Source organism: Scomber japonicus, chromosome 1, assembly GCF_027409825.1.
Source record: "Scomber japonicus isolate fScoJap1 chromosome 1, fScoJap1.pri, whole genome shotgun sequence".
Classification (NCBI taxonomy): domain Eukaryota; kingdom Metazoa; phylum Chordata; class Actinopteri; order Scombriformes; family Scombridae; genus Scomber; species Scomber japonicus.
Window position 1 is genome coordinate 6,002,346 of NC_070578.1, and position 119,864 is coordinate 6,122,209.

The 119,864-nt window shown below is 39.3% G+C and overlaps 6 protein-coding genes across 7 annotated transcripts; 5 read left to right on the forward strand and 1 right to left on the reverse strand.

Annotated features, from left to right (window-relative positions):
• Positions 1-2,511: 2,511 nt before the first annotated feature.
• spg21 (SPG21 abhydrolase domain containing, maspardin) lies at positions 2,512-12,965 on the forward strand. Of its 2 annotated transcripts, none has more exons than XM_053317743.1 (9): positions 2,512-2,683; positions 2,974-3,036; positions 7,592-7,753; positions 8,967-9,047; positions 9,129-9,274; positions 9,363-9,471; positions 10,596-10,703; positions 10,790-10,930; positions 11,943-12,965. In XM_053317743.1, the coding sequence occupies exons 2-9, from the start codon at positions 2,974-2,976 to the stop codon at positions 12,066-12,068; spliced, it is 936 nt and encodes a 311-aa protein (XP_053173718.1). In that variant the 5' UTR covers positions 2,512-2,683; the 3' UTR covers positions 12,069-12,965. The 2 variants fall into 2 exon arrangements, with proteins under 2 accessions (XP_053173718.1, XP_053173725.1); XM_053317750.1 differs by having other exon boundaries at positions 2,512-2,659.
• A 442-nt stretch (positions 12,966-13,407) lies between these two features.
• On the reverse strand, positions 13,408-22,563 carry shcbp1 (SHC SH2-domain binding protein 1). Its single transcript, XM_053318898.1, has 13 exons — positions 22,395-22,563; positions 18,867-19,085; positions 18,623-18,738; positions 18,304-18,512; positions 18,110-18,205; positions 17,791-18,021; positions 17,524-17,701; positions 16,497-16,617; positions 16,269-16,400; positions 16,054-16,172; positions 15,319-15,405; positions 14,994-15,132; positions 13,408-14,896 (listed from the first exon to the last, which is right to left on the reverse strand). Exons 1-13 carry the CDS (start codon positions 22,561-22,563, stop codon positions 14,592-14,594), a joined length of 2,121 nt encoding a protein of 706 aa, XP_053174873.1. The 3' UTR covers positions 13,408-14,591.
• A 915-nt stretch (positions 22,564-23,478) lies between these two features.
• tssc4 (tumor suppressing subtransferable candidate 4) lies at positions 23,479-29,559 on the forward strand. Its single transcript, XM_053323020.1, has 3 exons — positions 23,479-23,549; positions 24,751-24,865; positions 27,971-29,559. The coding sequence occupies exons 2-3, from the start codon at positions 24,863-24,865 to the stop codon at positions 29,003-29,005; spliced, it is 1,038 nt and encodes a 345-aa protein (XP_053178995.1). The 5' UTR covers positions 23,479-23,549; positions 24,751-24,862; the 3' UTR covers positions 29,006-29,559.
• A 16,115-nt stretch (positions 29,560-45,674) lies between these two features.
• Positions 45,675-50,603, forward strand: LOC128371133 (piggyBac transposable element-derived protein 4-like). Its single transcript, XM_053331757.1, has 3 exons — positions 45,675-47,202; positions 49,977-50,349; positions 50,591-50,603. The coding sequence occupies exons 1-3, from the start codon at positions 45,675-45,677 to the stop codon at positions 50,601-50,603; spliced, it is 1,914 nt and encodes a 637-aa protein (XP_053187732.1).
• Positions 50,604-66,580: 15,977 nt separating this feature from the next.
• LOC128372128 (anoctamin-9-like) lies at positions 66,581-90,252 on the forward strand. The gene is made up of 22 exons (XM_053332631.1): positions 66,581-68,062; positions 76,556-76,678; positions 76,813-76,952; positions 78,492-78,541; positions 78,627-78,685; positions 79,250-79,329; positions 80,422-80,556; positions 80,882-80,975; positions 82,294-82,354; positions 82,439-82,521; positions 84,265-84,369; positions 85,859-86,023; positions 86,932-86,968; positions 87,120-87,231; positions 87,768-87,822; positions 87,926-88,023; positions 88,165-88,361; positions 88,769-88,921; positions 89,444-89,588; positions 89,703-89,825; positions 89,933-90,026; positions 90,136-90,252. Exons 1-22 carry the CDS (start codon positions 66,581-66,583, stop codon positions 90,250-90,252), a joined length of 3,708 nt encoding a protein of 1,235 aa, XP_053188606.1.
• A 10,632-nt stretch (positions 90,253-100,884) lies between these two features.
• On the forward strand, positions 100,885-118,864 carry ano9b (anoctamin 9b). The gene is made up of 22 exons (XM_053333723.1): positions 100,885-100,896; positions 105,648-105,770; positions 105,850-105,989; positions 108,185-108,234; positions 108,361-108,419; positions 109,202-109,281; positions 111,247-111,381; positions 111,671-111,764; positions 113,156-113,216; positions 113,301-113,383; positions 113,581-113,685; positions 114,214-114,378; positions 115,565-115,601; positions 115,748-115,859; positions 116,440-116,494; positions 116,616-116,713; positions 116,850-117,046; positions 117,420-117,572; positions 118,079-118,223; positions 118,338-118,460; positions 118,568-118,661; positions 118,748-118,864. Exons 1-22 carry the CDS (start codon positions 100,885-100,887, stop codon positions 118,862-118,864), a joined length of 2,238 nt encoding a protein of 745 aa, XP_053189698.1.
• The last annotated feature ends 1,000 nt before the right edge of the window (positions 118,865-119,864 follow it).

Below are 119,864 nucleotides of genomic sequence, written 5' to 3' on the forward strand. Positions count from 1 at the left end.
GTACTGCAGTATTATAGTGATGTAGTATGTAGTATTACAGTAAAAGTAGTGATATATTATATATATGACATCATTAGATTATTAATAGTGAAGCATCAGTGTTAGAGCAGCATGTTACTATTGTAGCTGCTGGAGGTGGAGCTAGTTTATACTACTTTATATACAGTTAGCTAGTTTACACTACTTTATATACAGTTAGCTAGTTTACACTACTTTATATACAGTTAGCGAGTTTACACTACTTTATATACAGTTAGCTAGTTTACACTACTTTATATACAGTTAGCTAGTTTATACTACTTTATATACAGTTAGCTAGTTTACACTACTAGCTAGTTTACACAGTTAGCTAGTTTAGTCCAGTGGCTCCCAACCTAGGGTCCAAAGGGTCAGCAGATAAATGTGAGGGGTGGTGAGATGATTAATGGGAGAGGAGAGAAGAAAAAACAAAGTTCTTATGGTGTATTTGATTGAGCACTCGTTGCTCTGCTTTGTTCGACTGTTGTGTGATGCTCATGTTTTGATTGCTCATGTCTGTAGAGTGTATTGAGTGGCCTCAGTAAACAGCAGAGGTAAACATTCAACCTCGCCTCCAACCGTCATAAGTGTACCCACCCTGCACAGTATAACCACAACAGCTCTGATACACAAATGTGTTTTTTGGACTTTTTCTCTAATCTTTGATTTTTGCTTAATTATGTGAGAAGTTTAGAGGAAAAAATCAGTATTTGGTGGAGCTGTTAACAACTCATAGACATCTGAAATGTGAGCCGACTACACACTGCTTTTTGGTTTCATCTTTAACAATGTGTTGTATTTAAAAGCTTGTTATATCTATTGTGTCAAATCTTATCACTACTGCCAGGGAGTCCAGACAAAGTATGTTAAGTAAATATAGTATTCAGTGTAAAAATACTCCATTACAAGCAAGAGCCTTTATTTAAAATTGCACTTACAATACCTTAGACTATATAAATAAATTGTGTTAATACATATGCTCATTAAGTATGAGTCCAGTATCACAACTCTGAAAGTGGTGTAGCATAATGACTTTTTAGATAAAAGAGATCATATATTTTGTATGTAATATTTGAATCTGCAGAGCACACTGCAGCGTTGATCATCACTTTCACTTTCACCATCACTTTCATATTAAAGAAATAGATTGCAGTATTACTTGTATGGGAAAGAGGCTGGTTGGATGAACCCACATCAGCTGACTTCGGCTACCCTCTGCTCTACACAGCTTCACCCACAGCCTCTTTTAGCCCATTGTTCTGGTTTCCGGCAGCAGCAGGCAGCTGTCTCACACTACCTGTCTGGTTCCAAATAGCAGACAGACATCTAACTGGTAAACAGTGGCAGCATTCAGCAGCTAAAGAGCCGGATATTTCCTCTCAGTTAATGAACACCAGACTGAGTCAAACACAGAGTGAATATTGGACTTGTATTTTCTTGTATATGATTCCAGATGGATGTTGATGATGATGCCCCACCTCTGCTGGATGAAAAGGTGATAATTATATTGTGTTTATAGCTCGTTTATGCAGTAGCTAAAAATCAGTTATTGCAGTTTTAAGCTCTTGAGTAAGTGTAGTGTCGTTTTCTGACATTTAGTAATACAGTATGTAGCATAAAACATACATATTCATGTTAGGTACAGTACTTGAATACATGTACACCTGCTAACTGTTTTAAATCATTTTAGATCTGTTTTAGATTTCTATGACATTTGTAAGCAAGGCTGAATTACCATGTGGAAAAAGTAAAAACAGCTGTTTTAGTACCTTCAGGCTTTCAGTGCCTCCAGTTGCCCCAGACTCAGTGTCAGTTGGTTTGAGATCATTTTATTAAATGGTGTCACAGTACCAATTAAGCCCATGCCAGACTTTTGACTTTTTTTCATCAAATATCTTTATTTAATATTCCAAAATCTACATGAACATTTTCAAATGAGAGATAAATGTTGCTTTATAAGAAATGATCTCCCTTATAAATTATGTCAGTATCCATGAAAAACACCTCAACTTAGATTTTGGTGCTTGGGTACACTTCCCCTAACAGCTGAAAACATTGGTTAGAAAATTAGATAAATAATCAAAAAGTAATCTAATGTAATAAGGTACATTACATTGATTAGGCCATTGAAAAAGTTACATTAGGCTCCTTATTGCATTTTAAATAGAGTAACTAATCTGTAACCAACCAACCTTGAGAATGAGGAAGCATTGACTCTTTTAACCAGGCTTAAAAACCTTTCTGTTCGTTACTCTGTATGTTATGAGGCGCAGTCTTATAACATACAGAGTCAATGAAATGCGTTATTTTGACTAGGCAATCGTTATCTCTTTAGTGTTAAATTTGGGTGGGCGTGTGCGCATGCGTAGTCGTAAGAGCCGCGCAAAGTGCGTGTGGCAGCTCCATAACATAAAAGCAGCAGACTACTTCTGTGGCAGACTGTGGCGACATGGTGGTGTTGTAGCGCTGTCCCGTGTGGAGCTGCTGTGTCTGAGCTGCTGTGTGTGTGCGGTCGGTCGGTGGGCGGCGGCAAACACAACCGGGAGGCTGAATCTTTTGCGGAAGTCGCAGAAACTAGAGTCATATGACCAGGCTGCCGGAGAAAATGCTACCTAGATATGGATAAAATTCAACCGTCACGGTGACTAACATCCACAACGACACGGTAATTGTACCCACGCTACGTATTTAGACACGGTTAATGTGGCGTGTGTCATATTTAGCAATACAGCGTCCAGCGTAACGTTTAAAAGCCCGAGTGTTTCCTCCGTAACGGCCACACACATTTACCTCCAATGGGTCGTTGATACAGACTAATGTTAACGTTAGCCAGGGCAGCTAACAGAGAGGAGCCAGGTGTTTGTTGTTTATGTAGCAGCTTCGTTTAAATGAACTAACCGGGTTTGTTTTATAATGAATTAACGCTTTCTCTTCGTTCTGAATGTGTTCCCACAGATGGAGGAGATTAAAGTGTCTCCTGACTACAACTGGTTCAGAAGCACAGTGCCGCTGAAGAGAGTGAGTACCATTTCTGATCTGTGATTGTGGCCTGATGAGCCCACTATATGCACCACCAGCACACACATGAGTATAGATCAATACCTGAAATGATACATATCATAGGAATGTGGAATAAATTGGCTTGTGCTACATAAATAACATCATCACACTATGCTCTTTAAATAAACCACATTTCCTGCTTATGTGATGTGTGTTAACTGATATGATCATTTCAGTGGTCACTTACTGATACTGAAGCTGTCACTCAGCCATGTGTGTGGTTGGTGTTAAACACATCATCATTGTCACAGAAAGTGATTAGATTTGCACATTTGTCTTGCTCTTATGCTTGAGGATGTTGTCAAAGATACAGCGAGCCATCATTCCTTGCAGAGATGGACAGATGGAGTGAGTGTTATACCTGAGTAGACGCTGCACTACGTGAATTTTACTCAAGCATAACACAGATAACTTGTGTAGTAGATTACTGAAGTGAAAGCAAAAATGTGGCTCTTTTCAAAGGTTACTTTGTGCTTTAAGGGTCGCATTACTCACTAGCTTCCTCAATCATTTAAAATCTTTTTTTTTACCTTTTGGACAGCTTTGGGGTCACATGGATGTTGCTTAAGATTTACTGGCATTGTTATATTGTGTATCTTTTTAATCTTAATCAGCTCCTGTGTATATATGTGCTGCCAGTATACCTGGTGACGGTCTGATAGGCTAAAATGTTAATGTTATGATAAATATTTCAGCAGTGAGCGAGACAGCGAGACAGTTTTCAGGTTATCTTGTGCAGCAGTATCTTAAGGACAGTGATGGACATTTACTCAGTGACTTTGTACTTATCTTGAGTGTTTCCATTCATGCTACTTGACCCTTCGATTCCACTACAACTCAAAAGCTACTGTTGCTGTTGTTGTTGTTGTTGTTGTTGTTGTTTGAGTCCTCTGCATTTATTTGGCAGCTTTAGTTACTTTTCAGATCAGATTTTGAACATGAAACAACATACGAGAAGCTTATAAATGATGCTGTGTTAAAGATTAAACCAGTGGTGTCACAAACTTTTTGGCTTGTGGCCCATTAAAAACAAAAAACCCCAACAAGAATCTGTTGTGGTTTACAGATGTCTGAGTTGTTAGCAGCTCCACTAAAGAGATATTTTGTCTCTAAATGTCTCACATGATGTCAAATAAACAGGGAACAAAGAGATAAAATGCTCCAATATTTCACACAAAAAACATAGATTAGAGAAAAGTTTTAACGAAATTCATCCAAATGTATTAGTCAATCTTTATTTATATAGCGCCAAATCACAACAAAAGTCATCTCAAATCACTTTACACATAGAGCAGGTCTAGACCGTACTCTTTAATTTAATTTAAAGAGACCCAACATTCCCACATGAGCAGCTCGTGGCGACAGCAGCAAGGAAAAACTCCCTTTTAACAGGAAGAAACCTCAAGCTGAAGTGGACTCTGGGTGGGCGACCATCTGCCTTGAAGTTAGAGAGAGAGGCACGGCAACAAATAGCAATGAAAATAATAAGAGTATAAGTAATATGGTGACAGCAGCAGCACTCATGGCCGAGTCTATCAGAACCCAGACTTCCATTTATGTATCACAACTTCTTTTTCTTCTTTGTAGGAAACAGTGTACAGTATGATCTCCTCACACTGATCATGTGGTTCTTTATAAAATACTGTTAAAGTTCAAACTAGCTCCACTAGTAGTATTTAGAATACACTTCATGAAACATATTTAAATTTGCATATTAATCTATAACTGCCATATTTTCTGCTTTAAGTAAATTTAGCTGAGAATAGTTCAGTATTTCCACTTGATTAGGATTTTAAATGCAATATTTTAATACTGTGGTATTTCTGCTTTTACATAAGTCAAGTGCCTGACTGTTTTTTCCATCACTGCTTATGGAAACTTAATAGATATTCATCACTCGTCTGCTGGGATTCCCAAGAAGTCTGATTTTGATGCACAACTTTGGATAATTGATCATGTCTGAGGTTATTCTTTGATATTTAATAGATGGTGTTGTATGTTCATTTACTAGTTTAATGTCCTATAGCGTGTCTTCATTAGTTTGATGTTGTTACTGTGTGCAGTGTCTGGAAAGAAATATCACGTTGTAGCCATTCCAGCGTGTTGTTGAGCGGTTTTAGGAAATGAGAACATGCTCCACGTGTCTGTCGTGTTAAACGCTGATGCAGGGCCTGCGTTTATGATGGCGCCACGTGTTGATGCAGCTCCACACACCGCGTTTATCCAGCTTTCTATTAACGGCTTCAAAGTATACAGAACACTGAAGTAGAGCTGATCGGACATTCTTGCCTTTTTCAACAATACTTTGACTACTAAACCAGCAGGATTAAGACAAAAAGCTAAGCTGCTTAACTACAGTAACAAGAGAGTTAACAGTGAGTCACTTTCCCCTTCCTGACCCTGTTTTTCTCTGTGTGGAGTCGCTGACCTCACTGACCTCACTGCCGTTTAGACCAATCGCAGCTCGTCTTTCTCCCTCACTGTTGTCATAGCCTCGCCACATCGTCATCACATCGCTCCTGATAGTTGAAGTGATCTCGAGTCGCTACAGTGGAGTTTCACAAGTGTTTTAGAATGATGTATTTATGTGAGAGTGAAGGCACATGTTGATCAGGAGGCACAGTCGTCTTAAACAGTCACTGAGTCATGCTGTCACATGCTAACAGTAACTATGACACAGTCTGCACAGTGTACACCTTTTAACCAGTTACCCCCCCCCCCCACCCCCCAACACACACACACACACACTTTTTTAAAATTCTAATAAGGCAATATCTACTGATGACTCACAACTTGTATGCTGCGTGTTATTTGAATGATTTTTAGAAGCCTGAAGATGTAAAAGCATCCAATATTTCACAAGAAAAAGTGGTGTAAAACTAATTTAGCAACCTTCATCTTGCATGTTTCCTTCCTGTCTTGTTGACTGTATGGAGAGAAACGTGTTTATTATGTTTTAGACTTCATGCTGTGATGCTGTTAAATGCATTTTATAGAGTAAAACACGTCTCTCCATAGTTTTAAGTCATAAATGGTAACGAGTTGCTGAATCATGCTGACAGTACACTCTGTTATATATAAAGCTCCTATTTTAATGCTTGTGTGTGTGTGAATGTGAGGCTCTACGTCTCTTTATTGCACGAGCATCAAGTTCTAACTGGAAAAATAACATCCGCAGTATCACATTCTGATTCTAATGTGAGATTTGTGAGCGTAAAACACAGATGCTGTTTATTATTAGTGGAGTCACTTGAGGTGTGTGTGTGTGTGTGTGTGTGTGTGTGTGTGTGTGTGTGTGTGTGTGTGTGTGTGTGTGTGTGTGTGTGTGTGTGTGTGTGTGTGTGTGTGTGTGTGTGTGTGTGTGTGTGTGTGTGTGTGTGTGTGTGTGTGTGAGAGAGGAGCCAAACATTCATTTGATATTCAAAATATGTTCAGCCAGTCATAATCTAATTTGTTTTTATGACTGGGATTATACAGAGACATTATGACTTAGTCTCAAATGATGAGAATGTAGTTAATGAAAAGCTGTTGATTGGTTGCAACACACACCAGTTTTATAAATATAGAATATACAAATCATGTGTAGAGTAAGACTTCCTCAAAATAAGTGTCAGAAGGTATAAAAATGTGTATGTGTGTGGGGAAGTAAAACCAGAGCAATAAAGCAGCTGCCAGATGTGCCTCAGGCTCATGAGTGCATTGAATAATGAGTAGTGTTACAGTATTATATATCACTGGATAACATCTCTCCACCTCAGTTGTAAAGATAAAGTATATTGATACACTGAGCTACTGTAGTCAGTGCTGGATCAGTTTACACCATGTTCTACATCACATCCAGCTAATAGCCTGTAGGTGTGATTTTAGAGAGGCTGTATTTAGTCATGAGTCACTGTGTGCTGCTGGTTGAAGATTAGTGAAGCAGGAGGTAAAACTCTAACCACAGTGATCAATGCACAGTTATGATCAGACAATAATCCAATCAGTAGTAGTGCAGGTGATGACTTATGGACATGATAGAATCTTCCTTATGATTAACTACTGGATTAAACATTATCAGTCAGTGTGCTGCACCTTGCGGTCATAAAGTATATTTTATTATATGTACCCTTTGTGCTTTTAATCTGAATTTAAACACAGAAGCAGTATCAGTGTGTTTTACAGCTGTCTCTCAACTCAGTTTTCTGACTCATGTTCAACTGGTGTAAATCGCCATGGTAACCAGTGCTGCTGCAGCGAGTTCAGAGGATCAGATAAAAAGCTGCCAACATCCGATATGGACATAAATGCTGAGTTAAACACAGCCCACAACACAAACATTTCATTAGTTTTAAATCCATATTTGATTATCTCCCAGGAGATGAAAAATGTGATGGATGTTAACAGACGTCTCCTCTCTGCTTTGGTAGAACAAGCAGCCATACATTATTTTTGACTCATCAGTTTTCCACATTAGCACCTATATATGCAGTATGAATAACAGCACATGTTTCTTGTCTTGTTGTGATTTCAGATTATCGTTGACGATGACGACAGCAAAGTGTGGTCGCTCTATGACGCAGGGCCAAAGAGCATCCGGTGTCCCATCATCCTTCTGCCTCCTGTCAGCGGGACAGCAGAGGTGTTCTTCCAGCAGGTGCTGGCTCTGACTGGCTGGGGCTACAGAGTCATCTCAGTGAGTTCATGACCAACAATATGACTGTAATGTAAATACATCAATATCTAGTCGTTAAATATAAAACCACTGGTTCAAACGTGATGTTCAGAAAAGGTGTCTCATGTCTGATGTTTGTCGGTAGGCCTGTCACAATAATTATCATACAATAACATAATTATCAACATCCTCATGTCTATATATGGACATATCATATGATACATGGACATGAGCTTAATCATTGTTTTGACCTCAATATTGCCACACTTCACATTAGCAGCTAAGAGGCTATTCATGTCACATTGAACAACACAGTGTACATCCTGAGTGGAGACTGCAGAAGAATTAAAGAGAGTAGCGACAACTCTCCAAATCCCACCCCTGCCCCCCTTTACATTATGGTATGGTAAAATGATCTTCAAATGTCAATAATATTGTTTATCGTGATTATTTCTGAGACAATACATCGTCCAACAGAAGTAGTTATTGTGACAGGCCTATTCGTCGGCTGCATTAGAGGCAGATTGAACTCACAAAACTCATTTAGTGTTGCTGTCAGAGCTGAGCTTGTGACAGTGACTTTCATATTTATCATATTTCTGCTAAAGAAGTAGCATAAGCAATACTTTCTGTATAAAGAAAGCATTATTTTTTAGTAAATTGTGTTTCATAAAGGTTCAGTGGTTTAAATAAGTCTGACTTAAGTTATCGTGAAACCTCGCCGGGCTATTATAAACTGACCATTAATATCACAGTTTTGTTTTTACATGTCAGTTATCTTCATCGTGAACTGATTTTTCTCGATGTCTCAGGTTTGTGTTTGTAAGTCATGAACAAGGCGTTCTTAATCCAGACTTGAGCTTTGGTCTGATCTCATGAGCTCTGAGTGATCTTTATGAAACAGTTTAAGCCTGGTTCAGTTTATTAGGCTCAAATGAAACTTTTCTCTTCAGGCATTACAGTAGACATCATAAATGCATTCCATTCATCAGACATGAAAGGATGTGGCTCACATTTCATGAACTGAGTTTGGGTTTGGTTTGTTTCAATTAGGTTCTGTTACCAAAACAGTGTGTTAGTAGCAAAATATGTTAAAGACAATCAGCTATGAAAGAGGTTTGGTTACATAAAGACAGTTTAAAGCTGAGGTTCAGTATCAACCTTGCTGATTATTAATGTGACCTGATTATTAAACCTAATTACACCCTGATGATGTTGTTCCTGTTGCTCTCAGCTGCAGTATCCGGTTTACTGGGACCTGATGGAGTTCTGTGATGGCTTCAGGAAGCTTCTTGATCACCTGCAGTTGGATAAAGTAAGCTTGTGTTTTCTAATCATCTCATACCTCGTCTTTCATTACGTTAATCTAATGATGATCCTCTCTCGCTTGCCTCAGGTTCATCTTTTTGGCGCGTCACTGGGTGGATTCTTAGCCCAGAAGTTTGCAGAATACACACACAAGTCCCCCAGGGTGCACTCACTGGTGTTGTGTAATTCATTCAGTGATACCTCCATCTTTAACCAGACGTGGACAGCAAACAGGTAGCGTATTCATGTCAGTGGTTTGTTTCCAGGCAGTACACATCACATCTACCTCTTTTTAACAATGACTCATTTCTGTGTTCTTCAGTTTTTGGTTGATGCCGGCTTTCATGTTGAAGAAGATTGTCCTGGGGAACTTTGCTAAAGGACCTGTGGACCCTAAAATGGCTGATGCAATAGACTTTATGGTTGATAGGGTAAGACTTGAATAGTATTGTACTAGTACAGCATTTCATTGTCTTGTGCAATAGTGTGTGATAGGCTCTTCCCAAATTGAAAAACTTCACCTTTTTAAGAGTTCATGTATTCACACGGTGTTTAACCCAAACTCACACAGACATGTAGAAATGATATTTAGTGGTTTTAAGGGAGTTTCTTGCTGGAACAGTGTGTGTGTGAACAACAGCTGGGTGCAGTGACTGAAACCTCTGCTCACTGACTGCATCTGGAAACTCATAGGAGATGGTGCACAAATGTGACAGAGTGACTGAAATAGCACTAGTACTAGTCAATCTTGCATTACTGCTTGTGTAGCAACAAGTTACAACATGCTAATTGGTGAGTTTTAAGGGTGTTGGTAGATTTTAATGTTTCCACCCTTTGCACAAAGCTAGGCTGACTGTTTGTCCCTGCTACCAGTCTTTATGCCAACTACAAAGTGAAACAGTTTCTTAAGTGAGAATATTTGAATGGAGTATGTTTACATTCACATACTAATAAATACTGTACATTTCATCTTGTCTTGACATTGTGATTTGGGGATTATTTGTTAAGATTCTCTATTTGGTCTCAAATATGAATGAATAGCTTAGCTTAGCTTAGCTTAGCTTAGTTAAGATATGTTTAGTTTAGTTTAGCGTAGTGTACCTTAGATAGTTTTCCTTAGCTTTGCTTAGTTTAGTTTACCATAACTTAGTTTAGTAATGCTTAGCTTACCTTAGTTTAGTTTATCTTTGCTTAGTTTAGTTTATCTTTGCTTAGTTTAGTTTATCTTTGCTTAGTTTAACTTAGCTTAACTTTTTTTTGTTTAGTTTACCTTAGCTTTTTTAGTTTAGTTGACCCTCCTTTAGTTCATTAGGATCTCCCTTAGCTCTCCATCTACACTATACACCAAGGGAGGAGTTAGATAAATATGATCAACAGTATATATTTATGACAACAGATTATTCAGTTGCTCATCATTTTAGTCTTTATTGATTTCTGTGATTTCTGAAGACCGATATTACCAAAATGACACATAACTGTCTTTATTGTAAAGCGGAGCTCCAGCTGTGATGTATATTAATGTTTCTCTGCCCTCCATGTCCTGTGTCCTCTGTAGCTGGAGACGCTAAACCAAAGCGAGCTAGCATCCCGGCTAACACTCAACTGTCAGAACTCTTATGTGGAGCCCCATAAAATAAAGGATGTTGCTGTGACCATTATAGACGTAAGTGCTAGATTACTCCTGAGTTGTACCATCGTCATTCATGTTTATATTTGTGCTGAAGTTAAATACTGTTTATCTGTTCTCAGGTTTTTGATCAGAGTGCACTCTCGCTGGAGGCGAAGGAGGAGATGTATAAACTTTATCCTAATGCCAGAAGAGCTCATTTGAAGACAGGTGGAAACTTTCCTTACCTGTGCAGGAGTGCTGAAGTCAACCTCTACATACAAGTAAGATTCAGCTAATGCTTTAGGAACAGATGCTGGTGATCCTCTATGAACTGCATGATTATGATTGTGACATTTAATTACGCCTCCACACACTGACAGCTGTGACCATATTTTTGGGTTGTCTGTTTGTCCAATTCTCAAGAACACGATGTCTCAGGAACATCTTGAGGGAATTTCTACATATTTTGCAGAAACCTCCACTTGGTTAGATTTTGGTTGTCAAGTTCACTGAGACCCCGTAAACACTTTTTCAAGAATTCATACACTAGTTATGACAACGTTTCACACACATGCAGAGCTTAAACTTCTCAGGCTGTTTTAAATTTATATCATATTTAAAAGATCAACTTCACTGTCACATCATTTCTGGCCTTTGTTCAACATCATAACAAGGAACAGAAGAAGACATTTTGATCATATTTCACATTAGACACTCATTTTGGTGCTCACATTAAAACTGTGATTATTCAGATCTTCTGTGCTGCTGGGTTGAACATGTGTGAAGCAGCTGTGTGTTTAGAATTTACAGCAGTGTCCATATCTGAAGCATCACTTTCACATGTGAGCAGTGAAACATCCTGTGAAGACAACATTCATTCTTTAGCTGCTACCATGCAAACAGGTGATGAGAGCAGTAGAAGAAAAAAGGACGTTTAAATGCTGCGTCCAGCTGAGGGAACCTATAAAGTCAACATTATAATTTTCTGTGGGTTCATCACTGTTAATGAATCCTTTCACATTATACATAGTCATTTTGCCTATTGGTAATGTAGAAATATTGGTAAGTGCAGCTTTAAACAGAATGAACACCACAGTTAATGTAGAAGTGTCAGACAGTATTTAAAGGCTGACTATGTTGTTTCAGGTCTTTTCATAGGACATGTTGACAATGAAGGCATTGTAGAACACCAGCATTACACACACACACACTGTGAGTCACTAATGTATTATTACTTGTATAATGTTTAGGGTGTATCTAGTGTTTCTCATGTTACTTGTTCTGCATCCACAGATTCATTTGCGCCAGTTCCACGGGACACGCTACGCCGCCATCAACCCCGCCATGGTGAGCGCCGAGGAGCTAGAGGTCCAGGAGAGCCACCTGAGCAAAAACCAAGACTCTGATGATGAGCAGTGAGACGGAGGCCCTCCCTCTCCCTCTCTTTTTGACTCTTTGAAACATTTCACACACTTCTTCCCACTCATCTACTGAGGCTGAAGGATGTTCTCCAGATCACCACTGTGGCAGTTTTTTTACTATGGAGCTCAATATTCAATCAGCTAGTCAAAATGAGTATATTTTTATTTTCCAGATGAAGCAATATTTTGATAATTACTTGTACATAAATGGAACTCGGCCGCTTTTGCTTTAGAAAAAACAAACAACGTATGACACTTTGCCTTATGTGGAATGAATTTGATAATTGTTGCACTCATAAATTGCCTGAAATGTTTTGCCTCAAGTGTTCATTTGTATGTGTAATATATATAAATATAGTGGTTAACACTACCAGCAGTGAACTGGTTTACTGTTAACATAAATCAACAAATTAACACACTGGTTATGAAAACATGTACCTGAAATGTTTTGTGTAATTAAATGAGATTAAGTTAATTTTTTTTCCCATTTGTTTTAGAATACAGTTAACTTTTTGGATTTCTCATGTCGTGATGTTTTTTTTGTTTGTTTTTTGTTTTTTTTACATGAGCAGTGAGTAGTGTTTAATAGCTTTCAGCCAGCCTGTGAACTGAGTAGGCAGCAGCTCCATAAGTGAGTGAATCTGTTTAAACAACTACACACAAACACTGTTTTGGGGTTGGAAAAACAGAAATTTATGCTGAACTTTAAAGATGGTCACAGCCTTTAAAAGGTGGATGTCTGTCCTAATGTTGCTCGGCTCTACAGACGTGTGACACCACCACACTGGGGGTTGAGCTGTCAATCAAAATGCCCCTGCAGCTGTATCATTTGCTCCATTGCTACTCTGCTGGTGCATTTTTTTGTTTTGTTTGTTTTTTTAAGTAAAAAAAGAGAAAAGAACATACTGTCATTATCTTTTACACTGTGTTTCTATCTCTAATTCTATCAGAGCCAAGTCTATAGGATCTCCCATTCTATTCATTCCTTATCTTAAGCTGACAAGTGTCTTAAAGCAACAAGCTGCACTGTATTTCTGTTGGAGTGTTAGCTGTGATGGTCAATGTTTTTATACTGAAGATGAATCAAATGAATGCGGAATGTGGAAGGTTTTAGCCTCTTTCATCTTGTTTTTGGTTTACAGCTTTACAGGTAGAAGAATATAGTGGTATATTTCTTACAGGTTGTACAGGTGTTCAAATTGCAACATCAGTACTTGATCAGTGATGTGCTGCTGAGTCACTGACTGAACAGCTCCACCTACAGGACATCTGCAGCCTGATTAATATAAACAGGATGAAGAATTAATGTCTTAAAATGTTTTGTGCATCCTGGATAAAGGCTGTCCAAATGAATGCCAAGTCAGTTATAAAGGCTACTGTTTAGTGATGGTGAGTAAAATGACTGTTCATTAGTCATGTGTTCCTGCTACAGAAAAGAACATGTCAACATGGAAACATTAGCCTGACAAGTTTTTATTTGTTACATTTATTTGAAACTGTCACAGCGTTGATGCCGAGTATGCTGATTATCAGAAAAATTATAACTTCGATTTTGATTTTTTTTAACATAATTTTTCATATTTTGGTCTTGTGGAGGATATCCAGCTATTGCAAGGCAGAGGTCCATGTAAAGTCATGATGACTCATTGATGTCATATCTACATTCTTTAGATGACTTTAGTGCAAATAATTTTAAAACAAATTCAGACAGCTAGTGTGTGTAATTCACATTAAATGTGTTTTACAGCATGTATCATAACCGATATACACTGTAGGAATATGATGTAATCAAAGGCCACTTTTTAATCCAGGAAATTCATTATTTTAACAATTTCTAGAAGTAGCAGGAATAGTTCAATCTAAGACTAACTCTGTTGCACTGATCTAAATATAAACCTCTCACTTTAGTTTCACTTGGCTGTTAGTTTCAGACAACATGAGTATTTCTAAGACTTCACACTACTATAAAATACAAACTTTTAAAACCTGAGGCACCAAGTGAATATTATATATACAACTCATAACAGTGGAAATAAAGCATATTTTTGTGAACAAAGAACTCAGTGTTGTTAACAGTGCACTGGTTTCAACAAGCAACCACCTTAAAGATAACCCAAATTTATTAGATTTTAGTCTCGCCACCAAAACTGCATTCAAAGTGACGAGTGTATCAGAAACTAATAATGCATTAAAAAAAAACAAAAATAAAAACGCTTCACACTTCTGAGTTGAGAGCACAGAGGAATAAATAAGATAAAAGCATTCGTGCAAGTTCAAGAGGGGGTCATTCATCATTGCTTCAATAGGAAGTGTGTGTGTGTGTGTGTGTGTGTAAGCAGCTTAACTCATCACATCATGCTCACAGCATTTACAGAGCATCTAAACTCTGAATCAGCTCAGTCGACATCTGAAAATATTTTTCAGCAATATACATTTTAAAATATTCAGCTGTTGCTCAAAAATACTCTGATGTTTGGTGCTCTTAAAAAGACGTTAGTTACAGACAGTCTCAAATAGTTTCTCAGCAGAAGAAAGTGCCAAAGTCGCCCATGCCGTTGCGTCTGAACTGGTTTCCCTGGATAGAGACGAATATCTCGTGGTCCATCAGGTTCTGCACGGCTCGGCTGCAGGACGCCTCCTTGTTTCTGCTCAGCTGCCGGCCAAACTGCCACTTCCTGCCTGAGGTGGCGGTTGCGTCACCGTCTGCGCCGTTGTTGCTGTTCTCTGTGGACACTGAGTTGCTGCTGCTGCTGCTGCTGCTCGGGGCTGTTGATGTGATGCTGAGGTGCTCGGCGGTCTGTCCAGCATCTTCTTTTGCAAGGTCTTCTGGGGGAAAAAAACACAAGATATTATATACTGTACACAAACATGTAGTATGCAGTAATGTAAGCTCCTATACTCTGACTCTGAGGACTCTGCATACCTTCACTTTTGTCGTTAGGAACTTTTTGATCCTCGCCGTTTCCTGTTTTCACTAGAATCACCCCATAGCCTTCGTTGTTGTGGATTACGTTGTTCTCCATGGTGATGGACGGCATCACGTCCAGCTCATTAGCAAAGTCCTGCAGAGACACATGACACAGACTTTAAAAAACACCTGACCTGTGTGCTTTAACCTTTACAGAGTTCAACAGGAATCATCTGAACATCATCAGTGTGGTTCTGATAACTCTACTGAGGTATAAAGTCTCACTAACACTGACATGTATTAATGAGCACATCTGATGGCTGATGATTTCATTTCTCACCTTGATGAGGATCCCGTCCTTACAGTGGTGGATGCCGTTGCCGACCAGACTGCATACACTGCCGGGGTAAATCTCTATACCAGCCCCCTGCAGACAACACACAGCAACATTACAAACTATCACAATACAACACAATCATCATACTTTAAGTATGAAGTATGATAAGTAACTTACTTATATACACAATCATAGTCCTGCCAACACTGACTTTGTAAGGCTGATATAAAAAAGGAAAACCTCATAGGCAGACAATTATTTTCTAATATAAACACACATGACAAATAAGATTATGTAGTTATATATCTGGAGTTTTTGAGAATGGATAATTCAGTAACAGAGACATTTTAAATCAATGATCACTAACCACTTCATTTCTGTTTGTTTTACTTGATTTGTTTTATATCTTGTATCTCTGTATCTATTTTCTGTACTTATATTCCTGTTTTAATTGATTATGTTCTTTTATTTTGTATTATTTTATATCTTTTTCACTGTAAATGATGTCCAGCCCTGGATGATGTTTTCAGAGTGTAAATAAATGGAACATCTTTAGGACCTTTTACCTGTGTTTACATTCTTGCTCCATCCTGACACATCTAACCAATGAGTGAATGCTTTCATGGAGGTTTTTAGTGATGCGTTTTTGGGTTTGAGGTTTGAAAGGAGCTTTTACTACAAGTCCAAACATCTGGAAACATGCTGAAATGAAAAAGGGGTTCTGTTTGACACACTCACCTTGGAGCCATAAAGGTCACACATGTTCATGGTGAGGTGGGCAGATGTTCGGACGATGACTCCGGTGGTCTCGCACTGCATCACACAGTTCTCCATGGTCAGATTCCCCTGACGCACACCTAGTCACCAAACAGGAAGCGTTCAGAGATTGTGTGTAACCTATCAGCTGTCGTTGTTTATCACACACACACACAAACACACACAGCTCTACTCACACAGAATGCCTTCGATGGCGTCGTGCTGGATGAACTTGATGTTGGACATTCTGACGTCGCCTCCCGTGGACTCGACGAAAGAGTCCCCTTTGTTTTTCTTCTCTATCACCACTTCGTCAGGGAGCCCGAAACCTGGCAGACACACACATGAAACCATCATTACACACTCTCTCTCAAATTACAATACAATACTTCATTTAAATCCTCCGTCTACACCACAGCATATACCTTCTATACTGATGGAGTCTGGCAGGAAGATGGAGCTGGTAACACTGTAGTTCCCCGGCAGAATAATGACCACGTCACCCTGATAGCATGACTCCACTGCTGATACAGGCTCTCTGTGGAACTACACACAAACACACAAACACACACACACACCTCAACTTTATATATTCAATTTACTACCACAAAGAACTGAGCCCTCTTTCATCTTTGAGAAGCTCAGAAACATATATATATATATATATATATATATTCAGTGTTTTCAGTGTATATATATATTCAGTGTTTTAAAGCTGCTACTTTTCTAATGATTATGAGCATGAACAATGCTTTTAGGGCCAGTGTGTATCTGGTGATGGATCTAGGAGTTGTAATTACATGGTTCAGTCATTATGTCGTATTGGATTGACAGCCCAGCACAGATCCTGGGGGCTTATGACTCAAGATTCAAGATGTTCAATGTCACTCTGGTTATACGAGTACAATTGTGTGAAATACTCCATTACACTAAAAACAGTGAGTAAATACATAAAAACAAATAAACTACAAAAAAATATGAAAATCAATAATAATATACTGTGTATATTTTTTTAAATATACATAAAAGGAAATAATACGTGGATTTTAAACCCTATAAAAATGACTGTGCAGACAGCGGTTATTGCACAAAGGGTTGAGAAGGCAGAAGGATAAAATCATTGGTCTGGAATGAAGCAGACGACCATTTATGGGCATGTATGAAGTATGTGATGTCATCATGAGGAGGACGTATGGGTAACTTTGCACCAACCCCATTTTGACATACATTCACTGTAAGTTTTGGAGTCCTGTAAATCACCTTCTGCCATTTGAGAAGGCAGGAACACTAAAGAAGAAACCTAAATAATGTTCACAACCAACCTGTAACAGCAGAATGGATGAATGTTAAATGTACCTGACACACTAGAATAAGTGTAATCTATTTACTTTTACATTCTAATAACATTCTATATTCATTATATCCATCTTTTCATTAAGAGACGGGACTAACCTGGATTTCAGTGTCCTCAGAGGAGCACTGAGGCAGCAGTCGGTCATTGAGGAGGGACTGGAGCTGAAAGCTGGTGCAGGATGCTGTGACCACATGGACCACCTTAACACCTGAAGCTCTCGGTCCACGACACTGCACACTCTGCTGCCTGCTGTTACCCTTGTAGCCCAGCACATACCTGGAGTGGAGGAGATGTAGAAACTGGTTGAAACAGAGGAGGAGGAGGTTTTGGGAGATGGTGGTTGACCTTTGCAACAATGGGTCTACCTCAACAAGGGGTTCTCGATGATGTGCAGCTTGCGTTTGAATGTCTCCAGCTGATCGCAGAGCTTCAGGCCCTCCACCATGGACACGTTGTCTGGCTCAGAGTCAGAGTCGCTGCTGAGGGAGCTGCGCAGCGCCAAGAACTGCTGGAAGCATTGGGAGCAGTTTTCCAGTAAGGACTGGTACTCTACCACCAGGCCTGATGGGACTCTGTCCTCCAACATGTCGTAGTAGCTGAGAGACAAAACATGTTGAGGTAAGGTTTACATGGCTGTACTAACACAACATGCCAGATGATCACTGTGACACAAAGTGCACTCACAGCCTTAGACGAGGCTCCACACAACGGACAAAGTAGTCAAAGTCATCATCTTCATCTTCCTCGTCCCACTGCCTCCAGATGTGCTTGTAGAAAAATCTGCAAACAGAGGAGAGGAAGCAGGAGTTCAAAGGATGAGAGAAACTTGACTGTAAAATTCATCAGAGTGAAATCCAGCGAAGGGTTCAATAAGTCACCTGAGGTGCTCAATGGCGAGGGCGGTCTGGTCAAAGTCTCCAGACTCCTCATAGACCACCTGGAGCTCCTGCAGGGGCAGCTTGTGTCGAGTCGCCTCCAGCAGAGTGTTCATAGTCTCCTCGTTGAGCTCGCAGCCTCTGGACTCAAACTGCAGAGGCAGCACCGGCTTCACACACGCCTTCAGATCCGGAAACTCCACATCACACACCTGAAATGACAACAAGGGATCTTTATTGAAATACGGGTCAAGTGGGATTTACAGTAAAAAAGGACAGTTTTTAATGTTGTATATCAGCAGTGTGTGAAAGGTTGTCTCACCTCCACCAGAACATCAAACACATCTGTAGACCACACAGCCTGCCAATCACATGTCTCCACAACTTTCTCCAGGTAGTCTGCTGTGAAGTCCTTCACCTCTGAGGGCTTACAGTCACCTACACACACACACACACACACACACACACACACACACACACACAAACACACTTAAATCAGACAAAAGAAAAAACACACACAAATATGCGTACATCATGTATTCCAGTGTGTGTGTGTGTGTTCTTACCCAGTATGTAGTCCTGGAACGCTTTGAACCTCTCGTAGAACAGCAGGTGTCCTGTCTGGAAGGTGTCGGGCAGGTTTGAGTTGGCCCCTCCTTGGCGCTCACATCTCTGCAGCTGGGTCCCTGACTTATCAGCGTTAAAGTGGTCCGTGCCACTGTCGTCCCCGTCCTCATGATCATCACTCTCTCCTTCCTCTGCCTCATCTTCATTCTGAAACAGAGCTGTTGGAAAAAGGAAATGTGGCTTAAGCACTGTGTTGTAGATTTAGTAGTATGATGGAAGAGGATTATAAACCTGAGCCTGATCTTCTCTACATCTCCACAGTGTAGAACTACTGCTGCTGAACACAGTGATAGTGACAGTTCATTATCAGTGAAAAGGCCGCTGTAGTGAGTTGTTGTTTCTTCTGTGAGTTGGTCAAACTACAGAATAAAAGTGCTGACTGTCATGTGTATACTGGCTGTGCAGAGTCAGCAGACAGTTAGAGCACACTGCTGATATTTCAGTAGATGCAGAGTACACTGTGTCTGTCTGCTGCCTTAGAGACAACCTAATGCTGACACTGCTGCTTCTGAGGAAAACTAATACTGTAAAATAAACTCTTCAACTATAAATGGAAATAAAATATTGTAAAATTGTGCACATTATTTTTGTGTTATCATGCAGTTAGGTAGAAATCAGGCATAATGATTGACAGCCAACACTTGCTGATAGAAAACAGAGGGCTGAATTCACAAAAGGACAGTCCAGTTTATGCAGCTGCTAAACCTGCACAAATGAGACAAGAAACCGTGGAATTAAGAACTCACTACCCCAAATAGTGTCTTGGTGGTCCTTGCAATTTGAACATATGTAAATGAGATGATATGCATACATTAGCTGCAAAACTGTCCCCTTTCTATGCAAAGGAGGGTCAATGCAAAAATAGTCTAATAGTTACACACAGTTCAAATGAAACTATTAGCTTCTTCAGAAACCAAAACTCACTCCTCCCTCTCTCTCTCTCTCTCTCTCTCTCACTCTCTCTCCAAATCTTCAATCTCTTTGTGAGTCTTGAATGAAACTGAACTGATACTGAATGACACATGGGGGGTCAAGTGGGTCTGGGGGTTTTAGGCTTATCTTAGACTTTTAGCCACTTAAAATCAAGTCGTGACAGATGTGATGGAGCTCAGAGTTCATCCATAAATTCTGCTTTATCATAAACAATCCTGAATCTGAGTATAACAGCTGATCTGTGTAGATGACTGGCAGGTCAAAGAGTATTCATTACCATCAGATCCTGACTGATCCAGTGTCACTGAACAACATTACATGTTTCAGACCTGCTGGAGTCACATTCACAGCTGTATTCTGACATTTCAGTGGATTATGTTACAGATGTGAAATACTGGAGAAGCAAAAGAAGCCAAACACATGAAAGTGTTTTTTTGTGATATAGTGGAGAGCTCTCTCTCTCTCTCTCTCTCTCTGTCTGTGTGCACCTCTGTACATTTAGGACATACAATTTGAGGCTTCTGTTCTCTGTAGTTTTCATTATAGATCAATCTGTGTGCTGAAATGTGGAGAAAAGCCTGAAACACAGGGAACTGCTCTGCTCAAACAGACACAAAACAAGATCAAATTACAATCAGCTGCAGAACTTTATGAGCATGTTTGCACCATCATGTCATCAGCACCGTTTCTGTTTGTGTGTGCAACCCATTGTTTGAGTCTACTGTTAAATAATTGGGAAATGGGAGGGGAGGGAGGGGGTCTCTTCATAGATGATGCTTTGGTGCCGTCTGGTGGCACACACATAAAATGGTTCATTTGAGTTTGAACGAATATGAGTATCATCAGTTTAATTACATTAAACATTCTAATGTCCTTAACAATGATTGTGTAATATTAAGTAAGTCATGACAGTGTGACACCTTGAAAGTGAAGCAACTACATGGAATTCAGCCATCAGTCAGAATATTAAGTTTATTTAAACCTGTAATTTTCCTGCTGTGATGTGTTTTATGTCTGCTGTGAAAAGGACTTATTTTCATTTATATACACTGTGATGAGTTTAAAGCTGCCATGAACTAGGTTTTTCTTACTATTAATCAAAAGCAAACATATTTCTGTCATCGCTCAGCCGATATTATCACAGATATATCGGTGTCAGTCTATATGTTGTCTGATATGTGCCGATATTTTTAAAAGCTGTATAGGCCGCATTTAATGTACATTCGATCCTTTTTCTTAATTCAAGGTTAATATTTTTTTGTTTTGTTATTTGCTAAGTTATAGCTATTTATAATTATTAAACTCCCAGTGTAGTTTACTGTTTCAGAGCACTGATGTCATTCTATACAATCAAGTTTATTGTCAGATGGTAAAATATCATGCCTTCATTACATATCTTTGTTACAAATGTTTTTAAGGGATCATTGCAAAAAAAGAAGTATGCATGTATACATTCTTTATATAGAAAATGATTGGTTGATATACTGATACTGGAATTTTTTTACTCCTTAACATCGGTATCAGCCCCAAAAATCCAGTATTGGTTAACTTGGGCCCTAATGATTACTAAACAGTCACATTTTAGAGTCTGGAACCAGCTGATGTTTATCATGAATGATAATTGACTAAACCATGAGCTAAACTGCTTGTGATATTCTTGTCTACTAATAATTTCAGCTGCAGATGAGGTAAAACTCCCAGAAACTTGATGTAGAACTCCAAAATCTGCATATATATATGCATGTGGTGCACTTAGAAGAAGTACTGTTAATTTACACAAAACATGAAATAACATTAAACAAGGTGCAGATAGGACAGCAGGGGTACTTCTATGAAATGTGAAATTTAAGCAGCCAACCTCAACAATTAACACTTCTGAAACCAAACTGAGTTAAACTTTAAATTGGGCAGTTAGTGTAGTTATTGATTGGCATATTTGTGTGACACAGTTAAGGGCCAACACTGTCTCAACGGATCTTGATGTTAACATACCTCATGCTTCCACTGAGTTCTGCTAACAGGTGAAACCAGTACCACCAGTATCACTGAGAGCTGCAGCTTGTCCTACTTAGTAATTGACATTTATAGTATCATGGTGGTGGTGGTCTGTTATTCTACTGTTTTCTACTGGATTGTTAAACACACATATATCACACTACACCATCACTGGACTGGACAACTGTAATATTATGGAATTGATTATGGATTTATGATACCTGTCCAGCCTCCTTGTTTAGTGCATTAATATTCCTCACCATTAACACCAATAATGCTAATTTCAGTTCTATCACCTCCATTGTCTTTGAATGGACATGACAGCCATTCACTGAACAGTTTAGTCACGTGGTTTGGGGTCTGAATGAGTTAATAGTGAGAACAGACAAACTGACTAGTTTAATGATGGATATATTAAAATGTTTAAACTGCAAAACTTCGTTAACTGGTGACAATACGAGCAAGAAGTACCGGAATAGTTGGCGTTACATTGAACCTACGTGTTTTAATATTATTCAAAGATAAAACATGACACAAACCTTGAGTTATATCAAGCACATTATGTCCAGCTGCGTTGTTTTCTGTGCTGAGTTCAACATTAACGTACGAGTCCAGATCAGCTACGGCGATGTTCGTCATGTCGTCGCCACTTTCTTTCGTCGAAACCTTTACAGCAGCCGTCGTGTTTTCCTGCGCTTCTTGCTCCATGATGAATTAAAAACTAACTGCGTAATACTTTGTTAAGTTAACTTCAAAGTGCTAAAAAAAAAAAAAAAAAAAGCCAGTTGTGCTGTAATGGTTTGTGAGTTTGACACACAAACAAAAATTACCCGCACACACCCAGTTACTTTCAAACTTTCCCCGGTCTTAAGCTCAGCAGCCAATCAAGACACGAACAACCGCAGGATCTCCCGCCCCCGAATCATGTCAGCCAATGGGAGCAGAGAGGAGAAAGAGGCATGCGCAGGTCTTCTTCATCTGCTAACTGGCAAATCACTGACAGCTACTGTGTAAATATAATGTTCCACAGTCAATGGGAGAATGTGCATTTTATTGCAATGGTCTAAGCCAGGAAAGAATGAATAAATACTAAGAAAGAAAGAAAGACAGTTGCAAGAAGAGTAGGACAAGGAGCTTCTGTTCAACATGGTAAAGCTTGGAATAACAATATTTGTAAATGTTGTTTTCAACAATATAGAGAACACAAGTAAAAAACAAAAAAGAATCCATCCAGATGCTGAAAGTCCCCCATATTCCTGCCAGTCATCCTGTCACTACCAAAATTGTGACCTGTGATCCTGTGACAACCATACAGTCTATGGTGACAACCTAACATTTCTAAATATAACTGCTCCCTCAGTCCTCATGCTTGAACTGTGTTAATCATGTGATCAGTACATTGCATATACTGAGCATTTGGAAGTTGTTAGCATTATTATAATACTACTTATAACTGAAAATAATTTTTAATAGCATTAATAATTAATAGCATTGACAGACTGTAAGGGTAAAGTAAACTTTCATTAGCATGTTTCCAGCCCTGGTGCTATTTTATCTTTTTGATAGTTTCATACAGCCTGTGATCGGCAGGGGGCAGCATGGTGTAAACCGTGCTTAGTCTGGCGGACAGCAGAAGCAGGAGAAGAAGAATTTGTTTGAACCAAATATTGTTGGGTCGTGGCGCCAGCAGTAAGGTAAAGCCGGAGATCCGCGGCGTGTTGACCCAAAACTAAGAACTGTGTTTGATACTGTGTGTAAAAGGACAGTGTGCGGTGTCCGCTGTGAGAAGCAGTTTAACGGAACCGCTGTGCTGTTCGCTTTAAACCGACGCACGACCACATCAATTAGCATTAGCATGCTGAGGAATATTTAGCGCATCTTTAGCTAATACGCCATCACACAGACAACTGGCTCCATCTCACACATTTAACTTTTAACTGTGTGTTGTTCTGTTGGACGTTGCACCACATGAGGTAGCGTCTAAGCTTCCTACAGGTTCTCTATGGGAACCACGCAGGACTGTGTTACCTACACTGCGGGTACACACAGGTCACACACAGCTGGAGGCAGGTGTTTAAAGGCACCGCAAGTGTGTTTAGAAAAATGTGTAATTATACAATCCATCAGAAAGAATGACGTGTGTATCAGAATAGATGTTCATAAATAATGACAGACTTTAAACTGTTAATACGGACCATTAGAACTTGTAATGGTCCGTATCATATGAAGCCCGACCGATGTATCAGCCAACCGATATTATCGGCTGATATTGACCTATCACAGATATATTGGTATCGGTGTTTATACCGTCTGATAGGTGCTGATTTTTTTTAAAGATATATAGGCTGCAATTTATGTATATTTGATAATTTTTCTTAATTTCTTAGCCTAAAATTTACTGTATACTTATTTTATGAATATTACATGTATTATATTATATATATAACTGTATACTGTCTTATACAAAAGTGTTGGTAACCAAATTTGAGGGACCATTGCAGTAAATGTGTGTTTATGTGTATATTCTGTATATATAAGATTATCAGCTGATATATCAATATTGGAATTTTTATTACTCCCTTATATCAGTATTGGCATCAGACCCAAAAATCCAGTATCCAGGCCCTAATTAGAAGATCCCCATCACAATTTAAGTGACGGGGACAAAATCCACAGTCCTCTATATGTGTAAAAATGAAGCTAATATGAAGCTTCAGCCGTCCAAATGAGAACTGTATGTCCTAAAATCACACATGTCATTACATCATCATTGATCTCTCCCCTTTCCATGCTTTATGTTTGTCTCAGCTGCCCGTTATTGAATTTTAAATCACTTCTATGTCTGGTTTGTTCAGATGATTAAACGTGTGAATTTGTGCCTGCTTTAAATCTCAGATTGAACAGCAACAGAATGGCAGTTTGATGTCTGAGCCAAACAACATCTCCCTAAATTTATCATAAAGAACAAGCCAGGAGAGATCATGGACGCTTCAGCAGGAGTAAAAACATGGTACGCCCACATACTCAACACAGAATTATAAACAATTTTCTTAGACTGTTCAAAGGCACTTTAAATCACCTGATAAGAGAAACAAAAGAAACCTAAATTTGGGGATTATTATTATAATTATTGTGACTTATACATTAAGATACATATAAAACTAGACATGAGTACATTGTTGATGCTGAATTAACCAAGATTTGGTGAGTCTCTTGAAAGTGGTTAAGTGTGCAGCCAGGAAATTTCAAGTGTTCAGGTAGAGAGTTCCACATTTTTGCTCCTTTCACTGAGGAAGCCGTCTGAGCAAAGGATGTTACAGGAGGTAGCCATCCTGCCAATATAATTGACCTTTTCCACAGCGTACATTTTGATTTGCCACAGCAGGAAAAAAATTGGTGATAAAAATATTGAGCAGAGCACTCAGACTGCAAACAGTGTGTGAGAGTCTGTTAGTGTAACATTACACTCAGCATGCACTAGAAAAATGACACCGATGTTTCCAAACCCAGCACAACACAGCGTTTTTATTGGCTGCTCAACAAACGGAGTGACGGAGTGAGTATGAAGTATAATGTGACGACAAAACAAATGAAAGATGGAGTTCAAGCTCAGTTTGCACACACACACACACACACACACACACAAAGTGTATGTATAGTCAATAAATATTAAATATATGATTCTATCAATAATATTAGGAAGACCTTCACTCTCATAACATTTTATCACACAGAAATCATTCAAATATCACGTCATATGTCTTGTATATTCAGTAGGCCCCTAGATAATTTAATAGCTTTATTTACTGTGTAACTGCTCTCAGCTCATGAATGTGTGTTTGTTTTTGTGATTTAATACTATATGGATGAGCTTACTTATTTGTTCATTAGATGCAAATTAAATAAATCAATGAAGCAAAAACCAAAACATATTCAAGTTACACTTATATAATGAATATGGACTTAAAGTGCAGAGTCTCCGCTGTAATTTGAGGGTATTAACATCCAAATAGCAGGGGGTGGTTTCGAAATTATAGCTCTTTAACATGTACCCCCTACTTTTCAAGGGATAAAAAGTAATTGGACAGTTGAGTCAGAGGCTGTGTCATGGACAGGGTGGGTTATTCCTTCATTATTTTATCATCAATTAAGTAGATAAAAATGCATTTGGAAACTGTGGACTCACAACAGGTGGTTAAAGGAGCTCTCAATGCAAGTGAAAGGTCATCTTCAGACGGTAGACAGCAAGAATATTAAGAGTGTCCAAATTAACAGTTCGGTACATTCTGAGAAAAAAAGAAGGCACTAGTTAGCTCAGCAAATACAAAAAGGTTAACCTCAAGGTGGAAACCATTCATCATAAGCCTCAAGAATAGAAAGGCAACGGTAAACTTTGCAGAAAAAAAAAGTGCTTAAGAATTCTAAAGTATACAGGGATATATACTGCCTGCTCAGAATCAGCCAAATTCAGCAAAGTTGATTGATGCTTAACAATGAAGACAGACAATGACGCAAAATATACTGTGAAAGCTTCCCAGGAGTTTTTTAAGGCAAAGACATGGAATATTCTGCAATGCCCAAGTCAATCTTTCAATCCGATTGCTTGCAAAGGATTCTTGACAAGGTTTTAAACATTTTATTCATGATTATGTTAAGTAGTCCAATTGCATTTGAGCCCCTGAAATGACGGGAATATGGATAAAAATGGTCGCAATTCCTAAACGTCACATGCAATATTTTTGTTCAACCCCTTGAATTAAAGCGGAAAGTCTGTACTTTGATCACATCATGATTGTTTCATTTCAAATCCACTGTGGTGGTGTACAAAGCCAAAATTATGAGAACTGTCACTGTCCAAATATTTGTAGACCTAACCTTATGTCAGAGCCTCTGGATGGCTTCAGTCAGGTGTGTCTCAGTGTCCTCTGATAAACCTGCACACTCTCACAGTTGAGCACTGGCAGTTATCGGAAATTCTTCACACAAGTAGCCACTTGACTACTGGCGGGTACATAAAGTGTGGGCATTAGGACTGACTCATTCATAAAAGACAAGGTAATGGTAGCTTTGTCATGTTTCATCTGTCACTGCTGTACTTTACTGACCTCTAGTGGATCATTGAATCATATCACCTACATGGAAGCATCAGTTTCATGATAAGCTTGTACTTGTGATGGTGTAGGCTTTTTTTTAGAGGCATAATTCAATTGTCATAATAGAAAATGCACAGGTGTTTCTGTTCAAGTGTCCCAATAAACCATGACAGTGAGACAGCATGTACAATAGACCTATTTCACAGCAGGCACTTTAATCTGTCATACCAGGAAAAGAACAGGTGTAATTAATGACATGTCATGACTGCAGTCCATTCATGTGTGCAGGTATCATTTTGTGCATGCTGACTTTCTGGGACAATTAAATGGGACAGAGCTATTGTTGATGTTATTAGTTACACCTGTACTTTTCCTGCTGTGATAAGTCAAAATGTCTTGTGAAAAATCCCTCTACCAGGACTCAAACTGCAGCAGCTAGCAATCATTATTTTTTGTTTACAGCAATGCTTTTTCTTCTGTGACATGTCAAAATGTCTTTTGTGGCCAAACATTTTGACTCTCACTAAAATGTCTGTACTATCACTTAAATACTGCCCAAGCACCATATGTCTATTGAGGAGCACCCAGATTCATAAGCCTGTAACCATATGCTACCTGGTCACGGTAGCAGTTGTAGTAAATTAAGTGAAAGGAAAAACACAACACTTTTAACTTGTTATACATTTGTCCTTTGCTGATAGTTTACAGTATCCATGAGACACTTTGACTTTGTTTACAGTCTAAGCACTTTGATGTTAGGGTGAAAATATATGAAGGGTTGTTAAGGACAGTGAAATGTTCAGATGTGACCAGATATGTTGAGCCAACAGGCTCATACTCACACAACTCTGCAGTTAAACAATGAAACTTTTACTATGTGGATAGAGTTATGGCTAGATAACAATTGAATATCATGCGTTGATCTTCATGTTTGATTCTGATGATCTTTCTCAGTTTTTTTAGGGTTTAAATCCAGTTAAGTTCTTTGTCAACCTACAGTAATCTTCTCCTACTCTTTCCAGGTTCTTGATTTAGCTCGTCTTCTCAATCGTGTTACAATGTGTGATCAGGAACATGCCAGTGAGCTCAGCAAGATTCTAAAAGCTAATGTTGATGATGTCGACGACCTCTCAGCCAGTGATGAATCTGACCCTGAAGAACAACCCTGCAGTGCATCCTTTGACCCTGAGCTGGACATGGATGATGATGATGTAGAGGTGAGGGCTGCTGTTCCAGCTGCTGGACAGAAAGCCCGGAGCCCCTTCAGTCTGAGGGGAGGGAGCTCAGGATTCTCAAACCGCAGCCACAGCATCTTTGAATGTTTGGACAGTGTCGCCAAGCTGGCCTCTTCAACATTAGGCCAGGACAATGTGATAGATGGCGTGTTTGCTCGGCCTCTGCCACCAGCCCCCAGCCGCAAGACAAGCCAGCCTCCACCGAGCGGCTCCACACCAGCAAAGAAGAGAGGGGTACCAGACTACATGGTGCACCCGGATCGCTGGACCCACTACAGCCTGGAGGATGTGGCTGAGACCAGCGACCGAGGCAACAGCAGGGCAGCCCTCCAGTACCTGGCCAGCCTTCAACCGAAGAAAGAAGAGCCGGAGCCCGACAGCCAGGGCGATGCCTCCTGTAGCACCAAGCAGAAGATCATCTTCTCCAAGCCCAGCCTTCTGGCCAAGAAGCCTGCCGATGAGCCGTCAGCTGGTAGAGGCCAGGATAAAAAGATGCACCTCAGTCACCTGGACGAAGAGGTAGACGAGTGCACAGTGGGGAAGGAGAAAAAGAAGGGTGTAGGACGAAGAATAGATGAGCGCAAAGATGATAGTGTAAAAAAGACAGAGGATACAGGGAAGGAAGAGGTTAAACAGACCACAGCAGTCATCAGTCAACCAGAGGCTGAGGAAAAGGAAAAGAAACAAAAAGAAAGAGGTGTGGTTGAGGAGGAGGAGGAGGAGGACGTGGAAGAGAAGAAAGAACAGGCCAACCCCAGCTTTGCCTCCTTTAGAAAGAGGCACCAGAAGAACTACAGGCGAAGCTCACAACAGGAGGACTGAGGACAGCAATCACCTAGACATGACTGTCATTTCTTCTTCGTCTTCTACGCCTTTCATCACACAACTACTCCATGTTTGAAAAACCCATCAAATCGTAGAAGTCCAATTTAGAAAATGTTGTAGCATTACTGTACTGTACTCATACAGCATCACTGAAATGAAATAAGTGTGTCATTTCATAAATACAAACTCTGCAAGGTTGTATTTCATCATCATCATCATCAGTATTAATTAGAAAGCTTCAGATTTGATTTACAAGGGTGTCCATTTATCTGTGTTGAAACAAATCCTTCAGTACCTTTAGTATCCTTCCTACAGTGTTAAACTATTTGGTTTACATTGATGGACTGAAGAGACATTTTGGATATTAGAGCTGTTTAGTTTTGATTTTTAGCGGAAGAACCAACATCACTTGGTGAAACTGGGGAGGGGGCTTTGAACCAGTATAGGACTTTTAACACTGTTGGTCTTTACTTGTATTTGATTTTTATTTCTCGTTGCATATTTTGATTTTTGGAATACCCTGAATCTTTAATAAAAAATATTGATTTTTATTATTTCTACTGTATTTCTTTCAAACATGTTTAAGGATTCCTGCTTTGGTTAAAACTGAAAAGTAGAAAATGAATAAGCAAAATGGTCATTGCACAATATCCACAAGAATACTGAAGGCTGGGGCTGGACAATTTTGAAAGAATATCTGATTGTTTTGACTGATATTGTGATGATTATGATATTGGAGGGAATGATAATATCATCATTCTCATTGAAAAATATACTTAAATGATTCGGGCGTGATTTTTGAAGGCATCTGTACCAAACAAAGATATTTTCTTGAGTCTGTAGAATATGATGTGTTGGCTTGGAAATCTCTGCAGCATCACAATACTTTATTTAAAATGGTATTTTGACACATTTCACTGCAGTTGGCCATATTGCTATTTCAATAATAAAAAAATTATTAATTGTTCAACCTTGCTACTACTTAGAACATGTAATAAGACTAGCACATTAACTCTGACCACAAGAGCATTGCTGTAGGGACGGCAATGTTTGTCCACCACTTTATCAGCAGCTATCCAATGGATTGCTGTGATGTTTGGTGCACACATTCATGGTCCCCAGATGATGAATTGTAATAAATGTGATCTGGCTTTTATCTTGTGCCATCATTTGGTCAGGATTTGGTTTTGTCCAACATGTTTGTAATAACCAAATATCAGAAAACTCCATGACATGACAGCCTCAGCTAATCCTGATGCAATTTCAATACACAGCACCCTTCTCACAGCAGGTGTGCTTATCAAACACAGATACAACACAGTAATAGCATTCTCTGCCTTAATGGCATAGGTAAATGTCACAGAACGTCACGCACAATGTCACATTTATTTATTCAGTCATTTATTATTGTGTGTATTTTTCCTGCTATTATCCTAAGTGGCCAGTTTTATCTAGTGTTTAACCGTCACTGTTTGCATACTTACAGGCTGTAAATGCTCATGCTATTCAGATGCTATGCTCTATCTGTTTGCATAGAGAGTTTTGCATGGTAGCTGTAGACGATGGAGAGGTCAGTACAAATTATACTGAATAAACTGAAGTTGCCTCATTTTTTTCTGTCTGTAAGCCAACAATGAGAAAATGAAGGTGAGGTTTTGTGGTTCATTCTTATCAGATGGGGGAAAAATACCTGCTGCTGGGTGTCATGGTTATACATCAAGATGTAGAATAACTAAAACAATGTGTAAAGAGTGTTCAGCTACTTATCCCAAGAAGCAGTTTTGATGAACTGCCTGCATCTTGGTTGCTAAGTAAAACCTCACAAATCTGGAACCTGGAAACCAATTGCTCCAGGTCTCACTTAGCGATGGCATGCTTCATCTGCATGCCCAGTTTCTCATAAAGGTATGTGTTGTGTCTATTTCAAGGTGATGAAAAAGTGAGGTTTTAAACTGCCTTAGGTAGCTTATTATGTTTAATTACCTATGTGCTGGATAAAGATCATTTTTTGTCTGAAATTGTGGCATGCATACATTCTTGCCTCCAATTCAGCCCTATGTGAGGAATTTACCTGAAAAATCAGTTAATGATGTCGTTCAAAGTTGGCTGGATCTACAATACGGGCATTATTGGCAAGTACCCAGGGGTCCTTGATCAAGAGTTTTTTTTCTTCTTTTTTTTGTTTTGTTTTTTTGGTGGGGCGCCACAGAAATAAATACACTCTCTTGATGTTTATAGTTATTGTCTCTTTTGTGCGAACAAAATCAAGTCTCATGATTGACTGTTTCATTTCTTAGTTTGAGGTCTGGGCAAGTGCTGATTGGTCAGTGACATCACAACAAGTTTGCGGCCAATCCTGACCCAATATGCAACTTACACAAAGTGTGATGTGGAAACTTGAAGCCTCCAGTGTCCAAACATTGAGAATGGAGTCTACAGTAAAACAGGAGACATCTTATGTCCAGCAGTTAAACTTTTAAAATTAAAAATATTTGCATATTCATAGATTCTGGATTTTTAAATGAAGAAGAAGTAGATGTAATTTTAAGGATTTTAACGAGATGATTACATTTTTGGAAAAACCATCAGACACAAATTGTGTTCAAAGTAGAGTATTTTATATTCATCTTAAAACATGTATGAATGAGCTCTTTAAAACTACTACCACCAATAATAATATTATAACAATAATAATAATAATAATATATTAATTTATAATGCACTTTTATTCACTGTAAAAAAAAAAGCTACAGCATTAAAAACATACAACACACAACACAAATGAACTTGGTTAAGCTGAAAATGCCTCCCTAAAATAATAGTTAGCATTATTATAATACTACTTATAACTGAAAATAATTATTAATAGCATTAATAATTAATAGCATTGACAGACTGTGAGGGCAAAGTAAACTTTCATTGGAATGTTTTTAAACCAACCCTGGTGCTATTTTATTTATATGATAGTTTCATACAGCTTGTGACCGGCAGGGGCAGCATGGTGTAAACCGTACTTAGTCTGGCGGACAGCAGAAGCAGGAGAAGAAGAATTTGTTTGAAACAAATATTGTTGGACCGTGGCGCCAGCAGTAAGGTAAGGTAAGGTAAAAGAACTCCGGCGTGTTAACCCAAAACCAAGAACTGTGTTTGATACTGTGTGTAAAAGGACAGTGTGCGGTGTCCGGTGAGAAGCAGTTGAAAGGCTGTGCTGTTCGCTTTAAACCGAAGCCCCACCACATCAATTAGCATTAGCATGCTGAGGAATATTTAGGTCATCTTCAGCTAATACGCCATTACAAAGACAACTGGCTCATCTCACACTTAACTTTTAACTGTGTGTTGTTTTGTTGGACGTTGCACCACATGATAGGTAGCGTCTAAGCTTTCTACAGGCTTCTAAGGGAACTGTTGCTACCCGATGTGTAGTCGCGTCGGCCATCTTGGACAAATACTTACGGCAACACCACTTGGACAAACTACTGTACAGGTTAGATAGATGTATTTCATAACACGTTTCAGCAGTTGGATGCGAGTCCGCACAAAGTATAGAAACAATTCAAGTTAAACACAAAATTGTACATCAGTATGTAACCGGGGAAGTATTGTCGCTACTCGATGTGAGTCACATTGGACAAACTACTGTTGGATAGATGTGATATCATAACACGTTTCAGCTGTTGAAAGCTAGTCCGCACAAAGTATAGAAACAATAAAAGTAAAATATAAACGTTATTAACCCTGTAAGGCCCACTGTTACATCACTTTTAACAATTCAAAACATGGTCTGCAAATCTCAAGACCACATTTACATAATTAATGGGCCCTATTGTTTGTCCTCACAATGCTATTGGATAGAAGAAGTATTTATAGGTCCGGTCATCTGGCCATAAACTCACTCTACCTGTAAACTTCCCGTTGAGCTCACTTCCTTTTCTTGCACGACTGGATTTGTCAATATTCAAGTAAGTAAAATTCCTGAAATATTTTTTTGTGTTCATTATAATGTCTAGAACATGTAGCCTACATACTTAGTTATTTTGGAAAACATCTATCAAATTTGAGGATACTGCACTTCTTCACACCGAGGTGAAGTTGGTTTGATATTGGATATTCGACAGATATTCAAAATAAGGAATTGTGTCTTTTTTCTCAATACCTCCTAAGCCATGTGACCTACGGACTCCAAACCAATGCAGAATAGTTCTCTACTACTCTATTTTATATGATTTATTTTAAGGAAAATACATTATTTCCTATAAGGAAAATTTTCAATACTTTTCCTTTAAAAAAATCATAAAATAAAGGTGTGTGTGGTTGGTACTACATAGGAGAACTATTCTGCATTGGTTTGGAGTCCGTAGGTCACATGGCTTAGGAGGTATTGGAGAAAAAAAAGACACAGTTCCTTATTTTGAATATCTGTCGAATATCTGAATATCCAATATCAAACCAACTTCACCTCGGTACTTCTCACATGTTCGCAAATTGAAAAAATATTTAGTAGAAATTTAAAGTGTGAGATAATTCATTGTCACTAAGTTCTAAATGTGCTTTTTGGATGCATTTTTTCTTAGTTTAGCTTAGTCCATAATTAAACACAATTGTATGCAGTATTTGAAACGCCATCATCTATAGTAGTATTTGAAACTATTTGAAATCTTTGTAGTTTTTTAACTTCTAAATGATCCTGAGCTATTTTTATGTGTGTTTGCTTAAGTAGCAGTTTGTAGAATTAGGAGATAGAAAAACAGGTTCTGAATGTTCTGGAATGGTCCTGATTGTGAACCTGTAAGTGCTCTGGGGGGATGCATGTGTTCCTTTCATAAATGATCCTGAGCTATTTTCTTAGGGTTTGCCCAATTAGCACCTTGTAGCATTAGGAGATAGAAACACAGGTTCTGGATTATTGGGGGGAGGCCTGTTGCATTGTTCAGGGACAGGTACCAATGGTCCTGAATGTGAACCTGTAAGTGCTCTGGAAGGATGCATGTGTTCCTTTCATAAATGATCCTGAGCTATTTTTCTTAGGGTTTGCCCAATTAGCACATTGTAGCATTAGGAGATAGAAAAACAGGTTCTGAATGTTCTGGATTATTGGGGGGATGCCTGTTGCATTGTTCAGGGACAGGTACGAATGGTCTTGATTGTTAACCTGTAAGTGATCTGGGGGGATGCATGTGTTCCTTTTAATATGCTAATTTGAGAACATAATACTATCACTGCAAGTCAATATAGACTGGGACTGAGACAATAAAGTAGTAACAAAAAGACACACAAACTCTCCTCTGGTCACATTTGTAATGACTGACAGCACTACACTCCCTCTGCTGGAGGCCTGCAGTAACTACGACAACACTACTGCTGCTGTTAGATTAACATCATACACATAAAACATGAGGACAAAGCTGACAAAACAATATTTAAAATACAAGATAAACTATAACCTTAAAGATGTCAAAAGCAGTTCATATTTCTCATGAATCGCAATAGAGTTGGGTGAATAATGTGTTTTTTCCAAGCGGAGTTGCTGTACATAACTGTCCAATATGGCCGACCTTAGCGGACTCAACTGCGCATGTGTGACTCACATCGGGTAATGACAGGAACCGTGCAGGACATGGCATAATTCATTTGTCAAAAAAGGGCACAGGTGTTACTGATAACTTTAATAGTGACTCAATTCTGTTCAAGTGTCCCAATAAACCATGACAGTGAGACAGCATGTACAATAGACCTATTTCACAGCAGGCACTTTAATCTGTCATACCAGGAAAAGAACAGGTGTAATTAATGACGTGTCATGACTGCAGTCCATTCATGTGTGCAGGTATCATTTTGTGCATGCTGACTTTCTGGGACAATTAAATGGGACAGAGCTATTGTTGATGTTATTAGTTACACCTGTACTTTTCCTGCTGTGATAAGTCAAAATGTCTTGTGAAAAATCCCTCTACCAGGACTCAAACTGCAGCAGCTAGCAATCATTATTTTTTGTTTACAGCAATGCTTTTTCTTCTGTGACATGTCAAAATGTCTTTTGTGGCTAAACATTTTGACTCTCACTAAAATGTCTGTACTATCACTTAAATACTGCTCAAGCACCATATGTCTATTGAGAAGCACCCGGATTCATAAGCCTGTAACCATATACTACCTGGTCACGGTAGCAGTTGTAGTAAATTAAGTGAAAGGAAAAACACAACACTTTTAACTTGTTATACATTTGTCCTTTTGCTGATAGTTTACAGTATCCATGAGACACTTTGACTTTGTTTACAGTCTAAGCACTTTGATGTTAGGGTGAAAATATATGAAGGGTTGTTAAGGACAGTGATATGTTCAGATGTGACCAGATATGTTGAGCCAACAGGCTCATACTCACACAACTCTGCAGTTAAACAATGAAACTTTTACTATGTGGATAGAGTTATGGCTAGATAACAATTGAATATCATGCGTTGATCTTCATGTTTGATTCTGATGATCTTTCTCAGTTTTTTTAGGGTTTAAATCCAGTTAAGTTCTTTGTCAACCTACAGTAATCTTCTTCTACTCTTTCCAGGTTCTTGATTTAGCTTGTCTTCTCAATCGTGTTACAATGGAACATGCCAGTGAGCTCAGCAAGACTCTAAAAGCTAATACTGATGATGTCGACGACCTCTCAGCCAGTGATGAATCTGACCCTGAATATCAACCCTGCAATGCATCCTTTGATTCTGAGCTGGGTATAGAAGATGATGATGATGATGATGACGATGATGATGATGATGATGCTATGGAGGTGAGTGGCTCAGGAGAGCCGTGGCTGGGGATTGATGTAGAGGACATCACACCTACACAGCCAACCTTCTACCCTATGCGCACTCCTGGACCGCAGCTCTTGGGTGGGGTCAATTACTCTATCCTCGACCTCTTCCACCTTTTCATCTCTAAAACCATGTTGCAGGGGATTGTTCGCAACTCCAACAAGTATGGAGAGAAAAGGCATCGTCAAGCGTGGCAGGCGATTAGCCTGGAGGATATGTACTCCTACATAGCTATCGTAATATATATGGGCCTGGTGGAGGTCAAAAACATCCGGGACTACTGGAAGAAGTCGGACCTTTATAATTTTCCATTCCCTGCCTCAGTCATTTCCGGCCGGAAATTCATTGCCATCTCCCGCAGCCTTCACCTCAGCTCCCCTGATGATGGTGAGGCCAACGACAAGAGAAAGGGCACAGATGACTATGACCGGCTGTGCAAAGTGAAGCCCATGTACAGTCAAATCAGGGAGATGTGCAGGGCCTACTTCCATCCTAGGCAGCACATCTCTATCAAAGAGAGAATGGTGAAGGCCCGCTTAAACCTTCGCCAGTACATGAAGGACAAGCCCACAAAATGTGGTTACAAACTTTTTGTGCTGGCTGACTCCTCCACAGGCTACATCTGGGATTTTTTCATTTATGAGGGCAAAGGAGCACCAATCGTCAAGAGACTGAGTTATGATACAGTAATGAATCTTGTTGACGTGCCAGTGCTAGGACGGGGCTATAAACTGTACATAGATGACTTTTACACCAGCCCTGCCCTATTCCTGGACCTACTGGACAAGAAAGTCTGGGCCTGTGGGACAATCCGGGAGCAGCGGATTGGTTTCCCCAGAGACCGTCCAGGTGGGCTGGACAGCAAGTCTCCCCGGGGCACCATCCGCTGGATCAGAGAGGGTCCACTGGTCTTCGTGCAGTGGAGAGACACGAGGGATGTCAGCATCTGCTCCACCATCCACCCAGCACACAGTGACAATACGGTGCAGAGAAAGGTAAAGGCAGATGGGCACTGGGTAGAGCAGGCGATCCCTGCCCCACCAGGGGTGTCTGATTATAACAAACATATGGGTGGGATTGACCTCTCAGATGCCATGATTGGCTATTACAATGCGCTACACAAAACCAGGAAGTGGTACAGAACATTTTTCTACCATTTCGTGGACATCGGCATTGTGAATGCCTTCATTCTGCACCAGGAGCTGGCCAAGGAGAAGCAGCAGTTCCCTCTCACACAGAAGGAGTTCCGAGAAGCCTTGATGCTGGAGCTGAAGGCAGCTGGCTCCCCCTCCACAGCCCCCCGACAAGCACCCCCCCGTGCTCCCTCTGGTGCACATCACAAGCTGCGGCACTTCACCGCGGATGGCAGTGCAGGGAGACGGCGGTGTGTGCACTGCAGCATGAAGACCACAGTGGAGTGCACATCATGCAGTGTAGCACTCTGCTTCACGGTCTCCAGGGACTGCTACAATGAGTGGCACAATATAAATTGTAAATAGTTTTAGAGTGAGCCATGTTCTGTGTTGGTTGTGTTGAGTTTTGTTCTGTTCAATTGTTCTTAGTCATGTTTTATTCAATTTTGCCTTTTGGAGTCTCCAAAAGGGACCTAAGGAAAACGCATGGACATTCATTTTTTGGTCTCTTGACTCCAAATTTGGACTACATGAAGCCAAGACCTGTGGCTGTGGCCTCATCGTGTCTATATCCCGCTGAGAGGTCCCTGAATGTCTGTACACATGTCATTGTAAAGGCAAACCTATGGGCGGGTAAACAACCCCATCATTGTAACCTCTGCCACTCTTCGTCAGTAAGTCACAGAATCACACAGACACTTTTACAAGAAGAGAGAGTGTTTCCTTTCCAATGATACCAGACACATCTGTGCTGCTCACAACTTGGGCATGTCATTTAGGCAAAAAAACCTAAAAATAGGGGTGTGTATTAAGAGGTTAATGGGAACAGAATATTAAAGACACCTCCAGAAACTTCAAACCAGATCGAACCAAATGTTGTCAGCAGCATTCAGGCCGCATTAGAGTAGAACTGTCACTGTCCAAATATTTGTAGACCTAACCTTATGTCAGAGCCTCTGGATGGCTTCAGTCAGGTGTGTCTCAGTGTCCTCTGATAAACCTGCACACTCTCACAGTTGAGCACTGGCAGTTATCGGAAATTCTTCACACAAGTAGCCACTTGACTACTGACGGGTACATAAAGTGTGGGCATTAGTACTGACTCATTCATAAAAGACAAGGTAATGGTAGCTTTGTCATGTTTCATCTGTCACTGCTGTACTTTACTGACCTCTAGTGGATCATTGAATCATATCACCTACATGGAAGCATCAGTTTCATGATAAGCTTGTACTTGTGATGGTGTAGGCTTTTTTTTAGAGGCATAATTCAATTGTCATAATAGAAAATGCACAGGTGTTTCTGTTCAAGTGTCCCAATAAACCATGACAGTGAGACAGCATGTACAATAGACCTATTTCACAGCAGGCACTTTAATCTGTCATACCAGGAAAAGAACAGGTGTAATTAATGACATGTCATGACTGCAGTCCATTCATGTGTGCAAGTTGGCCTCTTCAACATTAGGCCAGGACAATGTGATAGATGGCGTGTTTGCTCGGCCTCTGCCTCCAGCCCCCAGCCGCAAGACAAGCCAGCCTCCACCGAGCGGCTCCACACCAGCAAAGAAGAGAGGGGTACCAGACTACATGGTGCACCCGGATCGCTGGACCCACTACAGCCTGGAGGATGTGGCTGAGACCAGCGACCGAGGCAACAGCAGGGCAGCCCTCCAGTACCTGGCCAGCCTGCAACCGAAGAAAGAAGAGCCGGAGCCCAACAGCCAGGGCGATGCCTCCTGTAGCACCAAGCAGAAGATCATCTTCTCCAAGCCCAGCCTTCTGCAGTCATCAGTCAACCAGAGGCTGAGGAAAAGGAAAAGAAACAAAAAGAAAGAGGTGTGGTTGAGGAGGAGGAGGAGGAGGAGGACGTGGAGGAGGACGTGGAAGAGAAGAAAGAACAGGGCAACCCCAGCTTTGCTTCCTTTAGAAAGAAGCACCAGAAGAACTACAGGCGAAGCTCACAACAGGAGGACTGAGGACAGCAATCACCTAGACATGACTGTCATTTCTTCTTCGTCTTCTACGCCTTTCATCACACAACTACTCCATGTTTGAAAAACCCATCAAATCGTAGAAGTCCAATTTAGAAAATGTTGTAGCATTACTGTACTGTACTCATACAGCATCACTGAAATGAAATAAGTGTGTCATTTCATAAATACAAACTCTGCAAGGTTGTATTTCATCATCATCATCATCAGTATTAATTAGAAAGCTTCAGATTTGATTTACAAGGGTGTCCATTTATCTGTGTTGAAACAAATCCTTCAGTACCCTTAGTATCCTTCCTACAGTGTTAAACTATTTGGTTTACATTGATGGACTGAAGAGACATTTTGGATATTAGAGCTGTTTAGTTTTGATTTTTAGCGGAAGAACCAACATCACTTGGTGAAACTGGGGAGGGGGCTTTGAACCAGTATAGGACTTTTAACACTGTTGGTCTTTACTTTTATTTGATTTTTATTTCTCGTTGCATATTTTGATTTTTGGAATACCCTGAATCTTTAATAAAAAATATTGATTTTTATTATTTCTACTGTATTTCTTTCAAACATGTTTAAGGATTCCTGCTTTGGTTAAAACTGAAAAGTAGAAAATGAATAAGCAAAATGGTCATTGCACAATATCCACAAGAATACTGAAGGCTGGGGCTGGACAATTTTGAAAGAATATCTGATTGTTTTGACTGATATTGTGATGATTATGATATTGGAGGGAATGATAATATCATCATTCTCATTGAAAAATATACTTAAATGATTCGGGCGTGATTTTTGAAGGCATCTGTACCAAACAAAGATATTTTCTTGAGTCTGTAGAATATGATGTGTTGGCTTGGAAATCTCTGCAGCATCACAATACTTTATTTAAAATGGTATTTTGACACATTTCACTGCAGTTGGCCATATTGCTATTTCAATAATAAAAAAATTATTAATTGTTCAACCTTGCTACTACTTAGAACATGTAATAAGTCTAGCACATTAACTCTGACCACAAGAGCATTGCTGTAGGGATGGCAATGTTTGTCCACCACTTTATCAGCAGCTATCCAATGGATTGCTGTGATGTTTGGTGCACACATTCATGGTCCCCAGATGATGAATTGTAATAAATGTGATCTGGCTTTTATCTTGTGCCATCATTTGGTCAAGATTTGGTTTTGTCCAACATGTTTGTAATAACCAAATATCAGAAAACTCCATGACATGACAGCCTCAGCTAATCCTGATGCAATTTCAATACACAGCACCCTTCTCACAGCAGGTGTGCTTATCAAACACAGATACAACACAGTAATAGCATTCTCTGCCTTAATGGCATAGGTAAATGTCACAGAACGTCACGCACAATGTCACATTTATTTATTCAGTCATTTATTATTGTGTGTATTTTTCCTGCTATTATCCTAAGTGGCCAGTTTTATCTAGTGTTTAACCGTCACTGTTTGCATACTTACAGGCTGTAAATGCTCATGCTATTCAGATGCTATGCTCTATCTGTTTGCATAGAGAGTTTTGCATGGTAGCTGTAGACGATGGAGAGGTCAGTACAAATTATACTGAATAAACTGAAGTTGCCTCATTTTTTTCTGTCTGTAAGCCAACAATGAGAAAATGAAGGTGAGGTTTTGTGGTTCATTCTTATCAGATGGGGGAAAAATACCTGCTGCTGGGTGTCATGGTTATACATCAAGATGTAGAATAACTAAAACAATGTGTAAAGAGTGTTCAGCTACTTATCCCAAGAAGCAGTTTTGATGAACTGCCTGCATCTTGGTTGCTAAGTAAAACCTCACAAATCTGGAACCTGGAAACCAATTGCTCCAGGTCTCACTTAGCGATGGCATGCTTCATCTGCATGCCCAGTTTCTCATAAAGGTATGTGTTGTGTCTATTTCAAGGTGATGAAAAAGTGAGGTTTTAAACTGCCTTAGGTAGCTTATTATGTTTAATTACCTATGTGCTGGATAAAGATCATTTTTTGTCTGAAATTGTGGCATGCATACATTCTTGCCTCCAATTCAGCCCTATGTGAGGAATTTACCTGAAAAATCAGTTAATGATGTCGTTCAAAGTTGGCTGGATCTACAATACGGGCATTATTGGCAAGTACCCAGGGGCCCTTGATCAAGAGTTTTTTTTCTTCTTTTTTTGTTTAGTTTTTTTGGTGGGGCGCCACAGAAATAAATACACTCTCTTGATGTTTATAGTTATTGTCTCTTTCGTGCGAACAAAATCAAGTCTCATGATTGACTGTTTCATGTCTTAGTTTGAGGTCTGGGCAAGAGCTGATTGGTCAGTGACATCACAACAAGTTTGCGGCCAATCCTGACCCAATATGCAACTTACACAAATCCTCCAGTGTCCAAACATTGAGAATGGAGTCTACAGTAAAACAGGAGATATCTTACTGTATGTCCAGCAGTTAAACTTCTAAAATTAAAAATATTTGCATATTCATAGATTCTGGATTTTTAAATGAAGAAGAAGTAGATGTAATTTTAAGGATTTTAACGAGATGATTACATTTTTGGAAAAACCATCAGACACAAATTGTGTTCAAAGTAGAGTATTTTATATTCATCTTAAAACATGTATGAATGAGCTCTTTAAAACTACTACCACCAATAATATTAATAACAATAATATATTAATTTATAATGCACTTTTATTCACTGTAAAAAAAAAAGCTACAGCATTAAAAACATACAACACACAACACAAATGAACTTGGTGAAGATGAAAATTCCTCCCTAAATAATAGTTAGCATTATTATAATACTACTTATAACTGAAAATAATTATTAATAGCATTAATAATTAATAGCATTGACAGACTGTAAGGGTAAAGTAAACTTTCATTAGAATGTTTTTAAACCAACCCTGGTGCTATTTTATTTATATGATAGTTTCATACAGCCTGTGACCGGCAGGGGGCAGCATGGTGTAAATCGTGCTTAGTCTGGCGGACAGCAGAAGCAGGAGAAGAAGAATTTGTTTGAACAAAATATTGTTGGGTCGTGGCGCCAGCAGTAAGGTAAGGTAAGGGAACTGTGGCGTGTTGACCCAAAACTAAGAACTGTGTTTGATACTGTGTGTAAAAGGACAGTGTGCGCTGTCCGCTGTGAGAAGCAGTTGAAAGGCTGTGCTGTTCGCTTTAAACCGACGCACCACCACATCAATTAGCATTAGCATGCTGAGGAATATTTAGCTCATCTTCAGCTAATACGCCATTACAAAGACAACTGGCTCCATCTCACACTTAACTTTTAACTGTGTGTTGTTCTGTTGGACGTTGCACCACATGATAGGTAGCGTCTAAGCTTCCTACAGGTTCTCTAAGGGAACTGTTGCTACCCGATGTGTAGTCGCGTCGGCCATCTTGGACAAATACTTACGGCAACACCACTTGGACAAACTACTGTACAGGTTCGATAGATGTATTTCATAACAGGTTTCGGCAGTTTGATGCGAGTCCGCACAAAGTATAGAAACAATTCAAGTTAAACACAAAATTGTACATCAGTATGTAACCGGGGAAGTATTGTCGCTACTCGATGTGAGTCACATGTACAGTCGCGTCGGCAACCTTGGACAGCTACTTACGGCAACACCACTTGGACAAACTACTGTTATAGGTTGGATATCATAACACGTTTCAGCTGTTGAAAGCTAGTCTGCACAAACTATAGAAACAATAGAAGTAAAATATAAACTTTATTAACCCTGTAAGGCCCACTGTTAAAAATCACTTTTAACAATTCAAAAAAATGGTCTGCAAATGTTTGTTTTTTCTCAAGACCACATTTACATAGTTAATGGGTCCTATTGTTTGTCCTCACAATGCTATTGGATAGAAGAAGTATTTATAGGTCCGGTCATCTGGCCATGAACTCACTCTACCTGTAAACTTCCCGTTGAGCTCACTTTCTTTTTTTGCACGACTGGATTTGTCAATATTGAAGTAAGTAAAATTCCTGAAATATTTTGTTTGTGTTCATTACAATGTCTAGAACATGTAGCCTACATACTTAGTTATTTTGGGAAACATCTATCAAATTTGAGGATACTGCATTTCTCACACCGAGGTGAAGTTGGTTTGATATTGGATATTCGGCTATTCGACAGATATTCAAAATAAGGAATTGCGTCTTTTCTTTTTCAATACCTCCTAAGCCATGTGACCTACGGACTCCAAACCAATGCAGAATAGTTCTCCTATGTAGTACCAATCACACACACCGTTTTTTACACCCATTGTACACTCTATTTTATATGATTTTTTTAAGGAAAAGACAGTATTTCCTATAAGGAATTGTCTCTTTTTTCAATACTTTTCATTTAAAAATCATATAAAATAGAGTGTGCATACAATGGGTGTAAAAAAAAAAGGTGTGTGTGATTGGTACTACATTGGAAAACTATTCTGCATTGGTTTGGAGTCCGTAGGTCACATGGCTTAGGAGGTATTGAAAAAAAGACAGTTCCTTATTTTGAATATCTGTCGAATATCCAATATCAAACCAACTTCACCTCGGTACTTCTCACATGTTCACAAATTGAAAAAAATTTGTAGTAGAAATTGTGTGAGATAATTCATTGTCACTAAGTTCTAAATGTGCTTTTCGGATACATTTTACTTAGTTTAGCTTAGTCCATAATTAAACACATGACTAAATAATTGTATGCGGCATTCGAAGCTCCATCATCTATAGCAGTATTTGAAACTATTTGAAATCTTTGTAGTTTTTTAACTTCTAAATGATCCTGAGCTATTTTTCTTAGGGTTCGCCCAATTAGCACCTTGTAGAATTAGGAGATAGAAAAACAGGTTCTGAATGTTCTGGATTATTGGGGGGAGGCCTGTTGCATTGTTCAGGGACAGATGCGAATGGTCTTGATTGTGAACCTGTAAGTGCTCTGGGGGGATGCATGTGTTCCTTTCATAAATGCCCCTGAGCTATTTTTCTTAGGTTTTGCCCAATTAGCACCTTGTAGAATTAGGAGATAGAAAAACAGGTTCTGAATGTTCTGGATTTTTTGGGGGAGGCCTGTTTTGATTGTGAACCTGTAAGTGCTCTGGGGGGATGCATGTGTTCCTTTTAGTATGCTAAGTAGAGAGCATAATACTATCACTGCAAGTCAACATAGACTGGGACTGAGACAATCTTCATTCAAACCACATTGAAAGTGAACATGGCTAAGAAGCTTAAAAGCCCTTAACGGAAGTATTTATGAGTATTAATGTAAAAAATACACAGACACACAAACTTTCCTCTGGTCACATGTGTAATGACTGACAGCTCTACACTCCCTCTGCTGGAGGCCTGCAGTAACTACGACAACACTACTGCTGCTGTTAGATTAACATCATACACATAAAACATGAGGACAAAGCTGACAAAACAATATTTAAAATATAAGATAAACTATAACCTTAAAGATGTCAAAAGCAGTTCATATTTCTCATGAATCGCGATTGACTTGGGTGAATAATGTTTTTTCCGAGCGGAGTTGCTGTATATAACTGTCCAATATGGCCGACCTTGGCAGACTCAACTGCGCATGTGTGACTCACATCGGGTAATGACAGGAACCATGCAGGACTTGGCATAATTCATTTGTCATAGAAAGGGCACAGGTGTTACTGATAACTTTAATAGTGACTCAATTCTGTTCAAGTGTCCCAATAAACCATGATAGTGAGACAGCATGTACAATAGACCTATTTCACAGCAGGCACTTAAATCTGTCATACCAGGAAAAGAACAGGTGTAATTAATGACGTGTCATGACTGCAGTCCATTCATGTGTGCAGGTATCATTTTGTGCATGCTGACTTTCTGGGACAATTAAATGGGACAGAGCTATTGTAGATGTTATTAGTTACACCTGTACTTTTCCTGCTGTGACAAGTCAAAATGTCTTTTGTGGCCAAACATTTTGACTCTCACTAAAATGTCTGTACTATCACTTAAATACTGCCCAAGCACCATATATCTATCAAGGAGCACCCAGATTCATAAGACCGTAAGCACATATAGCACTTACAGTCAGAAAATGTTCTATTTTACAAAAAATCACAAATATTTTATGAGACACACCTGGTCACGGTAGCAGTTGTAGTAAATTAAGTGAAAGGAAAAATACAACACTTTTAACTTGTTATACATTTGTCCTTTTGCTGATAGTTTACAGTATCCATGAGACACTTTGACTTTGTTTACAGTCTAAGCACTTTGATGTTAGGGTGAAAATATATGAAGGGTTGTTAAGGACAGTGATATGTTCAGATGTGACCAGATATGTTGAGCCAACAGGCTCATACTCACACAACTCTGCAGTTAAAAAATGAAACTTTTACTATGTGGATAGAGTTATGGCTAGATAACAATTGAATATCATGTGTTTATCTTCATGCTTGATTCTGATGATCTTTCTCAGTTTTTTTAGGGTTTAAATCCAGTTAAGTTCTTTGTCAACCTACAGTAATCTTCTCCTACTCTTTCCAGGTTCTTGATTTAGCTCGTCTTCTCAATCGTGTTACAATGTGTGACCAGGAACATGCCAGTGAGCTCAGCAAGACTCTAAAAGCTAATGTTGATGATGTCGACGACCTCTCAGCCAGTGATGAATCTGACCCTGAATATCAACCCGACAATGCATCCTTTGATTCTGAGCTGGGTATAGAAGATGATGATGATTATGATGATGATGCTATGGAGGTGAGTGAGGACGTGTCAGGAGAGCCATGGCTGGGGATTGATGTAGAGGACATCACACCTACACAGCCAACCTTCTACCCTATGCGCACTCCTGGACCGCAGCTCTTGGGTGGGGTCAATTACTCTATCCTCGACCTCTTCCACCATTTCATCTCTAAAACCATGTTGCAGGGGATTGTTCGCAACTCCAACAAATATGGAGAGAAAAGGCATCGTCAAGCGTGGCAGGCGATTAGCCTGGAGGATATGTACTCCTACATAGCTATTGTAATATATATGGGCCTGGTGGAGGTCAAAAACATCCGGGACTACTGGAAGAAGTCGGACCTTTATAATTTTCCATTCCCTGCCTCAGTCATCTCCGGCCGGAAATTCGTTGCCATCTCCCGCAGCCTTCACCTCAGCTCCCCTGATGATGATGAGGCCAATGACAAGAGAAAGGGCACAGATGATTATGACCGGCTGTGCAAAGTGAAGCCCATGTACAGTCAAATCAGGGAGATGTGCAGGGCCTACTTCCATCCTAGACAGCACATCTCCATCAAAGAGAGAATGGTGAAGGCCCGCTTAAACCTTCGCCAGTACATGAAGGACAAGCCCACAAAATGTGGTTACAAACTTTTTGTGCTGGCTGACTCCTCCACAGGCTACATCTGGGATTTTTTCATTTATGAGGGCAAAGGAGCACCAATCGTCAAGAGACTGAGTTATGATACAGTAATGAATCTTGTTGACGTGCCAGTGCTAGGACGGGGCTATAAACTGTACATAGATGACTTCTACACCAGCCCTGCCCTATTCCTGGACCTACTGGACAAGAAAGTCTTGGCCTGTGGGACAATCCGGGAGCAGCGGATTGGTTTCCCCAGAGACCGTCCAGGTGGGCTGGACAGCAAGTCTCCCCGGGGCACCATCCGCTGGATCAGAGAGGGTCCACTGGTCTTCGTGCAGTGGAGAGACACGAGGGATGTCAGCATCTGCTCCACCATCCACCCAGCACACAGTGACAATACGGTGCAGAGAAAGGTAAAGGCAGATGGGCACTGGGTAGAGCAGGCGATCCCTGCCCCACCAGGGGTGTCTGATTATAACAAACATATGGGTGGGATTGACCTCTCAGATGCCATGATTGGCTATTACAACGCGCTACACAAAACCAGGAAGTGGTACAGAACATTTTTCTACCATTTCGTGGACATCGGCATTGTGAATGCTTTCATTCTGCACCAGGAACTGGCCAAGGAGAAGCAGCAGTTCCCTCTCACACAGAAGGAGTTCCGCGAAGCCTTGATGCTGGAGTTAAAGGCAGCTGGCTCCCCCTCCACAGCCCCCCGACAAGCACCCCCTCGTGCTCCCTCTGGTGCACCTCACAAGCTGCGGCACTTCACAGCGGATGGCAATGTGGGGAGACGGCGGTGTGTGCACTGCAGCATGAAGACCACAGTGGAGTGCACATCATGCAGTGTAGCGCTCTGCTTCACGGTCTCCAGGGACTGCTACAATGAGTGGCACAATATAAATTGTAAATAGTTTTACAGTGAGCCATGTTCTGTGTTGAGTTTTGTTCTGTTCAATTGTTCTTAGTCATGTTTTATTAAATTTTGCCCTTTTCGGCCAAACAAAAAATGATGGTTATTGTGATAATGCTTCTATCATCCTATTCCAGATTAACTGACATCCAAGTCCAAATAGTAGCAGGGAACCTCACGGTGTCAGCTTTCATTAGAGACCAAGATTTAGTTTGTAGACAAGGGGGTTGTGAAGTTATAGGTGTTTGATTGTGGTTATACAGCTTTGGTAGCTAAGTGTCCTTTTGGAGTCTCCAAAAGGGACCTAAGGAAAACGCATGGACATTCATTTTTTAGTCTCTTGACTCCAAATTTGCACTGCATGAAGCCAAGACCTGTGGCTGTGTCTGCCTAATTGTGTCTATATCCTGCTGAGAGGTCCCTGAATATCTGTACCCATGTCATTGTATAGGCAAACCTATGGGCGAGTAAACAACCCCATCATTGTAACCTCTGCCACTCTTCGTCAGTAAGTCACAGAATCACACAGACACTTTTACAAGAATCCTGAGAGTGTTTCCTTTCCAATGATACCAGACACATCTCTGAGTCTCAAACTATGTGGGATCTGTGCTGCTCACAACTTAGGCATGTCATTTAGGCAAAAAAAAACTAAAAATAGGGGCGTGTATTAAGAGGTTGATGGGGACAGAATATTAAAAACACCTCCAGAAACTTCAAACCAGATCGAATCAAATGTTTTCAGCAGCATTCAGGCCGCATTAGAGTAGATGGTAAATTAGTGGATTTATAATGGTGGATATCAGTCTTTTATCAGTGTTAATAAATGTACTAAGGGCACTAAAGCAAACATTATTTTTCCCCCATAGACTAATGCCTATGTTATCAAGAATGATAAGCAGACATAGTTTCATCTACTAATGCCAACTGAACAAAGTAAGCCTGGTTAAGTGGCCAGTTTTATCTAGTGTTTAACCGTCACTGTTTGCATACTTCCAGGCTGTAAATGCTCATGCTATTCAGATGCTATGCTCTATCTGTTTGCATAGAGAGTTTTGCATGGTGGCTGTAGACGATGGAGAGGTCAGTACAAATTATACTGAAAAAACTGAAGTTGCCTCATTTTTTGTTCTGTCTGTAAGCCAACAATGAGAAAATGAAGGTGAGGTTTTGTGGTTCATTCTTATCAGATGAGGGAAAAATACCTGCTGCTGGGTGTCATGGTTACACATCAAGATGTAGAATAACTAAAACAATGTGTAAAAAGTGTTCAGCCCAGTTTCTCATAAAGGTATGTGTTGTGTCTATTTCAAGGTGATGAAAAAGTGAGGTTTTAAACTGTGCTTTAGGTATTTATTGTGTTTAATTACCTATGTGCTGGATAAAGATCATTTTTTGTCTGAAATTGTGGCATTCATACATTCTTGCCTCCAATTCAGCCCTATGTGAGGAATTTACCTGAAAAATCAGTTAATGATGTCGTTCAAAGCTGGCTGGATCTACAATACGGGCATTATTGGCAAGTGCCCAGGGGCCCTTGATCAGGAAGGGGCCCTCAATGATGGGAGAAATGTTTTTGTTTTTTTTTGTTTTTTTAATAAATACACTCTCTTGATGTTGATAGTTATTGTCTCTTTTGTGCGAACAAAATCAAGTCTCATGATTGACTGTTTCATTTCTTAGTTTGAGGTCTGGGCAAGTGATGATTGGTCAGCATGTCACAATGCACTGTGGGAAGTTTGTGTGAACTAGTGGGCAGGAAAACTGATCACTTGCAAAAAATGGACAGCACGGCTGAAACCAAAGGCCCAGGGGTGAAACCAAAAGAAAGAACAAATGGGAAGAGAAAGGCAGCTGCAATAAAAAGAGAAGTCCAGTGAATAAAGTCATAGGCTTTCTACACTCTCTTTGATTGCCATCAGTGTGAGTTTGTGAAGGAGCTGGACTTTTAGCACCTGATCACTGACTGTGCAAAAGAAAAGACAAGAAAGAAGAACCTCTGATGGTAAGAACCGTTATTCTGTGTGCACTTAGTATTTGTTGTGATTGGGTGATCAGATAATGTAATATATAGTCAGTCAATTCTGAGTTAATGTAACCCTAAGTGAAGCTTGTGCATGAGGAGATACCAAGCCCTCATCAATGGAACACAGATAACGTGATTCACCATGGCAACAGGAGAAACAAAGGGCTCAGTCCCCCTACTCCCCAGTGGAGTTAGAAATATTAATGAATACATGCAGATGATGAGTATCAAAAGCAGCAAAAGAATACCAGGTGACGAGGCAAAAAAGTCATGTGTGAGTATTAATGAAAAACAAAGAAACGTTTTGTCTCGAGTGGCCAACCTCGTGCTTAGTCTGGCGGACAGCAGAAGCAGGAGAAGAAGAATTTGTTTGAACCAAATATTGTTGGGTCGTGGCGCCAGCGGTAAGGTAAGGGAACTGTGGCGTGTTGACCCAAAACTAAGAACTGTGTGTAAAAGGACAGTGTGCGGTGTCCGCTGTGAGAAGCAGTTGAAAGGTTGTGCTGTTCGCTTTAAACCGACGCACCACCACATCAATTAGCATTAGCATGCTGAGGAATATTTAGGTCATCTTCAGCTAATACGCCATTACAAAGACAACTGGCTCCATCTCACACTTAACTTTTAACTGTGTGTTGTTCTGTTGGACGTTGCACCACATGACAGGTAGCGTCTAAGCTTCCTAAAGGTTCTCTATGGGAACTGTTGCATTTCTCTTTATAATGTTTTTTCTCCATCCAGTGAATGTTTGGATAATTGGTGACAGCTACGTCCGGCGTGGGGCTGAGAGAGCTGCAGAGACCATGGGGGACAACCTTGGTCACGACAACCTGTTCGTCCAGTGGTTCGGCTGGGGTGGCCTGAGGTGGAAAAGCCTTGTCCCTTTTTTCCGCAGGTCCCTACAAGGAAGAGCAGTGCCGGACGTCCTCCTCATCCACTGCGGCGGGAATGACCTGGGGAGTGTGAAGAGTGTCGGCCTCGTCGCAGCCATGAAGGAGGACCTGCGCCGCCTACACCTGCAGTACCCGGATATGACAATCCTCTTTTCCGAACTCACCCAGAGGTGCAGGTGGAGGGCTGGTGACAAACCTGCGAAGCTGGACAAGGCTCGCAGGTTTGTGAACAGTGTTATGGCTACATTTGTTCCTTGTTTAAATGGTGTTTTTGTTCATCACCCTCACATCAGGTTTGACACTCCTGGGTTATTTGTGCGTGATGGAGTTCATTTAACCCCTAGGGGAAATGATATTTTTTTAAACAGCTTTGCTGAGTCCATTAAAGCCCAACTTCAGCAACAGTGAAATGTTGTAGTTTTTTTGCTGTTGAAGTTGAGCCTTAATGGATTTTTTTTTCAGCCCTGACCAATAGCCCACAGTGTCATGCCTCATGTGATGAGTGTTATTTTTGATAATATATTATTTTTCCTTATTTTAACAATTGTGGTCATAACACTGTTCAGATTTACCGGCTCTGCTCTTCCTTGTCCCCTACATACTCCAATTCCCACCCTTTTTTTCTCCCCTAACCACCCCAGTCGAATCACCCCATGGTCTCTGACACTCTCTCTCCCCATGCCAGACGTAGCTGTCACAAAATGTAAATAGTTCAAAATGTTATAGTTCACAGTTCCCCATTTACTTGATGCAATATTGTGTAATAAAGAATTTTTGACGATCATGCCCTTAGTTTGTGGAACTTTTTTTTTTTTTAATGGCGTATATCTGGTATGAATTGTTACAATAGCTACATGTACAGTATTATAATTATGCAAATACATTGAGGTTTGTTGAATATGTAATTACAAGAGCTTTAGTCAACACATTATAGTAACATTTATTAAATGTTCCAATCCTATCATTGCCTGTCTAACAACTGCAGAAATTAATTCAGATTCAAGAAATTGAATCTCAGAATATTAAAGACAGAATTATACACTGCTACAATAGTTGGTCTATGGTTTCATCTGATTAAGTTGAACTGGAATTGGTTTTCTGGAATCATCATCACAACCCATTTGAGAACCAAGGATGTTGTCTGTGCAGTCTCCGTTCTCCACAACCAGATGAATGGCACCAAATAACACTGCTCCACGGATGAGGTCTTCCTTCTCGGTCATTTCAATGTGGATACCTTTCCAATTACAGACAAAGACAAACACTTTAGTTGAGAAATGGTGGATTACAAATAGGGATGTCCCGATATGACTTTTTCACTTCCGATACGATACCGATATTGTAGCCTTGAGTATTGGCCGATACCGATATCAATACGATACGATATAGGCACGAATCATACATATATTTATTCCTTATTTTGTTGTGTGGAATGTTAGAAAAGGCTTGATAAAGTGATGTTACTGTTACTGATGTTGTAGTGATATAACAGAAAACAATAGTCAGCAACAGTAGGTATAGGAAAAACTGACCCATTTATTATTAACCAATTGGTTACATAAATTTTAACCTTCAACATAAATAAAAGAGTATTACCTCAACAAATCCAATAAAAACAAAATGTTATATTTAAAGTGCAAAATAACCACTGGTTACCAACATCATTATACAATTGAATAGAATAAATTAAATTTTAAAGTGCAAACAATTCAAGTTCACTCCAGTTATTTTTTTTACTGTCAGCATATGTTGGAAACAACTGTGGGCAGGGACAAAAACAACAACAACAACACAATATTGTCCACTGTCCAACTGCTCTAAGTTAAGAGTTCACACAGCTCCAGTTTCACTGACTGACTGTGCCCAAAACAATGTAGTAATTACTCTTAGTCTTCACTGAAGAATAGAGTGTAAACACAATAAACATATCACTCTAATAACAAGAGCATAAAACAAATAATAATCAGTCAGTGCTGACTACCCTTACTACTCCTCCTCCTCCTCCACTTTCTGCAGTCCGAGCATAATGTGGAGATTTTTTTTTTCACGCGAAAATCCTCATGTTCTTTTTTGTGGTGTTTTTTCAAATGTGCGATGAGGTTGGTTGTATTGAACCTTTCCGGTTCTGTCCCTCCACGGGACACTTGCGCCTGACAAATGTTGCATTTAGCTGCAACGTCTTTGTCCGAGTTTACAGTAAAATACTTCCACACAGCCGACATCACTACACCTTGCTGCAGGCACACACGTTGTCGTTGTTGTGATCACGTGGGCTGTGCATGCTGGATCAGAGACGCTCTTCTTCCGCGGCCGGCACCAACGTTAATTAAGGGGCATTACCGCTACCTACTGTGTTGGAGTGTGATCAAACCAGAGTCACCTATTATTATAGAAGTGCTGGAGCGGTAAATGGACAGCTTATATCGGAGCGTTTATATCGGAGTTTTTAGATTCAGTCCGATAAAATCCGATATTCACTTTTTTGGCTGATATCGGACTGATTTCCGATATCAATATCGGATCGGGACATCCCTAATTACAATGAATTATATACATATAACAGCTTGTCAGGATAGGTGTATATCAACAAATATGCTTAATGTCAAGGTAAGATTTCCTGTCTTGTGTTTTCCATGTATTTCAAGAAAGGACTGTAGTCATGTTAAGTGAAAGAATTTAAAAGCTGAGGTCATTTGTGCACGTTTCCAAACAGTTATTCAAGGCCTGTCTTAGTTTAAAGCCCACTCACCACGCCAAGGTGCAAGCCAAGAGTGGGAACACAAAACAGGACAGAACTTGAGATGACACACGCACGCCACATCTACACACACACACACACACACACACACACACACATATATATATATAAAACTACAACAACACACACTGTAAATAAATCTATTTAAATAAAAGACAATTAAATGCATAACATAAATAGAAAAAATATAATACAAAGTACATACATAGAAAACTACATCAAAACAAAATAGGCAAGGCACATATGTATACATACAGATACATACAAACAAACACAGTTATATGTACATACATCAAAAACACATACACACATTAACAACACACTACACAAACTGAATTTTATTGTCATCTTGAGGAACTGAAACAAAAGCATTTTGCGTGGTACAAATACCATTCAAAGATGACCTATTATAGAAACATAAATCTGAAGAAAACCTAAACAAAATATAGTTGTAAATAAAAGGATACCAAATATTTTTACAAGAATGACAAATGAGCCTGACAACTTTTTTTACATAAAAATTTTACAGTTTCTTTGTTTGTTTTGTTTTGTTTTTTTTATTTAACTTTAAATAATACAAAACAATATAAGGAAACTATGTACAATAGTCAGACAAGTTATGTCAAGTTAGAAAAGCTAAACAAACAAAATACCAGAATTATAAATTTGCCTTTAACAATGCTCTTAAATGAGCCTGGCAACTGTATTTTTTTCATAAACATTTAACAATTTTTTTTATTTTATTTTTTTAATACATTTTTTAATAATTTTCCCCCTTTTCTTTTAATTTAACTTTATTTATTGAACTTGCAATGATACAAAACAATACATGGAAACTATGTACAATAGTCAGGATATGGAGGTGGCATGATAATCCCATGCTACAAATATTTCAATAACTACTTGTGCCCCGTTGATGCGGACTCCAAGACATATTGAAATATATAGTTTGGGGATCCATGCATAATCTGAAACTTAGGCCCCGTATATGCAGGCTCTAAGTAAACTACATGCAATTGAGGTCCGAATTTTTAACATTGACGTATATTAATTCTTAGGCCCCGTTGATGCAGGCTCTAAGAAAATATTACAAAAGAGGCTAAACCAGGGTCCGATTGTTTGTCCATGATCATTTGCTATCTGGCCAATGATAAAACAGTGCATATGCAAAAATACAACACAACAGGAAACAGATGCACAGTCACAATTACAACAAGCACACACATGTAAATAAAGGCCACTGACATTTATAAAACATTACAAAAAGAAGAAACAGACAATGCTCATGCACACACACACACACACACACACACACACACACACACAGTGCATTGCACTCTTTAATCACCATAAAAATGAATTAATTTGGTGAGCCGCCTGCGTACAAGCCTGCCCTCTTTAATTTGTTCCGTCTGCCTTCTTGCCAAATGATTCATACGAATTTTACAGAACCAGGCAGACGCCATCTTGACCAGAACATGGACATGGTTTGCTTCAACACACATATCAAACATGTGGCTGTGCAAATTTGGAAATAGGTTTTTCCCCAAACAATCAGCAAGGACTTGGTTAACAACTGCTGATGTTGTTCCCCGTCCTTGTGGAGCCTTTCCCCCGTTGGTTTTTAACAGCCTTTCAAAGCACTTCTCAGTGGCCTGGCAAACAGCAATGATGCCAGCTGATGGTTTTTGTAGGCCACCTCTGTTCTTCATAGCCAGAAAAGGATGTGTGGAGTCTTTCGATGTCAGTGCCTGTGAACACTGCATGAAGGAAACCTTCTGCATCATCTTCTTCACAACAAAGCCTGTGATGTAGCTGATGGCGGCCTCTTTGTATTCAGAGAGGTTGTCCACATCTGGCAGGTCAGTGATGTTGTCTTCTTCGGGCAAAAGCACTTCCACAGGCTCCACACCCACCCTGCGTGCAATGTTGACATTTGCTGGGGTTGAATCCAGAATGTCTGTGTTGTCACGCAGAAGGCAGTTGCCTGTGCCCTTCTTCACCTGGTGCCTTACAAGGAGGCGCTTGTAGGCTCCACGGAACTGCCTTGCATTGGGGTTGTTGTTAAATCCCCCCCGTGCTCTGATTGCTGAGAAGAACAGCTCCAGGTGATCTTGACTAAGCTTGTATGTCAGAAGGTATCTGCATGGTGCACTTGGTCTCTCCACAAGATCTTCATAGATGTTCATCACACTCCTACAACAAGCAATGAAGCCCAAAATGGGAGTCTTCTTCTGAGTGGCGTGCATGTAGACCCAATTGTTGCTCTTGTTTTTAACCTTGAGCCCACGGAGACATGTCTCTGCCTGTTCCAAAATAGCCCTGGCACAATCTTTAGTTGATGCCTTAAGTGGTGCTTTGAGTCCTTTCCCGAATGGATTGCGGCTATTGAGGACGTCGAAAGCTGCATCAATTGTTCGCAAGAACTGAGCTGTGGCCAGGCATCCTCTGAACTGTAGATATTTCAGTTCTTGCTCACAGTACTCTAGGGCATCAGCCACACTGCTGCTGAACAGTTGGGCTGCAAGTCGCCAATGGATATGCCATTCTCAGCTTGTTGCCTAGCCGAAGACCTTCCTTTTCTTGAAGTTTGTGGAGTTCTTCAATGTACTGCCATCTGATCTGTTTTCCATTTTCTGTTTCCAAAACTTCAGCTGTAGAAAATGCATTTCTTATAAGTTTTAACATGTGACATGGATCCAAGAGCACATGTACCTTTTGAGTTTGGTCCTCTGGATGGAGAAAATGAGGACTCATGTTTGTGATGTTAATTTTGGCACCAAGCTCTTGGATCATGGTGAAGTTTTGCGATGGTCCATCACATGTCAGTGAGACGACCTTGACTCCAATTGCATGAAGGCGAGAAAGGCTCTCCCGGATTATGTTCGCTCTCTCTGCCCCAGTCAAGCTGCTGATCATGAAGTATGCAATAGGGATCTTCCATGACTCATTGATGGCCACAACCATGATGACAAATGCCTGTGAGGCTACTGTGTTTTCCATTTCACCTGCACCAATGTCAACGTAGCCATGAATTTGTTCCCCTGCAAACTCTGTTTGTTGGTGAATGTACATTTCATCCACCATCAACGAGCAGATGGTGTCCTTTCCCTCCTTCCTCTTCTCAGAGACATGACTTTCTAGAGCTGTGAAAGATGCAACAGTAAATCCAGGATCTGCCGAGACACTGCTGTACCATCTGCAAATGGTTTTGGGATGTGGCAAAGAAAAATTGAAGTTCTCTCTGACATAGTCAAATGCTTTTGGAGAGTAGAAATGGAGAGTAGTCGCAAACTGTTTGAGTTCTTCACAAAATGTTGCAGATTTCTTCTTCAACTGAATTCTCTTCAGAAGTTCCCTTGGAACATCATTTATAGAATCCAGAAGAGCTGCACATTCACTGGAAATCAGCAATTTCTTCTGAAGAACCTTGGTCAGGTCTTTCAAGGACGACAGTTTTGACTTCAATCTCCTTGTCTTCTGATGCGTCAATTTAAGTTTTTTGCGAGCCACAACAAGCTGATCCCGTACTGCATTTGCTCGACGTTTAAGTGTTCTGGGAGACTCAGAAACAATGTAGCTGTGATCACCAAACACAGGAACATTGTGCTCTTGTGTTGTGCAAATGTAGCTATGATCAGGCAAAATTGATTGTGAGTCTCCACTTGTGGTACACTCAGTTATGTCATCGGTGACAGCCTCCTCTAAATCAGCATGGACATCAATCATCACAATGTCATCATGAAGAACACTGTCAACAACATTGGTCTTCTCAGCAGTGTTTTCCTCCACAATGGCATTGTTATGATCAGCATTACTACCACTATCTCCATTGTCAAAATCTGCAACAGCCTCATTGTCTAACACAGAACATGAAGGTGTAACAGGTCCTGGCCTGTTGTGAGGCTGTGCAAGATAGCTGCATGAAGGGACAGATGTACAAACCAAACTGTCACTTACCTCCATAGTCATACTTACCAACTTGGTCCGCCTGGCCATGGCAGTGTTCTTCTTCAACAGATGTGGTGGAAAGTTGAAAATGGTAGGAACAGCAGTTTTCATCAGCCTCCTCTTGCCCTAATGTTATATCCAGAAAACGTATTTAATATAAATCTCACACACCAACTGATCAACTTTTATGCGCACAAAGAGAATAATCCTCAACTGGGCTTGGAGTTGAGTTTATCTACCTTCCCAAAAAAAAAAAGACTAAACTCACCCGTAGTCTTTGTGCATGCCACTACGGGGTGTTCTGAGCACAAAAGCCCTAACTCTATTCAATGTTGCTGTCCACACATTTGGATAAGTTTTTTTACTGAAAAGTTACTCCATATTAGAAAAGGTATATCAGTTACTTAGTAAATCAGGCTCTAAGTATTTTCATCAAGTGTTCTCACATTTCTGAAAATGTAGTTTGAAATTAGGTCACAGAGTAGAGTAGAGAGAGTATCTGTCCACCTGACATGTGGTGAAGAACTGGTCCTCCGTAAAGTGCACACTGCACAGACGTGAAGACGTGTTGGGGGTCCAGTACTGTCTCCTGATGTTGGTTAGCCATTGCCTCAGCCTGGCGTGATCACATAAAGGAAATCTGTTTGGTGGCGAAAAGTGGTTACTATTGTGAATTCACTCAAAATTCCAAAATGATGTGTGCATTAACTGTTTACACTAACAAGACACCACATCTGCAACGTACTGTACATTTGCTATGAAACTGAAAATATCCAAGCAAAATTGGTATTTTAACTAAACTATCTCTGACTGAATTGAATATAATTGTTGTTGTTTTTTCACTAAAAATAATTCATTTGTCGTGACTTGAGTTGCAGGTTTAGCCCTTTAGCCTCAGTTAAAGGACTGCACTTATTATTGTATTATTATTTTTTTTAGAAAGAATTATTTTTTATTATTATTTATTTTAAATACATAATTATGTTATGATGTTCCATCATGTTCTATATATGTTTAAAAATAAAAGACTGTTCAATGGAAAAGGTTTTTTTAGTTTTGTAAATACAGACATTCTCAAAATATCACATTTTAGAGCCGTAATCATAACACTATGAAACCGTGATTTTTTGCCTAAGGTTATTATACCGTCATAATCTCATACAGACCCATGCCTAATTAAGACTTAAAGCCAGTTTTCATCTCTAGTCTCTGACATATTAAAATAACATTACATTAAAAAGTGGAGTCATACACTATCAGACTTCTTACAACCAAAATATATTAAGACTGAAATTAGCCTGTATTAAAACAGTCGATATGACAACACACAAATAGGCGAATTTAAGAGGACATGAAGATAAATAGCCAGTGCTGTTTAGGAAGTGGTGACCTGCTAACAAAATGTATTAACCATTAACACGTACTGTATTGCCATATTGTCCCACTGTATTGCCACAAAGCTGGCGTAATCATGTCTAATTTATGTTAATTTCAACCTTAAATATCACAACGACCTCACAAACAGCTATATTGACGTTGCACACACAGCTTTTGACTGCTCACATTTCTATGACTTTGTTACTAACGTTACGTTACCGGCGAAGTTAACGCTAGCTTTGTTAGCAGCGGGTTAGGGGAGCTTACCTATGTTTCTTATATACAGTCTATGCTATGTTCCCCGGGTCCTTTGTTCCCTGATCGCGCCCTTTCTTATATACAGTCTATGGTTGCTAGCTCAGCGGCTAACTCAGCTAACAGGCTAACTGTAGACGGGATCATCCCTATCATAGACTGTATATAAGACTGTATATAGACCATAGACTGTAAAAAGAATGGACGTAGCAACCGTGACGTCACCCATTGGTTTGGGGGAGTGTGTTTTGTGACTCTACTATGGGCATGTGGACTGCGCCATCTTGGATTTTAGTGGGCGTGTACTTTCCATATTTGGAGGAGAGGCGATGACTCTACGGGTCAGCCGGGGTCAGCCGGCCGAGATCCCGCCCACTGAACTCGAATTAACCGCACCGAACGGAGCTAGCCTAAGGCTAATCAGCTAGGCTAGGCTAACAAGCAGCTACACGCCAGTCCAGCCTCCAGCACAGCGACCTGACAGCGACCGACTCGACCGCAGGTAACGTTAAGTTCCTTATAAAAAATATATAACGCTGCAGCTCTTGAAATAATTAATGTTTTATTGAAGTTATACTACATAAGAAATAAAGTTAAATAAGTCCGCTGGGGACCAAAACTCATCTTAACCCTCAGATCCTGTTAGAAATGACACCACCATAATAAAGTTAAAATAGGTATTACAATATACATATTTTTGTTGCTTAGGGTTAGGTGTCTTCTAATGATGTGTACTTTTATCAATATTTTATCATAATTCAATCTTTTCATGGCCTGTTTTAGTGAGGGACCGCTAATATCCGTCATAAAAAATGTTGAAAAACTGCAATAAAATAAAAAATAATTTTGTTTCCTCCAACTATTATGAGAACAGTCATATGTCTGCCTTTGAACAGGGCCAACATTGATTTGTTTGCTTATAGTTCGCTGGAGCATTTTTTTAATTTTATATGGCCATGTACCGTACAGTTTTTGTGACATGTCGGCTAAAAGGCATGATCAAGTGCCTTTCTGTGTAAAAAACATGACACCATAATACACATATGGCTAGAGAAGAGTTAAAAGACAATCATACTTTTTACTGGACCTCAATCGACCAAGGGAAAGTGGTATAATCTGATATTTTAGCGCCAAATCTCGCAGCCGTCTCCCTCACGTATTTTCCCCGGGTGGCGACGCACCATTCTCGGGGAGCGCTCTGGGAGTGTCCGCTATCTGTTTCTCCAGAGCTGGAGCTTCTGGCTTATCGTTTTACAGTTTTTTTTTACGGCAAATTTTGATACAATTTTAAATCTGGTGAAAGAGACAAAATCACTTCCAGTATCATCAGCCCGATGAAATCCCTCATCTCGACCCCCCCCTAGCGCGTCCCAGTTGCGGCTCCGGGTCGTTGAGTCCCCTGGGGGCAGCGCGAGTAGCTTTAGCTACCCCGGGAGCCGCGATAAACAGAATTATAAGGTGCAGACAGGAGATCTTTTAGGAGCATGATGTACCTTGCAAAAGGCACCTATTTGCAACCCATGAACATTATAGCATGATCACAGCCAAATGAAAAATCTGATGGTCCATAAAATGTGGCAACAGGATCTGAGGGTTAACGTTACTACTCTGTGAAATTACTATGTAGAATAATGTAAAGACAGTTTGTTAAGCATTTTATACACTTAAATATTTTTTTAAAAGAAGTGAGATACAGGGTTCTCACATGACAGGGATAGATATAGATAAATCGACTCAATAGTATATTTAATTGTTAAATTGTGCTAAACTTAAACAGCCTCAGCAATAAAATGCATCATATGCAGTGATTCATCAGTGATATCAATCCACAAACATTCTATGACAGTAGAGAGGGACCGTTTTTACTTGTTTTTAACTTTTATACTTAATTGCATTTTGCAGATAAAACTTAATGTTAACACTTTCACAAAAGTGAGGTTTTGAATGCAGGTCTTTGTAGTGGAGTATTTTCACAGTGTGGTATTAGTAAGCTACTTTTACTGAAGGCATTTCAATACTTTGTACACCACTGGTTACAAGATGTTTGTCTTTCTTTATATTTAGAAAATGGAAAAGAAAGCTGCCCAGACCCCAGACCAGGCCCCGTCCAGGCACCCAGGCCCCGTCCAGCCTCTGCTGGTTGCCCAGACCAGGCCCCGGCCAGCTTCCACGCCCGGGCCACCCGCAGCAAGGACTACAGCCTCACATGGGGCGGGCGCTCCACCAACCGAGCCAAATACTGCCCCTGTTTTTTATTTTATTTTAAAAGTTTATTTATTATTTGTTATATATACTGATTGTTTTATTTGTTCATTGTTTGTTCATTTAAAGAGTACCTCATGTTCAAATAAATTATTTTCATAATTGCACTCCTTTTGTCTTCTACACTTATTGAAAATGTTAAAAATGTCGTAGTCAGTTAAAAGTAATATCAACTTAAAACACAAATATTAAGCATTAAAGCTTAAAAAGTTAAAAGCTTAAAGTTTTAGTCAAGTTTTACTAAAAATTGTAAACATTCTCACAAGTGTTTCTGTTTTCTGACCTTTCCAGGGTTCCCATGGAACCTTAGAAAGTCTTTAAAAAGGTACATATTTTTTCAAATGTGCTAAATCATATGTCTATGTCTTACCTTTACTAACGGTAGAACTCTAATATGTAGATAATTATCTACCTGCATGAGAAATCTCTCCACATGATTAACTGATTTTAATAAGGTTTAAGATGCATATTATACATCTAGTTTTAAGAAAGTCAAAAAAGAACATTTCTGAGTATCTGTGACAACAGGTGGCAGACGCTGAGTTCACGCTCAATACAGATTTTATTGACAGCACAGGGGAGGATTGGGGCTGGAGAGCAGGGTCCAGTTCTGTCTCATGCTGACGACCCACTTGTCCAGCCTGTCCGAATCACCTAGAGGGAAACTTTAAAATGACACATATAGATGCTCAGCAACTTCTAGATCAGAGGTCACAAACCTTTTTGATACTAACAGCTATTTGAGGATATGGAGTAATAAAAAGGGCTTTGCTTGATAAAAAGTTCCTAAAGAACAAAGTTACACAGTTCACCTTTAATAATAATACCAACAATGAATATAATAAGAAATATATATTGTATTTATTTATGGGTGCTCTGATCTTGTTTTTGAACATTTCTGAAATCAGTATCACCAATACAACACAGATCACATATTCTCTGAATTAGAAGCTTGCTTTTTGCAGTGTGGCATAAGCCTATTCATTTATTCATTTAAGTTACTCTTGACACTGTATATATCCCGCATTAAACGGACTCTGAGAACACAAAACACACCACAACAGCAGCTAACATTAGCTGCTCTGGTCATCTGTCTGTATCAGCAGAGACCATGAGTCGGCAATAAAGTCATTATACAGTGCCAAAATCCAGGTAAAATATATGTTATACAGTCTATGGGTAAAATAGTACTACGGTTTACTCACCGAAAAAACTGCAACACAGAATCCTTTGTCGGTCGGTTAGTACAATCAACAGCACAACACGCCATATTGCCAGCTAAAAACTACCCGAAAATAGGCTCACAAACACGGACACCGCAGCGCCTGTCTGCTGGATGTAGCCGCGGACCTCTGGGTGTAGCCTAGCCTAGCCTAGCCTAGTCCAGCCGATGCTTTAGCATAGAGCTAACTGCTGGCAACTGCCTGTGAACCTGTCACTCAACGTAACCACGCCCTAATTTATGCCAGAATTTTAAGCCTAAATAACACTTAAACAAAAAAAATACAAAAAAATTCACCCCCCCCAGAGTGTTCACTGAGGTGGAAACTATCGGTAAAGACCAAAAAAGTATTTGGCACCAGGCTTTAAATATGTTTTTTTAAGCTGTAAAGTCGGCTATTTTAACATGGGGCTCAATGGGAAATTGCTCACTGCTGGCACCAGCCCCCAGAGGCCGCGGGGGGAACTGCAGCTTTTTGAACGCGGAAGTGATCCTCACTCGGAGAACCCACAACTCCCCCCTTGATATAGACCTAAGGTTATATAAGGTTCCCCGGTCACATACAAAGCGGGTAAAATAGGGATGATCCCGCAGGTTAGCACATGGTGACTCGTAACTTAAACTTTACTCTTCGTCAGTAATGCACGTTAATGTTAACTATGATATTAATACTAATTTTGGCTAAAATAAAATGCAATTGTCATTTTGAATGGGAAATGCAATGTTACTTACCGAAACAGCTGAATATCAGAATCCTTTGTGTATCGGTTAGTACATCCAAAAGCCGAACAAACCATTTTTAGGCGACTGAAATGTAAAACAAAACTCTGAACTCAGAAAAACTGTCGATGTGAGACAAGTTCACGGCAGGTTCAAGGCCTATCTGTCTGCCCTCCTGAGCCTGTCAGTCAACCTGTCAATCACGACGTAGCCACGCCCCCAATGCATACCCTGCTTTATCGTCAAATATAAAATCAGGGAGGCCAAAATTTCACAAATGAACACCAGACTGCATTGAAGAAGGCTTTAAACTAGCGATTGAGACCATAAACACATTTTGAAAACGTTTACTGAGGTTAAAAATCAAGTGAGAAATTGGTGAATTCTCCATTGACTTGTATAGAGCCGGAAGTCTTTTTGGACACAAAACGATCGCCCCCTAGTGGCCTTTTGATAGAATGCAGCTCTAAATTACTTCCGCATTGGCTTCATTTCAGACGACAGGAACTCCCCGCCTGATGTGTAGCAGAGACATTATAATAAGAGAAGCCTTAGAAGGACTTTGTGTGTAGTCGCGTCGGCCATCTTGGACAAATACTTACGGCAACACCACTTGGACAAACTACTGTACAGGTTGGATAGATGTATTTCATAACACGTTTCGGCAGTTGGATGCGAGTCCGCACAAAGTATAGAAACAATTCAAGTTAGACACAAAATTGTACACCAGTATGTAACCGGGGAAGTATTGTCGCTACTCAATGTGAGTCACATGTACAGTCGCGTCGGCCACCTTGGACAGCTACTTACGGCAACACCACTTGGACAAACTACTGTTGGATAGATGTGATATCATAACACGTTTCAGCTGTTGAAAGCTAGTCCGCACAAAGTATAGAAACAATAAAAGTAAAATATAAACGTTATTAACCCTGTAAGGCCCACTGTTACATCACTTTTAACAATTCAAAAAATGGTCTGCAAATCTCAAGACCACATTTACATAATTAATGGGCCCTATTGTTTGTCCTCACAATGCTATTGGATAGAAGAAGTATTTATAGGTCCGGTCATCTGGCCATGAACTCACTCTACCTGTAAACTTCCCGTTGAGCTCAATTCCTTTTCTTGCACGACTGGATTTCTCAATATTCAAGTAAGTAAAATTCCTGAAATATTTTTTTGTGTTCATTATAATGTCTAGAACATGTAGCCTACATACTTAGTTATTTTGGAAAACATCTATCAAATTTGAGGATACTGCACTTCTTCACACCGAGGTGAAGTTGGTTTGATATTGGATATTCGGATATTCGACAGATATTCAAAATAAGGAATTGTGTCTTTTTTTTCAATACCTCCTAAGCCATGATGTGACATACGCACTCCAAACCAATGCAGAATAGTTCTCTACTACTCTATTTTATATGATTTATTTTAAGGAAAATACACAGATGACATTTCCTATAAGGATTGTCTCTTTTTTTCAATATTTTTCCTTAAAAAAATCATATAAAATAAAGGTGTGTGTGGTTGGTACTACATAGGAGAACTATTCTGCATTGGTTTGGAGTCCGTAGGTCACATGGCTTAGGAGGTATTGGAGAAAAAAAAGACACAGTTCCTTATTTTGAATATCTGTCGAATATCTGAATATCCAATATCAAACCAACTTCACCTCGGTACTTCTGACATGTTCACAAATTGAAAAAAATTGTAGTAGAAATTTAAAGTGTGAGATAATTCATTGTCACTAAGTTCTAAATGTGCTTTTTGGATGCATGTTTTCTTAGTTTAGCGTAGTCCATAATTAAACACAATTGTATGCAGTATTTGAAACGCCATCATCTATAGTAGTATTTGAAACTATTTGAAATCTTTGTAGTTTTTTAACTTCTAAATGATCCTGAGCTATTTTTATGTGTGTTTGCTTAAGTAGCAGTTTGTAGAATTAGGAGATAGAAAAACAGGTTCTGAATGTTCTGGATTTTTGGGGGGAGGCCTGTTGCATTGTTCAGGGACAGGTGCGAATGGTCCTGATTGTGAACCTGTAAGTGCTCTGGGGGGATGCATGTGTTCCTTTCATAAATGATCCTGAGCTATTTTTCTTAGGGTTTGCCCAATTAGCACATTGTAGCATTAGGAGATAGAAAAACAGGTTCTGAATGTTCTGGATTATTGGGGGGAGGCCTGTTGCATTGTTCAGGGACAGGTACGAATGGTCTTGATTGTGAACCTGTAAGTGAACTGGGGGGATGCATGTGTTCCTTTTAGTATGCTAAGTAGAGAACATAATACTATCACTGCAAGTCAACATAGACTGGGACTGAGACAATATTCATTCCAACCACATTGAAAGTGAATATGGCTAAGTAGTAACAAAAAGACACACAAACTCTCGTCTGGTCACATGTGTAATGACTGACAGCTCTACACTGCCTCTGCTGGAGGCCTGCAGTAACTACGACAACACTACTGCTGCTGTTAGATTAACATCATACACATAAAACATGAGGACAAAGCTGACAAAACAATATTTAAAATACAAGATAAACTATAACCTTAAAGATGTCAAAAGCAGTTCATTTTTCTCATGAATCGCAATAGAGTTGGGTGAATAATGTGTTTTTTCCAAGCGGAGTTGCTGTACATAACTGTCCAATATGGCCGACCTTAGCGGACTCAACTGCGTATGTGTGACTCACATCGGGTAATGACAGGAACCGTGCAGGACATGGCATAATTCATATGTCAAAGAAAGGGCACAGGTGTTACTGATGACTTTAATAGTGACTCAATTCTCTTCAAGTGTCCCAATAAACCATGACAGTGAGACAGCATGTACAATAGACCTATTTCACAGCAGGCACTTTAATCTGTCATACCAGGAAAAGAACAGGTGTAATTAATGACGTGTCATGACTGCAGTCCATTCATGTGTGCAGGTATCATTTTGTGCATGCTGACTTTCTGGGACAATTAAATGGGACAGAGCTATTGTTGATGTTATTAGTTACACCTGTACTTTTCCTGCTGTGACAAGTCAAAATGTCTTGTGAAAAATCCCTCTACCAGGACTCAAACTGCAGCAGCTAGCAATCATTATTTTTTGTTTACAGCAATGCTTTTTCTTCTGTGACATGTCAAAATGTCTTTTGTGGCTAAACATTTTGACTCTCACTAAAATGTCTGTACTATCACTTAAATACTGCCCAAGCACCATATGTCTATTGAGGAGCACCCAGATTCATAAGCCTGTAACCATATGCTACCTGGTCACGGTAGCAGTTGTAGTAAATTAAGTGAAAGGAAAAACACAACACTTTTAACTTGTTATACATTTGTCCTTTGCTGATAGTTTACAGTATCCATGAGACACTTTGACTTTGTTTACAGTCTAAGCACTTTGATGTTAGGGTGAAAATATATGAAGGGTTGTTAAGGACAGTGAAATGTTCAGATGTGACCAGATATGTTGAGCCAACAGGCTCATACTCACACAACTCTGCAGTTAAACAATGAAACTTTTACTATGTGGATAGAGTTATGGCTAGATAACAATTGAATATCATGTGTTTATCTTCATGCTTGATTCTGATGATCTTTCTCAGTTTTTTTAGGGTTTAAATCCAGTTAAGTTCTTTGTCAACCTACAGTAATCTTCTCCTACTCTTTCCAGGTTCTTGATTTAGCTCGTCTTCTCAATCGTGTTACAATGTGTGACCAGGAACATGCCAGTGAGCTCAGCAAGACTCTAAAAGCTGATACTGATGATGTCGACGACCTCTCAGCCAGTGATGAATCTGACCCTGAATATCAACCCTGCAATGCATCCTTTGATTCTGAGCTGGGTATAGAAGAAGATGATGATGATGACGATGATTATGATTATGATGATGATGATGCTATGGAGGTGAGTGGCTCAGGAGAGCCGTGGCTGGGGATTGATGTAGAGGACATCACACCTACACAGCCAACCTTCTACCCTATGCGCACTCCTGGACCGCAGCTCTTGGGTGGGGTCAATTACTCTATCCTCGACCTCTTCCACCTTTTCATCTCTAAAACCATGTTGCAGGGGATTGTTCGCAACTCCAACAAATATGGAGAGAAAAGGCATCGTCAAGCGTGGCAGGCGATTAGCCTGGAGGATATGTACTCCTACATAGCTATTGTAATATATATGGGCCTGGTGGAGGTCAAAAACATCCGGGACTACTGGAAGAAGTCGGACCTTTATAATTTTCCATTCCCTGCCTCAGTCATCTCCGGCCGGAAATTCGTTGCCATCTCCCGCAGCCTTCATCTCAGCTCCCCTGATGATGATGAGGCCAATGACAAGAGAAAGGGCACAGATGATTATGACCGGCTGTGCAAAGTGAAGCCCATGTACAGTCAAATCAGGGAGATGTGCAGGGCCTACTTCCATCCTAGGCAGCACATCTCCATCAAAGAGAGAATGGTGAAGGCCCGCATAAACCTTCGCCAGTACATGAAGGACAAGCCCACAAAATGTGGTTACAAACTTTTTGTGCTGGCTGACTCCTCTACAGGCTACATCTGGGATTTTTTCATTTATGAGGGCAAAGGAGCACCAATCGTCAAGAGACTGAGTTATGATACAGTAATGAATCTTGTTGACGTGCCAGTGCTAGGACGGGGCTATAAACTGTACATAGATGACTTCTACACCAGCCCTGCCCTATTCCTGGACCTACTGGACAAGAAAGTCTGGGCCTGTGGGACAATCCGGGAGCAGCGGATTGGTTTCCCCAGAGACCGTCCAGGTGGGCTGGACAGCAAGTCTCCCCGGGGCACCATCCGCTGGATCAGAGAGGGTCCACTGGTCTTCGTGCAGTGGAGAGACACGAGGGATGTCAGCATCTGCTCCACCATCCACCCAGCACACAGTGACAATACGGTGCAGAGAAAGGTAAAGGCAGATGGGCACTGGGTAGAGCAGGCGATCCCTGCCCCACCAGGGGTGTCTGATTATAACAAACATATGGGTGGGATTGACCTCTCAGATGCCATGATTGGCTATTACAACGCGCTACACAAAACCAGGAAGTGGTACAGAACATTTTTCTACCATTTCGTGGACATCGGCATTATGAATGCCTTCATTCTGCACCAGGAGCTGGCCAAGGAGAAGCAGCAGTTCCCTCTCACACAGAAGGAGTTCCGCGAAGCCTTGATGCTGGAGTTAAAGGCAGCTGGCTCCCCCTCCACAGCCCCCCGACAAGCACCCCCCCGTGCTCCCTCTGGTGCACATCACAAGCTGCGGCACTTCACCGCGGATGGCAGTGCAGGGAGACGGCGGTGTGTGCACTGCAGCATGAAGACCACAGTGGAGTGCACATCATGCAGTGTAGCGCTCTGCTTCACGGTCTCCAGGGACTGCTACAATGAGTGGCACAATATAAATTGTAAATAGTTTTAGAGTGAGCCATGTTCTGTGTTGGTTGTGTTGAGTTTTGTTCTGTTCAATTGTTCTTAGTCATGTTTTATTCAATTTTGCCTTTTGGAGTCTCCTAAAGGGACCTAAGGAAAACGCATGGACATTCATTTTTTGGTCTCTTGACTCCAAATTTGGACTACATGAAGCCAAGACCTGTGGCTGTGGCCTCATCGTGTCTATATCCTGCTGAGAGGTCCCTGAATGTCTGTACACATGTCATTGTATAGGCAAACCTATGGGCGAGTAAACAACCCCATCATTGTAACCTCTGCCACTCTTCGTCAGTAAGTCACAGAATCACACAGACACTTTTACAAGAAGAGAGAGTGTTTCCTTTCCAATGATACCAGACACATCTGTGCTGCTCACAACTTGGGCATGTCATTTAGGCAAAAAAACTAAAAATAGGGGTGTGTATTAAGAGGTTAATGGGAACAGAATATTAAAAACACCTCCAGAAACTTCAAACCAGATCGAACCAAATGTTTTCAGCAGCATTCAGGCCGCATTAGAGTAGATGGTAAATTAGTGGATTTATAATGGTGGATATCAGTCTTTTATCAGTGTTAATAAATGTACTAAGGGCACTAAAGCAAACATTATTTTTTCCTCCATAGACTATGTTGTCAGGTGAATGAAAAATGATGTGATATTTGGTCAGAGTGGGACATAGGGAACATGTTATCAAGAATGATAAGCAGACATAGGTTGATCCAACTGAACAAAGTCAGCCTGGTTAAGTGGCCAGTTTTATCTAGTGTTTAACCGTCACTGTTTGCATACTTCCAGGCTGTAAATGCTCATGCTATTCAGATGCTATGCTCTATCTGTTTGCATAGAGAGTTTTGCATGGTGGCTGTAGACGATGGAGAGGTCAGTACAAATTATACTGAAAAAACTGTGAAGTTGCCTCATTTTGTTCTGTCTGTAAGCCAACAATGAGAAAATGAAGTTGAGGTTTTGTGGTTCATTCTTATCAGATGAGGGAAAAATACCTGCTGCTGGGTGTCATGGTTACACATCAAGATATAGAATAACTAAAACAATGTGTAAAAAGTGTTCAGCCCAGTTTCTCATAAAGGTATGTGTTGTGTCTATTTCAAGGTGATGAAAAAGTGAGGTTTTAAATTGTGCTTTAGGTATTTATTGTGTTTAATTACCTATGTGCTGGATAAAGATCATTTTTTGTCTGAAATTGTGGCATTTATACATTCTTGCCTCCAATTCAGCCCTATGTGAGGAATTTACCTGTAAAATCAGTTAATGATGTCGTTAATGATGATGTGGATCTACAATATGGGCATTATTGGCAAGTGCCCAGGGGCCCTTCATCAGGAAGGGGCCCTCAATGATGGGAGAAATGTTTTTCTTTTTTTGTTGTTGTTTTCTTTTTAATAAATACACTCTCTTGATGTTGATAGTTATTGTCTCTTTTGTGCGAACAAAATCAAGTCTCATGATTGACTGTTTCATTTCTTAGTTTGAGGTCTGGGCAAGTGATGATTGGTCAGCATGTCACAATGCACTGTGGGAAGTATGTATGAACTAGTGGGCAGGAAAACTGATCACTTGCAGAAAATGGACAGCACGGCTGAAACCAAAGGCCCAGGGGTGAAACCAAAAGAAAGAACAATAAAAAGAGAAGTCCAGTGAATAAAGTACTCTATACTCTCTTTGATTGCCATCAGTGTGAGTTTTAAATACACAAAAGGCCATGGTCACCTGACAGTGATGTGTCAATCCCACTTAATACTTTACAGGTGTGCATATAGGTGGAAATAAAAGAATATATAAAGAAAAATAACAATCCATGTACATAAATGTAAAATGGTAGTACTATAACCCGTATTTGATTTTTTCTTTAAAAATATTTGAGAAGTAGACAGATAGTTGTAAGTATTCAGCTAAAAGGTTCTAATAGTTATTAACTGGGAAAAAAACTAAACAAATAGGTAACTGGATTTAGGAAGGAAATGCATAAAAATAAACAACATTTCGGGGAATGTATCATCTCTTTTGTCCATTTTGATGCATATTTATTTCAGAAATTGGTCATTCTGTTTCCTAAGAATGACATAAATAAATTAAATTTTTGTGGTTTAATTTGGAGAAACATTATTTATTTAGGTGTTCTTTTTGTTTTTTCTCTCTTTCTTCCTTATTGATAAAATAGCATTGATATGAAGGCCTGTGAATGTATAGTTATTGAGTGTTTAGTCTTGCAGTCATCTGAAAACTGAGACTAAGAGAAAATCTTCATCCAGCACTACATACCACATCTCTCACAGAGTTTTGCTCTATCACTCATCTTTCCCGCGGTGCTTGAATGCGTCTTTGCCGTTCAGTCTATAAGATGTGACGTCAGAAGGTCTGGCCAGGTGCGTGCACACCTGTACCTCCCTGCACGCGCTCACACTCACCTGCTGTTGTTAGCTGGGGCTCAGAAATGCGGAAACGACGTCCTATGCATAGTTATAGAGAGAGAAATGTGTTGTGAGGAGCGACTGGGTCATTTTCTGAGTGATGCAGTCATGAGGACGGACAGCTGGAGGGACGTACATGGGGTTTTCTGGTGGATGTAGTTAGTTGTCGAACTTCAACAACAGCAACACCGGGACAACTTCCAACATGTATTACAAGACAGTAGAGGTAAGAAGTGTTGTAGGCTATCTCCTCTGCAGTGAACCGTGCTGTTTACTGTCTCATGTCAACTAATGTTTCAGTTTCAAACTACTTTTCTGGAATATTCCCAGTTTAAACTAACTACACTATGTGGTTACTAGTTACTGTGTAGATGGTATAATACAAACCAAGGTTATTATAGTTTTGAAATTTTCTTTAGTTTTTATTTTTATTTAGTTTTTCAGTTTGCTTTTTTATTTCAGTTTTTATTTTGAGGAATTGACTAATTTCAGTTTAGTTTTTATTTAGTTTTAGTCTTAGTTTTAGTTTTTCAGGTATTAAGAGAACGCCTTGACTTGTAGAAGCTGAAAAGGATGAAAGAATGAGTGACATCAAATATATATAATATAATATTTAATTCTTTACCCACGGCTGCTGCAGGACAGACGGTAATCAAGAGAGAAAACAAAACAACAACTAAAACAAAGCTGAATTTATCTGCAATTCAGTTTAGTTTGAGTTAGTTTTACATTGTTCATTTTAGTTTTTATATAGTTTTCGTTTTTGTTTTAATTGTAGTTTTTATTTTAATTTCAGTTAACTAAATTATTGTTTCATTGCTAGTTATAGTTTTAGTCTTAGTTTTCGTTAACTATAATAACCCTGATACAAACACACATTTAAAGCATATTTATATACTGCTGTGTGGTTTAAGGTTTTACATACAAAACACTTGATCAGTGACAAAGTATTTTTATTACATTATATACATTGTTTTAAATTGAAATAGTGTTTTCTTGTGAACACTATTGATCCAGATAAATAACAGGAGAACTGTTCTACCGCCAAAAACAACCTTTCTTCAAAGTACATTTAGCTGATAATACAGCAGGATTTGAATCATATTAAAGTTAGGCCTATATAATGGAGTGTTTTGAAACTGCATTGTTATTTTGACTGAGATAAGGACTATAATACTTGTTCATTATGAAAGGCTGCAAGTTCATGGTTGTATTTGTTATGTGTAAAAACTGTTCCCGGCAGAATATTTAGTCTCATTAAAAGAGAAAAACAACATGCAAATAAATAACCATCATGAGTCAGTTCAGTGAACAGACAGGTTTAGAAAATGATAAAAGTACATTATCAAATAGGTTGCATATTCATCACATTGTAAGTAATAAATAAACAAGTAATACATGAATAACAACCAGCAAATGTAGAGTAACTAAAAGTTGTTCCTTTCTTTTGTGTGATTGTTTCCCCAAAGAACAAAACTCTATTAATTCATATTCAGCAAGTATCCAAGTCACAATAACAGACAAACCAAAACACAAATACTGTATATAAATGTCATTCAAGAATCACACTAAGTGAAAATATACAGACATGTATAAAGTACTAGAGATCCAGACTTGAGTAGAAGTACAAGTACTCTATCAAAAAAGTGACTTGAATAGAAGTAGAAGTGCTCTTTAAGCACCGTACTTAAGTGGAAGTGTTAAACATGTATTAAACATGTTTTGTACTTAAGTATTGCAAGTAGTTTATTTTTAAAATTACTACTCAAGTACTGAAAGTAAAAGTAAAAGTATTGTGTAATATAGTTATTAAAGAAATCAGTCAAAAAGTTTGAAAATCATATTGTTTATATTATTCCAAATGTTTGGCTGTAACAGCAGTACAACGGAATGTACAAGAGCACCTTAAAACATTGAGCTTAACTCTTTTGAACAAAGCATCTCACATCACTTCAAACATTACACATTTTCTTTTCATCTTCAACTTGTTAAAAAAATCTCAAAGGCCAGTAGGCCACATACAAATACAAATGTCATATGTTAAAAAAAGAAGTGATTAGAACACCTGAAAACACTGGGCTTAACTCTTTGTGAACAAACAGATTTGCACACATCATGTAGATCTTGTTCGCGCCACAGTTAAATTAGATGCAACTGTTGTTATAGCAACCATAAACTCTGAACCGGGCGGTAGACTAACGAGTAACGATAGTAACGATGCGGCACATAAAAAATGTATCGGAGTAAAAGTACTAAACTCATCGAAAATATGTACTGAAGTAAAAGTGGAAGTAGTAAGTGGAAGTAGTAAAATAATACTACAGTAGAGTACAGATACAGCATTTTAGTACTTAAGTAGAGTAGTGAAGTAGGAAAATGGATGCATGACGTTTCTCACTTTCCATCTGGGATAAACAAAACCTAACTATGCTAACCCATGTTCCTTCCTAGCAGTCATCACCAAATTGTCTTTTCTTACAGCAGTCTAATGCATATGAATGATGAATTACCTGCCAGACTCACCGCTTCATACCAGTACAACGTCACTCTAAAGACAACTCAATATCTCCACATTACATCAATACCAAATAAGCCATCTTATATTTACAAGTTTCAATGTAATGTCAATGGGATGAGTTGCATTTATATAGCACTTTACTTTACGCTCATTCAACCCATTCACACACACAGTCATACACTGATGGCAGAAGATTCCATGCAAGGTGCCCACATGCTCATCGGGAGGTGTTTCTAATCATTCACACACACACACACACACACACACACACACACACACACACACACACACTCATAGCACAGCCCTCAGGACCAGGTTGAGGTTCAGTATCTTGTCCAAGCACACTTCCACATATGGAACGGAGGTTAGTTTAATTGTTGATTCATCTGCTGATTAAGTTCTTGATTAATCTTAATTGATGAATCATTTAGTCTATAGATTGTCAGAAAATAGTGAGGATTGTCTAAAGTTACGTTCTCAAATGTCTTGTCAAATTTTGTGTGTCCAAATCCCAAAGATCTTTATTTTAATTTGATTTTGAATGGAAAAAATCACATATTTTGTTTCAAATGCAAAATAAGAATCCATTAGAAATGAAATGCATTCTTTGCAAGTGTATTATGACACATTCTTTCACACCTACAATCTGCATTACTTAATAAACCAGCATGCAGTTATGCAGTCTAGCTTTGGTCGCCCTCCCCAACTGACATTTTGCAACCTGCAGGTCCCAACCTGCCTGCCAGTGAAACCACCGTCATGGCTCAGCTTTTCATTTTGTTTTGCCCTCTTTCTCACCTACTGTTGTATTCACACCAGCCGTCAATACCATAAAAGATTTTATAATTGTTTTTTAACCCCGTCATGTCTTTTACAGTCCAATATAAACTGAGCTGATACTATTCTGGGAGAGCGGTATACTCCATTCACATAGTGAAACCTTTAGCTTTGGGTGTGACCCCGACTGCTCCAGGTAAACAGGTAACAGGTTTCACACCTGACCTACTGGTGAAAGAATTGATCAATGGGTCTTCACGCCTGTCAATTATTTGCACTGCCTGGTTCAATCACACATCAAAGGCATTTACACAGTGAGAGTTGAGAGTTTTCCTCTCAGGAAGGAGAAGGATTATATGTTTTTGTGGGAAAACCAAATCAGACACAATTTAGAGTATTTTTACTGTATATGTCTTAAAACATGTCTGGAGGGAATCTTTAAGCAGCTTTCTAGATAAACTTTCAGTATGTGCCTTTGATCTGACACAATTAATCAGTTAATGATTCACAGAAACTGTATCTGCATCAATTTTGATGATGAATTAATTGAATGTAACAAAATTTAAGTATGCCTGTGTGTATTGTTTTATCTCTAACCTGTGTGTGTGTGTGTGTGTGTGTGTGTGTGTGTGTGTGTGTGTGTGTGTGTGTCTGTGTCTGTGTGTCTGTGTGTGTGTGTGTGTGTGTGTGTGTTAAAGGAAAACATTGAGCTGGGGGAGAGAGGAAAGGATGGCTACCTCACACAGCCTCTACTTCATCCCATGGTAAGAGTCCTCCTGTCTCACCACCCCTCCCATCTGTTCTTTTCCTACATCAACAAGATAACTGTAGGTTCTGCATGACTTCATCAGTCAACTCTGTGTCAAATCATGCAAAAAGGGGAATATCTGCACATGGCTATGAAAGGATTCTGTGATGGAAAATGTGAGGCCGGTCGCTATCAGACGTGTGCTTCAGAGATAAACAGGCTGTCTCAAAATGTCCTTCTATGGCCTCCCTGCTGTCTCATTTGCACAAAAAAGATGTAGAAGATGTATCGGAGGTATGACCTCACCAACATTAAGTTCTGTCCTCTCATGGTGTTGTCAGGTTTGCTCAGTTTAGGAACTCCGGCATATTTTAACAAGTCTTTTCTGAATAAAACCCAAAAGCTCCCAAAGTCTGTAAGTGACTGAAACACTTGCTCTGAGTTTTACTCAGCACAGGTGTAAACCTGCTTCATCAGTCAGAACCCAGTTGACTCATCGCATGAATGAGTGACTAAGTGAATAGCTCGTAAGCCTCCCTGATACAACATGTAGGGTAAATAAGATAAGCTTTGTAGTGGGTCCAAGAATATTTTTATCTCAGGTTTTTCCAGCATTCGGTCTGTGTTAAACTAGGCTGGTTGACTACTGAGGTTTACTGTTCAGTTATGTGTCAAATATCATAGATCTAACAGCGAAACAGGCTGTTGAAGCTAATTGTCATCAGTTGCAAAACCGTTTTACATAAACTCTTATGCAATTTCACACTTGAAGACCGGTTTACCAGTTTCATCATAAGGAGTACTACTCACTATTAAAACAGCCCTCATGATGTCATCTTGGATTAGACATGGAATTTGAAATATGTGAACATTTACCAGGCCAGGGACATTAAATGATATCTAGTTGCAATATTGGAAGTGTAGGATCTAGGATCTAGGATCTCTTTTTGAAGGTTACTCATTCTCTTTTTAATCTGTTTCATGAAAGGACAAAACTATATCTATGGAGAGCACCTTTTAACCAAGTTTCCATTAGAGCCCGTCGATATATTGGTCAGCCAATGTTATCGGCCAATATTGACCTATCACAGATATATGTATTGGTGAACATGCTGTCCAATATTCACTAGACTGCGGTTGTAATGGCCTCCAGTCGTCTGGGAGGGGTCTCCAGCATATTTTGAAACCTGGCTGCGGGAAATTGTTCCCATTCAGCCACAACAGGATTAGTGAGGTGGAGCTCTGATGTTGGGTGATAAGGCATGGCTTCTTGTTAGCATTCCATAGTTCATCCCACAGTTGTTGGATGAGTTGGGGTCAGGGCTCTGTTCAGGCTTGTCAACTTTTCCCACACCAAACTGGGAGAAAACATTTCTTGATGAGGCTGAGAAGGGTCTTCCCGAAACTTTGAAAAATGTAATTGCATGCCGTAGCATTGAGATTTACTTGTTCAGTAGATAGGGTCCATATCCTTGTGTATATGTAAATATATGTACACACAGCGTATTACAATGTGACCATTACATCCAAATTAAAAAAAGAGGTTCACCAGCTCCTTTCTGATGATAACAACACAAACAAAACATAGTTTCACAAAGCTGGGATTGATTATAGAACTACTGTAGCATCACTCTATTGGATTGTTTCTTTCATACAGAGGTAGGAAAGCGATCCCTCCTTTTTTTGCTCCTCTTGAGGTTTCTTCTATATTTTCCCCATTAAAAGGTGTTTTTAATGGGTTTTTCATATTTAAATTGAGGGTCTAATGGTAGGAAATGTTGTACTGGTGTCCAGATTGTAATTCTATTTCAGATATTGGGTTATTACATCCTGTGTTACACCACATACCTTAGTTACCCAAGACTGTAGTCTAGGTTTGACCTAGACTGTGAGTCTGCATTGTTCTGAAAGATCAAAGTCTCCATTCTCACTGGATGTATCTTGTCTTTAAACAGGCCACCCAAAGGACATTTGACTATGTACTGGTGGCTGACAAAGTCGACGATGACGACGACCAGAAGGCTCAGAAGCAGAAAGCCTTCATCCATCTCCTAGAAAAGAAAAATATCAAAGTCACTGTGAGTCTCATTTCTTCACTTTTCCAAACCATCTACAAAACACTGTCCCCTGAACTGAGATGTAATGCTGTGTGCATGAGGGTATGAATAAGAGTGTTCTTGTCCTACTGACACTTGTCTTGTTTGTTCGCTAGAAAATCGACAATGATGACAAGCTGTTTTTCGGCCTACGTGCACCCAGGGAAATATTTGAAGACTACATGTATCTGCTCAAAGTCTCTGATTCCTGTAACTGGTCTGGAGATGTAAAGGGTAAAGTCCCTCAAGCTACAAGGTGCCCCAAACACACAAATACACACATATTTACACAACTGTCACCACTACACACAATGGTGGAAAGGTGGTTCCAGAAAATGCTGGTCTGACAATTGGCATGCTGTTTCAAACAAAAGCTGCAGTTTCATATTAAGTGATTGTTTTATCTGTGATACTGATACACTGAAGTTACTGTAAGATTTTATCATTTAAAAGATTGTTTTTAATAATAATATATGTACTTTGACACTGTGACAGAAGGGAAAGATCCTGGGTAATTTAACAACAGTACAGGTTTGTGTAATTGCTCTTGGCTATGAATGCCTCCAACTTATTTCCTCTCAAATGATTTCTTACACTTAAAAGAGCAGTTTGATCTAAAATATCCTCAGATGAGAAGACTCCACTCTTACTTCTTAACCAAAGATTTTAGCCTTTAAATAGTCAAATTGCATTCCTGTTCCTGTTTTATAGGCACAAAATATGGGAGGGGATAGAAATTAAAGAAAAGATACATCCTCAGCTCATAATATATCGTTACAGACGGCACACTATGGCAAAGGAAACTAAGTCTGAAATTTAATGTTTGGGGGCAGCCTGTCATAGCTTGTCTGTCTATAAAGGTGTTTCAGACATATTTTAGTCATCCATCATGTGCATCAGGCAGAGCAAATGCTGTATAGCCCCTATTTTGATCATTACAGCCGTCTACACAGGCCCCATAACAGCTCAACAGTCTTTACTGTTTTCTTTAGTTTTACATGTGTAACTACAGAAATTGTGTGTTTGACTCAGAGAGCCATGTGATCTAAACTCAAACTGTGCATGAAGTCACTGATGGATGACTGAAACTGCTGCTTCACTATTGGCTTCACTATTGGCTGTGTTGCAACAGAATTTGAAGTTCAGTGGTTGGACGTTTCTTACAGCAATGATCAAGGACATAATTGTATTATTGACAAACACAGTTTCTCATTGTTGAAACTGACTATTCATGTCTGGCCAAGAGCTGGAAGTGCACCTTAGTCAATACAAGTCAAGTAAATTTTAACGATATTGCGCCAAATCACAACAGAAGTCATTTCAAGGCATTTTTCACATAGAGCAGGTCTAGACTGTACTCTTTAATTTACAGGGACCCAACATTTCCCCATGAGCAGCATTTGATGACAGCATGAAGAAAAAACTCTCCTTTAATGAGAAGAAACCTTGAGCAGAAACGGGATCTACACTGAACAAAAATATGAACGCAACACTTTTGTTTTTGCTCCCATTTTTCATGAGCTGAACTCAAATACCTAAAACATTTTCTATATACACAAAAGACCTATTTCACTCAAATATTGTTCACAAATCTGTTTAAATCTGTGTTAGTGAGCACTTCTCCTTTGCTGAGATAATCCATCCCACCTCACAGGTGTGGCATATCAAGATGCTAAAACTTTGATCATTATGTGATTTTGTGATCTAATCTGAACCTACTGAGTTTGACCCTTATAATCCAGTCCTGCACATAGACTTTCTTCACTTTGTTTGAACCTTGTATTGTTTCTTTCAGGATCCGAATTGTCGGTTTTATTCTTAAAAATACCTTCATCAACACAGGAGGTGAGTCTGATTAACAAGGAGGTAATCTGTGACAGCAACCATCAGAACTTAACTATAATTACAGTATTGTGTTTTATTTCGTCAGAGAACCTGGATGAGCTGATGATCAAGGGTGTGTTTGACACCACGTACTGCCTCCATGAGGTGAGGAAACCTTTCACTCATCTGATTAAACTACTGCTGCTGTTATTCCATACTGTCATCTTTAAACATCTATAAAAAAAACTATATGATGAACCTGAAGCAGCTTCAGAGTCTGTGTAAATAGATTTGTAGTTGAAATGCAGAATCAGAATTGGGACTTACTTGGTAAAGCTGGATATATAAAGGAACTATGGAACACTGCTACGCTAGTAGCAGTACAAATTTCGTTTCATGTGCAAACATGTAAATGACAAAGAAACTTGAATTGAATTGAATGACTACAAAGCTGTTAATTTTTACTCTGTCGCAGCAGCAGCAGTAGTAGGAAAGACTCTCATTAAACCATCCTCATAGTTTAATATACTGTGATTTAATACTGAGTAGCAAAAGTGTTTTTAATTGTGTTTAAAATAATAATTCATGGAAATTATAATGTTCACTTGCTTTCCTGGTAAAACTTTCTTGATATGACTCTTGTAAAGCACATAAGCATTTAAACTGTGTACAGACATGTAGGCTACAAACCTGATGTCTTTATGTTGATTTTTCCCTCCTGATTTCCAGAAGAAAGACCAGAAAGCACTGTCCAAGAAGTGGGCTCAATGGTCGGCTCTGTTTAAACCTCAGCCATTCAGTGATATCAAGTCAGTCTACCTGTCTGTCCATCTGTCTGTCTGTACATTTGTATGTCTGTTGCTGTTGATGTTAGCATAATAGGTTAAGGAAAACCAGTGGCATTTATTTAGTCAAAAATGAAGGACAGTTCATGTAGTTTGAAAACTATAATTTGAAAATCCATTATCGTAATTATTAAAAAAAACTTGGGATCATGACATGCAGTCTCAGAGCCCAGAGGCCCCACCTCACTGCTGCAAAGTGTCCAAATTTGACACAGCACTCCCGTTGTTCCCTTGCAATGCACCCACCAAGTGTGGAGTCAATCGGGTGAATGGTTCAAGAGATACATGAAGGACATACATACACACAGAGAGAGATTCCATCCTGTAGTAGATAGACGGAGCAATGTTTCCTACCATTCCTCTGATCTGTTGGTGGCAGTAATTCTCCAAGATACGCAGCAATGTGCCAAGAAATAGAACTAAGAAGACTGCAAGGGAACAATGCAAACTCCTTAGAGCACCTTTAAACGTATATACAATTCACAAAGTGAATGATGGCATTAGCCCTGTAAAGTCAATGTTTAGCAGAGGAAGCTTTGGCAGTGGTTACAGCCTTGAGTTGATGCGATAAAGTCGGTATAAGTTCTTCACATCTCAACTCTAATTTCCCCAAACTTACTTTGCAAAGTTGAAGTGCAACAAATTGTGGATTGAGGACTAGACTCTGACTTGGTCTCTCAAAGACACTAATAACATACTTTATTAGTGTCTTTGAGAGGCTAAGTCAGAGTCCAGTGCTGGCATTATGACATTTTTTGCTTCTGTCGGATGGCTGATAGTTGAGACTGTCAGGAAACAAGGAGAGAGAGATTGAGGGATGTGTGACAAGCAATAAAGTTGCCTGTGTAGAACCAAAAACTGAATGTTTCAGTTATATGTGACCAATTCATGATCTCATATGTACTTTTTAGTCACCTTGTCCTGGATTTGTCTGAGATGTTGCTTTGTCTTAATGATATAATTTGTGATCCAAACAATAAAACATGAAAAAGTTAGATGAATGTTTCTTAAACAGACTGGTATGTTTATGTCTCTCTCTGTGTTTGGTCCCTTCAGGTGTTACTTTGGGGAGAAGGTGGCTCTGTACTACATGTGGCTGGGCTGGTACACCAAGATGCTGATACCAGCTGCTGCACTGGGTATTGTAGTGTTCCTGTATGGGCTGGCCTTTTTCAAATCAAATCCTCTCATGTAAGTCTAATGTCTAAGAGATTTGTGTTAAATGGTCTACAACATGCAGCACACTTGTCCCTTTATCATCATTTAGATTTTTAAACAGTAGAATTCCAGATTGTTTTGTAGCACTTGCAGCAAGCCTTTATTTGATGAGCGGACAATTTCTTAAATAAGAATTTAGTAAAAGCCATTGGAAGCCAGTCCTTCCTGTTACACATGTTTATGTATAAAAGCACCAGCTGAATCACTGCCACAGCATGACTCTTATTAAAGACAATGACCTTTTCATTCAATTTTTACTGCAATTCTGTGAGTAATGTCTTTTTCTGTCTGTCCTCAGTAAGGAAGTATGTGAATCCAACATCACGATGTGTCCTCGCTGTGACAAGAGGTGTACAGTGTGGAAGCTGTCAGACACTTGCACTTATGCTAAGGTAAACTGATCTAATCTGTGTCGCTGTAATTTACTCTTTACTTTTCTCTTGCACAAGCTGCTATGAAACTAGTTGTGAATTAAAGGATAAGTTGTGGCTAAATATTCACACCTACCAGCTATTAGGTAAAAAATATAACAATCACTTTATGAGTTTTTATGATTAAGCTTAATATTTGGGATAAACTGTATTTATAGACCCACATAATGATAACTTAAACATAGCCTATCTCTCATTTTATATTAATGTCCTGTATTGTACACTGTACCATTTTGCTTTGTAACTATTTTTACAGTATTTATGTATTTTATCCCTCTTGTTGTCTTCCCATCAACTGTACAACTTGTGTCCTACTGTGTCAAAATTGACCCGGTTTCATTTACTTGATTTTAACTTATTACCACAAATGTTATACACATTGTTTGGAAATTATGGTCAATGGGCATCATTTAAATGAAACTAAACCTCATTTTTTAGTTAATACCTTTTGTCCTCCAAGGTCAAAATTGATACGGGGACAACAGGAGGGTTAAATGATATTGTTTGTTGAGGTGGTGTCCTGTATTGTCAATTGTCCTGTTCAGTGTTGCCTAATCAACACTTGGTGGTAAAACCAAAGATAAAGTTATGTCTGTCCTTCCTCCTAAATCAATATCACTTCACTTCACTAAGGCTAATTGTATAGCATGTTAGCACAAGGGCAGAAATGAGCAGTGGCTATACTACCTGTTTGTTTTAATGGTTAAATGCATGATTTTTTTTAACAATTAGTCAATTATACTGTGTGTGTATAATGGACTTTATTTTTGCAAGTTTTTGAACTAATTTGTTGAACCTTAGCTAAGCCCTGCATACTTTTGCTACATCTGTCAAGCTGAAACAAATTAGGTTAGCAAGTTTACTGTGCTAACAGCAGCAGATGTATCATTTGAATGTCTTACTCATTTTTGAAATACAGGGTCCTTGGTGACAGACAGAGGTAGACATAAACAGATTTCTCAATTCTAGCTGCCAACTGTTGATTGAGCTGAAATAACAGTCACTTCACCATTTTGTCACCTGTAGTTATGGTTGGTGAGCTAAGATTAGACAATGGTTGTTCAGGGGAGAGGCTGAGTGAACAGCTAATTAATTACATTACCACAAACCAACTAACACAAGCCAGCCTTTGCACTTTGTTCCACACAACTGCGTTTTGTTTCTTACAACTGGGATGTAAGAACCTTACTAGCCAGTCTCTGAACTGTCACCTATGGACCAAGCTTTATATGTTAACACTACAGGAGATACATGCAATGATGTATTTTTGTCCACACAGGTCAGCCATCTGTTTGACAATGAGGGAACTGTGTTTTTTGCTATGTTTATGGCAATCTGGGGTAAGTCTGTGATCTGATCTGTTCAATTCTGATCTGATTTCCCTCTGAAGGGCTCTCTTTGATTTGTCTGCTCTGTGTTAACAGCTACTCTGTTCCTGGAGTTGTGGAAGAGAACCAGGGCCAAATATGTTTCCAAGTGGAAGGTGTATGACTGGTGTGAAGAGGAGGTACTGCTTTTCTGTACTGTGTCACGCTTTGACTAAAGAGAAAATATCTGCAAGATACAGGTCCTTCTCAAAAAATTAGCATATTGTGATAAAGTTCATCCTTTTCCATAATGTAATGATAAAAATTAAACTTTCATATATTTTAGCTTCATTACACACAACTGAAGTAGTTCAAGCCTTTTATTGTTTTAATATTGATGATTTTGGGGAAAAAAGTAAAGAAAAACTCAAAATCCCTATCTCAAAAAATTAGCATATCATGAAAAGGTTCTCTAAACGAGCTATTAACCTAATCATCTGAATCAACAAATTAACTCTAAACACCTGCAAAAGATTCCTGAGGCTTTTAAAAACTCCCAGCCTGATTCATTACTCAAAACCGCAATCGTGGGTAAGACTGCCGACCTGACTGCTGTCCAGAAGGCCATCATTGACACCCTCAAGCAAGAGGGTAAGACACAGAAAGAAATTTCTGAACGAATAGGCTGTTCCCAGAGTGCTGTATCAAGGCACCTCAGTGGGAAGTCTGTGGGAAGGAAAAAGTGTGGCAGAAAACGCTGCACAACGAGAAGAGGTGACCGGACCCTGAGGAAGATTGTGGAGAAGGGCCGATTCCAGACCTTGGGGGACCTGCGGAAGCAGTGGACTGAGTCTGGAGTAGAAACATCCAGAGCCACCGTGCACAGGCGTGTACAGGAAATGGGCTACAGGTGCCGCATTCCCCAGGTCAAGCCACTTTTGAACCAGAAACAGCGGCAGAAGCACCTGACCTGGGCTACAGAGAAGCAGCACTGGACTGTTGCTCAGTGGTCCACAGTACTTTTTTCGGATGAAAGCAAATTTTTGCATGTCATTCGGAAATCAAGGTGCCAGAGTCTGGAGGAAGACTGGGGAGAAGGAAATGCCAAAATGCCTGAAGTCCAGTGTCAAGTACCCACAGTCAGCGATGGTCTGGGGTGCCATGTCAGCTGCTGGTGTTGGTCCACTGTGTTTTATCAAGGGCAGGGTCAATGCAGCTAGCTATCAGGAGATTTTGGAGCACTTCATGCTTCCATCTGCTGAAAAGCTTTATGGAGATGAAGATTTCATTTTTCAGCACGACCTGGCACCTGCTCACAGTGCCAAAACCACTGGTAAATGGTTTACTGACCATGGTATTACTGTGCTCAATTGGCCTGCCAACTCTCCTGACCTGAACCCCATAGAGAATCTGTGGGATATTGTGAAGACAAAGTTGAGAGACGCAAGACCCAACACTCTGGATGAGCTTAAGGCCGCTATCGAAGCATCCTGGGCCTCCATAACACCTCAGCAGTGCCACAGGCTGATTGCCTCCATGCCACGCCGCATTGAAGCAGTCATTTCTGCAAAAGGATTCCCGACCAAGTATTGAGTGCATAACTGAACATAATTATTTGAAGGTTGACTTTTTTTTGTATTAAAAACACTTTTCTTTTATTGGTCGGATGAAATATGCTAATTTTTTGAGATAGGGATTTTGAGTTTTTCTTTCCTTTTTTTTCCAAAATCATCAATATTAAAACAATAAAAGGCTTGAACTACTTCAGTTGTGTGTAATGAATCTAAAATATATGAAAGTTTAATTTTTATCATTACATTATGGAAAAGGATGAACTTTATCACAATATGCTAATTTTTTGAGAAGGACCTGTACATGATTTTTACACACAAAATTCCTTGTAGGCTTATAGAACATGATGTATGATTTGTGTGTGTTAACAGGAAGAACTGATTCTGGAAATAATGAATGATCCAGACTGTCAAGCCAAACAGTTCAGACACTCGTACTTCCGCAGCACTTTGGTCCTCATACTGGTTACACTCATGGTAAGGATGTTATACACACACATACACACATACACACACACAAACACACACACACACACACGCACGCACGCACACGCACACTACAGGGCCTTTATATTTATTCCAGTTTATTGCAACTTGAATCTTATTTTCATATACTTTCGGCCATTGTTCCTGCCGTAATATTAACATTGTACTCAGTGGGTTAATGGTTGAGATCAGGAAACACAGTGATATCACTAGAAAGAAGTCTGATGTGGGAAAGAACTGGAGCAGTTTGAAGATTAGATGGGCTTTGAACAACTCCACATTAGTATTCCAAACCATCCGTTTTAAACATGCAGGACAGATGAGCATGGATGTATTAAGAAAACTGGACATCATGTTCTTGAATGGTGCCCCATTCATCCTTCTAGTTCTAGCTTTTTCATGCTCCCATTTGCAACAGAGCATGTTCTCTTGAGTCCCTATCCAGCCAAGCTGTTTGATAGCATGCAAGAGACTTCCAATTGACATCCCATTGACTCCCCGCACACATGAATGAGATACAATAACTTAATCAAAATGCTCTTCAAGAATTACCAAATTTTGTTGGACTTAATTGATCGAATTCCCATAAAACATAAAACATTTCAGAGTGCTTGGTCTTAAAAGTTTATTTACCTATTTCCAGCAGTTTCTTTTGTAATTATTGTGTAAGTGACTCTACAGTGTATGTGCTGATAGCAGTCAATGGTAAATGGACTGCATTTATATAGTGCATTTTTATTCTTTTGGCTACTCAAAGCACTTATCAAATCAAATATCACATTCACCCATTCACACACATTCATACACTGATGCTGCCACGCACGGTGCCAACCTGCTCATCAGAAACAATCTAACATTCACACATAGGTTCAGTACACATCGACATATGGACTGGAGTTCTGTTCTGTCATTGCAGTATTTCTGCTACAAATTATACATCTGGTAGAATGCTTGCAGTTTTGATTAGTCTCTGATATTTCCACATTAAAGCATCTTATCCATTGCCAGTTTTACACATCAAGACTAAACAAAGCTTGGCTTCAACACAAACTGCTTTACAGCTTTTCTTCTGTTCTTTGAAATGGACTCTCTATTCTATTGAAGTGCCAAACAAACTTCACAAAATCAGATGACAGAGCGCTGTGGATGTAATCCATTTCTAATGTGATTGTTGTTTGGAGTTTGTTGGGTGTAGGATGCAGAATTATCTGATAGACTCGGCTTGATTCAAGAGAAGAATGCTTCTCCAGAAATGTATCTTCAAGGGGAGGGATCTGCACTCATCACTGGTGTATTTTAGGAACACTCACAAAGGGCTCACATGTATTCCTGCCAGTTTCACAATCTCAGATTCATGCTGATTCATAACCATGACCGCAAGTTGGAAACACAAAGGCATGAAAAAAAGCTTCAAATTGTGTGGAAAAATATTAAAGTAAAAAGCTGTATCACGTAACATCTTGGTGTGTCTGCGTTCCAGCTGATGCTGATCCTTGGTCTCGCTCATGCCCTGGTGGTGTTTCGAGTGGTGGCGGCACCCTTGTTGTCTGAGGGCAAATCGGAGTTCATCAAAGACCATGCCAACATTGTGGCTATGATACTGGGAGCTATCCTGCACTACTTCACCATTCAGATCATGACCCGGGTAAGCTTTCTTCACTTGTGAACCCACCAAAGAGCCTCAGATCCACAACCTGGACCCTTTTTTACACCCACCCACACCCTCAAGTGTACTTTCCAGGTACACACTGACTAAAAGTGTCACTCTGATTTTTGTCTTGCTCACGTGCACTACAACCTCCAACCTATGACCTGAACTCAGAGAGAAAAAAATGTGATGACAGAAATACACTGTGTTGTATCAACACTGAGCTGAGAACTTACCGTAGGCTAAACTTAACTCAGGCCTTTATGTCACAGGAATGCATAGTGAAAAAAAAGAAAAGAAAACAAGTCTCTGCCTGGTTGCTTGAAGAAACAAATCATCAAGGAAGCAAAACTGGCACCCTGACAGAGCTTTACTGGAGGATTAGTTGTGCCCAAAGTCCTAGAAATGAGGAGTCGCTCCAATATGGCCACAAAAGAATGTAAAGAGTGTGAAGTCACCTGGCCAGAAAATCAATAATAAAGATCTCTGTATTATCAGGTATTCTAGCACTTTCTAGCATTAGTTTACATTCTTGGATAGGGTCAGGTGTTTCAATGAAGAAGAAAGTGGAACTAGTCATGGTATAATGTGCTGTTGGACCATCAGACTCCATAGCTTGTTTGACTTTTACCTCACTGCCTTGTACATAAGCACACAATGCATTTCCCCCGTGTTTTTAAAATTGCATTTGACTGACGGTCTCTTCAGATGGAGTTGTCTTCACAGATTGACCTGAGAAAATAGAAAGAAAGCTGATCAAGCAGCTTAACAAATGTACAGATGTTGGATCTAACTGAGGTCCTGTTCCCAAAAATCTAACGTATATATCTGTTGTGTGTAAAATAATAAATATTCTTCTACATGTCTCTGTCTGTTTGTGGGTGTCTCTCTTTACATTTCTGTAGGTAAACAAATGGGTGTCCTTCAAGCTGTGTCTCTTAGGTAAGAACTATTTTTTTGAAGTATAAAAGAAATAAGTATGAATGTTTTTAACATGTTGTTTCCCCAAATATATACAGCTAAATTGTTAGTCCAAGCTAAAATGTATATTTCCATATGGTGTTGCAAGTCTGTTTGTTTTGTGTGTTTGCAGAGAAGCTAAATTCATTCGCTGCCACAGAAAGAAGCTTTACAATCAAAATGTTCACCTTCCAGTTCTTCACTCTCTTCTCCTCACTCTTCTATGTGGCCTTCTTCCTGGGCAGGTACTGTGTGTCTGCGGAGGGGCAATTATTGATATATATTGGTGAAGACTTTCTAATAGGAACAGTTACATTTATTTTGCCTGCTTGGTTAATATTTAAGTCCTGCAACCTACATACAAATATTTTTCCAGTGAAAATGTGAAGGCACACATTGGTATGTGAACATGCTAGCTTCCGGTTCTACACCATTTCTATCTGGTCTTGGAATTGATCTGTATCTAGATTTGGGCTTCTATTGCATTACCATATATATGTCCTATGGAGTTTACTCTTAAACAAACAAAAGTTAAGTTTACTTTGAGTGTTTACTAGTAGAGTAATATTGAAATATTCTTATAGGTGTTTTCCACCAAACACTGCAGTGTATAAAGTCCAATTGTGTCTCTGATTGAATAATCTACACCCTAAAATGTTGGATGTTCATTAATTGAAAATGGAGTTTGGAGGAAGGTGTATGTTGTAAAAAAGAAAATCTGCTTCTTTTTACTCTCTTTGCGATGTCAAATAGATTTAAAATTCTTGTTGTCTTCGGACAGGATAAATGGCCGTCCAGGAAACTATGTGCGTATAGCTGGGTGGAGACTGGAGGAGGTGAGTAGATTCAGTTACTTTTCAGGTATTCAAGTTTGTTCATTCGGCACTAGTGTCCTCTATTTTTTTGTAATGCTCTTTGTACTGTCTGTGTGTCCTTTAGTGCCATCCTAGTGGTTGTTTGACAGACCTCTTTATCCAGATGGCTATTATCATGATACTAAAACAGACTCTCAACAACATCTTTGAGTTCACTGTACCGTGAGTATGATTTTCTTTCTGTTACATTGTGAGGTAATATTAAACAGTCTAGGGTTCATTTTGATGCATGCAACACAGATGCTTTGTTTTCAGAGTGCTTCCCTGCATGCTGCTTTAAATCGTTTTCTATCTGTTTTTCAGCTGGCTGAAGAACTGTGTCAGGAGAAGTGCTGGAAAGAAGCTGCAGAGGAAGTGTGGTCATTGTTACAGGAAGGCCTGCAGGGATGAGGATGGACTTGTCGAACCATGTGACAATTGCAAACTTAGGGATTGGCTGCGTAATTACCACCTGGCCCCCACTGATGCTTTCAGCCTATTTAATGAGTTCCTGGAGATGGGTAGGTCCCACAGTTAGCCATCTCTCTAACCCCTACCCCGGACAATTATGGTCCAAACCTCATTCTGACTGATATGTAGCATATCTGAAGTGGTTAACAATCTCTATTTTAATCAGCAACTAAATTGTTTTAAATTGATTATATTAAAGCTTTATTTACTTAGATATAGATGTTGCTACTTTTGTCTGTTTTATAGGACTGTTAACTGAGTACATTTAGGCTTAGGACCTTTGGTCATACAAAATGAGCAATTTGATGGTGTCTTTGATGATGTAGTATTATAATTTGGGCACCAAGAAAAGAAAAAACTGAATGCCAAATCTTTTGTAAAAATGTCCCAGATAATAATAGTGTGTAAAAGAGTAAAAGAATTCAGCTTTTATGTTACTACTGTTCCCATCCTCTAGTGGTCCAGTTCAGTTTCACCACCATATTTGTGGCAGCATTCCCTCTGGCCCCCCTGCTGGCTCTCATCAACAACATCTTTGAGATCCGCCTGGACGCCATTAAGATGGTCCGCTTGGAACGTCGGCTGGTTCCCAGGAAAACCAATGACATTGGTGAGCTGTGTGTATGGTTATTTATATAAGTCAGAGTCTTGCCTTGATAAACTGTGTGGGTTGTACACCACAACTTGTGGTGTACATTTGTGTGTAGAGAGACACTAGGCTATTGACTACTGTAAATAACAAAAAATTATTTTTTGGTGCAAATAGCACCACCATGTGGTCATTTATAAACCTGCTGTTTTTAGGATGCTTATTTGCAGAATGGTTAAAATGTTGAAGAAATAAGGACTTCACTACTTGGAGTGCTTTTTACTATTCTTACCACAAATTCTAACCGGTGGGAACTACAATTAGTACTGTACATACAACATTTAGACAGACAAAATGCAGTCAGTGCTCTTCCAATTTCTCTGAAAATGTCATTCTTTTGTCACTTCCTGTTTCCTTTTAAAGATAAGAGACAAGTTTGGTTTTTGTATGTCTACTTAATTGACAGGTTGACAATCAACTCTAGTTTTGTTGTTTGTTGTTCCACCTCCACATACGTCACCTCTACATATGTTCTGTCTGCAGGTGTATGGACAAAGGTTTTGGAGGCCATCGGTGTGTTGGCAGTGATAGCCAACGGCCTGGTCATCGGGGTCTCGTCAGACTTCATTCCACGCCTTGTCTACCGCTACCACTACGGACCCTGTGCTAATGGAATCACAAACACACAGTCAGTGACGTTTCAGCTGTTACAGTACAAATACCCCATTAATACCATATATAAAACACCTCAAGAGGCTGGCATGTGCCATATCCATTATTCAGCTTTTGTTCTTTTGTACAGCTGTATGGAGGGCTACATTAATGACACTCTGTCCATGGCCTACATGTCACATGAAGCAGTTAAGAAGGACTTTGGTTTTGATCAGATGAAGCTCGACAGCAAAATTAACATCACAGAGTGCAGGTAGGAAGAGCAGCTTAGTCTACTCAGTCCAAACATATATAGAAATCACTCATATTTGCATGAAAAGGACAAACTGTACTATAATTGTATGTCTCATGTCTGTGCAGCTATAGAGACTACAGGACCAATGAGGACTACTCTCTGACCGCTCAGTTCTGGTTGGTCTTGGCTGTGCGCTTTGCCTTCGTCATTCTGTTTGAGGTGCATTTTGATCAGATAGATTTGGGTTAGATACTGTTGCACATTTAAATTTATATACCTATTTTAAATAGTTTTTTGGTGTCTCTTTCATGTCCATGTTTTTCTGCAGCACGTTGTGGTGGTGTGTAAGTTTATAGCCGCCTGGTTCGTCCCCAACAATCCCATTCGAGTGAAGAATGATCGGCTGTATGACAAATTGTCACGGCTGAAGGAGGAGCTACGGTAAGTGGATCTGTCTGTCAAAGAGGAAACATTTAACACATCACAATACTGACATCATTATATATTTACCTAAATCCCTGAAAATATACAATAATGCTGTGATAACACTTTCAGGAAAAAGTTAAACAATGAACCCTCACAACCAAACACAAGAAAAATAAATCTAGTGTATGCATTCCAATACAATGAGAAATGCATACACTTGTATATCAGGGAAGCTTAAGAACTGTTAAAGATAAGGGACACTCTTTCAAGGACAACATCATACATATTTTGGATAGGGAGGACAGATGGTTTGAAAGAGGAGTGAAGGAGGTCATCTCCGTCGAGGTAGAGAAACCATCTCCTAACAGTGGAGGAGGTCTACAACGTCATATTTCCTCTACCTACAATGCTTTGCTTTCATCCCTTCCCACGAGATTTAACTTTCATTCACATTAGACATTACTAATTTACATGACTCCAACGACTCTAACAATGGTTGTTAAAACAGTCGGGAGCACTAACCAGCTATGTGGTGTCAATGGTCTTGATAACGATCACACAGAGGTTAAATACCTGGCATTCTCCACCCGTCAGTTAGAACTAAAGAAGCCCCTTGGTTGAGGTGCGAAACATCTTCAGGTATTTACAAACAAGTCCAGTTCCCTTTGAGTCAACATACATTGGATAACCAGGTAAATGGTATTCAGAATCACAGATAATGGCAATGTCCATCAGTTGGTCCAGCACTTTGGCTCAGACCTATGAGTTGGACCTCAACCTGCAATAATGTGGCTTCTTTACAATGACATCACCGTCTTGCAAACCCTTGTTATTTCATAATGGTAGTTGTGTTATACATTGTTTTGTTTTGTTTTTTCATTGCAGGGAAAAGAAACGCAGAAATTCAACAGAAGTCTAACATCGTTGCTCCTGACTTGTCCTCAGATCTGCATCATTACACAAACCTCAACTTATAGACATCTGAAGGGAATGATCGTGCCTTGCTTTTATAATTTATATTTTGTGTTGAGGCTGGACTGATGTCACCTCTGCCCTCAACTGCTGTACAATATTGTTTTGTATGTTTTCAAGTCATGTGAGATTTATCTGGCATAATATTACTTGACTTTTATTTAGTCCTACTGGCATGTCATTTCCAACCGTTACACTACATATACATTGTTGTCCAGTAAGTCCATGTGATCTCCATATGAATGTGATTTTTTAATATATGTTCAAATATAGTGTGTGTATATTTGTTACGTTGATACACATTAACATGGAAGTTTTGCAAACAAATGAGAATTTAGTTTTTATGGTCTGGGACCTGTTTGAAGAAGCAAAATGTATGAGATCTAATCTCAGGCAGAACCTTAAAGGAATTGTTTGAGAAATGTGTGAGAAGATTGATACAACTCTCAAGTCTAAACAATTGAGTAAGCCCACAAAGTAGTACAATTAGTCTTTAAATTTCCCATTCATAGTGTTTTATCATACAATATGTCTACATGGTATGGCAACTTGAGCAGTACAGATGCATGAAGGCAAGGTTTGTCAGTGTGGCCAGCTACTGAGACTGGAGGTTGTGCATGAAAGTTCTGTGTATCACAGAAGAACCTTCAAGTCTCAAGTCTTTCGAGAGTAAGTTCAAGTCAAGTCTTGAATCTTTTAGGGCAAGTCCAAATCAAGTCTTGTAGGGTGAGTCAAGTCTCAAGTCTTTTGGTCCAGGTCCAAGTCAAGTCTCAAGTTGTTGAGGGCAGGTCCAAGTAACCAGCAAGTCACCAGCTCTGATTGTATTTATGGCTTGAGAGTATTCGTAGTGTCATTGTTACAGTTGGCTGTGAACATATTATGCTTTAATATTTTTATATACTGCTAGATGCACCAAAGATACATTTTCACCTTGGAGGACCAAAATGTTGTTGCATTCATTTAGTATTCTATGTCTGCATTAGTGTGGAGCTTGAACCAGTAGTGATTAGCCTATCTTATTTAGCTAAGCTAAGCTAGGCTATCATTGGAAGTTAGGTGAAACTGCTATGCCATTTGCATATTGAATGAATACAGAGCAACATTAGCATTCATTTGTAGTTGTGTTTCTGTCTACCTGATACTTTCCACCATACCCTGATAAAAAATATCTGTAGCAACTGCAAGCTTCGCCTTTTTGCTGTTAAATACAGGACACAGCTGGTGTGCAGTGGATTTCAGAGCCTTTTTGCTTGCTAAAATAAAGTACTATAGTGTAAGAAATGATCATGTTAACATTTTGTCTTATCTCCAGATTAGAATAAGATACTGTGTGTAAATTTTAAAGCTGTTGGTGAGTTTATTTTTGAACTTAAGAGAGAGTAAGGCCTGCTTCCGGTTTCCAGTCTTGATGCTAAAATAAGCTAATAACATCCTAGCCTTGGCTCCAGCTCTGTACTTGACACTGATATGAGACTGGTATCGATCTTTTCAGCTAACTTCCAGCAAGAGTGAAGTAGTGTATTTTATTCTAAATGTTTTAGCATTACTTTTAATCTGAAACATGGATTGATCTAGAAACAGCTGTTCTGTGTTTTGCTAAGTAAGTTATTGAGCTTCTTTTCGGCACCAGGGGAGGCTATCTGTACCATTTACTGATCTGTGACAGCCCCTGTATTATCTTTCATACATGTGATTTTGTACTGTTATTTAAACATAACAACCAACAACATGAGCACTATTTTATCTTCAAAAGCTTTTCAGGGGACACCTCCTGGTATTGAGTTTGCCTGTTTCTATGATCTCCTGAGACTTTAAATTGTTCATATGAAATGTGTTGTGTCTGTATGTTAGCTTTGTCTTGGGCATGAACGTATCTAGGTGTCACTCTGTCTTCTTCAAGAAGCTTTGCCTGAGGTAGCATGATAAAGTTTAATGCTCAGACCAATTCTTCCATTTCAAATTCAGAAACAAATAAAAGAAAGAAAATTACTTGAGTTTATGATTCCATTAAACGTCTATAGTGGCCCAAACTACTGTCTCACTTCTTTGCCTCTGTCTTGAGCCACCTGCTGCTCTCTCTCCACTCATTTTCTGTCATCTTTCAGCTATCAAATAAAGGCATAGAAATGCCCCTAAAGTAATGTAAATAAATTAAAACCTTCTGTTCTTATCTTCCTTTCCTGTTTCCTCTAAGTTAGAGGACATGGGGTGGTAAGGGAAGAGAGGAAACAAGCATAAGGAAACCTTTTAGTTTCCTTGATTTCACCAACGAAATTTGATCATATTTGTTTTTCATTGTTTCGTTTCACTGATTCAATGTTACAAACTGCTTTAGGATTAAACACTCCTTCATGTTCAGTGTATTTCTATACTTTGGTGATCTGTAAAACTCCATGTTGATCCAGATCTATTTCCTGAACTCTTATCAGAGATCACAGGACTCTAAATCAAGTCTTTAAAGTCCATTGTCTGGATCATCCAAATAAATCCTGTGCTGTCAGCAGGATTATTAGGAGATGGAATGTTTATAGTCCCATATGAGTCAAGTTTTATTGCATAAACATTCTCAACACCATGCAGAGCAACAGGAAACAGAAAAACATACAATAATATCCACTATTCAATACATGTAGCCACGCAAGCAAGACAAGGCAACCTAACACAACTGAAACCAACAAAAACCTTTGATAAACAAAACTAATACTTGAAGTAAATCTAACAAAATATAATGGGTTTTCTCTTCAGGCCAGTGTGTGCCAGCCAAGAAACCATTTCTTTTGGTTGTAAAGTGAAAGTTTATGTCTAGGTTACTTTTAAACTTTTGCTTCACCAGCATATATCACATCATTGAAATACAGTCACTTAATGACCCTGATTCTGGATTACAGCTGTTAAATCACAAAGTTACAAAATAGGGTTGGTGTTGGGTAGACATTCAATAAACTTCAAAAACAATAGAAGACTCAAAGGTTAAATTTGTACAAATAAAACCAACTAGATATTATTTATAATGATCAAGCATTACTTGCCGCAGCAGATAGAGTTAAGACTCTGCACTGTGATAAAATAATGTTTGATTCTTACCAATATTATCATTCATGTCTATTTGTAGGAGGTATGAGCACTGCATCTACATCTTAATGTATGCAGGATCATCCCGATCATGATCTTCTGTGTACACTTTGTACACTTTGGTGATTCCATGTTGATCTGCTCACATCATTCAGAGTGGGGGGACTGTTCTCAGGATGTTTTTTCTTATTCCTTCCTTTCTTTCTTTTTGCTTCCTGTAGCCTCATCAGCTACTGTGGAACCAACCATCATTATATTTAATAAATGGGTGATCAAAATCCTGGCTTGATGTCAGCTGCAGGTGTTACAGATGCATGGCCCAGGAAACACCAGGTAACTACAGTATATGAATCATCCACTGTAGGTCAGAACTCTTCACTTCGGCCACAAGAGGGCAGTGAAGATCCATCTGCGTAGCATCAATTACCCATCCTGAGTTCAGTTGGAAACTGAGGAACTTGCTACATTGTCAAATATACACCGGTGCATGTCACTATGCAGAAACATGTGCAGCACTTCATTAACGCATTACATTGCAAAGGAAATCATAACAATTGGCGAGGACAGTGCAGGACTATAACAGCAGCAGTAGTACTCCTGCCATACCAATACATGTTGTGCATTGCGCACACTGTACAGAGGTCAACTAAGTAATATAGAGTCAGGAGCGATTTTAGGGGTGCTTTTATATTGATAATTATGCAAAAGTTGTACTGAACAAGCCAATATCATGTTAAGGTCTGCCATAAAAGTATGGTTTACTGTGCAGTGTGTTTTTTTGTGTTTGGACTACAGTAGGCCTACAGTTCCAGATATAATGTCTTACATTTACATTAACATTTGTAAATCACATTCAGATGTATTTCAGCAGAAACTGATTTAAAACAGTTAAATATAGATCTATGTAGACTGACTTTTAGATGACGGTTGAATCAATATCGATCAATATATAGAATAAACTAAAATGTAGCTGAAATGAACTCTGTAGATGACCATTTAATCAATATTTAATCAGTGTCCGTGTTGGTTGAAAATATGACCTGTATTCAATGTTAAACATAACAAGCGCTTTCAATTTGGACTCAGTGTCAGGTGTCAACATGGATTGAAACGCTTCTGCCTGGCAACATTTCAATGTTGATTCAATCTGATTTTGTTATCTTACCCCTCTGCATAAGGGTCATTCCACGAAATCGGTACCTTTTCAACTTTTAGAATTTTAAATATAAGATCATTTTTATCACAATTCTAAAAATATCTATGGAAAGAAGACATCTTAAAGTGACAATAAATTATATGTTGCCATCTCAGGCTATTTATTTTCTTTATTTTATGACATGTTTTCCACTCCATGATACAATTTATCTGTCAACCCTGTTACCGACAAACTGGTTACTATATAAAGTATTTGGAATTAGAATTGTGTAACAGTTTACACATGTATAAGCAGTATTTCAGTCCCTCTTTTCACTGGGATTATTTTAGATTATGAATACATTTTTAAACATTCAATTTCATCATTCAGATGACCAAGAAAATCACAATTTTAAAAGGAGCCCACATATAAATTAATATAGATATGTATTTTATGAGAGAGGCATTGAATAAAAGGTAGGTTCCAAAACATTTTACAGTCTTACTTGGAATGGTAATACCTGGATGGCCTTTCTAATTATCATTTTTACATTTTTATCAAATTAATGACAGTAACAGGACTGACATATGAAGTAACAGGACTGACAAGAGTAACAGGGATGACGAGACACATTCTCGTACATATTTGTATCTTTTAAAAACATTACTGCATTTATTATTATTGTTGTTATTATTTATACCTTTATAAATAACTGTGTCTTTTAAATTGCAGTAGCATGGAATTTGCATAGTTACTGTATATTAGTGAAGCATGTTGAATTCTAAGAAATGTAATGTTTTGAGGAGTTTGTAGTCGGGATTATGAATTCCAGACAAAGTTCTTTTAGCTGATATTTGGTTTTCCATTTTTAAGATAGAGGTGAGGTTCTGTAGTCACCTTACAGCTCTTGTGTCATTGCATTTACACAAATACATCATTAACAAGAGATTTAGAAGAATGTTACTTTAATTGAAACTGATCCTCACAACACTGGTCAGGGAAATCAACTGGCAACATTAAAACCAGACCATGAAGACCTATCACACATCACAAGTCTCTTTGAAGTAGGTATCAAAATTCACATTGAGTTAGGTAAAAACTCACACAAGACCATTAACACTTCACATGCCTCATCGAACATGAATGAAACACTGAGAACAGCAATACAAATCATCATCTTCACATTAAAGCTGAAAACATACTTTACCCTAAGGCAAGGATACAAATAAATGCATAAAAATCTGAGAAATTATGGCATGTGTATAACCTTTGTGTAACAGTTTAGAGACTAACAGCTGTACAAACACAATATCAGAAAGTAAAACTTTCCTGTCACGTTGGGAAGTAGCACCATAGGAAAATGAGATTTAAAACTTGTAGTTGAATGTAACCATACTATAATTAATGTTACTATTGTTAATAATTGTTAATTGTAACAAGAAACAGAGATAAAGTGTTCAAAACAGAACAGGAGAATTACTGCACAAATAAATCTATGAATGTGATATGCACATTCAATGGAGAAATCTCTCATCTTACTTTGTAAGTTCCAACCATATATCGCTTTGGATTGCCACATGGCGACCAGTGATTGGTAGTGGGGCTGGGATGAAGCGAAGTACATCATCATAGAGGTACCAGATTACGTCATCATGCATAGGCCAATAGAATTTATTTGGACCTCCACTGTGCATACATTTGACTTGGATGTCAGTGTCATCTGTTGCAATGACAATGCCTGGGTAAATGTCACCATCATATCTGACTATACACCACTTTCCAGTGATGTCTGTACCAGTCCAATCAACTGCACTAGATTGGCTTGGAGTTTGGTCAGGAAGAAAGCTGAAGACCTGGGAGCCAGGGCACTGGCATTCAAGCCTCTTCATGGTAGCTGCACACATGCAACTGACATCACGGCAGATCAGGCGACCTTTTTCCTGTGTCACAACCTGATGCAGGCGCATTGTTGAGGGAACTGGTGGAATGTTCTGTGGCATGGCCTGAATTGCCTCCTCTATATCCTCCTCTTCCACATAAAACAGTCTGATGGAGGTTTCAGTTTTGACTAATGCTGAAAATAAAGACCTTGCATCTGGAATGTCACTTCCTTTGCTGACAAGGTCATCAGCTAGTCTCTTTAGCACACCTCCAACTCCATCAGGGGCACCCTTCCCATGATTGGCCTCAAAGAAATTCCATGTGCCCTTTTGGAAGCCTCTTTGATACAATTCAGTGCAGAAGAGGTAGAAGTTACTGCGCTGGCGGTACTGTGAGCAGGGCCCATCACTTAGGAAGTGAAGCACTTTCACCTCAGGGTGCTCTTGTCTGATGTCATTCAAAATAGGTCTGAGATGTTCCCAGATTGCAGCAGGTCCTTTCTGTCGGGACGGGGACACAGTGCTGAAACAGACTGGGCTTGCATTTGGACCTACATAAAGCACACCTGTATGAAGGGTGGCTTGTTGGTGGGATGCACCGAAGTGGACAGCTTGAATCTCTGAACTGTATTTACACCCATAATTTTCAGAAAAATCCACGTGAATTATGCATTCATCAGTGGAGAGCTCCCTTTTCAGTGCTCGGCTAAAGGCAAACTGTTGCCTGATGTTAAAGATGTGCCTCTTGAATTTTGTTAGCTGTTCATTGAACAGGTCAAGGAGCCTTTCCAGTGTCCCCTCCATCTCTTTTTTTACCGTCATTTTATATGACACAGTCTGAAGATTTTCTTTCCTCTGTTACCCACTGTATGTAAGAAACCAGGGTTGTGGGTTCATAGAGTGGAATAATGGGAAAGTTCTTCATCTTACACTCATTGCATTGGCTATACATACAGTCCTTTTTATAGGGTCACACACAACCTGTTCCACCAACTCCTTTGTGTTGCAGTTTGGCAGCAGCTTCAGGTGGTGGAGCTTGTCTGTAATGAAGCCAAGATTTTCATGCATCTTACACAAACAAATCTCTCTTTCAGACAGGGTTGGGGTCACCACCCAAAATGGACGTAGGTGACAAAATAATGAATATGAAATTCTTCTGTCTGGATATTCAGACAGGAACTTTCTGTGAACATTTCTGATTGTGTCCATAAGGAATCTTTTCTGCTTTTTAATTTTGTATTTTGTCCTTGTCTGTTTCCTCCCAGTTGTTAAACGGCTCACGTCATCCCGTTCAAAGAACAGTTTAACACAGTTTTTTAATTCATCAGCTGTCCGAGTGTTTTTTTTTCTGTTGAACGTGAGTGGATCTTTGTGAGTGTGTTTCCACCTTCTTTTTGAGAAGCCCAAAAATGTTTCAGCATACTTTCTGAGCCTGTACTTCCGTACTATCCTTCCCCCTGCACATATTTTTGCAATTAATTGTTTCTCTTTTTCACCATTGGCTTTGCGATACCGGTCACTGAGGTCTTTAGTAAAGGCAGTGTGGAAAAGGAGACGTTTTCTGATTACTTTGGGCAAAGGTTGGAACTGACGGTTTATCTCTGATCTTGGAGACAGGTTTTTTTTTAGTAGTCTTTGATATCTTTTCTTGAATTTCTCCTTCTCTTTACGTTCCTTTTGTAGGTTTTTTTCTAGACGCAGCAGCAGAGAATGTACTTTTTTCTGGTGTCTTTTTGATCGTTTTCTTCCTGCACTACTTTGCCTGAAAAATAAGCAAAGACACAAAAATTTATCTTGATCATGCTACTCAGACTCATCTGGAATACATACATTTTGTAGTGTATCTTATATGTACACCTGTATACACCTGCACTATACTGTTTATCTGTGTAGCCTAGGTATGGATTGTGTAAACCTTATAGTGTCATATTTTTTACCTTGAAGGACCAGCTTCTTCTTGATTTGCCTGTAATGATTCTGGGCTCACTGGAGGTGTAGATATGCTGCTGACTGCAACTGAGACTGCCTTTTTTGCTGCCCTGCTCTTTGCCTGAGCTTGTTTCCATTTTCTTCGCTGTAACCTCTGCGCTTTCTCACTGCACTCATGTATGGATTTCTTCCTCCCCTGTTCTATGTCCTTCCTCCATTTCTTCTTCTCCCATTCAAGGTACTTTGCCCTTCTCTCAGGATCTTTGTCTCGGCGAGCGCGATAACGCCTTTGCTTTTCTGCTGCACTTAATGGCATACTAATAGCATCTGTAAAAGTGTTGAAGTATACATATAAACAATCAGAACAACAATATTACATTATCTTTAGCTAGCAAATAAGACAGCAACCTCAGTAGTATCACCTTAATTCATTAAATGTTAGATGCATATAACAAATGTACTGTAATAAATGCTCATATGTCACCCACATTTCATAATATGGGCATCAGCTCAATGATACACACAAGATAACTTTTAAAAATGTTAGCAATTTATCTAAATAAACTTTTTAAACTGTGTGACTAAAGTGAAACCTAATCAGTGTTACTCCTGTTACTTAGATGTCAATCCTGTTACTCTGGAAAAGTAACAGGATTGACAGTAACAGGATTGACAGTAACAGGGTTGACGAGTTAAAGCTAATTTGCCCCTAGCTAGCTAATGTTCAGGGTCACAAGAGCAACTGTCATACAGTTTGAAAGAACATTACTTGTAGATATGGTAAATATCAAGATACACAAAATATTATTTTAATTAATATGTTACAAATTGGTAACAGGAATGACGCTGTATGATATCCCCACCCCAACAATCTCATAAAACAACAAAATTATACATTATAGAAGAGAGAAACTTACTTGTGTTTCAACTGTTGAAAATCCTCATACTGTAAATGATGCAACTTCCTGTGAATATTATATATATATATATTGGAATGTTCCATTATTTTCCAGGGGTTTTTATGTGTCGGTAACAGGGTTGACTTGAAATCAGGGGACACTGATAAAATGATTTAAATTTTATAAAGATGACATGTATTCATGCTAAAAACCTTGCTTAACAATGAGATTACTTGTAGAACAATATACACATGTGAAAATTGTATAATTTTTCCAACAATTTACAACTAAAAAGACCTGGAAAAAAAATACTTTCATAGTGAGGGACAGGCGAAAATCCCTGCCTTATCAAAATAAATGCAAATTTAACTATGGAAAGTAATATTTAATTTACTTAAATTTGAGGTAGTGTTGATGATAGGAGACATACTAATGTTATGTTTTTTAAATTATGTGTGTATTTGGTATTATAGTGATTTTATCTCTCTGGGACGCAAAAGGTACCGATTTCAAGGAATGACCCATAAACACGCGCACACACTCACCTGCTGTTGATAGCTGGCGCTCAGAAATGCGGAAACGACGTCCTATGCATACTTATACAGAGATAAATGTGTTGTGAGGAGCGACTGGATCATTTTAATACCGCAGTGATGCAGTCATGAGGACGGACAGGTGGAGGGGGTAGCCTATACATGTGTTTTTCTGGTGGATGAAGTTAGTTGTCGCACTTCAACAACAGCAACACCGGGACAGCTTCCAACATGACAGTAGAGGTAAGAAGTGTTGTATCTCCTCTGTAGTGAATCGTGCTGTTTACTGTCTCATTTCAGTTTCAAACTATTTTTCTGGACTATTCCCAATTTAAACTATCTACACTACAATATGCTTAAAGTGCGTTTTGTTCTACATGTGGTCACTAGTTATTGTGCAGATTGTGTAATACACAAATGCAGGTACATTTGTAAATGCGGAGACTGGGGATGGTTTTGTTTCAGCAGCTATAACTTGCAGATTTGTGTGATAGAGCACTCAAATTTCAATACAGATTACCCTCATTTGTATACTAGAAAAAGCAATGTTTTCAACTTTTCCCACTAGATCATCGAATTCAATATTTTGTCAAATGCAGTGTGCAGAGTGCCACTGTTACAACCTACCCTACTATACTTAACACAACTTGGAGTTAGATTTTTAAAAAATAATTGAGACCACCCTACAGAATATGCATCTAAATAAGTTAATTGTGCATGTGCCAAAACTTGCACATCATCTTGTGGTTCACCAAAAACAAAGAGAACTCATCAGTGATGGCTATATGAGTAACAGTGTTGGTGGTGTTTAACATTAGTAGAACTGTCACAACTGACACAAACACACATGAACGAGAACCTCCACCAGCAGATCAGGAGCAGCTCATCAAAATCCATGTCAAATTCCAGGATGATGTTTGACAATGAGTAAACCAACAAGGACACACACTGTCTAAAATGATACAACATGAACTTGTGTGTGTGTGTGTGTGTGTGTGTGTGTGTGTGTGTGTGTGTGCGCGTGTGTTTGTTATCTGATCAGTGTTGCAATGGAACTGAACTGATACAGACAGAACTAACTAATTCCTATTTAGGACACACTAGATGCTCAGTGGGCCTACCCAGTGTGGAATGAGTCAAAAGCACAAGTCTGCTGCCTCAATCAAGTAACCAGTCAATATCTCCTCTTGCTGTGCATTGAAGATTTTTTGACTGTTGTGATAGCCCACACTATCACACTTAATTATAGCTGAGTTAATTATTGTACTGTACACGCTGGCAGCTTTCTCGAACCTTGTTCTCTGAGGTTTCGCCTATTTCTTGCAGTGCTCAATGTCACATGCCAGACAGAGGAGTCTTAGGTGATTGACCTCACTGACTTTCCCTGCCTCACATCGTTTGATGCAGTACATGTGCAGACACATTGCCTATGCGTTTTCCTCTCACACTGTCAGGGCATACTGACACCCCACACTTACTAAGTAAGAATTTCCTTAAATCATATAACTTTTCATAGAAAAAATTGGTGCACTTGTATCATGAAATTTCTCACTTTCCATCTGGGATAAACAAAAAGTAACTATGCTAAGCCATATTCTCTCCCAGCAGTCAGTTTTCTTTTATCACATTAATCTAATGCATATGATTAATTATTCTAAACTGTTACCTACCAGACTAGCTGCATCAAACCTGTACAACTTCACTGTAAAGTCAACTCAAGCTCTCCACATTAAATCAATACCAAATAAGCCAATATGTATTATGTAAGTGGGATGGGCCGCACTTATATAGCCCTTTTACACTGCACGCCCTCATTTAACCTTTTTTACACACACACACACACACACACACACACACACACACACGCACACGCGCGCGCACACGAGATCAAGATTAATTTGAAGTTCAGTATCTTGTCCAAGCACACTTCCACTGTGGATTGGAGGAATGGATTAGTTGTCTTGAAAGCTCCTTCTATGGCCTCCCTGCTGTCTTATTTGCACAAAAAAGCAAATGCGAAGATGTATCGGAGGTATGACCTCACCAACATTAAGTTCTGTCCTCTCATGGTGTTGTCAGGTTTGCTCCGTTTAGGAATAAAACCCAAAAGCTCCCAAAGTCTGTAAGTGACTGAAACACTTGCTCTGAGTTTTACTCAGCACAGGTGTAAACCTGCTTCATCAGTCAGAACCCAGTTGACTCATCGCATGAATGAGTGACTAAGTGACTAGCTCGTAAACCTCCGTGATACAACATGTAGGGTAAATAAGATAAGCTTTGTAGTGGGTCCAAGAATATTTTTATCTCAGGTTTTTTCAGCATTCAGTCTGTGTTAAACTAGGCTGGTTGACTACTGAGGTTACTGGTTTACTGTTCAGTTATGTGTCAAATATCATAGACAGTACATTTTGCAGTGTTAAATCAACACTTAAAGAGTTAAATTTAACACTATTTAACTCTTTAAGTGTTGATTTAACACTGCAAAATTTACTGTGATAGATCTAACAGTTAAACAGGCTGTAAAAGCTTGTCGTCATCAGTTGCAAAACTGTTTTACATTGACTCTTGTGCAATTTTAGACTTGAAGACTGGTTTACCAGTTTCATCATGAGGAGTATTACTTCTTAAAACATGAATCTTTAAGCAGCTTTCAAGGTAAACACTCAATATGTGCTTTCACTTTGACACAATTAATCAGCTAATGATTCACAGAAACTGTATCTGCATCAATTTTGAAGATGAATTAATTGAATGTAACACAATTTACTCTAGTCAGGCATTTTATTGCTTGACCAGTCATAAATGAATTACAGGCATTTGTAATATGAAACCTTCAGGGTAATATGATGAAACAACTTGCCATAAAGTATGCCTGTGTGTATTGCTTGACTCTAAGCAATAACCTGTTCTCTCTCTTTCGGTGTGTGTGTGTGTGTGTGTGTGTGTGTGTGTGTGTGTGTGTGTGTGTGTGTGTTTTGAAGGGAAACATTGAGCTGGGAGACAGAGGGAAGGATGACAACCACACACAGCATTTTCTTCCTTCCACGGTAAGAGTCCTCCTGTCTCACCGCTCTTTTCATCTGTTCTTTTCTTACATCAACAAGATCACTGTAGGTTCTGCATGGCCTCATCTGTCAGCTTTGTATCAAATCATGCAAAGAACGGGGAATATCTGCACATTCACTGCAATCATATGAAATTCTACCCTAATAACAAACCCTAGCTGACATGGGAGGTCGAAGCTGATATTACTAGGAAAAAAAGCAATCATCAAAAAGAATAAACGTAAATATAAGGAGAAGGTTGAAGGACAGATGTCCAATAGAAACACTAAGGGTCTTTGGAAAGGTATGAAAGCAATTACTGGCCATGGGACCAGTAACTTTAGTGTCCCTGGTTCATTGAATTAGATTTTTTCTGCTTCTCACGAAAGCATCCTTTACTGTACATGCTGCATCTGGAAACTACAGCTAGTTCTGTTAGGATTATGTTTTGGGATTTTTTCAGTCACATATTTTAGCCAATAAATTAACACATTTTATATTGTATAAGACAACTACAGCTTGGATATTATCCTCATTATGTCACACTTGATAACAAACAGTCTGACATTATTTTAACCAACACAGGAGCTCCACCAGGTACAGTTTTATCTCCTTTTTTATTCACACTTTATGCCACTGATCATGGGCACAGTCAGTCATCATGTCTACTTCAGATGTAGTTTTCAGATGACACCGCTATGGTAAGTCTGCTTACTCAAGGTAATGACCTCACCTACAAAAGAGAGGTTGAATCGTTCATCAGCTGGTGTGGTCTACTCCTCAGGACGATTCAAACATGTTGCGTGAGACTTTGTAATATCATTTGTTTTCCTCAATATACACCAATATGACCAAATGTGGACATCTAAACAAACTCCCAAACCTGACAATTGTTAAACCTGTCAGTCCAAAACCAAGATACCAGACTGCTGTTGTAATGGCCTCCAGTCACCTGGGAGGGGTGTCCAGCAGATGTTAGATCCTGGCTGCGGGAATTTGTTCCCACTCAGCCACAAGATCTTTAGTGAGGTCAAGTTCTGATATTGGGAAGATCTTTAGTGAGGTCAAGCTCTGATGTTGGGTGATAAGGCCTGACTCCTTGTTAGCATTCCAGTTCATCCCACAGTTGTTGGATGGGTTGGGGTCGTGGCTTTGTTCAGGCTTGTCAAAGTTTTTCCACACTAAACTAGGGGAAACATTTCTTGATTAAGCTGGGAAGGGTTTTCCACAAACTGTTGTTGTCACAAAGTTGGGAAAATGTCATTGCATGCCGTAGCATTTAGATTTACTTGAATAAAGGTATCTAGACAAAAAACAACCTCCAACTAAAAGTGCTCAGTAGAAAGTGTCCACATCCTTGTGTATGTGTAGGCAGAGGTGAATGAGGTGGAAAAAATATTAGGAACACCTTTTAAATATAAGCGTATTATAATGTGACCAATACCTCCAAACGAAAAGAGGTTTATCAACCCCTTTCTGATGATAACAACATGAAAAAAACAAACATGGGATTGATTATAGAGCCATTACTCTGTTGGATTGGAAGTGATCCCTCCTTTATTGCTCCTCTTGAGGTTTTTTTTCCATTTTTTCCCCATTAAAAGGTGTTTTGTTTTTTTAGTGGAGTTTTTCATATTCAAATTGAGGGGCTAAAGGTAGGAGATGTTGTATTGTTGTACAGATTGTAAAAGCTATTTCAGATATTGGGTCATGACATCTTGTGCTACACCACAAACCCAAGCCTGTAGTCCAGGTTTGACCCAGACTGCGAGTCTGCACTGGTCTGAAAGGTAAACCCATCACAAGTTCATCATTATTTATTTTAGAATGATACTTTATTTTTGAGCTTCTTTATAACAAGTATGAAAGGTCACATCAGTTTTGATTTCTTTCTTGTGTGTTCCTGTCTTAAGTCTCCATTCTCACTGGATGTATCTTGTCTTTAAACAGACCACCCAAAGGACATTTGACTATGTACTGGTGGCCGACAAAACTGATGATGACGATGACCCAAAGACTCGGAAGCGGAAAGCCTTCATCCAGGTCCTAGAACAGAAAAATATTGAAGTCACTGTGAGTTTCATTCCTCAACCTTTTCCAAAGCACTTCCCAAGTACTTTTCCTACTGACACTTGTCTTATTTGTTTGTTAGACAATCGAAAATGATGACGAGCTGTTTTTCGGCCTACGTGCACCCAGGGAAATATTTGAAGACTACACGTACCTGCTCAAAGTCTCTGATTCCTGTAACTGGACTGGAGATGAAAAGAGTAATATTCCTCAAGCTACAAGGTGCCTCAAACGCACACAAATACACACATACATACACCACTGTCACCACTACACACAATGGTGAAAAAGTGGTTCCAGAAAATAGTGGTCTGACAAATAGGGTGCTGTTTCAAACAAATGCTGCAGTTTCATAACTGCATTTCATATTAAGTAAAACATTTTAATCTCACCTTTGTACACATTGTGTGTGAGTGAGAGACGAACATTGGCTGTGTGGCAACATAATTTTAAGCTCAATGGTTGAACGCTTCTTATAGCATCAGGGATTGTGTTATTGACAAACACAGTTTCTTATTGTCAAAACTGGTGATTCATGTCCGGCCAACCGGGTTTGGGAGTAGGATCTTAGCCAATACATGTCAAGTCAATTTTGATTATATAACGCTAAGTTAACTAAGAGTTATTTCAAGGCTTTTCATATAGAGCAGGTCTAGACTGTACTCTTTAATTTACAGAAACCCAACATTACACCCATGAACAGCACTTGATGCCAGCAGCAAGAAAAAACTCTCCTTTTAATGAAAAGAAACCTGAAGCCTAATTGGGCCCTTGGTGGGCCATCATCTACCTTGACAGGTTAGGTTAAGATACAAAGAAGGAAGGAGAGAGGAGAGAGAGACACAGAGAAACACAATAACAACAATAAAAACACTATTATAACAATAGAAACAATAATAATAATAGAAATATGATTAATAATAGCTGCAGCAGTGTGCATTATGCTGGACTGCAGGCATTCAACAGCCAAAGGTTACTTGCGAAATGACAAAGCTCAAAACTCTGGGGAAGAAGTCAAGTTAGTAACATGCATTAATGGTACCTGAATGTAAACATCATGCATCATGGGAAACCCCAGGCAGTCTAGGCCTATAGTAGCATAACTAGGGGCTGGTCCAATGTAAGCCTCGTCAGCCATAATTATAAGCTTTGTCAATGCTAATTATATGTTCCAGTCTCTGTAATAGGATGTTATGGTCAATGGTGTCAAATTCAGCACCAAGATCTAACAGACAAGTACAGAGAGAGGCCCTTTAGGAGGTCATTTTTAACTTTTACCAGTACAGTCTCTTTGCTATGATGGGCTCTAAATCCTGACGAAAAAATCCTCAAGTAAACTAATTTTATGATGGGCAACAACTTTCTCAAGGATCTTAGAGAGAAAGTGAAGGTTACATATAGATGTATAGTTGGCTAAAATGCCTAAATCAAGAGTATGCTTTTTTAAAAGAGGTTTAATTCCACTACTAGTAAAGAAGTGCTAAGGGTAAGACTTCCTTAAGTAGCCTAATTGGGATGTCTTCTAAGAGACAGGTTGATAGTTTAGATGAAAAAATTATTGAAGTTAGTTCAGGAAAGTCGATTGGAGAAAAACAGTCCAATTCCAAAACCCTGACCATTAATGTGTGCCAAGAAAATATCCCCCACACCATTACCCCACCACCAACAGCCTGGCAGGATGGGTCCATGCGTTCATGTTGTTCAAATTCTGAACCGAACATCTGAATATCAAATTATTTTTCCAATCTTCTATTGTCCAATTTTGGTGAACCTGTGCAAATTGTAGCCTCAGTTTCCTGTTATTAGCTGACAGGAGTGGCACCCGGTGTTGTCTTCTGCTGTTGAAGTCCATCAAGGTTTGACATGCTGCTGTGTGTTCAGATACCATACCTTGGTTGTAATGATTATTTGAGTTGCTGTTGGCTTTCTACCAGTCTGGCCATTCTCTTCTGACCTCTAGCATCAACAAGGCATTTTCACCCATAGAACTGCCACTCACTGGATATTTTCTCTTTTTTGGACCATTCTCTGTAAACACAAGAGATGGTTGTGTGTGGAAATCCCAGTAGATCAACAGTTTCTGAAATACTCAAACCAGCCCATCTGGTACCAACAACTATGCCATGTTTAAAGTCACTTAAATAAACTTTCTTCCCAATTCTTATGCTTGGTTTGAACTTCAGCAGGTTGTCTTGACCATGTCTACATGCCTAAATGCATTGAGTTGCTAGATATTTAAGTAAACAAGCAGTTGAACAGGTGTAGCTAATAAAGTGGCTGGTGAGTGTATGCCATATACCAACACCTCAAAAGTTAAAAATACACAGCATAACATGAACCTACTGAGTTTGACCCTTATAATCCAGTCCTGCACACGCTTTCTTCACTTTGTTTGAACCTTGTATTGTTTCTTTTAGGATCCGAATTGTCGATTTAATTCTTAGAAATACCTTCATCAGCACAGGAGGTGAGTGTGATTAATAAGGAGGTAATCTGTCTAAAACAATCTAACATCGGAAATAAATGTGGAACATTTTGTATCATTAAAAAACTGCATCTTTTAATGTTGTAATGTTGTGTTTTATTCTGTCAGAGAACCTGCATGAACTGATGGAGAAGGGTGTGTTTGACACTAAGTTCTGCCTCCATGAGGTGAGGAAACCTTTCACTCATCTGATTAAACTACTGCTGCTGTTATTCCGTACTGCCATCTTTAAACAACTATAAAAAACTATATGATGAGCCTGAAGCAGCTTCAGATTCTTTGTAAGTACATTTGTAGTTGAAATACAGGAAAAGTAAAGCCAAACATATGAAGTGGAAAAGACTATGGTAACTATGGTAACCGCTAAAAATTACAGAAACTTCCCTTCCACCAACCTTCCTGAACCACTCTAGTGGTTCAGGTCCCTGATGCCCCTGATGCTCACCCACTGCTCCAAATGAGAGATCAAAATTTCATGGCCCACTGTGTCAAATGCAGCAGTTAAATCTAAAAGCACAATAATAACACTGTATCATTAAAAACTCTTAAAAGAGCTGATTCGGTGCTGTGCATGGTATTAAAATGGGATTGGAAAACCTTGAGAATATTATGCTCTTCCAGAAAGGCCATTAATTGACTGTAAACTATCTTCTTGAGGATTTTTGAATGAAAAGGAAGTTTGGAGATAAGCCTGAAATTAGCATAATATGCACGTGCTGACTCTAAATATTTTGTGGTAAAACTTGAATAATTTCCTGTTGCAAATTGGATGAAGCGGTTTCTTGATATGAGTCTTGTAAAGCACATAAGATAGGAATTTCACAGTGAACTGCTTGGCTTACAGCAGCTATCCATATCCAACTATCCATATGTGTGTGTGTTTGTGTGTGTGTGTGTGTGTGTGTGTGTGTGTGTGTGTGTGTGTGTGTGTGTGTGTTCTGTTTTCCAGAGGAAAGAGCAGAAGAAGCTGACCGAGAAGTGGGCTCGATGGTCGGCTCTGTTTAAACCTCAGCCATTCAGTGATGTCAAGTCAGTCCACCTGTCTGTCCATCTGTCCATCTGTCTGTCTGTCCATCTGTCGCTGTTGATGTTATCTTAATGGATTAAGGAAAACCAGTGGAATTTATTTAGTCAAATGTCTAAAATGAAGGACGGTTCATGTAGTTACATTATGCATAATTATAATTATAAAAAAATGTTGAAATTGTTTCAGCTTGAGATATTTGTATTGTAGTGTATGTTTACTAGCTATAAAAGTGCCCCTTGGACTTTTTCACATTTTTATTGTTTTATCACATGCACAGTAATGACAGGTTTCAGAACTGATTAACAGAAACTTGGTCAGAGTGGATAATCAGTCTCTACCTTGTGACCTGCATTAAGGAATCCAGTAAAGCTTCTGACCACTAATAATGCTACTAGTGCAGTCAGAACCCATGATGTGACGTTTATATCAAATAGCCCCCACTGCACTCAGACACAGGGCTGAGCAGCTCACTGTTTGCTTGTTTATTCAAAGCTTAGTAATATTAAATGTGTCCCATACACCTGAGTGTTTGGGGATTGTTTATTTGTGCTTTAGAACGATTCCAGCAGAGTCTTTTTGTTATTTGCTCATATTCTCAGTTTGATTGCCCCCTCTCTCTCAGTCTTTTTCTTTTGTCTTTTTCAAAATGAATCAGTAAACAAAAAGTCTAACTTTTAATGTTATCATACGGACTTATCATAAGAGAGATGTCCCTTCCTCTCTCTTATGTGGCAGGGTTGTACAGCTCTGATCATAATATGCAGCCTCAGAGCCCAGAAGCCCCGCTGGGTCTTCTACTGGTGGGACGTGCCCTGAACACCCCACCAGGGAGGTGTCCGGGAGGCATCCTAACTAGATGCCCAAGCCACCTCATCTGGCTCCTCTCAACGCGGAGGACTACTAGCAGGTCTACTCCGAGCTCCTCCCGGGTGACTGAGCTTCTCACCCTATCTCTAAGGGAGAGCCCAGCCACCCTACGGAGGAAGCTCATTTCAGCCACTTGTACCCGCGATCTTGTTCTTTCAGTCACTACCCAAAGCTCATGACCATAGGTGAGGGTAGGAACGAAGATCGACTGGTAAATCGAGAGCTTTGCCTTTCGGCTCAGCTCCCTCTTCACCACGACAGATCTGTCTGCATTATTGCAGACGCCGCACCGATCCGCCTGTCAATCTCACAATCCGTCCTTCCCTCACTCGTGAACAAGACCCCAAGGTACTTGAACTCCTCCACTTGGGGCAGGATCTCATCCCCGTCCCTTTTCCGGCTGAGGACCAATCCAGTGAGAGTTGGAGGCCACGGTCTGATGAAGCCAACAGGACCACATCGTCCGCAAAAAGCAGTGACCTAATCCTGAGAACACCAAACCAGACCTTTTCAACACCCTGGCTGCGCCTAGAAATCCTCTCCATAAAGATTATGAACAAGATTGGTGACAAATCACAAAATGAAATATGGCATTATCCCTGTCAAGCCAATATTTAGCAGAGAAAGATTTGACAGCAGTTACAGAATTGAGTTGATGCAAATAGGTTTGTATAAGTTCTCCACATCTCAACTCGAATTGCCCCAAACTTATTTTGTTGTTGAAGTTGAAGTGCAACAAATTGTGGATTGAGGATTAGACTCTGATTTAGACTAGACTGCCCACATAGAACTGTATTATTGTCTTAGTGAGACCAAGTTAGAGTCCAGCGCATCAACATTGTTGTTTTAAAGCCAGTTTTGTTTGGTAGGTTATTGTGCTGACAGTCTGGCATTTTTTGCTTCTATTGATACAGTTGAGATAACCCGCAAACAAGGGTAAAAAGAAAGAGAGAGACTGATGGGTTTGTGACATGCAAGTTACCTGGCTAGAACGTACAATAAACGTTTCAGTTATATGTGACCAATTCATGTGACTCAAGTTAGATGAATGTTTCTTAAAGAGACTGGTATGTTTATGTCTCTGTGTTTGGTCTCTCCAGGTGTTACTTTGGGGAGAAGGTTGGTCTGTACTACCTGTGGCTGGGCTGGTACACCAAGATGCTGATACCAGCTGCTGCACTGGGTATTGTAGTGTTCCTGTATGGGCTGGCCTTTTTCAAATCAAATCCTCTCATGTAAGTCTAACGTCTAAGAGATTTATCATCATTTAGATTTTTAAACTGTAGAATTCCAGATTGTTTTGTTGCACTTGCAGCAAGCCTTTATTTGATGAGCGGAGAATTTCTTAAATAAGAATTTAGTAAAAGCCATTGGAAGCCATTCCTGTTACACATGTTTATGTATAAAAGCACCAGCTGAATCACTGCCACAGCATGACTCTTATTAAAGACAATGACCTTTTCATTCAATTTTCACTCCACATATTACATTCTGTGAGTAATGTCTTTTTCTGTCTGTCCTCAGTAAGGAAGTATGTGAATCCAACATCACTATGTGTCCTCGCTGTGACAAGAGGTGTACAGTGTGGAAGCTGTCAGACACTTGCACTTATGCTAAGGTAAACTGATCTAATCTGTGTCGCTGTAATTTACTCTGTTTACTTTTCTCTTGCGCAAGCTGCTTATGAAACTAGTTGTGAATTAAAAGATAAGTTGTGGCTAAATAATCACACCTACCAGCTATTAGGTAAAAAATATAACAATCACTTTATGAGTTTGTATGATTAAGCTTAATATTTGGGGTAAACTGCATTTATAGACCCACATAATGATAATATTGTACTGTATTTTCTACTGAAATGTTTTGCTTTTTAACTATTTTTATAGTATTTATGTATTTTAAATTGTATTGTTTATTGAGGTGGTATCCTATATTGTGAGTTGTCTTGTTAAGTGTTGTTTAATCAACACTTGGGGGTAACACCAAGTCAAAGGTTGATAAAGTTTTAATAAAGTTAAGCTCTTCCTCCTAAATCAATATGACTTCACCTAAGGCTATTTGCAAATAATGTTAGGGCTAGGGCAAAAATTAGCAGTATGTACACTACTGCCTGTTTTCTATAATTTGGTTAAATGCATTATTTTTAGGAACATGCACCATGTAAATTTTTTTTTACTAAACACACATACTGTGTGTTTATGGCTTTATTGTTGCATGTTTCTGAATTCGCTTTTGAACCTTAGCTAAGTCCTGCATACTTCTGCTACATCTGTTTAGCTATTGGTGTTAGCATGGCACAAATTAGGTTAGCAAGGTTACTGCGATAACAACGGCACATTTATCATTTGCTTTTTAGTAATTTTTAGTAATTAGTAATAATGTGTCTCAAAGTAATAATTTAGTAATTATTTTTTTAACAATGGGTCTTTGTTGACAGACAGAGGCAGACATAAACAGATTTCTCATTTGTTGCTGCCAACTGTTGATTTAGCTAAAATAACAGTCACTTCAACATTTTGTCACCTGTAGTTATGGTTGGTGAGCTAGGGTCAGCTCTATGTTCCCACATTACTTCGACTTTTTTTTTCTCCAAAATTAGGCCCTTATGTACCAACCCTATCCCCCACAGGGATAGGGTTGGGATTATTGCTCATGAGGGACTTTCACTCGTAGCCTCACAGAGGTACCAGGACACCCCACATCTCTGTGGGATGGAGGGCTGTGGGAACATAGGGTCTAAATTTTAATAATTTCTTAGAAATGTGGGAACATAGGGCTGTGGGAACATAGGGTTGTGGGAACATAGTGAGCTAAGATTAGACAATGGTTGTTCAGGGGAGAGATTGAGTGAACAGCTAATTAATTACATTACCACAAACCAACTAACACAAGCCAGCCTTTGTACTTTGTTCCACACAACTGCGTTTTGTTTCTTATAACTGAAATATAAGAGTCACCTAAAGACTCTATGTTGTTCCTACATGCAATGATGTATTTTTGTCCACACAGGTCAGCCATCTGTTTGACAATGAGGGAACTGTGTTTTTTGCTATGTTTATGGCAATCTGGGGTAAGTCTGTGATCTGATCTGTTCAATTCTGATCTGATTTCCCTCTGATGGGCTCTCTTTGATTGGTCTGCTCTGTGTTAACAGCTACTCTGTTCCTGGAGTTGTGGAAGAGAACCAGGGCCAAATATGTTTCCAAGTGGAAGGTGTACGACTGGTGTGAAGAGGAGGTACTGCGTTTCTGTACTGTGTCACACTTTGACTAAAGAGGAACCTGCATTCTGAAAGTAAAACTAATGTGAGACAGTTTGCTTGATCATTGAAGTTACTTTCTTAAAGCAGTTTCTAGACACAAAATTCCTTGTAGGCTAATAGAACATGATGTATATGAGTTGAGTGGTGAATCTTTGTCTCTGTGTGTTAACAGGAAGAACTGATTCTGGATATAATGAGTGATCCAAATTGTCAAGCCAAACAGTTCAGACACTCATACTTCCGCAGCGCTTTGGTCCTCATACTGGTTACACTTATGGTAAGGATGTTATACACACACACACACACACAGCCCCTACATTTATACCAGTTTGTTGCTACTTGAATCTTATTTTCATATACTTTTGTTCCATTATTACTGTAATATTAACATTGTACTCAGCGGGTTAGTGGCTGAAATGACAATGACATCACTAGAGAAGTCTGATGTAGGAAAGAACAGTTTGAAAATCAGACAGGCTTTAAACAACTCCAGATTAACTTATATGAAAGAGAAAACTAAAAGAGTTGACCATGGATATATTAAGAAAATTTAACACCATGTTCTAAAACTGTGCTACCTTCATCCCCATAAACGTTCTTTAATGGGTATGATGATTGGCTGTTTTTTTCTAGTGGCTGTTTTGTGGCAACAGCAACTGAAATGAAATTGACTTGAATTAACCATGAGCGCAAGTTGGAAACACAAAAATACGAAAAAAAATCTTCAAATTGTGTGGAGAGAAAATAAAGTAAAAAGATTAACAGAGGCTGTATCACATAACATCTTGGTGTGTCTGCATTCTAGCTGATGCTGATCATCGGTCTCGCTCATGCCCTGGTGGTCTTTCGAGTGGTGGCGGCACCCTTATTGTCTGAGGGCAAATCGGAATTTATCAAAGACCATGCCAACATTGTGGCTTTGATAATGGGAGCAATCCTGCACTACTTCACCATTCAGATCATGACCCGGGTAAGCTTTCTTCACTTGTGAACCCACCAACGAGCCTCAGATCCACAACCTGGACCCTTTTTTACACCCACCCACACCCTCAAGCGTACTTTTCAGGTACACACTGACTAAAAGTGCCACCCCAAATCATATGAACTCCAACCTCCAACCCATGACCTGAACCGAGAGTGAAACAAATGTGATGACAGAAATACACTGTGTTGTATCAACACTGAGCTGAGAACTTACCGTAGGCTAAACTTAACTCAGGCCTTTATGTCACAGGAATGCATAGTGAAAAAAAAGAAAAGAAAACAAGTCTCTGCCTGGTTGCTTGAAGAAACAAATCATCAAGGAAGCAAAACTGGCACCCTGACAGAGCTTTACTGGAGGATTAGTTTTGCCTAGAGTCCTAGAGTTGAGGAGTCGCTCCAATATGGCCACAAAAGAGTGAGAAGTCACCTGGCCAGAAAATCTATGATAAAGATCTCTGTATTGTGCTCCATAGCTTGTTTGACTTTTACCTCACTGCCTTGTGCATAAGCACACAATGCATTTCCCCGTGTTTTTAAAACTGCATTTGCCCTAAATTAAACCAGGAGCGTCTCAGCTTTCTCCTTGGTCAGAACCAAGCAGCTGAACGAATGTACAGATGTTGGATCTAACTGAGGTCCTGCTCCCAAAAATCTAATATCTACAAGTAATATAGAATAATTAATATTATTTTTTGAAGTTCCCATAATTTTAAAACTTTTAGATTTGCTTGTTTTGTGTACAAAAGTCTTTCCTCCACAATAGGGGAATGCCCCACATACTCTTCTTTTTCTCAAATCTAATCAAAAATGTGACCACTAACTGGACTTGACACTGACTGAACATTTTATTACATTGTTGTATCCTGTCTGGATATGATATCCTTTTGATTGTGTATCGTGCTGTGTGTGTTCCATTTGTATCTTATCTATTTATTTGCTGTCTCTTCTACTTGTATTCTTTTTTATATTTATTTTACTCACTAGGGACTACGGATGCAAATTAGCAGCTTTGCTATAATCCGGCATGTTTACAGAGATGTTTTAATATCGATGTTCATCAAAATGCGCTGTCCCTATCCAAAAATAATGTATTTATTATTTACTATTATTATTATAATATTTTTCTACATGCCTCTGTCTGTTTGTGGGTGTCTCTCTTTACGTGTGTATAGGTAAACAGATGGGTGTCCTTCAAGCTGTGTCAAATAGGTGAGAACTACCTTTTGAAAAAGTAAAATAGGAATAAGTATGAATGTTTTTAACATGCTGTTTCCCAAGTACAGCTAATTTGTTAGTACGAGATAAAATGTATATTTCCATATGGTGTTGCAAATCTGTGTTTCGTGTGTTTGCAGAGGAGACAAATTCATTCGCTGCCACAGAAAGAAGCTTTACAATCAAAATGTTCACCTTCCAGTTCTTCACTCTCTTCTCCTCACTCTTCTATGTGGCCTTCTTCCTGGGCAGGTACTGTGTGTCTGCGGAGGGGCAATTATTGATATATATTGGTGAAGACTTTCTAAAAGAAACAGTTTTATGTATTTTGCCTGCTCAGATAATCTTTTTCTTCCAAATATGACATTTTCCATAGTCCTGCGTCCTACATACAATTTTTTAAATTTTAAATGAAAACATGAGAACAATATAGTGTGGAGCCTATAAATACAATAGCTTTAGGTTCTACAGCATTTCCATCTGGTCTTGGGATTTGATCTGTATCTGGATTTGGAACCATTTGCATATAGGTGTCCTGTAAAATGTTCTCATCACAAACAAAAGTTAAGTTTACTTTGAGTGATTACTGGTGGAATAATACTTTAAATACTTATATGGGCATTTTTGCAAGAAACACTTCAGTGTGTACAGTCCAATTGTGTCTCTTACTGAATTACAAATTAAATATTTTACACTCTTGTATTTTTATTTAACTAAAGATGGAGTTTGGAAGAAGGTGTATGTTGTAAAAAAAAATATCACAGAATAACAACATCTTTTTACTCTCTTTGTGATATCAAATCGGTTTAAAATTATTGTTGTCTTCTGACAGGATAAATGGCCATCCAGGAAACTATGTGCGTATAGCCGGGTGGAGACTGGAGGAGGTGAGTAGATTCAGTTACTTTTCAGGTATTCAAGTTTGTGATTCGGCACTAGTGTCTTTTTTTATTTAAAAAATGTTTGTCTTTTTTTATTAATATTTTGTCCTGCCTGTGTGTCCCTTAGTGCCACCCTAGTGGTTGTTTGACAGACCTCTTTATCCAGATGGCTATTATCATGATACTCAAACAGACACTCAACAACATCTTTGAGTTCACTGTACCGTGAGTATGATTTTCATTCTGTTACATTGTGAGGTAATATTAAACAGTCTAGGGTTCATTTTGATGCATGCAACACAAGCACGTTTTCTGTGTACTTCTCTGCATGAGCTAATAAACTTTTCTATCTGTTTTTCAGCTGGCTGAAGAAGTGTGTCAGGAGAAACAGTGCAAAGAAGCTGCAGAGGAAGTGTGGTCATTGTTACAGGAAGACCTCCAGAGATGAGGATAGACTTGTTGAACTGTGCGACAATTGCAAACTTCATGACTGGCTATATAACTATCACCTGGCCCCCACTAATGCTTTCAGCCTATTTAATGAGTTCCTGGAGATGGGTAGGTCCAGGAGTTAGCTATATAACTTCAAAGTGGTTCAAACCTTTTTTAAACACCAACTAACTAGTTTGAAGTTGAATTTGCTTGGTCCATTGTACACACTACAAAGCCCTGACTAAGCAATGTCAGCACATAGTCTGATGCCAAATATAAAATGCTAAACATATTCTGCTAACTAAGTATATTTAGGCTTAGGACCTTTGGTCATACAAAACAAGCAATTTGATGGTGTCTTTGATGATGTAGTATTATAATTGTGGCACCAAGAAAAGAAAACTGAATGCCAAATCTTTTGTAAAATTGTCCTAGATAATAATAGTATGTGTAATATTATTTAGCTTTTATGTTACTTACTACTGTTCCCATCCTCTAGTGGTCCAGTTCAGTTTCACCACCATATTTGTGGCGGCATTCCCTCTGGCCCCCCTGCTGGCTCTCATCAACAACATCTTTGAGATCCGCCTGGACGCCATTAAGATGGTCCACTTGGAACGCCGGGTGGTTCCCAGGAAAACCAATGACATTGGTGAGCTGTGTGTATGGTTATTCATATAAGTCAGAGTCTTGCCTTGATAAATTGTGTGGGTTGTGGTGTACATTTGTGTGTAGAGAGACACTAGGCTATTGACTACTGTAAATAACAAAAAAATAATTTTTGGTGCAAATAGCACCACCATGTGGTCATTTATAAACCTGCTGTTTTTAGGATGCTTAGTTGCAGAATGGTTAAAATGTTGAAGAAATAAGGACTTCACTACTTGGAGTGCTTTTTTACTATTCTTACCACAAATTCTAACCAATATGAACTACAATTAGTACATACAACATTTAGACAGACAAAATGCAGTCAGTGCTCTTCCAATTTCTCTGAAAATGTCACTTTCTTTTGTCACTTCCTGTTTCCTTTTAAAGATAAGAGACAAGTTTGGTTTTTGTATGTCTACTTAATTGACAGGTTGACAATCAACTCTAGTTTTGTTGTTTCTTGTTCCACCTCCACATACGTCACCTCTAAATATGTTCTGTCTGCAGGTGTATGGACAAAGGTTTTGGAGGCCATCGGTGTGTTGGCAGTGATAGCCAACGGCCTGGTCATCGGGGTCTCGTCAGACTTCATTCCACGCCTTGTCTACCGCTACCACTACGGACCCTGTGCTAATGGAATCACAAACACACAGTCAGTGGCGTTTCAGCTGTTACAGTACAAATACCCCATTAATACCATATATAAAACACCTCAAGAGGCTGGCATGTGCCAAATCCATTATTTAGCTTTTGTTCTTTTGTACAGCTGTATGGAGGGCTACATTAATGACACTCTGTCCATGGCCTACATGTCACATGAAGCAGTTAAGGAGGACTTTGGTGATTGGCAGATGAGGCTCGACAACAAAATTAACGTCACAGAGTGCAGGTGGGAAGAGCAGCTTACTCTACTCAGTCCAAACATACACAGAAATCACTCATATGTGCATGAAAATGACAAACTGTACTATAATTGCATGTCTTATGTCTGTGCAGCTATAGAGACTACAGGACCAATGAGGACTACTCTCTGACCTCTCAGTTCTGGTTGGTCTTGGCTGTGCGCTTTGCCTTCGTCATTCTGTTTGAGGTGCATTTTGATTAGATAGATTTGGGTTAGATACTGTTGCACATTTAAATTTATATACCTATTTTGTCAATGTTTTTTTTCTGCAGCACGTTGTGGTGGTGTGTAAGTTTATAGCCGCCTGGTTCGTCCCCGACAATCCAATGAAGGTGAAGAATGATCGGCTGGATGACAAATTGTCACGGCTGAAGGAGGAGCTACGGTAAGTGGATCTGTCTGTCGAAGAGGAAACATTTAACACATCACAATACTGACATCATTATATATTTACCTAAATCCCTGAAAATATACAATAATGCTGTGATAACACTTTCAGGAAAAAGTTAAACAATGTACCCTCACACTCAAACACAAGAAAAATAAATCTAGTGTATGCATTCCAATACAATGAGGAATGCATACACTTGTATATCAGGGAAGCTTAAGAACTGTTAAAGATAAGGGACACTCTTTCAAGGACAACATCATACATATTTTGGATACAGAGGACAGATGGTTTGAAAGAGGAGTGAAGGCGGCCATCTACGTCAAAGTAGAGAACCCATCTCCCAACAGTGGAGGAGGTCTACAACGCCACATTTCTTCTACCTACAATGCTTTGCTTTCATCCCTTCCCAGGAGATTTAACTTTCATCCACATTAGACATTACTCATTTACATTTGGCTTCAGATGTCTCCAATGACTAACAATGGTTGTTAAAATAGTTGGGAGCACTAACTAGCTATGTGGTGTCAATGGTCTTGATAACGATCACACAGAGGTTAAATACCTGGCATTCTCCACCCGTCAGTTAGAACTGAAGAAGCCCCTTGGTTGAGGTGCGAAACTTCTTTATGTATTTAAAACCAAGTCCAGCACTTTGGCTCAGACCTATGAGTTGGACCCTCAACCTCTACCCATGTAATAATGTGGCTTCTTTACAATGACATCACAGTCTTGCAGACCTCTTCTTGTTATTTCATAATGGTAGTTGTGATGTATGGTTTGTTTTTTTTTCATTGCAGGGAAAAGAAATGCAGAAGTTCAACAGAAGTCTAACATCGTTGCTCCTGACCTGCCCTCAGATCTGCATCATTACACAAACCTCAACTTATAGACATCTGAAGGGAATGATCGTGCCTTGCTTTTATAATTTATATTGTTGAGGCTGGACTGATGTCACCTCTGCCCTCAACTGCTGTACGATATTGTATGCTTTTTTCTAT

Coding starts and splice junctions, on each gene's coding strand:
- LOC128371133 (XM_053331757.1), top strand. CDS start 45,675: ATGGAGGTGAGTGAGGACGTGTCAGGAGAGCCATGGCTGGGGATTGAT. Junction 47,203..49,976: donor TGAGTGGCACAATATAAATT/GTAAATAGTTTT, acceptor TTCTCCATCCAG/TGAATGTTTGGATAATTGGT.
- shcbp1 (XM_053318898.1), bottom strand. CDS start 22,563: ATGGAGCAAGAAGCGCAGGAAAACACGACGGCTGCTGTAAAGGTTTCG. Junction 18,022..18,109: donor GTGGAGCCTCGTCTAAGGCT/GTGAGTGCACTT, acceptor TTTGTCTCTCAG/CTACTACGACATGTTGGAGG. Junction 16,401..16,496: donor AGACTCCATCAGTATAGAAG/GTATATGCTGTG, acceptor TGTGTCTGCCAG/GTTTCGGGCTCCCTGACGAA.
- LOC128372128 (XM_053332631.1), top strand. CDS start 66,581: ATGGAGGTGAGTGGCTCAGGAGAGCCGTGGCTGGGGATTGATGTAGAG. Junction 84,370..85,858: donor TCATACTGGTTACACTCATG/GTAAGGATGTTA, acceptor TCTGCGTTCCAG/CTGATGCTGATCCTTGGTCT. Junction 89,826..89,932: donor ATTAACATCACAGAGTGCAG/GTAGGAAGAGCA, acceptor ATGTCTGTGCAG/CTATAGAGACTACAGGACCA.
- ano9b (XM_053333723.1), top strand. Junction 105,990..108,184: donor AATATTCCTCAAGCTACAAG/GTGCCTCAAACG, acceptor TGTTTCTTTTAG/GATCCGAATTGTCGATTTAA. Junction 118,224..118,337: donor AATGGAATCACAAACACACA/GTCAGTGGCGTT, acceptor TCTTTTGTACAG/CTGTATGGAGGGCTACATTA.
- spg21 (XM_053317743.1), top strand. CDS start 2,974: ATGGAGGAGATTAAAGTGTCTCCTGACTACAACTGGTTCAGAAGCACA. Junction 3,037..7,591: donor GCACAGTGCCGCTGAAGAGA/GTGAGTACCATT, acceptor TTGTGATTTCAG/ATTATCGTTGACGATGACGA. Junction 7,754..8,966: donor GGGGCTACAGAGTCATCTCA/GTGAGTTCATGA, acceptor TGTTGCTCTCAG/CTGCAGTATCCGGTTTACTG.